This window comes from Chenopodium album, chromosome 26 (assembly GCF_948465745.1).
Source record: "Chenopodium album chromosome 26, dcCheAlbu1.1, whole genome shotgun sequence".
In the NCBI taxonomy this organism is placed as follows: Eukaryota; Viridiplantae; Streptophyta; class Magnoliopsida; order Caryophyllales; family Amaranthaceae; genus Chenopodium; species Chenopodium album.
Window position 1 is genome coordinate 710,811 of NC_137859.1, and position 139,291 is coordinate 850,101.

The 139,291-nt window shown below is 34.0% G+C and overlaps 18 protein-coding genes and 1 non-coding gene across 31 annotated transcripts in view; 13 read left to right on the forward strand and 6 right to left on the reverse strand.

The window, feature by feature from the left end:
* Positions 1-1,667: 1,667 nt before the first annotated feature.
* LOC145616491 (protein HIRA-like) lies at positions 1,668-8,909 on the reverse strand. 3 transcript variants are annotated; one of them, XM_081671222.1, is made up of 10 exons: positions 8,452-8,909; positions 7,582-7,857; positions 6,896-7,147; positions 6,372-6,769; positions 5,251-6,235; positions 4,541-4,751; positions 4,116-4,356; positions 3,329-3,451; positions 2,854-2,968; positions 1,668-2,542 (listed from the first exon to the last, which is right to left on the reverse strand). In XM_081671222.1, exons 1-10 carry the CDS (start codon positions 8,557-8,559, stop codon positions 2,018-2,020), a joined length of 3,234 nt encoding a protein of 1,077 aa, XP_081527348.1. In that variant the 5' UTR covers positions 8,560-8,909; the 3' UTR covers positions 1,668-2,017. The 3 variants fall into 3 exon arrangements, with proteins under 3 accessions (XP_081527348.1, XP_081527347.1, XP_081527349.1); XM_081671221.1 differs by having other exon boundaries at positions 5,251-6,238; XM_081671223.1 differs by lacking the exon at positions 8,452-8,909 and having other exon boundaries at positions 5,251-6,238; positions 6,896-7,150; positions 7,582-7,685.
* A 1,099-nt stretch (positions 8,910-10,008) lies between these two features.
* On the forward strand, positions 10,009-13,029 carry LOC145618290 (pentatricopeptide repeat-containing protein At2g27610-like). The gene has a single exon (XM_081673065.1). It carries the CDS (start codon positions 10,212-10,214, stop codon positions 12,855-12,857), a length of 2,646 nt encoding a protein of 881 aa, XP_081529191.1. The 5' UTR covers positions 10,009-10,211; the 3' UTR covers positions 12,858-13,029.
* Positions 13,030-13,720: 691 nt separating this feature from the next.
* LOC145616108 (uncharacterized) lies at positions 13,721-15,167 on the forward strand. The gene is made up of 2 exons (XM_081670814.1): positions 13,721-13,746; positions 14,552-15,167. Exons 1-2 carry the CDS (start codon positions 13,721-13,723, stop codon positions 15,165-15,167), a joined length of 642 nt encoding a protein of 213 aa, XP_081526940.1.
* A 1,075-nt stretch (positions 15,168-16,242) lies between these two features.
* LOC145617626 (protein SUPPRESSOR OF K(+) TRANSPORT GROWTH DEFECT 1) lies at positions 16,243-22,939 on the reverse strand. Its single transcript, XM_081672349.1, has 8 exons — positions 22,171-22,939; positions 20,530-20,635; positions 19,391-19,589; positions 17,964-18,032; positions 17,811-17,885; positions 17,595-17,693; positions 17,246-17,401; positions 16,243-16,709 (listed from the first exon to the last, which is right to left on the reverse strand). Exons 1-8 carry the CDS (start codon positions 22,646-22,648, stop codon positions 16,584-16,586), a joined length of 1,308 nt encoding a protein of 435 aa, XP_081528475.1. The 5' UTR covers positions 22,649-22,939; the 3' UTR covers positions 16,243-16,583.
* Positions 22,940-24,594: 1,655 nt separating this feature from the next.
* On the forward strand, positions 24,595-27,930 carry LOC145618078 (large ribosomal subunit protein bL21m-like). Its single transcript, XM_081672860.1, has 5 exons — positions 24,595-25,163; positions 25,254-25,334; positions 26,595-26,696; positions 27,189-27,263; positions 27,356-27,930. The coding sequence occupies exons 1-5, from the start codon at positions 24,702-24,704 to the stop codon at positions 27,473-27,475; spliced, it is 840 nt and encodes a 279-aa protein (XP_081528986.1). The 5' UTR covers positions 24,595-24,701; the 3' UTR covers positions 27,476-27,930.
* Positions 27,931-28,744: 814 nt separating this feature from the next.
* Positions 28,745-32,161, forward strand: LOC145618422 (uncharacterized). The gene is made up of 5 exons (XM_081673190.1): positions 28,745-29,008; positions 29,122-29,228; positions 30,576-31,077; positions 31,384-31,502; positions 31,595-32,161. Exons 1-5 carry the CDS (start codon positions 28,769-28,771, stop codon positions 31,791-31,793), a joined length of 1,167 nt encoding a protein of 388 aa, XP_081529316.1. The 5' UTR covers positions 28,745-28,768; the 3' UTR covers positions 31,794-32,161.
* Positions 32,162-36,116: 3,955 nt separating this feature from the next.
* On the forward strand, positions 36,117-38,001 carry LOC145617205 (beta-1,6-galactosyltransferase GALT29A-like). The gene has a single exon (XM_081671893.1). The coding sequence runs from the start codon at positions 36,437-36,439 to the stop codon at positions 37,757-37,759; it is 1,323 nt and encodes a 440-aa protein (XP_081528019.1). The 5' UTR covers positions 36,117-36,436; the 3' UTR covers positions 37,760-38,001.
* Positions 38,002-39,089: 1,088 nt separating this feature from the next.
* LOC145616109 (protein ADP-ribosyltransferase PARP3-like) lies at positions 39,090-46,105 on the reverse strand. The gene is made up of 18 exons (XM_081670815.1): positions 46,030-46,105; positions 44,655-44,788; positions 43,399-43,676; positions 42,512-42,707; positions 42,244-42,360; positions 42,089-42,146; positions 41,899-41,968; positions 41,639-41,813; positions 41,398-41,531; positions 41,069-41,306; positions 40,863-40,990; positions 40,685-40,761; positions 40,434-40,594; positions 40,133-40,342; positions 39,946-40,048; positions 39,772-39,854; positions 39,345-39,677; positions 39,090-39,236 (listed from the first exon to the last, which is right to left on the reverse strand). The coding sequence occupies exons 1-18, from the start codon at positions 46,103-46,105 to the stop codon at positions 39,186-39,188; spliced, it is 2,622 nt and encodes an 873-aa protein (XP_081526941.1). The 3' UTR covers positions 39,090-39,185.
* TRNAW-CCA (transfer RNA tryptophan (anticodon CCA)) lies at positions 44,854-44,925 on the forward strand. The gene has a single exon. It is a non-coding gene; the product is annotated as a tRNA-Trp (tRNA).
* On the forward strand, positions 45,947-50,380 carry LOC145617746 (protein FAR1-RELATED SEQUENCE 4-like). 2 transcript variants are annotated; one of them, XM_081672497.1, is made up of 4 exons: positions 45,947-46,086; positions 47,197-49,370; positions 49,485-49,559; positions 49,714-50,380. In XM_081672497.1, exons 2-4 carry the CDS (start codon positions 47,328-47,330, stop codon positions 49,846-49,848), a joined length of 2,253 nt encoding a protein of 750 aa, XP_081528623.1. In that variant the 5' UTR covers positions 45,947-46,086; positions 47,197-47,327; the 3' UTR covers positions 49,849-50,380. The 2 variants fall into 2 exon arrangements, with proteins under 2 accessions (XP_081528623.1, XP_081528624.1); XM_081672498.1 differs by having other exon boundaries at positions 49,506-49,559.
* Positions 50,381-55,643: 5,263 nt separating this feature from the next.
* On the reverse strand, positions 55,644-59,007 carry LOC145617690 (uncharacterized). The gene is made up of 2 exons (XM_081672428.1): positions 58,287-59,007; positions 55,644-56,376 (listed from the first exon to the last, which is right to left on the reverse strand). Exons 1-2 carry the CDS (start codon positions 58,956-58,958, stop codon positions 55,930-55,932), a joined length of 1,119 nt encoding a protein of 372 aa, XP_081528554.1. The 5' UTR covers positions 58,959-59,007; the 3' UTR covers positions 55,644-55,929.
* Positions 59,008-66,571: 7,564 nt separating this feature from the next.
* On the forward strand, positions 66,572-74,911 carry LOC145616640 (putative sodium/metabolite cotransporter BASS4, chloroplastic). 2 transcript variants are annotated; one of them, XR_014107671.1, is made up of 14 exons: positions 66,572-66,820; positions 67,663-67,771; positions 68,546-68,653; positions 68,747-68,814; positions 69,980-70,058; positions 70,166-70,224; positions 70,324-70,392; positions 71,459-71,572; positions 71,871-71,892; positions 72,306-72,373; positions 72,722-72,807; positions 73,991-74,120; positions 74,393-74,532; positions 74,650-74,911. XR_014107671.1 is itself a non-coding variant. In XM_081671397.1 (14 exons), exons 1-14 carry the CDS (start codon positions 66,629-66,631, stop codon positions 74,722-74,724), a joined length of 1,281 nt encoding a protein of 426 aa, XP_081527523.1. In that variant the 5' UTR covers positions 66,572-66,628; the 3' UTR covers positions 74,725-74,911. The 2 variants fall into 2 exon arrangements, 1 of the variants encoding a protein (XP_081527523.1); XM_081671397.1 differs by having other exon boundaries at positions 74,431-74,532.
* Positions 74,912-88,054: 13,143 nt separating this feature from the next.
* On the reverse strand, positions 88,055-89,533 carry LOC145618161 (CEN-like protein 2). The gene is made up of 4 exons (XM_081672951.1): positions 89,263-89,533; positions 88,815-88,876; positions 88,642-88,682; positions 88,055-88,506 (listed from the first exon to the last, which is right to left on the reverse strand). Exons 1-4 carry the CDS (start codon positions 89,455-89,457, stop codon positions 88,289-88,291), a joined length of 516 nt encoding a protein of 171 aa, XP_081529077.1. The 5' UTR covers positions 89,458-89,533; the 3' UTR covers positions 88,055-88,288.
* Positions 89,534-96,364: 6,831 nt separating this feature from the next.
* On the forward strand, positions 96,365-103,755 carry LOC145617370 (uncharacterized). 4 transcript variants are annotated; one of them, XM_081672060.1, is made up of 7 exons: positions 97,789-98,032; positions 99,275-99,526; positions 99,900-100,111; positions 100,597-100,849; positions 101,084-101,822; positions 102,020-102,148; positions 102,673-103,748. In XM_081672060.1, the coding sequence occupies exons 2-5, from the start codon at positions 99,275-99,277 to the stop codon at positions 101,372-101,374; spliced, it is 1,008 nt and encodes a 335-aa protein (XP_081528186.1). In that variant the 5' UTR covers positions 97,789-98,032; the 3' UTR covers positions 101,375-101,822; positions 102,020-102,148; positions 102,673-103,748. The 4 variants fall into 4 exon arrangements, with proteins under 4 accessions (XP_081528187.1, XP_081528186.1, XP_081528185.1 ...); XM_081672061.1 differs by lacking the exon at positions 97,789-98,032 and adding an exon at positions 96,365-96,711 and having other exon boundaries at positions 102,020-103,752; XM_081672059.1 differs by having other exon boundaries at positions 102,020-103,751.
* On the forward strand, positions 101,566-106,352 carry LOC145616110 (uncharacterized). Its single transcript, XM_081670817.1, has 6 exons — positions 101,566-101,625; positions 102,113-102,148; positions 103,802-104,053; positions 105,320-105,462; positions 105,810-106,062; positions 106,212-106,352. The coding sequence occupies exons 1-6, from the start codon at positions 101,566-101,568 to the stop codon at positions 106,350-106,352; spliced, it is 885 nt and encodes a 294-aa protein (XP_081526943.1).
* Positions 105,630-110,682, forward strand: LOC145617369 (uncharacterized). Its single transcript, XM_081672058.1, has 6 exons — positions 105,630-106,062; positions 106,212-107,027; positions 107,846-108,093; positions 108,920-109,131; positions 109,514-109,784; positions 110,241-110,682. The coding sequence occupies exons 3-6, from the start codon at positions 107,848-107,850 to the stop codon at positions 110,550-110,552; spliced, it is 1,041 nt and encodes a 346-aa protein (XP_081528184.1). The 5' UTR covers positions 105,630-106,062; positions 106,212-107,027; positions 107,846-107,847; the 3' UTR covers positions 110,553-110,682.
* Positions 110,683-112,983: 2,301 nt separating this feature from the next.
* Positions 112,984-115,800, forward strand: LOC145617795 (uncharacterized). Of its 2 annotated transcripts, none has more exons than XM_081672545.1 (5): positions 112,984-113,132; positions 113,246-113,467; positions 114,114-114,325; positions 114,797-115,058; positions 115,304-115,800. In XM_081672545.1, the coding sequence occupies exons 2-5, from the start codon at positions 113,255-113,257 to the stop codon at positions 115,649-115,651; spliced, it is 1,035 nt and encodes a 344-aa protein (XP_081528671.1). In that variant the 5' UTR covers positions 112,984-113,132; positions 113,246-113,254; the 3' UTR covers positions 115,652-115,800. The 2 variants fall into 2 exon arrangements, with proteins under 2 accessions (XP_081528671.1, XP_081528672.1); XM_081672546.1 differs by having other exon boundaries at positions 113,255-113,467.
* A 2,675-nt stretch (positions 115,801-118,475) lies between these two features.
* On the forward strand, positions 118,476-127,882 carry LOC145617988 (uncharacterized). Of its 5 annotated transcripts, none has more exons than XM_081672762.1 (15): positions 118,476-118,634; positions 119,434-119,761; positions 120,031-120,274; positions 120,862-121,127; positions 121,450-122,217; positions 122,315-122,373; positions 123,461-123,526; positions 123,658-123,746; positions 123,865-123,930; positions 124,013-124,642; positions 124,726-124,794; positions 125,753-125,823; positions 125,912-125,969; positions 126,494-126,746; positions 126,984-127,882. In XM_081672762.1, exons 2-15 carry the CDS (start codon positions 119,478-119,480, stop codon positions 127,595-127,597), a joined length of 3,537 nt encoding a protein of 1,178 aa, XP_081528888.1. In that variant the 5' UTR covers positions 118,476-118,634; positions 119,434-119,477; the 3' UTR covers positions 127,598-127,882. The 5 variants fall into 5 exon arrangements, with proteins under 5 accessions (XP_081528888.1, XP_081528889.1, XP_081528890.1 ...); XM_081672763.1 differs by having other exon boundaries at positions 123,464-123,526; XM_081672764.1 differs by having other exon boundaries at positions 121,462-122,217.
* Positions 127,883-133,783: 5,901 nt separating this feature from the next.
* LOC145616352 (transcription factor TGA9-like) overlaps positions 133,784-139,291 on the reverse strand; it is a 9,069-nt gene continuing 3,561 nt past the window's right edge. Inside the window, exons 9-13 of the mRNA XM_081671059.1 lie at positions 139,240-139,288; positions 137,837-138,123; positions 136,820-137,041; positions 134,878-135,020; positions 133,784-134,185 (exon numbers count right to left, since the gene is read on the reverse strand). Coding sequence (XP_081527185.1) covers positions 134,095-134,185; positions 134,878-135,020; positions 136,820-137,041; positions 137,837-138,123; positions 139,240-139,288 — 792 coding nt within the window. The 3' untranslated portion in view covers positions 133,784-134,094. The remainder of the gene's footprint in view (positions 134,186-134,877; positions 135,021-136,819; positions 137,042-137,836; positions 138,124-139,239; positions 139,289-139,291) is intronic.

Sequence of the window (139,291 nt, forward strand, 5' to 3'; positions counted from 1 at the left end):
TATTGGCCAAAATTGAAGGCTATAATATACGATTTCGGGTTAGTTTTTGACATCTTTTAAAAAAATGAACTAAATGTGTTGGATGACTCCTGGGGTCATATAAGAAGGGTTGAAACCATAAGACACCGATAAAGATGTCCATAAATTATCAAGAATGAGTTTTGACTCTATTTGAAATTCGTGAAATATAGTGATGTTGTATAAGTGTAATAAAAAGATGTGAGTTGGCATATATCAATAATGATGTCATATGCGTATATTAAAGTGATGTGACTTGAATATAATGATGTCATGAAAGTATATATTAAGTGATGTGACTTGTGTATAATGATGTCATATGATGAAAGTAAATTTTTAATGATGTGATGTCATAATGTGACGTGACTTGATGATAGTGATTTCATAAAAGTATAATTATGTTGTATAAGTGATGTAATATGGGTAAAATAGTGATGTAATGTTTAAGGCTAATAGTGATGTGATTTGACAAAAGTAATGGAAATGAACACATTATATGATATGATGATTGATTTGACAATAGTAACTATGAACAATCATGTTACTATTCAGGGGCGAAGCCAGGATTAAAAATCTATGGGGGCCAAGAAACGATAAAGTTACCCACCAAAATTAAAACCATTTAAAAAAAAAAACGCTCAAAGTGGGGAATCGAACCTAAGCCCTTTCTCTCACCAAGTCACTGTGAAAAACTCCAACAAATCAACTAGGTTATCACTAACATCATGATATGTAGGACAAATATTAGCTATTTATTAGTTATTCTAGGGGGGCTAAAGTATATATTACATATTTCATCAGTTGGGCCACGGGGGGCCGGGCCTCCACCAGCCCCACCCCCCCCCCCCCCCCCCACCCCATGTGATTGATAGATTTAAACAAACTATTTATGTTTGTAATGTAAGCATCATATCTTATCTCATGTAAACAATCACCAACAACCCAAATTGTCCCCCAATCACCCTGTTGTGGGGTCAATCACCATATTCTCGGTCTCGGTCCCAAACCTCGAAAAAAGCACAATAAGGGAAATATGAGATGTAAAAAGTGTTAAAAACCCATATCAATAAAGTTTTTAAGTTACATAATTGCCCATATACTTTAAAAAGTTGATCAACAAGTCCAGTTTAATACTCCCTCCGTCCCCAAATGATAATCCTTATGGGCAAAAATCACAGGAATTAAGAAACTTAAATAAAAGTAGTAAAATTACATTGAAAAGATAAATTTACATTGGGTATATAAAATAATAGAGAGATAAAGTAATAAAAGTATATTGAGAAACAAAATTTACATGGGAAAATTAAATTATATTGTTGCAATTTGAGGGAATTTTGATAAAAAAATTGATATTAATGGTACTTGAAAAAAGTAAATGAGACTATCAATTTGGGACTAAAAAAAGTAAATGAGACTATCAATTTGGGACTATTATTTGGGGACGGAGGGAGTATTTTGTAATATCACCATCAGCTAAGAACATTATCAAGCACGGACATTCATGCTGTTTTTGAAATTGGAGTCTTGCTAATTGCTATATAAAAAATTTCAGCCTGACATCTAAGGAAAAAACTGTGAGATCTCTTGAAAACAAATTTGGTTCTGTATAAACACAACACTAATCTAGTCTATAGCTGAACAAAGAGTGTAAGAAAGATGGTAAGATAATGGCTAGCAAAAATTCAAAACAAGAATTTATAGCTGAACAATATTCCAGCTTCAGATTTTAATATATTTACACAGCTATTATCTAGAATTCTACAAAAGCCTAAAAAGTGCAGGGACAATTGCCCATGTAAGGTATTCAACCTCGGCACCAACATTACACATAGTATAGACTGCTAGCAATCATTCAATTCCATCTCTATATACACTTTCGAGGCCAACTCCCCTGCTTCCCTGCTAATATAACATGCCCGGAGACATTCATATATGAGTTATATCCAAATGTGTATAATCCTCGAAATTACATACCTCATGAAGACCAAAACTACTGTGATTAAATCATGCTAAGAGTTGTACCTTTGGCAGGCAGAGCTACTACTACCTTCTCTGCCCTGGGCACGTCTGCATTTACTGGTTCCACAGAAGACGTTAACTGGTTTACCTGATCCTTCACCATCACTAAATTGACACCATCCCTTCCTGGGATTAAAGTCAGATCTTCTGCTTCTGTATTCTGATTTGTTTGATCTGTTGGATCAGTGGAGTGATCCATTGGGTGATCTCCAGTGTACGGTGTAATGTCCACTTGTTCTGGTTTTCGAGGGACCAAGTCTATTATATGGTTTAATACAGGTGGATCAGCTTGTTGCATATCATTTAAAGATGGAATCACATCTGCCCGGGCAGTAGCCTGGGCGGCTGTCATTGGAAGATTTGAGTTGTTTTGTTCCATGTGTGTTTCAGCACTTCCATATTCAGAAAGAAGATCCATGAATTCATTTAGAAGCCTCTGTACTTTCCTATTTGATGCCAGAGCTGGAAGGATGTCTTCTCTCAAGAGTTTGTGTTTCTTCAATCCCTGCAAGCAACCAGCCCATCAATGCACATAGAGTAGAGGACCACCTATAAAGAAGATATCCCCTCCATTTTGCAAATAAAAAAATTACTTTAACCCCGGGTACTTGTACTGGACCCAGTAGGTGTCCGATATACAGTGTCTTTCAAGTGTCCAAACCATGTCAGACTCGACACATAGAACCCAAGTTAGGAGTAACAGAATTTACAAGGATTTTTCTTTACCCTTCTTCGTGGTAAGATCTAGAGAAAATTTTAATACAAAATACACCTGACATTAAAATTATGTAGGCAATTAAAAAGTGAAAGCCTTACAAGAACACTAGGATCCCACGCTATGTTAGGGTCTGATATTGCAGCACCACCCATCCCAGTAGGAGGTCCAAGGAAACTCTCACATACTTCACGTAGTCGAGACTCGTCAGCTTCTCTGTAAACCCACCAAAAAGATGTCAACTGTGAATGATAGCAACAGAGCCAGACGGTAACTAATATAAAATAGATACATTCACAACAGAAAACAGATACGTGTGTAAGACTAAAATTGCAACGCCACTTCGCCATTAAAAATCATAATAAAAAAAGGTAAAATATTATTCAGCAAAGAGCCCAGAGTGTCAATGTAAAAAAATCATGCAACTGTAAAAAAAATTGATATCCACTTTAACCTTTACTTAGCTCCACTTATGGGGTGAAGAAAGAGCATAGAAAGCCTACAAACCTACAAACCATTTTTACTAGAACAAAATAATTTTTTGTTTTAAAAAAACAAGGCAACAAGCCTACAAACCTGGCAAGGTAGCGAACATATGACATAAGACATTGGCGATATTCATTTGGAGACTTCAATGCCAAAGCCGATGCTAATTGAGCCTCCAAGTGCGAACGGGTTTGCATACCATCATCAGCCACCCTATAAAGGCAGAAAAAATACATATTTTTATTTTTGAAGGAACATGAAACAAATTACTTAAAGAAGCAATTTTAATTACAACTCCACATTTGAGCACACCCCTATATTTTCAACGTCAATACATACTCCGGTCGCAGGATGCTATCATGCTAATGCATGCATTGATATGTTAACAACCAACAGAAATTCTAGGATTCCAAATCACACAGAAAATCTACATTATAAGTTCAAGTAAAAAAAGTAAAAAATCATACAATTGAAACAGATAAGCATCTGCCAATGCAACAAACTGTAAGACAGCCCAATGAGATTTTAGGGACCATGTTAATATGTTATGTCATATAATTACTCTAGCTGTACCAAGAATAACCTCACTTCCATGCAATAGCTATTGTGTTGCGTTATGGCCAATATACAGTTAAACAGACTTACAATATTTCATGTAATACGTAAAAGCCCAATGAAATTTAGGGACCATGTTATGTCATATGGTTACTCATGCAGTACCAAAAATAACCTCTCTTCCAGGTAATAACTATTGTGTTGCGTACTTGTGTTATGGCTAATATACACTTAAACAGGATATAATATTTTACAAAGCCTGGAGTTATTTTTTTTTTAATGAAAAGAGAACTTTTAAGGTTAAGTTTAATCAATGACTTACCGACTCCAACCTGGCTTTCTTGCCAAGAATTTTCTCACATCCACCTGTAATGTCGCAAGCTCGCCACTCTGAGAGGAGCCCAAATTCCAGGAGCTTGCAAAGTTTGATGCAGGGAAGCAATCATCAGCTACTCGAAGCCAGCACTTCAGACTCATATCGAAGAGAAAAGCATGACGAGTGGCTAATACAACAAGAGGTGAACCAGACTTTGACAGCTTTGCAGAAATAATCTTAATAGCAGCTGAAAAGATCATGCAAAAGGTCAGAATCTGCCAAGGTTAATCCAACTAAACTCAAAAAAGCAAAAGCCTGTCCATAAATTTTCAAGAAGGATAGGACAAAATTCTACGGAGCATACTTCATAACTTCATTCATTTTCCCTTCATTATAGAAAACAATTGTGCAAACAACAATTTTGTACTTGCCTGCATCTTTAGAAGAGGCATTTGGATCAGCAGTAATCAAAGATGCTAATGAGTCTTGAAGAAGACAACTTCGGTTAAATAAGTCCCACAAATACAAATACCCCTTCTTTGTGACAAGCAATAATTTCCAACATTCATCGCAATCAACAAACACTGCAGCAGAACCCATCATCATGGTTGGCATGGCACGCCTTCCACATTTTGTGTACACCTTTTGCAGCAAGAAAAGCAGAAAACCCCACAACCAAAGATTGCATTAGAATGTTGCATTAACTTCAAAGAAAATATTTTACAAATATTCAGTTAGGAATTTAGGATAAATGACAAAAGTTTTAGCTGGACACAAACCCCATCAATGTCAAGTAGTCAACAGATCTCGTCAGGAGACACAGGCCAATAGCAAAGATAAGAAAGTTCAGGGGAGGAACCAATGGCAACAGGGGAAAGGAGGATAGATAAAACTAAGATTATAAAAACATGGATTTCCAGTTTGCAAACAATCATGCTAAGGTGGAAATCTAGAGTTTGCAGCAGGGGAAAGGAGGATAGATAAAACTTGCAGCAAGAAATGGTTAAAGTTTGCAGCAGGAGAAGGTGGATATTTGGAGGCAAGTAAACCTTTGCAAATTAAATCAACATAGTTGACAATATAGTACACATTCATCAAAAGATAGACAGGATAGACTGTATATCTTGAAAGGTTTGATTACCTGTAGGCAACCGTCTTCAAACCCAACAGCCCAGAAGTTAGCATTTCCAGCCAAAACTGAGACCTTCCCTGTAATACAGTCAGACCACAAAGTTTGGGATCCTCTACTACAAACAATTTCTGTTTCCTTTACCAATGACATGTTACTCAAGCCAACAATGTCACTAACTGCGTGCTCTCTAGGGCGAGCTTCCAATGTAAGTGGCATTGCATCTGTACCCTCCTTCTTATCTACAACCTTTATTGCAAGATTAGCATTACAAGAAGCTAAAGAACTTGAGGCCTTTGCAATGCTTGATGATTCAACAAGAATACCGTCATCTCTACTTGAAGCAACTGGAACTCTTTCAATGACCAAACTATCACTAAAGCAAGCCTTGGCCGTGACCCCACTACGTTCCTTAACATCAGAACCTGCTCCAAGGGTTCTCCTAACTTTAGCAGCACTCAAGTCTATTCTTCCATCAGAAGATGCTAGAGATAGATCAGGTGCTTGAGACTGGGGTGCAGCAGTTAAATTTTCTTGCTGCGGAGGCATACCCACTGGTTCAGGAATAATCCTTTTTCTACCATCAGGCCGCCTATATTCTTTCTGCTTAACGGGACTTGAAACACGAGCAGAAGTAGCCACTTTATTCAAACCCTCAGAGTTTATACCTCCATTTTTCTTTCCATTGTCAAGATGTGATTCAGAGACCTTTGTCACAATCCCCAAATCAGACGAAGGCTTTGAAGCTACCTGCTCCTGCTGCACATCCATGGTAACCTTTTTGCTTGGGGTTTGCTTCGCTGCAGCTGCTTCAAGTAACAGCTGTGCAGGGCTTTCAGCTAAGTTAGCTTGCCGGCCCCTAACATCGCCGTAGCGGCTTTTCTTTAATTCATCTAATTCCTCATCTGTTAGCCTCTGACCAATTTCTTTAACTTCAAAATGAAATGTTGCCACTGAGCCATCTAAGGAACAGGCAAAAAGTGAGTATCCGTCAGGGCTCCTGTTTCCAAAAGAAAATGGTATGTGAGATAGAGATGAGGTAATGACAATTAAACTAAAAAAAGAACATAGCAATAGATAATATTTGTCCAATGATTAAATTTGGGAGAAATGAAATGGATACAAGACATTACCAAGATAAATCAACAACACTTTGAGTGAAAAAATGCTTTGCCACAAAGAGAGGACGTGGACTTGCAGTAGTCCAGACAGTTATAGTACGATCTTGACTACCAATGGCAATAACATTATATGGCTGTAAGTCTTTTCCTCCAGTCTTTGAAGTCCCATTAGCCCATCCAGCAGATGAAGCTTTAACATCCTGAGGATTGGAGAAATTTCTTTTGAACATTGAATGATTGAATTTCACAACTATAATTGGGGCATTATGTCCCAAGAAGTCAAAAGTAGCAGCCCATTCGCCTCTTTCTAACACAGGTGCTGAATGTCTGGGCTTTTGGAAACCATGAGTTGTTGTTATAAAATGGCCACAAGGAGACCACCCAAGCCGCCTAAAAAATGTTGACCCAAGCTGTAAAAAGATATGATTCCTCATAAATAACCGCACAAAGGAACTACAAATTTATATTGGATAATCAATGAAAACAGTTCTAGAAAAGACTTGAAAGAGAACTTCAGGAATGGTCAGATATCATACGGATTTAGCCCAATGGCCTTCTGTCTTGTGGGCAAGACTCCAATCAGTCGTTCTCCATACAATAACAGTCTTGTCATCAGATTGGCTAGCTATAAAGGAGCCAATAGGATCCCAAGTGACACCTTTAACCAAACTAGCATGACCTCGGAGAACTGCCGTGCAAATTCCACTGCTCATATTCCAGATGTGGATTGTGTTATCGAGACTTCCACTAGCCAACATTGAGTCATCTGGAGACCAATTAAGATCCACCTACTTCATGCATGAAAAAATACTTAGGTCAAACAGTCTCGTGTTAAAGCCAATTATGCTTCAGAAAACAAACATAGAATTATACCATAGGCAGTCCAGTAAGCTGAAATAGCATTGGTTAATATCAAGCATCATTTTAGTGTAGCAGAAAAGCACATGTCAGCCAAGTGATTGATGTTACTTATTTACACGCTATATATGAAGTTTTGAAGGATATAGGCATATAGCTGTGCAAACGATAAGAACATAATTACGTGTCATGCAAACAATATAAGGAAAAATCAAGAATGAAACGAAAATCCAACTCAAACAAAAGCATACAATCTCGAACTGACTCTAAAGATGGGAATGCAAGTATGATTGAATTAGGTTCATGTCATGCACAAGCAGTTACAATAAAAACTATGTTCTGGAGAGAAAGCATATATAATTACCACATCTGCAGTGTGTCCCCTCAGAGTCATGACAACTTTCCAATTTTCGATGTCTGGAGGCTCACCACTACCAAATTCAGTGGTTCCTGAACCAGGTCTCCTTTCATGAACCAATATCACTTGATCATCAGACCCTGATGCAATGTGCCGACCATGTTTGGCCCATCTGACACAGTTAACTGAACCAAAGTGATCACGCAGAGTTGCAAGATTTCTGTGTGTCTGATCGTCCTTCTCAGAATCTCTAGCAACAGATTTCATATTCCATATTCTTACCTGGAAACAAAATTCAACATTGAAAAAGAGTATCCATCCTATATTTCAAATCAAACAACCCTAACATCACTCATCAATTGCGAAAACATCTTTATGAGACACTAAGATAAAGCCAGAAAACAAAAGGAAAGCACTACTCCATTGTCTCCATATTGCCACAACTACCTTCTTAAACAATACTCAGCAATAAGCTACGAAATATTTACAATTGAATAGACACGTTTAATGCAGTTCAAAGAAGTAATTATTCACATATCACAAAAAGACCTTAGTGAGGCACAGTTAAACAAAACTCCAAAGCAAACTATCCAATACATTAAATCAAAACAGTAAGCCTAAATGTTAACAGCATTGAATCACAAGATAGAATTTAACAAGACAATAAAATGACTCGCAAGTTTCCAAATTCTCAGTAGGCAAACTAGCAAAAGACAGTAATTTTTACATTTTCCCAGCTCAATAATACAGCATTCTACCAATTTCTGACAACATTACTATATTATTACCAAAAAGTAACAATGAGCATTAAGAAACCCTAAAATAATTAAAATTGTATAATTTGGGAAATTAGAAGACAAAAAATAGAGCTCTAACCTTGTGATCTCCACCACCAGTAGCAAACCTCAGACCACCAGGTTGAATATCAATGGAGAAAATCTGCATACCCTCATGCCTAACCCAACTGGGTTTTTCAGCAATCATCTTATTTTTCAAATAACTACTTGATTAATGCCCAAAATCTACCAAATTTGATTCAAACCTCAAAAACCCATTAACTGGGTTTTAATGAAATGGGTTATTACAAATTAAATTGACCCAAAAAAAAACCCTAGACCTAGGAATGCAAAACCCTAAGTGGGTATGGTAAAGGAAGAAGCTTGAGGCTGAAGTGTTCTTCCCCTTTTTTGCGTTTTTTTTTTTTTTGGTACTGTGTTTTTTTGTAACGGTCGAAGGTTGAGTTTTGTTTTTTGGGGGTGAAAAAGAAAGAACTTTGAAAGAAAGAGTAAAGACCTAAAAAACCTGAAATAATGAATCTGGGTTGATTGATTTGTAATTGCCAAAATTTTGACAAAGAAGAGAAAGATCGAAGGATGAAAGACAAGAGAAGAGTAAAAGATCGAAAGAAGCAAACAAGATTTACCAAAGAGTACAAACTTTTGCCGTCACAACTCACAATTCACAATGCCACATTAGTAAAATATGATTTGATGTTAGTTGAGGGTTTGTCTAATTATATTTTGCCTTAAATTAATTATGCAAAAAGACCTACTACTATATGGAGTGGTCTTTATGTGTTTTTGTAGGGATGCATTAGTGTAAGTGTGTCACAAACTTTTAAATAAAACGGATGTTCAGTAAATTACTGAACATCCGTTATAAAGTGACAATAAAATGTGCAAAAGTTACACTAAAATGCACAAAAGTTACCCTGACATATATAAGAGTTATTTATGCTTCATTGATAAATTTGACAAAAGTGACACTAAATTTGACAAAAGTGACATTAAATATGACAAAAGTGTACCCGATGTAGAGTAAATTACTGAAAACCGGGTGAATACTAAAGTTTTCCCATTGGTATATTAGTGAGTATTAACATTAGGACTTTAGGACTGCGGAATTTATAAATTAGTTTGGGCCTGAATTTGGATTTTGAATCGGATTAAAGTGTATATGATTGAGATATTCTAATTCAGTCACCCATTTTTGGAAAAATTTAATTTCGAAACAAACTCGTTGATAGATACTCACTTGTATGAGTAATTGAATATGCCAAAAGCCAAAAATTGGAATACATAGTTTTTTTATAATATTGAGACGTCATTTGGTTGACATGCGAATTAAATTCCCGTAGGAATACTATCTTATGGGAAGTTATTTTCCAAAAACCATTCTTAGGAATCTTCTTAATTTCAATTAACCAAGGGCTTGGTAATTGAATTAAAAATATGAGAATTTAAAATTCCCATAAGATTTCAATTAACCAAGGGCTTGGTAATTTACTTTTTAATGTGTTTTATGGAAAGTTGAAATTCTCCTGAATTCTCACTTCCACCATTTTTTATTTTATGGGTCAATCAAACTAATTCGATTCCCAGTGAAAATCTACTTCCCACATTTTATATTGTCAATCAAACAAGCCCAAAAATATTTGGCTTACCAGAAACAGAGGAAGCTTGGAATATGCAAGTATGATTCAATCAGCTCATTGGAGCTTGTTGCTTGGATGGTGTGTATTCTTTCTACCTTTCGAATTCCAACTTTCCAAAGTCCATATTATTTCAGGTAGTAAAAAATCCTATCAAACAAAGTGCTATCTGCTATAGAAATCCAAATTATAACTGTAACCACCAATGCTTCTCTTTAGACCTTATTACAACAGACTTGCAGAAGTCAAATTTAGGCAAGCTTCAATTTTTTTGAGACACCCACAAATTCTGTTTGAAACCCAGAATTTATATCACTTCCATGGACTTGCTTATGATCCCCAAATTCCAATTGGTGATCCGAAATCTCTGGTGGGATTCAATGCACACCAACTGTTCGATGAAATGCCTGAGCGAAATGTTGATACGTACCTTCAATTGCTCTTTGAATATTCTCGCAGTAGCAAGAACGCGGAAGCTTTGAATTTATTCTTGGACATGCATAGGTTAGGTTTGGTCGACAATGGATCGAGCCTCTCTTGTGCACTGAAAGTTTCCGGTGTTTCGAACAATAAAATTGTTGGGAAACAATTGCATTGCCACTGTATTAAATCAGGCTTTGCAGTGGATGTTAGTGTGGGTACTTCTCTTGTTGATATGAATATGAAATTTGATAATGTGAAAGATGCAAAGCGCGCTTTTGATGAAATGGAGGTAAAGAATGTGGTTACATGGACTTCGTTGCTGTCCGGATATGTGCAACAGGGATTAGTAGAAGAAGCATTGGAGGTATTCACTCATATGGGAACCGAAGGGATTAAGCCTAATCCTTTTACTTATGCAGCTGTATTCGGGGCGTTATCAGATTATGACATGATTGCCAAAGGAAGTCAAGTTCATGCAGAAGTAATAAAGAATGGTTCTAAATTTTATAATCCAGTGTCCAATTCCTTAATTAATATGTACGCAAAGTCTGGAATGGTGAAAGAGGCTAGAGATATTTTTACTGGCATGGAAAGCAAGGATGTTGTTTCTTGGAATGGTATGATTGCAGGTCTTGTGGCAAATGGGCTTGATAGAGAAGCTCTTGAGCTGTTCCAGAATATGAGATTTGAAGGCATACTGCTTACACGGCTTATCTATGCTACCATCATTAAAGCTTGTGCTAGCATAAAGGAATTCTCTCTTGCGAGACAACTCCAGTGTCAAGTATTAAAGAGTGGATTTGACTTTGATCTAAACATAAGGACTTCTCTTATGGTTGCTTACAGTAAGTGTGGTGACATGGATGGTTCTTTCAAGATGTTTGAGATAATGCGAAAAAGTCAAAATGTAATCTCCTGGACTGCCATGATTAGTGGGTACTTGCAGAATGGTGGAAAGGAAAAGGCAGCTTATATCTTTCTAGATATGAACAGGATGGGAATAAGACCAAACGATTTCACTTATTCTGCTATCCTTACTGCTCATCCTTGTGTATCTCCATATCAGGTACATACGCATATAGTCAAAACAAATTATTTGGGTTCTCCAAATGTTGGGACTGCTCTCCTGGATGCTTATATTAAGACCGGAAATGTAATTGAAGGTGCCAAGGTGTTTGAAAACATTAGTCAAAAGGATATTGTGGCATGGTCTGCAATGTTAGCTGGGTATGCTCAAGTAGGGAATGCAGAGGGGGCTATCAATGTTTACCGCCAGTTATCAAAGGAAGGAATTTGCCCAAATGAGTACACTTTCAGTAGTGTCATCAATTCATGTGCAGCCCCTGAAGCAGCAGTAGAACAGGGCAAACAATTTCATGCTTCCTCTATTAAATTTGCATACAGCAGTTTTTTGTGTGTTAGTAGTGCTCTTGTTACAATGTACTCAAAGAAGGGTAATATTGATAGTGCAAATAAGTTATTTAAAAAGCAAGAAGAAAGAGACTTAGTTTCATGGAACTCGATGATTTCTGGATATGCACAACATGGTTATGCACACAAAGCCCTTGAGGTATTTGAGGAAATGCGAAGAAAAAATATAGAAATGGATGGGATTACATTTATTGGTGTGATTTCTGCCTGTACTCATGCTGGACTACTGGAAGAAGGTCAAAAGTACTTTGACCAAATGGTCAATGAGCATCATGTTTATCCAACCATGGAACACTATGCCTGTATGGTGGACCTTTATAGTCGAGCTGGGATGCTTGAAAAAGCCATGAACTTCATAGATAAGATGCCATTTCCGGCTGGGGCAACAGTGTGGCGAAGTCTTTTGGGTGCTTGCCATGTTCGGAGAAATGCAGACGTGGGAAAGGTTGCTGCAGAAAACCTCATATCAATCGAACCAAAAGATTCCTCAGCCTATGTTCTATTGTCAAACATATATGCAGCTACTGGAAACTGGAAAGAGAGAGCTGAAGTCAGGAAGTTGATGGATCTCAGAAAAGTGAAAAAGGAAGCAGGTTACAGCTGGATTGAAGTCAAGAACAAGACTTACTCTTTCTTAGCTGGTGATCGTTCTCATCCATTGTCAGACCATATATACGCAAAGCTTGAAGAGTTGTCTACTAGATTGAAGGATGCAGGATATAGTCCAGATACCACATATGTGCTTCATGATGTGGAAGATGAGCACAAGGAAACTATCTTGTCTAAACACAGTGAAAGACTGGCCATAGCTTTTGGACTTATTGCAACTCCACCTGGCACTCCTATCCAAATTGTGAAGAATCTGCGAGTCTGTGGGGATTGCCATGCTGTTATTAAATTAATATCCAAACTTGAGGGACGGGAAATAACTGTTCGGGATTCAAATCGTTTTCATCACTTCAAAGGAGGATTGTGTTCATGTGGTGACTTTTGGTGACATTCATGTTAGGCCAAAGCATGTAGGGTGGAGGCTTTATGCGTTTTCCGGTTGAAGAGCTTCCAACAACTCAAGACTTGACTAGTATGAAATTGCATATCTATCACCTTCTCTTACAAATGTGAACTTTTTGCAGAATACTCAATTATTTAAGGGTATATGTGGCTACCGATAGACCTCCCTGAATTTCGTATCAAATGGCATTTTTTCTGGAAGGTGATAGTTGTTTCATGTTGTCAAGGCTTAACCTTCAGCCAATGCAAACACAACTCATCTGTATGATGTCTTCTAAATAGATGTTTGCAAAAATGCTTTGGCTGGCTTGTTATGCTTCTCTATTTCTATGCTGAAAAGGCAGTCAGATTTTACTTTGCTTGTAATCCTGGATGATTTAGGTATCTGCAGGCTGCAGCTCAACCTGTCAATCAAGGTTTGTTATATGTTTCTCCTGTATAAACCCTCCGTAAACCCTCAGATATATTTTTATTGATTATTGTCTATCCATAGGTGGAGGAGCAATGAGAACTTTACATCAGAGAGTGTAGAAGAGTTTCTTCTTTAGAAGTTCCAGCAAGGCAATTACTTGCAGAATGCTAGCTAAACTGTAAGGATCAATGTTTTGGACTAATCGGGAATTATATTTCTCACCGGATCCTGAAACAGAAAGTTTACATGCAAGAACGACCTAGAGATGGTTAAATTCCGCTTTCAGAGCATGACATATTGACAGCATAGCTAACAAACCTGTTTTCAGAGTCCATATGGTATTAGGAGATGTTTTTAGCATCCTTAGGAGCTTGTCCAGCAAAGACACTCATGGATATGGATAGAAGCAACTGAACATCAAAGCTCTGTATCATCCCATGCATGGAGGGTATGAGAGTTCAAGGTTTGCCTACATTACATTTTTAAGAGTATATACCCGTAAAACAATGAACTCCCCTTTAAGTAAACGGCTGATGCTTCATGCCTTAACTAGTGCTCCCTCCGTTTGAAATTGATTGTCACAATTCACAAATTATATCTCCTAGCATGCCACTACATATAATTTAATACAGGTATTATATTAAACTCTTTATAGCATGTTGTAACATATTTGTATCTTTTTATCATGGGATGTTCCAAGGGTGTAATTTGTTCATAGCAATCCTGTTAGAACAATGGAGGATTCAAGAATTGGAATAGAGACCAGATAACTTTAAGTCATGTGAATATGTGATTAACATATTCCTTATACGTAGCAGTTTAATTTTGACCCTATTGGCTGATCATCGATTAATAGTATGAAAGCTGATAGACTTTGCAATTTTAGACTGCATAGTAAATGCATAAGATGCATGTGCAGCAAAGGTGTCAATTGGCAGCATATTAACATTTTTTTTTTTTTTTTTTTTTTGCTGTACATAATTACAAATTTTACCAAGTTGTTACAGGTCCACGAAATAATTGAGCTGCTTCTTAAAGCATGCTTAAAGGACAGTTAGATAAACCCCTGGACAATCAAAGACTACACTACAAGCGCATATACGTTACATCTGCCAAATCAAGTACATAAATCACCTAAGCTAACATTATGTGGTGAGAAAAGAAAGTTCGAAAGAAGACTGCTAAAAAAAAGAACAAGGGAGTAGAGATGAAGAAGTATTCTCTATATTTTTGTATATCTCATTACAAATAAGCTATACACATTGTAGAAATAAGGGTGTGTTTGAGCATGAGAGCTTTAATGCGGTTGATGTTGCTAGAGGTTGGATGGATTATGTGCGAGAAAGCAATGAATATATAGCGAAAGTCACCAACAGGGCTGCTGCTGTGGTGTGTCGTGCCCCGAGCTCTTGGAGCTGCCCGAATGCAGGTATGGTGAAGGTTAATTGTGACGCACATATTGGAGCAAACACAAGGCTGGGAGTGGTTATAAGAAGCGAGCAGGGTGGTATTCTTGCTGCTGCAGTACGCCAGGTGGGTGCAGGTTGGGAGGTGAATGTTGCAGAAGCTGCAGCTTGTAGGTTTGGTTTGCAATTGGCAAAGAGATTGGGTTTTACAGAGGTGCTTCTTGAATCTGACGCTGAGCAAGTGGTGAAGGCAGTTAAGTCCAAAGCAAAGGGTTTCTCACCTATTTTCTTAATTTATGATGATATAAATAGCTTGGCTTCCTGTTTTAATTATTTTTCGTTCTCTCATATTAAGCGTGCGGGTAATACTCTAGCCCATCACATTGCTAGATGGGATACTAGAGGATGTAATGAATTTGTATCTCTTGGGTCTTTTCCCCAAAGCTTGATCACTTTGGCGGAAATTGATCTACTTTAATGAAATTCGCAGCTTAGTTTCAAAAAACAAAAAAAAAAAAAATAAGCTATACACATTTATATATGGAATGAGGTTACTTGTAAGCCTATATTAAAGAAGGAAACTCAAGGAACATAACAGTAACATTCTAATTATGTGCATTAACATTCTATGACAACTCAAATACCAATGGCTTCTCAAATACCGCCAATAAAGACTGAGACATATACCGAATCAGTCATTAGGTGAGGTCCAATTGTAAGGATCAGCTAAAGTGTAACATTCTAACAGGTTCCTAAAAATTGCGAACCAGATTTGGAACCTGCTGGTTTCGATTTCCAAACAGGGTACCCTGTCTTTCAAAGTAAGCTTGATAGTTACTTGATAAATTGTTACAAATTTTTTTAAAAAAAACATGGATGTTCACAATAAAAGCTTACAATTTTAATATCGTACTTCAAATATAACAAAGCAACACTAATTGTCTAAAATATTTAAAACCCTATAGGTTCCGATTTCATGTACCCTATAGAAAACCTGTACTAACAGGGTACCCTACAGGTTCCAGGCCTAAAATTTATTGCCCGGAATCAGAACCTGTTACAACAGGTTCCCAGTTTTATTACCCAGAACCGAAACCTGATCAACAAGTTCCGAGTTTGGAACCTGTGGTTCCGAATAAGTTCCGTTTCCACGTCAGGGTACCTTGAATTTTTGCTCACCCCTACGTAGCTAACATATCACATATTGATGGACAATGATGGTGATAACGCAGCAATCCTTAGCAGTGATTTTATAAAATTAGGCTTCAAAGTGAATTTGCAATATAATCAATGAAAACCCATTGTATCAATTCCCAAATTGAATCAAAACCCACCAAGGTACTGCCAACCAAAAACTTTGAGGATGATAAGCAATTAATAATGAACTTGGACTAATGGGTGAGAGAAGTTTTGATTTGATAATACGGTCAAAGTTATTATATGAACAGTACAAAAGGCATGCTATTGCTAGTTATTCAAAATCTAAGAAGCAAAGAAACTACAAACCTACAAATATGCACTGTTTTGGAAAGACTTTTGAAGGAAATAATAAAAGGAACAAAACTTACAAAGTCTGTAATTAAAGATTGGATGTATCATGTATTACTTACAAAAGATTGTCAAACATCGAGTGCCAAGCATGCTACTTCTTTTGATACACAAATTAATGAGCAACAACTTAATGCACAATTATAGGGCCTTGTTTTAACCACAGACAAAACAATTTCTTCAGATATCAAACATCAGAGTAATCGAAATACAAGAGGAGAGCGAATTACACCATAGCTCTTTTGCAAGAGGCAGGGAGAGTAATCGTTTGTAAACAATACCAAGATTTAAATTATGAAGTTATGCAACCTCCTCGTGGTGACATGGAAACCTTCCTTCAGAAAAATTAACCTTCCTCTCCAAACTCTTGTGTAAATCTCTCATGAACCTCAAGATCTGATTTGCTCACAGTTGGCCTCTGCCGGGCAAGTACTTTTTCAAAATCTGTTCTTGTAATAGGGGGCGGAACAATCTGTAATGAGGAATAAAATGCATTACAATTCACACCAGATATGACACTAGACCTTTGTCTTGTGATTAGCAAAAGCAACTTTAACAGCATAAAACCATGACATGACTTGCAAATTGAGTGAAGATATTTTTAAGTTAAGAAAAAGGAGGGAAAATATGGAAGCATTTCCACAGAACTACAGCCTACAATTCAAAACATTGAATAAAGTTCAAATCAGCTTGAGAAACTATTTTATAGAAGCAATTGCACTCAAATTTGTTATTTCATGCTCTAGAGCATCACATGCTTTCTTTAAACTTTCAGTACCCAATAGATTTGAGGAGGGATTAACCTATCTTTTTAATCATTCAGTCGGAAAACCTTTATCAATAGCAAAATTGATATTGTTAATATAAAGGGTTAAGCACCAATTTAGAAGTCTAATTGCTTGAGTATATTAATAACCAATATAGAGTAAGCCTCAATAATCAGCTTCTCCTACAGACTATAATCAAGGAATGATGGCAGCTTTCTCGATGTTTGAATTCAGCACATACCTTAGCAGCAAGTCCTTCTGCTGCAAGATCCTGCATGGTAGTTTGGACAGCACCTGGCTGCCTAGGTCCACAGGGAACCCACACATCATCTTTTGTCTTAAAGAAGAACATTGCATCTTGGGTTTTACGAACAGGTTCAAAAAGTACATCCTTGACCTGTGAACAGGCATATAACATGGACAATAAGACAATCTTTTTAGAAAATAAGAAAGAAAAATATGATACAAAAAAATATAAATTGATAATTACATATAGATTAAAAAGGGACACTAATTTTAGTATTGCCCAAAAAAGGGACACTAAATGCACAAAAGTTAAGATACAGAAACCAGTCTTTGTAGCGACTTACACAAACAGCTATATCTGAACCAGAGAAGCCCTCTGTTTTACGAGCTAAGAATTCAAAATCACTCTCAGTCAGGTTGTGAGGGGTATCCCCAAGATGAACCTGAGATCACAAAAGTTACAAAATACATTAAATGAGCAGAGCATGTCTCCAAATATAGAATAATAGAAATGGCTAAGAAACTAAAAGGCAGGTAGAAGAATAAAAGCATTTTAGAACCTTAAACATATGCTGTCGAGCCTTTTGATCTGGTAGGGGAATATAAATACGCTTGTCAAAACGTCGTCTAATAGCCTGCACATATCATCCATTTAGATACATAGGTACAGGAATCCCTCGGTGCAAAGTAGAAAGGGATGTGGATGTAGGTACCTGGTCTAGAGCATACGGTGTGTTTGTTGCAGCAAGAACAAGAACTTTTTCATCGTTGTGTCCAACACCCTAGGGAATGTTACATCAGAAACTTTAGGTTTAAAATCTCAAAGTTAAGAACAGTAATCAGCAAGACTTTCAAATCAACAAGCAAAAACAATCAATGGTTTGTTACAAATTAACAATACAAATCAAAGCCAATACATCCAGCTCATCCAAATTTAAAGGCAGGGAGGGTGAGAATCAAAAGAACTGAAGGATGATAGAAGGATTAATTATCAGATAGTTTTTCATCACAGTAATTTCACTACACACTACCAAGTGAAAGCCTAAATGCTTGTTTAATTAACAGCAAAATCATCTTTACTTATCCTGTCTTCAACAAACAGAACTATATCCTCAAACTCAATGCTAGCAGAAATTGTAAAAATATGGAAGAAACACCTTCCTAATTCCTAGAAATATTACTTCCGATGCTAAACCAAACAAACACTTAACATAGTTTCCTAGTAAGGTTTCCCCTTATTCAATGATCTCTTACAATTCTCTCTCTAATGAGTCTAATCTTGATTAAAATCACGTTTGCCAAAGCAAAATTCAATCAAAAATATCTTTAATTATACTTTTGTAAAAAAATAATATAAACTGAATTTTAATTAAGAACACATTGAAACAAATCTAACAAGATCCTACACCACTATGTTTTTTCATAGCTACAAATCACAAATGGATGTCAAAGCAAAGTTTATAAATAGTGTCATAAGTAAAAGGTGCAATTAATTGGGATTTGGGAAGGAGAAAATATGTCAGAAATTGACAAGCCGGAAGTTGGTACAGCCTACAGACAATCTACAAAAATTATATTTCCTCCGTTTTTTTTGAGTTGCATCCCTTTCCTAAAAAGGAGGTTTAAAATAGTTGCATCACTTACATTTTTAACTAATAAATTCTCTCTATCCCTCTCCTACCACATGGGCCCCATTTATTTATTTTTTCTATACCTCTCTACTCAAAAAAGTGCAAAGGAGTCCGTGAAAACAAAAGTGATGCAACTAAAGAAAATGGAGGAAGTAATAAAGGTATGAGAATTTGATAAATATGGTTCAGATCGAAAAAAATCATTTGCATATTAGTTGCTCATCACAAGAATTTTTCAAAGCACAAAACGACATTGCCCAGAATGACAAGTTAGCAGATGAAAATTAACCAACACAAAGACAAGTGAGTCATTTAATCTGAGAATAGTCAGAACAGGATATTTGATTAGCTACTATTCATGTCATGAGAGGAAAATGGTTGGGGAACGGTAAAAGGAGCACATGCTAGCATAGCAAAACAGAGTTACCACGAATATAGAAAATCAACAAAGCTTACAACATGAAAGAACTATCTAAATGTCAAACCAAGTGATTGTAAAGCAAAATAACCTGCATTTGCACAAGGAGTTCTGTCTTGATACGTCTGGAAGCTTCACTTTCATTTCCTTCTCCTCGTTGACCACATAATGAGTCTATTTCATCAACAAAGATAATCGAAGGAGCACTCTCACGGGCCATTTGGAAAAGATTGGAAACTAATTTTTCACTTTCACCCATCCATTTGGATACAAGATCTGAAGATGATACACTGTACAAAAAATAAAAAATAAAAAAAATAAAAAAAGAGTTGAAATTTTATTCAAAATTTTCATTTGAGTAGAACCAATGTGTCACTAGATTCTAGTTGATACCACATAACAAAAGTACAAAGCACAGACTGGGTGATGCAGCAGTAGCCAAAAAGCTAACAGACAGCAATTAAAATGAAATAGTGGCACAAAGAGACAATCATTAAGCCAGAGGGCAACATTAACGATGAGAACAAGAAAATAGGAAAAAGATCATATGCAATAAATGAGTAGATAAAACTGAGATCCTCCCCGTCTTTTACTTTGTTATCTAGTGAACCAAAGCTACAAGATGCAAGGTACTGCATCAGCTCTTGAATTGCACCTGGAGAGACTATATACATGCCATTTTAATTATAGAGGGAGAACCATTACTTGTTAAAAAACTATACTTGTTTTCAATAGGAGGAGCTAGATCTTGAGAAGAAGTGCACAGAACAACGATGATAAAAAGCACCCAGTATTAATCCCAAATAGCAAGGTTGGAGAAACAACTTATCCTGGTAGTTAAAGACTACTTAAGAGGGTAATTTCTTATGTACCTATTTACCATAGAGGAGCTAGTAGCCTAGTACAGCAATTCAGAAGCAAGTCAACGCTTGAAAAACTACAACTAAATTCAGTATAACCACTTCATTTTGACCATATCAACAACACACGCCCCCCATTGGCTGTCGTTTGTGATTTGAACATAAAGGAAAATATCAACTTATTATAATTTTTACTTATTAATACAAAGATATTAATGGTCTAAATTTGCACATTGACACATGTGAAAGTCATACTAAGTAAACAAAAAGCCAAATGCCTAACTCCACCAAAAAGTAGTCAAGTTCTCCGATGGACATATAACAACTAAAAAATACATCTTAATGAGATAAATCAGAGCACACTATATACCTATAAAATGTTGAGTCAGCTTCAGTTGCAACAGCCTTGGCCAGGTATGATTTTCCTGTTCCGGGTGGTCCATATAGAAGAAAAGCTCTCCATGGCCGTCTTTTACCTATAAAGTTTAATACCATGAGCTATCAAAAATTGATTTGTGAATAGTTTATGCCAACATGCCACGCCACGTGAATGATAATCTCATAACATCAGCTGGGAAACACCAAAAAATTCAACATAAAAAGTACACCTTGGCACTCTTTATGAGGAGCACCAGCTAAAAAGGCAAGCACTCTTTAAGATATGGTCTCAAATTCTAAAAAAAGCAAGCACCCTATATAAATGTTAATAAGATGAATATTCAAACATAATAGTTACTTTAGCAAGTAAAAATCAATCAACAACCATTGACAAGGCACAAGCTAACACAGAGAACCAGTGCAACTTATTACACACATGGCACTTCTAACGGGCTTCCGATCTCCATGAAGAGTTAACAACTTTGGATTTGTATAAACTGAAGAACCAAAGTATAACAAAAGGACTATTTGGCAAAAGTAATCCTTATTAGTTAAATTAAACCATGACTGTTCAATGAATTAACTGTTGGCTTAGTAAAAAAAAGTTTATATAATATATTACAAACTATAGCTACTTCTACCTCCAAATCTACATTTTTCAGCAGCTCCAAAAAAACTACCTCAACAACTAATAGCTAACTTAAGACACTACTTCAATAAACACAAATTTTTACCTTAAGTGATTTTGGTTGAAAAGACACAAAACTAAAGAAGCTGGTTGAAAAGCTGTTCAACAAGGCCAAAATCCCTAAACTTATAAAAGGATGAAAACAACAGCCACCTCAAGTGAAAAAAAGTTTTCTTTGAACAATAAACTACTTTTCGTGAACAAATATCTTGTCCCATTCTTCTCTAACGAAGATATAATAAACCATACCCATCAAAAAGTCGAACGCAAGAAGTGAGCCTCATATAAGGGTTTCCAAGTTTGACTCAAAATTAAAATAAGTTCATATAAAGCCTAAAAGTTTGGTCTGATTTAGATAAGGTCTAATTAGTTTGAATGAGTAGTTTTAATGTAAAAAAGGACCAACTGACCAAGGTCTTACAATACCGAAACCAAAACAACAAAAGGAACTACCAATAGCCCAAAATACACCATAATTTAAATTTATTCTCAAGCAACTATCAACAGCTACGATTCAAATCAATCTTGCATTCCGCAAATCAAGTAGAACAATCCCCCACAATGTGACCAGTGATCATTAGTGAAACCAAATAACACAAATACTACTATAGTATTAATAGATCAAACTCTCATTCATACCACTTAAAACTTCAAATCATACCCAAAATCAGCATATCTAAACTACCCAAGCAACAAAATAATACAATAGCCTCAAAAATCTTATAAACAACCTAAATGAACATAAAATTCCAGCCGTCAAATTCTAACTTCTACAGTATCATAATTTGTCGATATTCATCAATCATTAAAATAACAGAGAATCAACCCCAAATTATCATACTTTCCGAATCATCAAACACCCAAAATTCAATACCAAAACCAACAATTCTCAAACAAATTGCAAAATCAAATTGTGAAAATAAATTTAAAAAGTGACAAACTAACCGGTGAAAAACTGAGGGAATTTAACAGGCAATATAACAGCCTCTTGCAAAGCTTGCTTAGCACTCTCCAATCCAGCAACATCACTCCACTTTACATTTGGCTTTTCTCTGATGATCGCCGAATTAAGCCCGGACCGCAACTTAGCCTGCTCAGCATCCTCCCCATCCTTATTCTCCCCATCCTTCGACTTCGCCTTCGGCCGGGCCGCAACAGCCGCATCGACGCCATTAGAAGCAGGCCCAGCACCTCCTCCTTCGTCGAGAACCGTCCGAATCTCCTCAGCTCGACGGAGATACTCCGTGAATTTCTGAGTAATTGCTTCACGAATTTTAGGGTTTTTCTCGTACTTCAAGTGGGTCTTAAAATACTCCAATGCATTCATGTAAAGAGGGAAAGCTTTGGCGTAATTTCCAGCATTGTCTTCTTGTACTGCTTGTTTAACGTACTCGATCGCTTGTTCTTTGAAATTGCTGTACATAATTGACGAATTTGATTAAATTGGATTGGGTAAATTAGGGTTAGGGATGCATAAAGGCGATGCTCCGATTCGATTGAATTGAATTGATCTGAATTTGATTTGTGATTGATCGATTGTTCGTATTGTGCAAAAGAAAACCTAGGAGAGAGAAATTGGAGGTTGATGATGAAGGAGAAGATTCAAAAGAGGTGACGCGTGAGAAAGACGAAGAATTGGGGGAAAAGGGTGCAACGCGCACCCTTGTGGTGGTGGATTAGATAGCCTATGAGTTGAATGACAGATTTAGGAAGGTTCTTTCCTTTGATGCTTTCATTGGCTTTTTATTTTATTTTTGGATTTTCTACACCTCGGAAAAAATACTCGGAAAGTATTCAGTTCAGCTCCAATCAATTCAGTTCAATAAATGTGAACAGACTCTAAGCCATTAAGATAATTTTGGGTTTCTAACAAGAGAAGGGCTATTCAAAGTGCAGTTTAGAGTCTTTAGACCTCACCAAACCGCAACTTTGTGGTTTGTAGTCTGAAAATTGCGGTGCGGTTTTTGTAAATGATCAATTTGCGATTTGCGGTTAGGTGTGCAAGCAAACAAACAAACCGCACTTTACACTATATTTTTATTAAAAAAAAATATACAAGAACTAAAAAATATGAGCTAACCTTTGACTAATAGCTAATTAAAGGTTAAAAAAACAAAAGTATAATAATTGAATTATAAATTAATAATCTCAAAATAAAATAAAAGTCTTGTTTTAAAAAAAGATAATTATTAATTTAAAAAATTATGGTTAAACCGCACCGCATCAAACCGCAAATTTAAACTACATCGCGAACACCCTTAAACAAGAGTATTTCATTTGGGTTCAATTTAGGTCCTAACAAGTCTTGAATCATATTGAGACAATCTAGCCCCCAAATTAGAATTGGTTCGGGTTAGGTTAAGTTCGTGTGTTGTGTCGAGTGATTTATATATCCTCTCAATTATGTTAAGTTTGGTTCAAGTCAAATTCAAATTTGGATTTTTTTTAGGTCGTCTTGTTTTGTGTTTATAGCAGGGTTATGTTGGATAATTCAGGTTTGAAGCAAGGATATATAAAATTCAAGTGGCAATTATATAATTCAGGTTTGAGACCAAACCTCATGTTATTAACTATTATATAATTGTGAATAGCAATTATATGGTCATATAAAATATTTTCAATAGGTTATCAAACCAGAATTTGAGCTTATAAATGTTTTTATAATTTTACCATTGTAATTAAATTAAACTCGAAATTAGTTTTAGTTAAATTTGTTTGGTTTTGGGTTGAGTACAAATATGTTATGTCCACATGTGGTTTCATATACTTCCTCTGTTTTTCATTAGATACATCACTTTTTGAAATTGCGGACTACTAGACAGTTTTTGGAGTAGAAAAAATAAAGAGGGCACATGTGATAATATAGAGATAGAGATAATTTATTGATTAAAAAAGGAAAGTGATGCATCTAATTATAAAAAGCGGAGGAACTATGTTTTGTGTTGAGTTAAGAACGAGTTGGATAAATCAAACATTAAGTCACCACAAATTAGTAACAAACTAACAACTTGTGTTGGGATATCAATTTCCTGATTAAAATCAAATCAAGTGCCAATGTAATTTATGTCATTATTAGGTTAGGTTAAGTGTATAGTCGATTAAAATCAGACGAGATAATAAGTTTGGATTATGGCCACAAAGTATCAAGTCAATTTAGCTAAATTGATATTAGCCCGCTTTTAGTCCAATAACGCCACCACTTTTTTATACATATGGGCATGAGATATGATGTTAAGATCCGGCTTCGTCCGAAGTTTGATTACCTCTAGCCATGGGGCTAACTAATTAGGAACCTTGAACCATGAACCTTCGGTACTTTGTATTTGGCATGAACTCCAATCAATTCTTAATTTTGGCCCAATGGCTCAAACAGCCTAAACCCTAAAGTACCATTTCCTCTCTTCTTCTTGTTTGAGCAAAACCCCCAACATTTCCAGCAACAATCAACACTGCAACTTAGCTTCAACCCATCAACAATGGCGTCTAGACGATGTTTCTCCACTCTCACCCGCCATTCTTTCAACCCTCTTTTCTTCTCCAAATCCCCATCTCTTCACTCCCTCAAATCCCTAACTTCTCACCTTCCTTCTCTTCAACGCCTCCCTCATTCTCTCTCTCCTCAATTCAACCCTCATTCATTCCTGCCTCGCAACTTTTCTTCACGCACCCAGAACCCTAAAAACCCTAAAATCATCGAAAATGACGACGATGAAGACGACGAAGATGATGAGGAAGATGATGATGACGAGGAAGAGGAGGATTATTCGAGCGAAGAAGAGGTAGAAAGATCAAATGAACCATCTAATCTTGCTGATAGATCGTATTTTGTTGAGGATAAACTCGAAGAAGCTGCTCATATTGGGTATAAGGTTGTCGGGCCGCTTCTACCCACTGATCGGGTTTTTAAGCCCTACGAACCCGCTTTTGCAGTTGTTCAGGTTTGATTTTTATTTTGTAAGTTTTGTTTGGAAATTGGTGTGGTTTGATTTTAGGGTTTAATTGGGGTTTTTGATTTGTTTTGGGTGTAGGTGGGATCACATCAGTTTAAGGTGAGTAATGGGGATTGCATCTATGTGGAGAAGCTCAAGTACTGTGAGGTTAATGACAAGGTAATCCGTTTTCCTACTTGATTTTATGTTCATTGATTGATGATTGTACTACTGAGAGATTATAAATTGGTGTTGCATTTTCGGGTTTCAGTTTCCGGGGAGTTGATGTGGTATGTTATGATGATGGAGAGAAATTTTAGGCGTTGAAATGAGATAATTTTATTGACTAGACATAGACATTGCTTATCATAGTAGGTGTGCTTGTTTTAAAAAATTGTTTGGATTGAATGATTTATGCTGGTTTTTACTTTGATCTGTATGTTGGTCTTCACCATTGGTAATTAGAATTGCTTACTGCCTACTCCGTACTCTGTACTTCATAATGATTGAAATGTCGAACTTAAAAGTATGCAACATCTTGGGTGTGCAATGGCTGCGAACCAAGTAGAGTCAACTATGTTTATATAATTACTCTGCAACTTAAGGTAGGGATGGGAACTCTATAATCAACTGTGAGAGTGAGCAAAAAGAAACTGGAAAAAGAAACTGTGAGAGCGAGTGACCAAAAAGAAACTGGAAATAATAATGATTGATAGTTAATATTGGGTTAATGAGTTGATCTTGATCCTTTTGTTTGAAGAGAATTATTGCTTGATCAAAAGAATGAAGGCATAGGGACTTGGGGAGGGTGCTACAACTTATCTACCCTGCATTTGTTGTTTTGGAGGATCTTAAAGGTATAGCCTTTATCAATTAATCAATTATGATAAAGTTCTTATTTTGCTGCACTTACAAGAGAAAACATAAAATTGTGCATTTGTGCTAGCTAAGCAGACCGCCTAACGGCCTAATTATGGTTGGTTTGTTACATTGGTGGTGAACTCGACTTGTTAGTACCATAAGCAACCAGTATTTTCCTGACTACCTATTCCTACCGTGTCTTGAAAATCCTAGTTTCATGCTTTCTGTTACATCTTGATAGTGCTCTACTAATTGGCGATCCTTACTTTTCAAATCAGTAGAACATATACTGAAAGAGGAGAATGAGCAAAAGTGTAAACTTGTCAGCAAGCTTCTTCTAACATTGAAGTGATGTTGAATTTTACAAGTGTCATATAATGTCCTCTGACTTTAAACTTTTACAACTTATGCTTGAAAATGATTTTAGGTTTCTCTTTCCTTGCTTGCATGCACTGATTTAAGTGTCAGTGCATAATAACTTTTATTTCCCTATTTTATCAAATTGTTCCTCACCGCTACTTTCCTCATATCGTACCAAGAATTCAGATTGGCTGTGCTCATCATTTCGGTGTTTTGCAGTTGATCTTAAATAAAGTCTTGATGGCGGGTTCACCAACCCAAACCATGATTGGGAGGCCTATATTACCAGAGATTGCAGTTCACGCTGTTGTAGAGGAACATGTAAGAAATCTTTGGAACTTAATTTATTTATATTGTTTACCAATTGTTTCTGGGCTTATATTTCCGCTTAATGTTTGATCATCTCTATGTCATTCGTCTTAACAAAAGGTGGTTTCTGCTGATGTTAATTTTGGCATGATAAACCACGATGCTGTCTTCATATGATCTCATGTTTCTGTAGTATAATAGTTGAAAGTGAGATTTGAACACCTGTAGAGAATTACTCCTACTAAGTTTAACTCACCTTTGGACGTAGGGGCTAAGGTCTTTATAAGAGAACCTCTAATTCAAAAGAAACTGCATTATGCAGTCAATCTTTTCAATAGATTAGGTTGTTGATTACTCGGATCTGTTGAAGTTACTGTTTGTGAAAGAAATGAATTTGTAAGGCAATTAGTTTTTGACATGAAAGTTGAATTTGGATGAGTTGCAGGAATATCTGATTTAATCGTGAATTTGTGAGTAATTATAAGTTAACTTTCTCATTTTCAGGCTTTAGATGCCAAGGTTATCATCTTTAAAAAGAAGCGGAGAAAGAACTACAGGAGGACCAAAGGTCACCGACAGGTAATGCAAAACTGAGATTCCTGACATTACTCAACTTCCCTTATGCATGGCCCTGTAAACTGACAGTTGCTAATGTATAAATGGACTTGCAGGAGCTCACTAGGTTGAGAATAACTGATGTAGAAGGAATTGAGAAACCAGAAGCACCACCAGTAGGGAAGAAACCAAAAACTTCTGCTAAGAAAGTAGAGAAAGTAGCGGTGGCTGCGTAATTGGAGTCTCGCACAGTCAATGTGACAACTGGTCTGATAAGCTGATGGTTTGAGGCTCAACTCTTGCAAACTGATGTGGGATTTCCATGTCATGTTTTCTGATTAATATTACATGAGTCATATAAGCAAAAAGTTTTGGCTCTTCATATGTTTGCATTTGACTATATCAAATCTTGTAGCCTTGTAGGTGTATAATTTGTTCAATTCATAAAACCATCATGTAGACGTGTGCATTTCTTCTACCCTGAATGAAAGGAGCAGGAGTTTTGCTGAAAAGGCTCAAATGAGTTCAATATTGTAGTCTTTTTGATAAAGTTGCTGTTAGATTTATGGATCATGTTTGCTTGTGGCCAGTTGTTCATAGATTAATTTCAATAATGTAAGAAATTACGGAAGGGATATTTCCGACCTTGTTTGGTATCATTTTTTGTACACAAGTACTAAATAGGTGACTGCTCCAATCTTCTTCATCTTCTCCTTTTGTTCTTGCAAGATTGTAGGTGTGAAATAGACTCTTATTTTCTGCAAAATTAAGATTATCTTACAGTAGATGTATATCTACTCATGATTTTCACACAATCAATTTAAACAAAGCTAGAAAATAAATAAATAAATAAATAAATAACGTTATCAATCTTCACCAAAAAAAAAAGAAGAAATAGTGTTATGATTCCTCTAAATTTCAAACTCCTATATCTTTACACCGATATCAAACTAGGATTTTTCAAATTGACCGTGATGATTGCAAGCTGAGAGTTTTTAAACTCTGCTCGAAACTTCCCTTGACTTGTGCTCACAATAAAATTTCTGAGTTAATCTTGACTTGTTTGTTAAAGTTTCATTCCTAATAGAAATTAGAAATTTTGGACTTTGCTTCACCTATATACATTACTCTGTAGTCTGTAGCAATTCCCCCCCCCCCCCTATAAATCATGAAATTATTGATTTATTTACTAGCTTAGCTTACTCTAGTCAAGTGAAAGTTTGCTCAAATTATCCTTGTCAAATCGAATTTTGAGCAACAATTGCGAGTTGAGTTGAGTTGCTTGTGGCTTGTGAGCTATACACATAACTTTGTAACGATTATAAGTACGTACTCGTAGTATTTAAGACACGGTAAAAAAAAAAAAGGGTAAAATTTGAATCTAAATCCAACAATCCATTTACTTGCAAGTTTTTTTTTTTTTTTTTTTTGAAACAACATTTACTTGCAAGTTGTAACTCACAAATCAGTAATTCACAAAACCCCTTAAAACCCAGAAAAACCTCTGAAATTTCAACCTAGCGCCAAAAATGGGGAAGAACGGCAAGAAGCAGAAACATCAACAGAAACCTTCATCTCGTCAAAGACACTTACATTTTCCTCCAGAAGATGAACACTACCCTCCTCTTTCTCTCTCTAACAGCGATAAAGAAACCTCAGAAGAGGAAGAAGAAGAAGAAGAAGAAGAATCTGAACTAGAAATTCAGCAAAACCCTTTTTCTGATGAGTCAATTCCTTCAAAGTTTTCTCTTTATCAACAATCTGTTCAGGTATTATTCTTAATTTAAAGAAATTATTGTTAATTGATTTGGGTATTTTGTTAGAGTTTTAATTGGGTGTTTATTTGTTTGTTTGTTTGTTTGTTTGTTGTTTGTTATTGTAGTCACCAAAAGGGGATATAAGCTATTTGCAGAAGTTTTTCTTGATGTATGTTGGTGGGAGAGCTCCTCTTCATCTACAGGAGGATTTTTGTGGCACTGCTCTTCTTAGGTAAAATTTGTGTTTGCTTTATCATGTACTTCCTATGACTTTCATTTTTTTTTTGGTGAATTCGTCGTTGTTGTTGTCGTTGTCATTGTCATTGTCATCACTATATTCAGACTATATGCAGAGATTGTATGCTCATATTCTTGAGGGGAATCCCTCAAAGTTGCCAAAATAAAAAACAAGTTAGGATACCCTACCCCCACCCAAAGCTAAGGGGAGACTTTTTAACAACTATGATGCATAGATTTTGGGAAGTTGATAGAGTTTCTGAGGTAATCTAATAATATACATAATTTGTCCAGATTTAACACAATTAGTCCGAACACTTCGTAATTAAGCATTTGACACAATTCGACTTCAAAACCCTTGTAATAATTGGACCCTTCATATTCTCCCCATCTTTCATAGTGTGGTTGAAATGATAATATTAATGAAAAATCATACTACCTCCTTTTTTTAATATTCTACTCATATTAGTGGGTGTAAAATAAAGTAAGAGAGACTGTAAGTAGATGGGTTCGTGTTAGAAAAAAGTGAATAATTTAGGAAAGTGAATGAAATAGGAGAATGAGTATAGAAATGTGTAATTATTGTGGGGTTGAAGGGGTAGGATAGTAAAAGTAGTATGCCATAGATGAAATTAAGCAAAGTGAGTAGAAGATAAAAGAACGGCCTAAAATGGAAAGTGAGTAGAACAAAAAAGAATGGGGGGAATACTTTTCCAGGTAATGTTAGAACTTTTAATGGTCATCATAAAATTGTGCTAGGAGTATATTTTGTGAAATGTATCATTTTAGTACTTGCTTATCTTTTTCCCTTTATTTTCAATCATTTTAGGCCTATGTTACTTGGAATATGGTTGGAGTGTCAATGATCATGTGGAAACTGAGAAGTGAGACATATAATTTAGGTGCCTTAGTGTCACAGTTTGTGTGTTGGAGGTTGGATTCTAACACTTAGGTAAATGTGTCTCCACTTGCATATATGCACCATTCTTCATTAAATCTCCAGTTTGTGGTAATGAGTGGTAAGACCAAGGAGAAGGACGGAATGCAGTTTGTAACTCGAAACTCATTACCTTGGACATCCATGTGGGAATTTTCTACTAAATTACACACAAAATCTGCTAACATCCTCTTAGTTTTTTACATCATAGTATCATACCAAACTAGGTACATCATTTGCTCCTTTTTTCTTGCTAAGAAGTGTTTGGTTGAGTTGCATTGTGATGTGTTGATGTAAAAAAAACTCAATTGTAGTATTACAGTGATATGTCCCTGACTTTGCTCAAGGGCTACTAAATGTTTCATATTATCATCTAATCTAAGTTTTATGCAATGTCTTTAACAGTACAGAGTGGCTTCGTACTGATCCTCGTAGGACTGCTATAGGTGTAGATTTTGACCTTGATGCACTCGTGTGGTGCATGGAAAACAATGTTGACAAAGTCGGCACTGACATCCGTTCCGGAATCTCTCTTTTTCATGGGAATGTTTTGCAGCCTCTTGAGGCTAGACTTGTCAAATTGAATTCTGAGGGTGTGATTCAGAAATTAACTATCCAAGAGAGTCAAGATGTCACACTAAAAGCTCAAGTTGAAAATTCTGTGGGATCAGCAGCTTCAGTTAGTGATGGAAATTTGAAAAAGGATTTCTCACTGCCTGCAAGGGATATTGTGTGTGCTTTCAATTATAGTTGCTGCTGCCTGCATAAACGGAAAGAGCTTGTTGCATATTTCAAGTACTCCCTTGATGCCTTGTCTAAGAAGGGTGGTATATTTGTCATGGATTTATATGGTGGCACTTCATCTGAGCACGAGTTAAAGCTCCAGAGGAAATTTCCCAATTTTACGGTATGTATGAACTTTTGCTAGATCTAGAGTTTGGTGGATTAATTCAACTTTGCAAATTTTGTTTATGGTCTTGGGATGTGGTTAAATTGAAGGGGGAACTTGTAATTTGGCTGCCTTTTACTGATGAATGATACTTAGTGTTATTATGTTAAATTTTATATTTTATTTATATGATAAACAATGTGCCCATATAATTCAAGCTACTATCAGGTATGCTGAATCTTCATAGAGATTGGAATAGTGAGTGATGAGACATGACTGATCTTTTGGCTCAATCTAAATTGGCTACTTTTATGTCATGAGCAGTATACATGGGAGCAAGCAGAATTTGATGTTATTCAGCGGAAGACCAGAATTAGTCTTCATTATCAGCTCCACAAACCACAGAAAAAAATTCGCAATGCCTTTTCTTATAGCTGGAGGCTGTAAGTCATTTCCTCCCTCCTAAATTTGCTCTTAATAAATTGTGATAGCAGTGAAAAGGTTGATTATGGCTTACTTTTCTAATAAAATCCAGGTGGTCTTTGCCTGAGATAAGAGACTGTTTGGAAGAAGCTGGTTTTCGATCTATTCATTTTTGGATAAGAGAGATGCCTGACACTGAGAGAAACAGAAGTAGTCGGGGGTTTGGCTCTTCAAGAGATGACAAATACAAAGAGGTCTCAAGTTTTCAGCAGCAAGATGCTTGGAATGCCTATGTTGTGGCAGTGGCTTAAGTATATATTCAAATCCCTACAACACATTGATAAAGGCTACAATGCAGAAATTTAATTTCATGAGAAATCGTGGTACGCTATCTTCCCTGCAAAACTTATTGAAAAAGCATTATGTTGTCTCCGATCCTAACCTTGTTTAGTAGTCTTTGATTTTCTGTTTAGTGAAATCTTTGATGTGTTTCTTCTTCTAAGCGAAAATAGATTTGAATGTCAGAATCTCATTGTCTCGTAAAGTCATAAACAAGCTTTGGACCCTAGTATACTTAAATTCTAAAACAGGTTGGTTATAAACAAATTGATGTAGCCAATGTCGGGGCTAAGTGTTGGACAATTTATCTTTTCTAGACAATGCACTAACTCATGGAAAGCTTTCCTGTACACTGTTACTCGTGCGTAGATCATACGAAAAAAAAAGTTGGTTTTCTTTAAGAGTTAAATTTTTATTTATATTTGACCAATCACTCAATGTTCCATGAGAACAAGCAATCTCCATTACAGTACTTGATCTGTGTATTGTGTAACATTCATTGCTAGACATTCCATTTTCTAGGTGACTGATCAATACTTCTTATATGTAGTGTAAACTTATAAGTTATAACTCCATTTAGCAAATATTGTCCAAGGCACAAGCCAGTTCAGTTAGTAGAGCTGCAGGGGTATTGCTCAAACAAATCTTGGAACGAAGACAGCAGGGGAGTGCTGCGAGGCCATTTTTAAGCCGACTGATTAACTTAAATCTGCCAAAGATTTTCCTTACTAGTGTCATACAGTTAGATGGCTAGCTTATTGGTGGTTATATGTCTGAGATCTGAGTGATTGGGTGAGCCATTTTATTAATTTATTGTATCTGTACCCTCACTCTTTCCCTTCCCCCCCTCCGACAAATCCCTCACCACTCACACCTGCCGCTTATTTACTTGTAGTCTTGTACTACATAACTACCCCAAGTGCCTGTGTCAAATCCTTGACACTCATGTATAGGAATGGGTTTTGGGTAGGGACCCTTTGTTATTGGCCAAAATCGTGGAATTTTTTTTACAAAATAGCTGAGTGTGGTATGTGTCGGACAAGAGTACCCAAGTCTTAGCATCAAAGGCTGCTGCCACAACTTATAGCTTGCATAATTTCATGCCAATTTTTGGAAAATTTGAGCATGATAGCTGAAGTGTTCCACATTATTGTGTAAGTTGTTTTTAAAGTTCAGCCTGTCTATCTGAATTACTGTATCTATTTAGTTCATTAATTTATTTTTTAAAAAAATATTGAGTGGATTGGGCTCAGAAATATTAAAATATTGGGTTTAAAGTTAGAATTTGGTCTTAATTTCTTAAAATTTTTATATTTCATATAGGTAATGTTGGCCCTCTACCTGAATCAAATTAAGTCCAAATTGCAATAAGAATGATCAACCCCTTGAGGCCTTAGCCCCCTCAAAACGTAGCTTAGTCCAAAGATACTAGATTAATTTTCTAGAAGCATAAATATTGAATAGTAGAAATTGAAAAGTCAGTTCAAAACAAAGAGAGAAAAGTAGAAAAGAGGCAACAAATTACAAAATTAATAAGCAACTTGAGAGAGGTTAGTATTGAGATGATCACTTTAGTTTAATCAGTCAATTACATTTTATGCAATTTTCACCATGTGTTGATTGTGCTCCACATGACCACATGCCTATATTCCCCTTTACTATTGGGACACACAATTATGCTCTAATGCTATAGCTTTATCCTTTAAAAGCCGCCTCTCTGTTTTGGGAAAGTTTTCCACAAATTTTGGACCTTTTTTCAGTCAAGCAAGCTACGGAGTAGCTCACATTTGAAGTCATTTGATAGATTTAACTCTTTAAGTGCTCATGTATACTTCCCTCTATGCACGATTTCAAAATAATAATCATATTGTCCTAACTTTTTCATATTTGATGTACATGATCTACTTAGAGGAAAACCTCTTCGTAATAACTAGTCCAATTAAGTCTATTCTATCTTTTCCCATCAGTTGTTGATAAGTTTTCAAAATTCATAGTAAACGGAAACCCATTACCTTTAGTATCGTGTTAGTAAACCAACTCGACCACATATCAGTTATTGATTTTTTTTTTTTTTCCCCTTTCTATATAGAGTACGAAATATTTTACAAAATCATGATTAGATGATCCTGGTCATCTCCCACCTATGACAGGTGAGAATATAAGATGAAATGAGGGACCCTTATAAAGAATAATAATGGGCTGAAAGTAATCCAAAACACCAAAATTTGAAGGCCGGCTTAGAGAAAGCAAGGGCCCCTCAATATTTGCAAGCAATGTCCGTTATAATAGAGTGAAAGGCAGCATGTTCCACGCTTAGCTAATTGCCCTGAAAAATTGACTGGGAATATTATTTAATAATTACGCCACTTAATTAATTCTTCATTAATGATGTTCATCTTTCTCAAGTTGATCATTTATTTATTGATTTAGGTCATGTTAATAATGAGTGGGACATTGGAGGAGCACGTACTTTATGTCTCACCTTCCTCATATATATAGATTTTAAATTATAAACTATAAACTACGAGTATTTGTCTATTACTCCGTATAATTAGAAAATAACAACTTATTACGTAGTACTAGCAAATATGCCTAAAAAGTGTTTGTCTATTTCTGACTTTCTTTCTTTAAAATGTTATGTATAAGTATAATTGCATAGTTTGGCCTCTATTTAATCTTTAAAAAAAAGAGGGTGGTCACTCCTTCAAATAAAGAAAATTTTATTGCATAAGTAATTAAGTATGAACCATGCCATATTTTTTTTTAAAAAAAAATTTTCTCACTATATTTTCTCATTGAGACATTTGGGCTCTCCAATTCACTATTAGGCTAATGAGAAAATAAAATTAGAGTAGACGCATCTCCCTTTGAAAGTAGATCAAACCTCTTTATTTGTCAACTTTGTTAATGTTGCACCATTTGAATTCTTCACCTCTCTAGTTAGAAATCAACAAAAATTGAAGACAATCTTTCATCTCCCAATATTTGTTTTATAACTTTTATTCCACAATTTTTTTGAGGGACCACAAAATTAATTAGAAATAATGAATGATGTTGAATTTTTTACAAAAAAATAAAAATAAAAAGGGAAGACATAGTGAATGTTCATCATTTTCTTTTTCTTAAACAACAATAATTGTTGATATATGGTTAGTTGGTCATGGACAACGACTAGATCACAAATTTGTTGAAACTTACTAATCTTGGATCCTATAGAAAATTAAGTTTGCTCTTGCAAACTGCTATTGGCTGCACTTTAAATGTGTTTAACCAAATGAAGCAAAAAGGAATTGCTATTTATGGGCTAACTTCTTTCCTTCATTATCCTAAAAAAATCACTAAAACTAATTCCTTCACCCATTTATAGAATGAAACTATGCTTTTGATATGAGCATTCTTTTCCTCTTTCACCTTATTTGTGCCATGTTTAATGAAAGTGAAAAACTTTTAATAACTCTCATCAATCCTACGTGACGTAAAGTTTGGTAAAACTCTTAGTAAAGCTAAAACCTTGTTAGAATTACAAAAACACACATTTAATGAATGTCCCATAAGGACAAAGGTTTCATAAATTAAGAGCGAGTTTCTCAGAAATGTTGAGTATATCAATTATTAATATACGTATTTCGTAGAATTTTATATAACAACTTTTCAAAAATTCAAATGAATAAGCCCTCTTAAAGATTCATTCTCAAAGAATAGTCTTCTTATATGCGTAAGTACAAATAATATTCCTTGACATAAATTTAGCTAGTTAAATCAAACAAATTGTAAAAGACTCAAGCATGTATGGAGAAATCATGGAGTTGTTAATTTGTTTTTAAATTGAGCACTTCTTATATGACCAATTGTTAACCCATAATTCTTCATTTTATCAAAATAAAAAAATTATAAAAAAATCAACACATAATTTGTTCTAAGTTTATTTTTCAATTGTACTTATCAACAAGGATGTTTAGGTTCGTGCTTCTATAGTTATTTTGACTAATTTATTTTTCTTTAGTTGTCATTATGACAAAAAGAAAGAACCAATAAAAAAAAATCCGCATTATTCTAGGTAATTTTCTTTCCCATCTTTCTCAAAAAAAAAAAAAAAACCCAAAAAATCTAGGTGAATTTCCCTTTGGTCTTTTTATCCTCTTTCTCTTAAGTCCTAAGCCAGTCTTCTTTTTTATCCTTTTACTCGTGGAATCTTCCGTTCTAATGCATTAATACTACCCCATATGAACTACCGTGTAATCAGGATTTAGGACTATATTATATAAATAAATCTCCTCAAAATCATGTTCCTGCTTTCAAAATACAAACCCACCCATTAATTCTTCTCAAAAATCCCATCTTCCACCCTTTCTCTCTCCTCTCAGCAGCCTCCTAAATCCATTCTTACTCAACACTTTTGCTGTAAATCTGTATGTAGCAACAACCCCTTTTTTTTTTCTGCAAGTTTCAATCTTTATTTCTTTAATTTCTTATTTTTTGCTACATTTTTTAGTTTTAGCAGTACAAAATCCCTGCTTTAATATTAGTGAATTTAAAGTTTGAATCTTTCTGCTTGATTTCATTTCATCTATAATTTGTAGTACAAATTAAGTTAAATATTTTGAGGATTAGCTGAATGTTAGAAAGTGTAGAAAATGAAGAGTATATTGCAAAATCAAAATCCAAAATTTGGGAGATCTATTCTAATGATTCACCAAAAACTATAGCACATAATCTTATTAGGTCCACCGCCTTTTCATCACAACCCATGAAAAGGTCGGTTAGACCCGTTTTTAGTTTGTTGTTGTTCATTGTAATTGCTGCAACTTTTGGTTGCAGGGTTGCAATTAGAAATGGGTTTGGATCCATTTATGGTGAAGGGGATTATTCCATTGGTAATGGTAGTGTAGTTTCACCATTGGATTTGCATGTTTTTAACTCTACATTGCTTAGATTGGCTCAAGTTGATGTTGGTGAGGTTAAATTGAGGAAGGAGGTTGATGAATTGATGGATGGTAATTTTGGGAGTGTTGCTCGGCTTCGGACTTTCGCCTTGTGGCGGAGGTTCTTTAGGAGTGGAGATATTCGTGCTAGGACGTCGAGGGGGGTACCGGTTAATATCCGGTCACCGGAGTTTTCTAAGGTTTGGATGACATTTAGGAGGTCTTTGGGTGATTGGATTAGGAAGAAGAGGTTTAATCCTGATATTATGGAGGAATTGATTGAGCTTGTGAAAGTTCCTATTGATAAGCATAATGGAGTGTTTGAGGGTGTAAAGAAGAAGTATTCATCTTGTGCTGTTGTGGGAAATAGTGGGATTTTGTTGAGTAAAGAGTATGGGAACTTGATTGATAGTCATGAAGCTGTGATTCGGTTGAATAATGCTAGGATTGAAGCTTATCGAAAGAATGTTGGTTCTAAAACGAGTTTATCATTCGTAAATAGTAACATTTTGCATCTTTGTGCAAGGAGGGATGATTGTTTTTGCCACCCATATGGGGCTAATACCCCCATTGTTATGTACATGTGCCAACCTGCCCAATTTCTAGACTATGTAGTGTGCAACTCGTCTCATAAATCGCCCTTGATTGTCACCGATCCTAGGTTTGATATGTTGTGTGCTCGGATTGTGAAGTATTACTCACTAAAACGGTTTGCAGATCATCCGAACAAGACTCTAGAGCAATGGAACTCCGCCCATGATGGGTCTATGTTCCATTACTCTTCCGGTATGCAAGCTGTGACTCTGGCATTGGGAGTTTGTGATAGAGTTAGCCTCTTTGGGTTTGGGAAATCCACTGCTGCAAAGCATCATTACCATACAAATCAAAAGGCGGAGCTCACCTTGCACGATTACTTGGCCGAGTATGATTTTTACAACGATTTAGTGGAGAAGCCTCGTGCAGTACCATTCATCTCCAACAAGTTCAAGTTCCCTCCTGTGGAAATTCATCGTTGACAAGTCTTTTGAAAGCTTCCGTCTTTTTTTTGTGGATTTTATTAATTGTAGTTTTAGTTTTTTCTTCATATACCCAAATCAATTAGGAACAGAAACAAATTCAGAACCCCAAGAGAAGGTTCTTGTGGTGATACTTTGTGTAATTTTGATCTAGTTTTGAGTCCACACTTCCATGAGAGTGTCCAAGTGTATTTAGCTCATGATTTAAACAGTTGAAAAAAAATAACCGTGTCTTTAAATCTCGAACGTGTGCCACTGTGTTGTCTTTTGATTCTGTGTACCTTTTGATTCTGTGTTTACTCAGCTTATACAAGTATAAGACTGTTAATCAAATATTCCCTTCGTCTTTTTATTAGAGTCTCATTTCTAACATTTATTATGTACATAATAAAGATAAATAGGACTCTAATAAAAGGACAGAGGGAGTACTTCGTATGAAATTGTATAACTGTGGATATAATTAATATAATTAATGGTTAATACTCTCACATCGAGATGAAGCGTATATAATACGTTCAATTGATTGCCAAGTTGAACAAATGACATGTGATCGTTCCAGAAGAGGATAAAACAAAGTAGATTTTAGAATTGGAATCCAGGTAGATACACTCAGCAGCACGCCGTTGCGGACCCTTTGCAATGACCAATATACCCTTAATCGTCAATTTTCAACTTTCCTTAATAACGTAATGAAGATCCCAGCTTAAATCTACACCCACAATTTTCATATTTGACCATCTACATATGTAATTTATAGGTATTGATTGTTTTACACATCATTTTCAGTTTTGTAAGCAAAGGTAATTAACAACTTTGGTCTTTTGTTTTCAAAAAAAAAAAAAAAAAAACAACTTTGGTCTTTTTTCTTTTAAAGATCACAATAATACATGTTTCTTCTAGCATACCATCTTTTATCAAGAAATAGAGCTGACTTGAGGGTCGATACTGGCTCGAGAAATAGCTAATGTTAAGGTCGATACTGGAATTCTATAACTAAAATTTTCAACTTCTGTAAGACTGTAACCTGACAGAATATACAAGGCAAAAAAGTTAAAAGAACTTCAAGCAAATTAATTAGCGGATGAACAAAACCAAGCTAAATATACAGCAGAAGATCTCCAAAATAGGTCTGCTTCATTTATATACCAGAACAACAAAAGAAACATTCATACAGTCCCATTCTACTGATTCCGTTACAACAAAAGATAAGACTGCTTTACTAGTGTAGTGTCTTTTGAACCCTAGGGAGAATTAAGCATAGCATATAATTAACTAGTTAACTATCTACAAAATAGCAAAACATTATCATCCATGTAAACCATCCTCGGCAGCTTGGGCGTGCCCTTGTACCGTTGGCTGGTTACTTCTGCACCCACTTGACCCCCCCTCCAAAAACTGGTTGTGAATTCAAGCCATCACTACCCTCTCACTCTGCCTTCTCTATGTACTTCACAGCCACCAAAAAGCTTATCTTAACCTGTAACAACATAAACATCAGACGCAGAATACTTCACTTATTACAGAATGCTTAACATGTTATAACTGAAAATCAAAATTTAGGTTGATTTCAGGCACTATCTTATACCTGGTTAGGATCATAAACAGCATACTCATTGAAATCCAGAATACTTTCTTTTGGTTCAGGTGATGCTGGGACTAATTTCCCACAGGGTACCTTGATATCATCCTTCCAAACAAAATGCTCCGACTCATCGGTTTTCTTCCTCCCTAAACCTTTCACTCCTACCTTCCTCTCCTCCAAGGACTTTGTATCCTCTGGAGGGCTCTTAACCTCAATTATTTCGTCCCCTAGAGATGCTACTGCTAGTACTAGGAACCCTTCTGGCCTGTCGATTGCTGTGAATCCATACCTTGCAGCTTCAGCAGCAGCGTCGGAACATACAATTGCCCTCCCGAACTGTTACAAGTTGACAGAAAGAGCCAGAAATAAGCATAACTGCAAGTAATGGAAAGATGCAAATATGTACTTTCTGTCCATAGTGTTTTAATACCATGTAGCCTGCAACAGGAAGAGAGCAGATTGCAGGTAGAAAACCCTTCTGCAGATGTCTTAGCAGATTTGAACTTCGAGTTCCTACACAAATAAATCGATATTGAACCTTAAACAAAGGAAAATATGTAATTTCTGTGAATAAGAATAGACAGAAGGTGTAAAACTTCCATACCACACCATAGCAGAACTTTGTTTGGCAACTTCTTTATCTCATTATAAGATGGTCCAGCACTCAAATCAACAGCAAGGATATTCTCAACAGAAACGTCATAACTCTGAATAAATTAAATTACAATGAATAATGAGGACTTATAATATCAATCTAACAGTGCTAAACTAAAGAGGGTTTGGCTACTTACAACTTCACCAACTTTGATTGGTTCATAGGTTTTCTCCAAGTAGTTAAGGATCATTTTATAATCATCAGATTCTTTTTCTAGAGCAGTTATCTTGCATCCAAGCTTCTTGTAACGTTCATACATTGGGTCATCCAATGTTGAGCCACTCATGTCACCAATTAGTCGTGAAGCTGCATTTATGTCCCTAACTGTCTCAAGAGGAGATGCAGCCTGCACGGGTTTGCCCCAACATATCAGCCAAAGAAAAAGAAAACTCGGGAGTACTTGTAAAATAATTCATATACAGCACAAAGTTAATTACATGATCCGCGAGTTCCTCAAAGTCCTTGAAGATGAAAGGCCTAGTAGAATGCATGAGCGTAAACCATTTAGAACTAAATTCAGACCACAGTGCTTCAGCTTTTGGTCCTCCTTGCTCCTGTGACTTTACGTCCTCTATAAATTGCAAAAGAGCATCCTCACCTGATGTAGTATAGGCTTGATGTTATTCTATAACAAGGCAGCATACTAGTTAAATAAATGTATTAACTAAGACTAGAAGACTCTAATTACATCTTTTCAGGTGCAAATCAGTGACCATTCCTATTGGCATGTCAGGCGAATCCAAACCCAACTCCATCAAAGCATATCTGTTGAAAATTATAGATAAGCTCAGAACATTGTCATGACAGGAAAATGTTTTAACTTCGAAATTAGTTTAGTAGAAACTAGTAGAAGGAAATTTAAGTACCTATAGATCTCTTGACTGCATAAAACCTTCATAAAATTTGCAGCCACAGGATCAAGTTTACAATGTGCAGCAGCTGTTCCTAGTTGTCGAAGAGCCAACCCACCATACCTCACCTCAACTCCATCGTCCTGCAGGAGTATAGTTAAACCCAAAATCCTCTATAACCATACATATATATCCATAATGAAATGTAATACAACTTATACCATATCTATCACATGGAACTTTCGTGGTTTCTTCTGAAATTTCTTTTCTGTTTCCCATGGAAAAAACTCATTTCCTGTTAATTCCTCGAAAAGCCGTGCAAATTCCTTTATTGCATCATCCACACTATCCCATTCTTCCACCCTCTCCTCTGCCTTAGGATCATCCCCTACCTTACCCTTCTTGTAGTAGAGGTGTAGCTTTTTCTCAGGTACGGTGACCAGTTGGGTTATAGCGATCCTAACAGAACAGAAAAGTGTTATAATCAAGGGAATATTGATAAATCGAGTCTGACACAATCAATTTACTTAGATTGGAAGGCCTATATTACTCATTTATGTTGCGGCCTTGGTCGCAAAGAGAGAAACCACAATTGTAAAGTAAACCATCTTTCTCCAAGATCTTCCCTCCTTGTTGCTGCAGCATGGTGTCCTTGTAGACACCTCTCTTTCCATACATTTTAAGCTGAAAAATGAAAAATCAGCAGCAAATTATAAAAACTGACATAAAAAATTTCAACAGATTTACAGTTGAGAATCAGAAGACTGCAGACAGGAAGGAAATGAAATTACCTCAGCAACAAGGGACTCAATGGCTTCCTCACTTGAATCCTGTTTGTCCCATGCAATTCCTTTGCTATAAGCAGATCGATCAGAAACACATTCATAAGCTTCTAAAGGAAGCAGCTCTTCTTTCTCGATGCAGTCCGTTAACCATGCTTCTCGTACCACCGGTATGCCCCTCTCTCTGCCCAAAATAAGATAAAGTGTATCAATTACATGGATTTCTTTCTAATAATTGCATTATAAAGGGTGTTTTAGCTAATACTAACACTGCTTCAGACACTTTTGATGAGCCACCGCGTTCTCTTTCCATGGGAGGAACAACTAGGCAAGTCACACCTGCAATACAAAGATGTTTACATCAGTACAACATCCAATACAATATTACTGTTGCTAACAAAAAAAATGATGAATGTATTGCACATATTTAAGTTACATAATGCTATATATCAAATTTACCAATAGCTGTGTTGGCTACTTTGCCTCCATGTTTCTCAATTACTTGCTTCCAGTATTGCTGCAACATCAACATTCAACAAACAGCAAAATTTAATCAATTTATTCACTAATTTCCATCTATGAACCCAACTTGTGGAAAGAAATCATGTACATACATGAGTTCGAGAAAGCCGGCCAGACAAACATATGACCATGCCTGTAAAAGGCTTATCAGCATGATGAGGTATTTCCTTCTGATGACGCTGACTCGGGTCTTGGTACTTCTTCAACAACTACAACTCAAATTTTAGAAGTTACATATAAAGATAATCCTCCTTACTTGTCTTACATTGCAGTATATATATGTTGTGAAATTTAGTATCAATATGTATTAATAGCGAGTATAAATCGTATAAGGAAATTATAAAGGAGTATATTTCTTACATCAGAAACCGGGGATTCAAGGACCGAATCCGGCAGCTTGATAGGATCCTGTTTCCTGGGAGGATTTTTGGTTTTGTAGGTGCAAGTGGCCCATTCACTTAATTCCCCAGTGCAAGAGTAACTATTTCCAATGAACTCCAAATTGCCTCCACATACTTTACATTCCAACAATGCTCCATAATATAACAGGTCTTGGCTGAATTTAATTTAGCAACATGTTCCATGTCAAATATTCGACTAATTCGAGTTTTGTACAAAACCTTATATCCAAAGAATAACTGACAGATAAAATGAAGATAGATTAAGCTACTTCTAGATGAAATGGTGCAACCCAAGTCAGTTATAATGCGATAAGTTCAAATCATCTGGGTCAATGGATTTCGCTTCCTATACATGAAACAACATTACATGATTGACTATCTATTGAGTTCACCGTAGGGGATTAATTATACTTTCTACGTCTGAAATTAAGTGTTTCCAAACACATTTAGCAACTTCCTATGTCCAAAATTGAATTTCACATGTAAAAATAGTATCTAATTTTCAGTGTATGTAACCAAATATGTCAAATAACATTCTACCAAAGTTTAAGATCAAATTAATTTAGTAAAAGTAGTATACTGCGCTAGTTAACAGCTAGATACACACTTTTATGACTTCCCACCAAAATATGAGAGCTGTGCTACAAAACTACTACCTTTTAATAACTACACGTAGTTATTAATTGTCACATTACATAGTTCATCCGAATTTAATTGTCACATTGCTACTTAAAATCACACTAAACATGCAAGAAAACGAAGAAAAGTACAACTATTTTGAAAGACAACACAATAAATATAATCGAGCTCATCTAGTTAAAATAAAATGAAGGTAATAAAACATACCATCTAGAAACGACGGAGTCATCGAAACCAGTAGGGTCTTGGCCATTCAACTGAAGAATGGCCTTCATATGATCAGGAGATAGATTCTCCCTTGTGGCGTTACAAAAGTCTTCATACTCTTTAGAACTTGCTGATGTTGCTGCTTTTCCATTTGTCTTCCCATTCGTCTCATTCTCATCCTCTTGCTTCGTCTTCTTCACGGTCCGATGATCCGTATGCTCATGCGTCTTATGCTTCCTTGTCCCGTGATCGTGTGCGACGTGAGATCTTGTTTCAACCTATTCATATTCAATTTCATTTTCCAAAGTATTAGAGCATTAAATTAGAACTTATTCAACATTTAGTGTGTTACACATGAAACTAATGATAAAATCTAAACAAATACTACCATGCACAAAACTCTTGTTATTCTTTATTGATAGAGTATAAAACATATTCCTGGGCTTTAACCATGAGCTTAAGCTTTTGGTTAAGTTGGTCCTCTAACATTTATTTCATCATGCATTGTCACTTGTCAAATTAAAAAAAAAAAAAAAACAGAGCCGGAGGAAGTATTTTTATGGGGTGCACGAGTACATAATTTTTATGGGGTGTACGTGTATGTACTCGTGCACCCGTGCTAGTATTTTTATGGTTATGTGAGTCGGAAGGTACAAACGAAGGGCAAGTTTGTCAATTTCTCAGCTCTTAAATTCCTTTTAATGAACAATTATCATTTATAAGCAACACAAATTTTTTTGTAAAAATTAAAGTTTTAACTTAACTTTGTACCCGGCCCCCAAGAGGCATTAAGGCATATCCCATTAAAAAAAGCATCTTTTCTTTTACAAAGAGCTAGTAAAAAAGATGAGGAAAAGAAAAAACATTATGAAACCACATCATCAATGTCCACACGACTTCACCAGGGGAATTCCTAATAAAAAACGCGCTCTAGCGAATAAACTTAAGTCCAAAACGCCCTAATAACATTAACACCCTAACATTCATAAAGAAGAAAAATTAAAAGAGATAGCTCCATACACATTATATTCATGCATGTATAACAAAAAACCAAGTTTGACAAAAACATTACCTTCATCTTGCTCCCCAAATCTTGTAGAAAAAAGTTGTAATAGAACTTAGCAAATTAAGATTTTCTGATTTTCAATATCAAATAGTTAGCATAATAACAATGGTATTGCACAAAGAGAAGCGGAAAAATGAAAGTGATAGTATTTGTAAACATGAAAAGGTACAAGAAAAGAAGAGACACGTACGTAAGTAGTTCCAATGTTATTGCTCTTGTGTCGTACCAATTTCACAACATGTGTTTCAGAGTAGCTGTGAGCTTGCCAAGTGTCATCCTCGCTGATATTTGGACCCTCCCTTTTTAGACATCTGGTTTTTATGTCTAGGATAAGATTTTTACAATGAGTATGATAATGAATATATTTTTGTTAAGGATTTGTACAACGAGGATCCGTGGCGCAATGGTAGCGCGTCTGACTCCAGATCAGAAGGTTGCATGTTCGATTCACGTCGGGTTCAATTTCCCGATCCTCACACGGATAAACTTCTTTTTTTTTTTAAAGTTCCTAAATTTAGGGTTTGGAATCAAAGTGGTCACCCGAGTAGCAATTTTAATGCGTTCCATGATCTAATAATAGATATTTGATTGAAGATATTAATTTTTGAATTTAATTAACATGTGTCATATTTACACTAATACGAGCTTTAATTATATTCACCCCACATTACATACACTAATACATCACAATGTGAAGTATGTCGTCTTTATCACAATTCTTAGTTTGTTGAAGTTAATTGGTACAGAGTACGAGTACAATTTTTAGCTCTAGATGAAGTATATATCTTCAATTAGACACCTGAAAATCAATAACCATTCTAAGTAACACATGCGACACTGATCAAGCTTGCCAATGCGATGTATTTATAACCAATATCTTTAATTATCAATATTAAAAAATTACATAAATTTGATATTAGAAAAGTACTAATTGAGTTGTATTTAAAATTTAATAATATCTCAATAGTAAATATACTCATCTCAAAATGAAGTACATAAATAGTGAAAAACTCAAAATGTTGCTTAAAAAAAAAAGTAATTATAAATTGATAACCAAACTATCTTATTGACAAATGTGTCAAGTTTAAACGTATGAATTACTTAAAAATGAAATTACTACGAGTTACAAGAGTGTGACCTCTATCTAGAGATGGCAAAAGGTTGTACCATATCGTGTTCATGGTCTTGTGTTCATTTAGTGTTGTTCAAAATATCTATCAAATGTGCTAAGATGTGTTTGGGTTGATTTCGTCTCGTGTCTATTACTTTCATGTTTTATCTTAGTAATTTTGTGTATCTATCGTGCTGATTTTGATCGTGTTGTCGTGATATGTTAGAGATTGTCAGCTCTAACTCAAGAGTCGAGATACAGGCAGTCATACAGCAAAGCATGGAGAGTAGTGGATGGATAACTAATTTGGGATTCTGGGCGTATAGGTTTGTAACTTTGTATGCGTCCATTATGTACCCAAAGGCCAAAACTCCATTTGGACTAAAATAACCAAGCAAAAGCCCAACATATCATCTCCTTTCCTAATTTGGAATTAACACAGATTTAATCTCACCTTCCTCTTTCTCTCTTTCCTTGATTTCTCCGGCAATTCTTCCTCCCAGAGTCCCAGGTATATTTCTGATTCCCATTTCAAAGTTTTCATCTTTATGTATAACATCATGATTTTAGATGAAAATGTAGTAATTTCTACAATAATTTCTTCTTTCCCAGATTTGAATTGTAATAATCATGTTCTGGGTTTGCATTAATTAGTTTTTGCTATTTGTATGATTGAGTTTTTATTAGTTAAAGTGCTGTTTTTCTGAAAATTTCTAATACTGAATGCTCCCCTAAGTGCTCTTCAATTTGATTTCTTCTAATTCCAATAAGGTGGTAGTTGACGAAATCCCAAATTTCTAATCCTGGAGGTTATTCCCCTATTTTATGAACCCTAGATTTCAGAACTCCAACATTAATTTTGTGGGTTTTTTTTTTCTCGTTTCCTGAATGTATATTTAGAAGAAGAAATATTATCAGAATTTAGGAAAGCCTTTGTTCTGATTGAATTTTCTTGTGTTAAAGTATGAATTTATATTGTAAGCTGGTGCTTTTTAATTGGAATTGCCAAACGGTAGGTCTTAACAAGGAAATTTATATGTAGTAGTGGAGTTCAGGTGAAAAGAACAGCGTCTAAATGTGCTATAGCAAAACTATGAACTTTCCCTATTACCTTCTCATTAGAATTTTTATGAATCGTGTTTCATTGAAGTGAGCCTTAGTATTGAATTCAGGTGAAAATAACGGCGTCTAAATGTGCTATAGCTAAACTATGAACTTTCCCTATTACCTTCTCATTAGAGTTCTTAGCCTACTCAATGCCTCAATGGGCTCCGTACTATAGAGGAACTTGACTGATGAATCGCGTTTCATTAAAGTGAGCCTTACTCAGAGGCAGTACAATTATTCTTTGATGCAGATGGCCGGATGTATGAAAATGGATGGTTTTCAGATAAATTATTTATTTAGTGATTCTGTTTTGTTTGCTAGGTCCGTAAGAGTGTGGAAAATGTTAGTATATAATTAACATTTCGCGTGGTAGTCAGAAACTCAGAACTCAATTTCTCCTGTTTTAATTTTCTGTGAAATTTGTCCCTGATATTGGTAGTTTGCTTTGATAGTTTTACACCTTTTCTGTAGAACTTTTGATGTGAAAAATGTTCTTACTCTTTATCCATTGCAGGCTCGTCAGGGAATAATGTACTTTATGGAAACTCCATTTGGCAAAATAATGGCTGTAAATGGGTGATTGTTGTCTGATTCTCATATTAATCTGCATGGTAGATGTGGGAGAATTGGGAGTTTGATTGCTAAATGGAACCTAATGCTACCATGGCTACCTCAGACATGGAGCCTCATGAGGACATGGAGTTTGAGTCACATGAGGCAGCATATGAATTTTACAAAGAATATGCCAAGTCTTTAGGATTTGGTACTGCTAAGTTGAGCAGTCGCCGTTCAAGGGCTTCAAAGGAATTTATTGATGCGAAATTTTCATGCATAAGGTATGGGAACAAGCAGCAGTCTGATGATGCTATTAATCCTCGGCCCTCTCCCAAGATAGGTTGCAAGGCTAGCTTGCACGTGAAAAGAAAGCAGGATGGAAAGTGGTATGTGTATAATTTCGTGAAGGAGCATAACCATGAACTTCTACCTGCACAAGCGCATTTCTTCCGAAGCCATAGGGATTTGAACCCACTGAAGAATGATGTTCGATTGCGCAGACGCAAAATTTTAGCTTCTGTGTCCAAACGATTCAGTGCGTATCAAAATGTTGGGTGTTTGGACAATCTTAAAAGAAGCCAACATGCCAAGGGGCGGAGTCTGTCTTTAGAAGCTGGAGATTCTCAAATGCTGCTTGATCTCTTCATGCAAATGCAAGAAGAGGATCCAAAATTCTTCTATGCTGTGGATTTGAATGAAGAGAATCGATTGAGAAATGTTTTTTGGGTTGATACAAAAGGCTTAACTGATTATAGTTACTTTAGTGATGTAGTATCTTTTGACACTACATATGTTAAAAACAACTACAAGATTCCATTGGTTTTGTTTGTTGGAGTCAATCATCATATCCAACCGTTATTACTTGGTTGTGCACTGATTGCTGATGAATCGGTGCATACTTTTCTTTGGTTGATACAGACATGGCTCATGGCAGTGGGTGGACAACCTCCTCTAGTTGTACTTACTGGTGAGAATAATGCTCTGCAAACAGCTATTGCAGAACTTCTCCCTGATACTCGCCATTATTTTTCCTTGTGGCATATATTTGAAAAAATCCCTAAGCAGTTAGAATATATCAATATTTGGCTCGATGATTTTGTCGAAAATTTCAATAAATGCATCTATAGATCATGGACAGCAGAGCAGTTTGATAAGCGATGGTTGGAGTTGCTTGAAAAGTTTGAACTTCAAGATGACGAATGGTTGAGATTGATGTATGATAATCGTATCCGCTGGGTGCCACTATTTATGAGAGGTGTGTCGTTTGCTGGGTTGTCCACCAGATCACGATCTGAATGTCTGAACTCTTTCTTTGATAAGTATATTAACGCAGAATCTTCTTTGAGAGATTTTTTAGAACAATATAAACTTCTATTATGTGATAGGTATGAAGAGGAGGCCAAGGCAGAGTTTGATGCATGGCATGAAGCTCCTGACTTGAAGTCTCCATCTCCTTTTGAGAAGCAGATGTCATGGGTTTATACGCATGAAATTTTTAAGCGGTTTCAGGTAGAGGTTCTGGGAGCTGCTGCATGCCATTTAAAGAAGGAAAAAGAAGACGAAGCTGGCATAACATATACTGTTAAAGACTTTGAGAATAACCAGGATTTCATTGTAGATTGGAATGAATCAAGCTCTGAGATCTGTTGTTCGTGCCGTATGTTTGAGCATCATGGTTACCTTTGCCGACATGCTATTGTTGTTCTGCAGATGTCTGGTGTGTTTAGCATCCCTTCTAAATATGTATTGCAACGCTGGACAAGTGCTGCATTAAGCAGGCATTCCATCAGTGGAAAGCTGGATGAGGTGCAGGCTAAAGTTCGTAGGTACAATGATCTTTGTCGGCGAGCCTTAATCTTAGCTGAGGAAGGTTCTCTCTCTATTGAGAGCTATAATGTTGCAGTATCTTCTATAAGAGATGGATTTCAGCAGTGTGGCCAAGCGAATGGGTCTCTTGAAAAGGATTTGAGACCCAATTCTTGTATAGATTATTCAACTAATTGCCATGAGGATGATAATCGAGGTTTTAATTCAAGATTATGTGACGCTGAGCCAGATATAAGATTGATTGAGACAACTGCAGTTCCTGAGATTGGAAGTGGCAACATCAATGTGAACAACACCAGAGAAAGGGTGAGATTTATGGATACCTTTTTTTAACACATACACTGATAAATGCCAACATTCTTAGTATATATCAATGTCTGATACAGTTTGTAATAGACAATTGATCTCGATTTCTAATAGGGTGATTCATGCATTTTCCAGGATCCACTGGACCAAAATATTGCAGTTGGACCTGAACATGGCTTTACTCAAATGGTATGTCTGATTTCTACTAGAAATGTATCTTTTTTAAAATTTCTCTTCAATCCTGATTCCTTAAAATAGGCATGCGTATCAATTTTTGTGTAGTCTTATTACCAATGTTAATAGTTGTTGCATCTCATCACATCTGTATATTTGTGCGTGACAGGAAACTCCAAATACAAGGTCTGCACATTTACACAATATGTTTCCCGTACCCTATAATAATGGAATGCCGAATATGTATCAAGGTGCAGCACCAGGGCAGTTTCATCATGCACCATGGCAAGAAAAACATCTTTAACATTAGCTATTGAATGGAAAACAGCACTGATTTCTGACATGAGCTGAAGGATGAAAAGCATCCTGATTTGGCTTCCATTTTCATTTCGTAGTTCTGACCAATATTTAGCCTTCAAAAAAGTTCAGGTATTACTCCGTACTAACTTATGTAGGATGTCTCATGTCTGTACAATGTAGATCAAACTTTGTCCTCTCCATATTTCGTGTATAGTAACTTGACTGACTTCTTGTGCAATAGTATTTTATGTAGGAGGTAGGCAGGATGAGCTAGGTCAAATATCTACAGATGTATATGGATAAGTGTACAATAAATGATTATGTTAGCAATCAAAATTTTCTTGCTAGTAATTCTGCCATTTTCTGTTTCCTTGTTGATATTCATGATAGATGTTGTATTAGCTTTATCACTTATATGTATTGTTGTCATATGCTTAATGCTATGGGAGAATCATGGGATACAGAGTTACAGACCCAAGATTAGCTGGAATCGTGCGAGACAAAGCAACTGAAAGCCATAAGCGTAGGCATGTGTGGCTGGGCCTAAGAGCCATGTATACTCAGTGTGACCAAGAATTCCCTCAAACAACAATCATAATTGTAAACAATAGATTTCAGATTGAATCGACGATGATGTGCCATCCAATGTTATTAGTGTTCTTCTATATATCCGCTTCAGGCTATGTTACTCCCTGCAACAAAGTTATATAAGCCATTTCCCCTCCACCCCCTGCCTCCTACGGAGTACCTAGCTAGTTTAATACATGATGAACATCAATTCATCAAGAGTTAGCTTTTATACAAAGTAGTTCCTACATTTTGAAATTGATACATATTGTTCAAACAACCCATAATTATTAAGGCTCCGTTTGTTTTGAAGGAAAACAATTGTCACGGAAAATCACTTTTCAAGGAAAACAATTTTCAATGAAAAACATGATTTAAAATAAAGTTTTCCTTTGTTTTTTTAATTAGAGGAAAACTTAAGGAAAAAAGGAAAAATGAAGTAAAAGGAAAGGAAGGATGGGAGGAGACTAGGAGAGTGTAAGGAGAAGTAATGAGTGAAGAGGAAAACGTGGCATGCCTTTTTTTTCTAAGGAAAATGGTTTTCCTTTTCGAAATTGCAATTTTTCATCTTTAGAAAAATTATTTACCATCCCTTATTAAAACATAGGAAAACGGAAAGATGAATGAAGGAATGAAAATCATTTTCCAGGATAATGTTTTAATGTTTTTCACCAAAACAAACAGAGCCTCTAGACTCACAATAATTTCACCAAACTATTTCTATAATAGTTGCCTTTTTCCATCTTTTCATCACCCGGGTATGTTACTATGTTTTATGTTTATACTCTTGCTAAATTTTATTAATTTTTAAAAAAAAAGAGCAAACTACTTTAATATTCATAATAGTATACGTGAATATTGAGTTAAGTTAGAGGTAGTATCTTGTGTAAAGTTTAGTGCTGTTAATTTAAAAGTAAGTTGTCAATTAAACCCGAATAGTTTTCACTGGAACACTTGTTATTCCAGCCTGCATATTTGAACAATTCTAACTAAAAACATTTGATGTTCAAAATCTTAGTTAGTTGTCATAAAGAGACCTAATATTCCAACACTAACTACAAATTTGTACGACTTTTATGACGCATGATATTAGCAAGAATAACAAGTTTAGAAACTAGACTTATCTTGGACTTGGAGCATGAAGTAAGAATGTGTCATAGAAAATGATACACAAATAATAAGAATATTAGATTTGCCACATTAATTTCCTAAATTGTTGGTTAAGATTAGACCTTTTATCCTTTAATCGAGGTAGTTGGCTAATTTCCAACAAAAGAAAGAAAAAAAAATATACTAGTATGTTATTGTTTAAAAAAAAAAAAAAAGTTGCTCTCTTTTACCTTTTTGTTTTTTTTTTTTCAAAAAAAAAAAAAAACTGTACATTATTTTAATTTTGACAAAATTCTATAAAATTTCTAACCCTTAATACAGTATAAACTTAATCTAATGTCTTACTTCGTGTATTTCTCACTCCAACCTATTTTTTAGTTTTATTTTCCTCTATCAATTCCGACAATATTTAGTGGCGGATCCCGCCTATTTGACTCTTTCTTTCAAATTCTCACTAATTTTTTTTAACCTTACTTTCCTCTATTTTTCTTTCTTAGCTCGTTTGATGATGTTGAGCCCTAACTCATACACCAAATACACGTTAATTTGAACTTTGAAGTCTTGCTTTCATAATACATTTTCCGACTCCTTATTGCTCATAGTAGCAAATAGCAATGACAACAGGCTGCAAAGTTAAGTAACGCTAGTAATCTCCGATATGATACAAACTATATATAATCAATATACGGATTTGTAGGAAATTAGTAAGTAGAAAAACTCGAGATAGAATGATAAGCATCAATGCAAAAGTAACATGTATATACTGTAATTTAACTGATCGATTTGCTATCTGTTGTATAAACCTAGTTGAAGCATAAGACTAATAAATAATTGCGTGTTTTTGTGAAGCAAGGAGAACTTTAAGGTTTAAGGTATAGAAAATACACAACACGAGATCACTTAATACCTTACAAATGGTTTAACATTGATGATTTTTTTTTTTTTTTTTGTTAAACATTAATACCTTACAAATGGTTTAACATTGATGATTTAAAAATGAAGTGTTTAAGTACCAAAGCTGTTCTTTACTAAGGTGCTAGTACATATATACGAATGAAAGTTTAATGATATTTTAGTTGATTAATATCCTTCAATTTTCATACTTCCCTAGCAGCCCTACGTATTTAGAAGCTAAAAATTTCAAGTATCTCCACCCACTTTATGTCGCTTTCATTCTAATATTCAGAAATCTTAACACAATTTATATATTCATAGTAAATTTTTTTCTTACAATATACAATTAAATGTAAACGACAACTTAACCCGTGGTAGTGGAAATAATTTTTACTTCCGGATAGCGGTCCATGAATTTTCCAAATTAACAATTAGGGATTAGAAATTTCAATCATTCCTCTACTAATTCTCTCACAATACAAAACAAACACTCTTATGTGACGAGTATGTAGAAATGAGAGGGTTTGCGCAAAAAGCATGTAAAGAATAAAGTGAAAAAGGTCCGTATATATGTATGTATTAGACAATCATTCTCTCAAGCTATTGCTATATTTAGGGTCCGATTACTCTGAATTAAGAGTTGTTGGAGCCTCCAATTTGGACTTTTTTCAACTACTCCTCGGGTACCTTTCTTTTGTACCAAGATGTTAGATTGCCTTTAGTAAAACACTATTTCATTCTTTCTTTATCACCTAAAAGTGGGATTGTGCGTCGGATGGACTTTTTGTTTGTGTTTGTGTTGGAGGGGTAATTATATTAAAGGATAATTAGATGTAGAATTTTTAATTATAAATAATGTTAATGACATCATTATTAACATGTTAATGAAGTAGTGTAGACTGATTACAAATGCTAATGATAAATCAACGAGGTTTTGACAATTAAATGGAAATCCTATAGTGTATACACATTTTATATGTTGTCAAAATATTATAGGTTTGGTTTGTGTGCTTTAATCTAGAATGCAATTTGGTTCGGATCAGAATTATTTAATATACCAATTGTGTAATTACCCTTTGATTTGAGTACGTATTCTCATATTGTACGAACCATATCAGATCACAAACACGCCTACTATATATCCTGGCCTATTGATTTGTATGCTTTGTTCTAGAATGCAATTTAGTTTTGGTTAGAATGAAAACCTACAATTTTGTACGTATGTTATCACGGTTTGGTTTGAGTATTCTCCTACCGTACCAAATTAGACCACATACATCCATACTATTCTTGGTCCATCTCAAACCAAAAATGTTGGTCAATCGATTGTGGCCATGTATCTTAGCTCATTCGTTCACACTAGATATTCTACATTATATCGTGAGATTGACACTCAATTTTGCTAAAATAGATCCTTACATATTATATACCTATTCATCCAAAGGACTAATTCTATCATGATGAAAATCAGCATGTTCGTCACATACGAAGTATTTTCTTACTTTTAACAATTGACTTGATTTTCAAGTCAACCAAATGAAACTAAATTGACGTACTAGATTCAACATTTTAGTGGCTCAGTGCAAACTTTTCCGATTTTTTTTTCTTGCCGTATATTTTAATGCAATTGGTGAGACATCAACAATGTGATAATTTTTTCTTGAAAATAAATTAATTAAAACACGCTTAGGGTTTATATCTTTGCAAATTTGACTTACCCCTTTATAAATCTTCTGGAAAAGGGTTTTGAATTGGGACTTTGGGAGCATTAGTACAGTATTTAGTAATCATTACATGATTTTATTTCCTTCAATCTTGGACAGTTGAAACTTAAACCCTCAAATTCCAAATTTTGAATGTTATAAGTTGGAAGTTTTATTAGTTGGACAGTTGAAATTTAAACACTCATCCTCCAAGAATAATCAAAATTCTCATAAATTTTACCGAGTATTATTTGGAATTTTTTTTAAAAAAAAAAAAAATTATAGATTTCAATTTTTGATGGCAAATTTTTTTAAAGTTGGTAATTATTATTTCAAAGGCCAAATGGGAAGGGTTTGTGGCATATACACTTTTTTGGTGCTAAATCACGATCGAGAAGTTGAAAATTATAAAAAATCATCAAATCTAAATATAATAGTAGTAGACAGTAGTAGAATTAATAATCGACATATGCATCCATAATAATGTTTTTCAAATTCTATAATCAATTAAACAATAATTGTTAATTGTATCTAAACAAAGCAATTAAACAAAAGTTGTATAAACATAAAAAGTTCTTTTATTGCAAATAATAACAAACAGAGGTAATATGTAATTAAACAATGTTAATTGTATAAACATTTTTTGTAAAAAAACACCCTTATGATTTTTTCCCAAAAAATTGTCGATATATATGTTTCAATAACTCTGAGGATTGTTTTTGTCAAAAAAACCGAGGATTGTTGAGTTTGATTGATTTTGTAATTAAGTCTCCTTTTAAGGGGAAGTTATGTTTGGTCTTGAGTTGTTTACTTTTATATATTTGATAAAGATGCAACCTTTGTAATTCCGTATAACTTTTAATTAATGACTGTATCTTAATTTTAATAATCAAAAAGTTGATACACGTACATTTACAAGCTAAAGAAACTCTAGATTAGATAATTTGCTCAAATTGATTAAAAACAGTACTTCATAAGTAACATTTGTCATAAACTAAGAAAGATTTGATGGAAAACGGGTGATGAGGTCATACATAGAATTGGTCTTCAATTTTGTCATCCAAAAGTTTATTTTAATATATCAAGATTAGGATGCACTTATCACTAATGATTAGGGTGAAATGATTAAACTAATGCACGCTAATCAAGAATATATGGATAAATCTAACCAATCACGGATTTTAGTGTAAGATACAAAAGCTAGGGTTTCAGTTAACAATAGTGAGTATTCAATATTTTGAATGAACAGCTATATGGAGTATGTAGAAATTACAATTAAAAATTCCATGCATATTGAACATGAACAATGATAGATAATAGCTTTCAAGAAACTAAAAAATTCTCATTGAAAGATACAAGATACAAACCATAATGTTACATCAATTTTTTTTGGCGCTATCTAGGATTAATACAAAGTAATGATGAAGCTGATAAATTTTCTCTATTGGAGGAAATTTTTAGCAAATAGGCATCATGACCTAATTTCACTCATCTTTGATCCTAAGTTAGGAGAAAATTCTTCAGCTTCATCACTTTGTATTGATCCCTAACTTTATTCTAAGCAACAAGCTATGAAAACCATTAATAAACTTCTAACAATGCAAGTAAAAAATATGTAGTACAAGTATACTACTATCTTGCTTATCCATCTAGCATGTGCTCCAAAACAAACCTCTCCTCATTCTTGAGAAATTTTTTGTTGTAGAGCACAAGCTTTGATAAGCTTAAAAACCCGACATCATAATTAAGCCTAAAAAAAAATGAAGCCTTCTCGATGAAACATTAATTTTTGGTTAGTATATATGCGCACACTAGTAACTAGCTAGCTCCTCGTCTTCAGAGGAGCCAGTAGTGATGCATTCTTTCTCTTCCTCGAACCCTTCAAGGGATGGATGAGGGGAATGTCCCTTACCAAAAGATTTAATATGGTCTTTGAGAGATCTCTTGTGCTTGAAATCGGAGCCACAAGTACAATACCAAAGTTTGCCACAATTCTTCTCATGAGTTCTCCAATCACCTTTAACCGCGAATGCTTTGCTACATTTCCTACACATGAAACCTTTGATGCCATGTTTTCTCTTGAAGTGAGTTTGGAGAGTCCTAAAATCCTTCAAAGGTTTTGCTCTAGGGTGGTTGATGTTGTTCTTGCACCCTTGCGCACAACAGTAGCATGGTAGCCTTAGCATTGCTGCTGGTTGTGTCCCTCTTAGTGATTCTGGTCCCTTTCTATACTCCGAACCATGTCCCCACATATGCATCTATAGCAACCACACAAAGAGATGAACAAAAAATTATTTCTTTACTACAGGGATTAAATCTTATTTATGAAATCAAGTTTTTAAAAAATAATTATTTTTTAAAGGTACATAAAAATTAAAGAAATATAAAGATGAATATACTCATATAGACGTATAGTCATATGTAATAATTGTATCATAAGTACTTGTATAGTTGCACTTAAGGATAAAGTGGTTAACAATGTTAAATTTGAACAATGGAAGCTATGAAGTAACTTCCTTTTTTTAGGTAAAAACGTGTCTTATATATCACACCGAAACCTCTCACATGTCATCAACCCAAGCAGTAGATATATGTTAATTTTAATATTAGACCAAGTACTACTTGGTAATGAAGTGAGATTTGGTTATAGTCTTATGTATAGGTAACATTTTGTATAGCGGATCGAATTGAAAATAGATTTGTTTGTACTACTAGTGTACTATCAAGGTATTTATAAAAAGAAAAGAATTACTATATGCAATAATAATGCAAGCTCATCATGAAGCTAGCTTATAGAAAATGAGAAATGACCAATTATTCCTATGTAAATTCCTTTGAAATAACTTATATGAAAGCAACTATATATACATACTAGAAAGTTGAGTATAGTGTGAACTTGTTGACATATTTAAGTAGTACCTAGAGATATATTCTTACTTTACCCTCTAGTTAGTCACTTGATATTAATAATTTCAGCTTACATCATTTTCATATTTCGAAGATATGTGCAGTATCTTGTAATAATTATACATCACTTTATTTTATGGCTGGCTAATCTTTTTATGTGAATGATTACCTATCAGAAATGATTTTTATTATTTTTAAAAATTATTAAAAAAAAAAATCATATTATGCACCAAATAAGAAGACTTTAATTTGATAATTTACCTAATACCAATATCATCTAAAAGAAAAGCAATTTGATTAATATAATTTCAACGCAGGATGAGAATACAAAACCTAACTAATGTGTGGAAAGCTACTTATGTTTTCTTCAATCTTTGTCTCATCTCTTTTTGGTCATATTAAAATTCAAAAATTACACAAATTAAGTTGCACCACATACATACAAAAGGGTGCATATTTATTAATCTCACTTAGCTCTTTTTTTTTTCAATTTTTTTTATTTTTAGGTTTGATGTATTTCAAATCAGTACTGTAATGAAAACTAAGTTTATATACCAACTTGTTATCAGTGACCAAAGATTTTTAAAAAAAAAAACAAAAAATTGCTAATAACAATTGGCAAAAGCATGACCACCCTTGGGGCTTTTTTTTTTTTTTTTTTTTTTTTGAAAAACCCTTGGGGCGTTGGATAAGAAGAGTAAAATATTATATAGAAATATCATTAATTGTACCGATCGACACGTGTTATTAACATGCATTTTCAAATTAATAATCAATAGGGAATATTTTAAATTGTTATCTAACATCTAAATGGTGCTCGATACCAAGACCCATATCAGTTAATAAATTTACAACCTTCATACCGATTATATGGATTATAAATTGTTTTTATGGGAAAGATAGAGAAACTAACCGTTGTTTTTTTTTTTTTTTTTTTTAAAAAGGTTTTTTTTTTTTGGAAACAAATTTTTCAACAAAAGTTACGATACACTTAATCAATCCTTAAAGTTGTGCATATAAACATCAAATACTGTTTTGAAATTGTTACGGAGTATTAATTTAGGATTGCACAAAAAAGTATATATACATGAGCGTTTATGATTATAATAAACTTAACATTGAATGTTCAAATTTAGCTCCATTGATTATGATTATTATTATTATATGTAACCCTAAAAATTGCAAATAAACAGAGTATATCATTAAAAAAAAAAAATAAAAAAAAAAAAAAACATATGATTGAAAAACTTAATAAACAAACCTGCATGTTATTGTAGCGGTTGAAAGTCTTGTTACAAATGGAGCAAGAAAATTGCATGGGTCCGATCAAGATTTGAGCTGGGGTAGGGATCCAAAACCTACTCTCAGTGTTAAATGATGATGAATAATCATGATCATTATTTATGCTAATTTTCTCTTTATGATCATCATTAATCATCATCATCATCATACTTTGATCTTCTTTATGTTCTTCCTCTAATTTCAAATTCTTACCTTCAACCACTTCATAATCATCATCATTAGACAATTCTTCATGATCATTATTATGATTTGTAGTAAAAATACTACTACTATTATTATTACTATTAGGCAACCCAATGTGCAAGGCAACTGTAACCTTCTCCTCCTCATCATAATAATGACCACCCTCTTCTTCCTTCATGGCCTTTGCCTCACTAAGCCTACTCAAGAGGGGCAAAGTCGTGCCTCGATCGAGATCAATATCGCCTTCATCATCTTCTTCACCTAATTGGTGTTGTTTGTAGAACAAAGGCAATTTCATCATCAACATCATGGGGTTAGTCATGAGCTTGTTATTATTATGAGATTTTTGTTGAATTGTGGAAGATGAAGAAGAGAAAGATGAGATAGTTGTTGGTGAAGGCTTAAGCCATTCAATGAAGTTTGGAGGAGATTGAAAGCACAAATCCATGTGTTTTACATGGTAGAATGAAGCATAAGCTCCTTAATTATTAATTTGTATCTTAGATCTCCACACTTAGGTAGGTATATATGGGGAGGTATAAATTCACCTTTTTATGTGGGAAAAGGGCTTTTTTTTTTAATTGATGTCACTAATTATTAATGTCAATGGGAAGTTTTTTTCTTTTCTAATTTTATGTTTATTATATTTAATCTCTTTTTTTCTTTGGAGTTTTCCTCTCTTTTTTCTACCTTGAAGAGAGGGATATTAGTGGTGGGGTTAAGGATAATGACATGCAAAATCAAAGCTTTGGCTTGATAAAGAGAATCCTAGAACAAGCTGACCTTTTGCTACGCAAAATCTACTTTTTTTTAATTTTTTTTTTAATTTTATTTTTTATTTTGTTGTTGGCCAATATCCATACATAAACAATATGTATACACATTAAGAATGTCTTTATACTGTATCTCATGAGTTAGATTGATTATCCAAAAACAGTACTTGTACAATAGTCAGGTTGATAGTGTAATATGATTCGGAGTTAACAATAATTAAACTAAACAGAGTAGTTGATGACTTGATTTTTTATAGAGATGATTTATTTGATAATAGCCAAAAAAAAAAAAAAAAAAATGGTGCATGTGTAATATCTAAAATAATGTTATTTGGCAGTTAGTGGACAAACTAAAATTAATATTTTGAAATTATTGTAGACAAAATAGGAAACAAAGGGGGTCTAGTCAATACCTGAAAGGATGTAGTAGCAACCTCAAAAAAATTTAATTTATTATTCCAAAAATATAATAATTAAAAAGGCAAATATACCAGCGTGCGAACAATATTAAAATTGCATGATGAAGATCTGGATTCTCCATATCAGAGAAAGGAAGAGGTGCACCTAGAAGCTAATTAAGTTATGGATTCTAATCCATTCAATATTAGCAGCTAGATTAATAAGCATTAAATGACAAATTAGTCTTCTAATTAACTTATCCTTAATATGACCTTAATTATATGACCAGAATAATTTAAATTAAATGTCGTTATGCACATGTTTGTTGGAGAAAATTTTAATTTGTTTTGGAATTCCTGGTACATTTTCACATGAACCACATTCGATGTATAATTAAATATAAAAGCAAATTATATACTTGTACAAAGTAGTATAGTCATATACATATAATATGAACACATTTTATACAAAGTAGTATAGTCAAAAAAAAAAAAAAAAAATATGAATACATTTATAGATTATGCATTATATTCAGTAACAGTACAGCAGTAAGTACATTATCATTTTATTTCATGCATATATTCCGTACTATTTTCGTAAGGTACTTTTATGTTTTCCAGGATTATTGGTAACTTATATTTAATGATGTTCTTCATTCTAATAGATGTATCATGACCCTCATCTATTGAGTGAACAAAGAAAAAAAATGACCCTCATCTATTGATATGGTAGATTGGTAGGTATAAATAATATACTCCTTGAGTCCTTGTATTATTATCTACCGCTAAATTTAGTTATCACATTAAATAATGTAAACTAGTACATAAAAATATAATTTCTATTACACGATTCATGTAAAGATTGAGGGGTAATACACCATTTCACCTCAAACCAATATTCAGTTTTTATATAAGGTAATTTAATTCCATCACATTCAATTTGTGTTTCAAATTAAAACCATTGATATCTTTAATCTAGGCCAGCATTATTGTTTATAGTAGGATTCCACCGTAAAATTATTACATGCAAAAAAACTGACCATTATTATATTTAGACTCATAACCTTGTACTAGCTAAAAGTGGCCATTAAGGTTTGTCTCAGCATACCTAAACATGAATGATTGTTTATGATGATTAAGGTTTAATATGAGTACAAAACAATTAAACAAGGGTAAATTATCTGACAACAACAAAAATAAATCAACAAAGGTTAGAAATTGGATGACTGAAATAGAAAGGAGCAAAATACAAAATATCTAAGCAATGCGTTATTGATGTTAGCTATCACTAAATACTCAATCAGAATATCAGATGCATGTTTTATTTGTATTTATTGTATACACCATTAACATTCCTTTTTTATTGGTTCCCTTTTTTTTATTCCTAATTTCCTTTGCTTATAAAATATTCATTTCAACTCTATTCAGTTCAGTTCAATTCAATTCAACTCCAATCAATTCAATTCAGTTCAGCTCAGTTCGATTAGTATATGTGAACAGACCCTAAGTCGTCTTCGAGGCCATAAAGTTACTTCCATTTCAATCCATACCCTTTAACTAGTCTCTATCACGAGCAAGATTGCGAAAATATTCATGAGAACAAGAATAAAAGTGAAACTCCATCATTAAATCATGTACAAAATGTAAAATACCTAAAGGCTTACAAAACGAATCGACTATATCAAGCCTTGTGAATCTTTACGGTGCATGTTTATCTGAAGAGATCACCGACAGGATATCAATTTGGCGGATTTTCAGGGTATAAAAACAAATTTTCAACCCTTTTTTTGCCTCCTTTTTTTTCCCTTTAACAATTTGGAATTTCCTTTTGTAAAATTGCATTTTTATGAAACTGTTTTTGATTCTCCTCCAACCAAAAGCCCCCACCATGGCACCACCCCACTTTATGTTACTCTTTTTTTTTAATCTTATTTTTTTCAAATTTTCATACTGTTTTTTTATTCCGTGGATTTATTTACTTGTTTATTTAGTTATTTTTTCGGAAGTTTTTTTTTTTTTTTTTTTTTTTTTTTTTTTTTTTTTGGAACTTGGAAGGTAGTAATGAGTAATCAGTGATCTTTGTAAGAAAAAGTAGCATTACCTGAAATGCTCTTGGCTACAAACAAGAAATTACACGGTAATTTCCAATCGATTTGGGCGGTTGTGGAGTATTATTCATGTTTTAAATTAAAGGGTCGAATCTATGTTTTATACGAAGTCTGATAATTAGGGTTAATTTGAATATGAGATAGATAGAAACACTCTCAACAAGTGTCAATATGCTTTCAAGCGCTCTTATTGCTTTAAAGTCCTAAACCTCAAATTAAGCGGTGGTTATACCAATTGATCTAAGTACTTTAATTGTGACTCGAAATCTAGTAGGGCAGATTTTGAGTGCAGAATCTCTCAAACTACTAGTGATTTTGAGGTGATTCAAGCTGGAGGTGATCGATAACTTGTTTCAAGAGCTTTCCAACGGTAGGTCATAGACCCAATTCCGATAAGAAACGAGAAAGTTATGACCGGTTTACGAAGATCTGACGAAGCTGGAATGATGCTAACAAAGCGCTCGACGTAGCATGTCCGTGCCCAAAGGGGCACGTCCGTGACTAGATGAGTTGAGCGGTTTTTTGGGTCCGGTTTTAGCTTAATTATTTTAGGGATAATTTCCTAAAATTTTAGCTTTTCTATGATGACAATTGGAATATACTTGGAGAACAATTTAGGGTTCTTTTATTAGGATTTTTTTTATGTTATAAAAAGGACCTTTTTAGTTGATCAATTAGATCATACCTTTTGAGCCATTAGATTTAGGACTTCTTGTATTATTCTCTCGTTCTTTCTTCATTATAGTTAGCTCTCGAATTCCCCATTTGTTGATGTAGGTCTACTTTGACTGAATCACATAAATCCTTGTGTTTTTTGTTTATCTTCTTTATTGCTTTTCTGATTTGTATTTTTCATTGATTTATTCCGCATCAATCAAACACAATTACACCCTTATTTCCTAACATACTTAGTCTTTGTGACCTTACTGACCTATGAGTGCGGAGTGCATCACATATTCACATATGGATGGAGTAGTAATAATTTAAGTATCCTCTTTTTTTTTCACCTTTTATGTATGATTGACAAGTTACCTAACTTTAACGTTAAAGTTAAAACTACTTCCATCATACATGCTAGATATTATAGGAGAACCCTAAAGTAAACAAGGTAACCTACCTTAAAGTTGTGCCCAATTATTGTATAAAGTATAATATAAATGCACTCTTTTATAAAAACTTTTAAACTAATACAGAGTATCTTTTCTCCAACTTTCAGGTATTCAATTTACAGTCGTCATATTCTTAGGGTAAATTTACGTAAATTACTTTTTTTTTTCTTTTAGTTATGCTACATTAACCTAGCTTCATAAAAAAATGACTAAAATATGTTAGTTGTATTTCCTCCCTCAGACAGCTCAGAGTCCGGGTAAATTACTACGTAGTATATTGTATCCAAAACTAATTCTCCATATTTTTTTTACACATACGCATTATTTCAATAATATAAGTGCGGTTATATTGAACCTTTTACTTGATACGCCCATATATGCACATTATATTGAACCTTTTACTTGGTACGCCCATATATGCACATTAGAGCAACTCCAATGACAAGCTAATTGTCAAATTAGCTTGTCATGCCACATAAGCTTTCAAGCTAATTATCTTTGTAGCTAGTTTGATCCCCAATGGCTAGCTATTAGCTTACTATTTAAATTATCAATTTATTATTTTTAAGTTAAAAACTAATTGACTTTTAGCATTTTCTTTTTGGCAAGTTTTATTCAAGCAAATTAGCTTGGCAAAGCTAATTTGCTTGACTAAGCTAATTACATATTTTTACTCCAATGGTCAAGCTAGTAGCTAGGGAATTTTTAAAATTACAAGCAAGTCCCTAACTACAACCATTGGAGTTGCTCTTATACATACACATTCAATCCCGATAAAGCTATACATACCAACCTCGAAATTTTACGAATGTGCACCTAATCGGAATTGACGAGTTGGAACGAAGTCACACGCTTATAATGTCAGCATTGACATGCCTCACAAACTGACCTTACTAAGACTCTAGAATGAGGGGTTTAAAATTTCTCATTCCGAGTCCTATTTATGACTTAAGTGGTAACATACCCACCCAAATATTTAAGGATGACTCTCTTGACGAAATGACGAGTCTACGCATGATAGAAACGCCAAATTATTAAATAAGAAACATTATAATAATGTATAAGTAGAAATTATCAAGGGGAATAAAAGAAAAAAGGACTAGTTTGTATGGTAGTTTATATAATAGTATGGTCTTTTTGACAAACATAACTATTAAATGTTTGAATTAGTAGTATGTTAGCTTAGTAGTTACCTTTCAAAAGAGTAATGAAAGGGATAATATAACTAGTAGTGGTAGTGGTGGTCATGTTATTAATATAAGTCTATGCTTTCATGATTATACCGCTTAATTGTTTCTTAACTGCTCATTTACGGTTGAACTATAAATGATTCACTTTCTTACTTAGGATTTGGTAGGTTGAACAAATCAAAGATGATACGAAGATATTGAGCTGAGATAAGTTATTATCCAATGAGATTGATACATTTGTTAGGCACTATATATATCATCGAAGTTAAAAAGAAAAAAAAATACTAATTATGAGTTGTGTGGCGATAAGTGTTAAGGTCAATAAACGGTGGTAATAGTATTGAATATATGTGTAAATAATGTCATTAAAATGAAACCCCAATTTTTTCAGTAAATCATATGAGTTTTTCAATAAAAGGTCTTATTCTTTTCACTTTTACATATTAATGTTCAGTAAAAAATAATTTAAATTTAGTAATAACAAGTTAAATTTAGTAATAACAAGTTAAATTTAGTAAAAATAAGTTAAATTTAATAAAATAGATATTAATCAGTAAAACTCGGTAATTTTAAAGTACAAATATGATATTAAATTAGCAAAAGTAAGTTTAATAATCATTAAAATTATTTCAATAAAAACAATGTAAGTTTCGTTATTTTAGAATTAAAATTGAAACATTTCAATTTGTTTGCTTGTTTCATAACAAAGGTAGATAATGTGATTTTTTTTTTTCTCTCTCTCTCTCTCTCTCTATTTTGACAACCAATAAACAAAATGAGAATTTAGTCATTTTAAAAACTAAGCTAATTGGTGATAGGAGTAACACTTTTTATGCTTATAAGGTATTATTTCTATCATCTTTCTCCAATAGTGTAAGACAACTCACATGTGGACAACAAGAAGGTTGAATTAATTAGTGAATATTGTCACACTGGACATAGCTAGTTTTGTTAGCTAGGAGTAGAGCTAAATAAAATTAGCCCAGCCCGAATTTGGGCGGAAAGTCGGGTTGGCCTTGGACTGGCCCGATTTTTAAAATTTTTGGGCGTGTTGTATGTACGGGTTTATGCAAGCACTTTTGGCCCAAAAGCTTGGCCCGCCCCGAGCATGCGTATGCGTTTTCTTGACTTGGCTTGGCAACCCTTTGATCACCTCTAGCTAGGAGTCTAGGATATGAACAGCTACACATGCTAAGATTAGTTGGTAAGAGAGTTCATCCAACTAAATACGAATTTTTAGTTTGATGCATAGAATGATAAATAGCAACAACGTTTTGCAGGATTTGGGCCTTTGTGGAGCAACTAGGCTTAATCAAAGGATGGGTTGAAATCTCTATATTAAATACTTTTGCCAAAAAAAAAAAAAATACTTTTTTCTTCACCTTATTTTTATTTATTGAGAAAAATAAGAAGTTTACATTAGATAAATTAAGGAAAATAAGTTAATATTTTGTTTTCTAAAGCTTGACGAATTACTAAAGAAGCGAAATACTCAAGGTCATAGTTTATACTCCATTTTATCAATTGCAATAATATAAGCTTTACTCTACATCAATTTTCAACAAAAATAAGTTTAGAGTGATCTAAATAATTGAAAATCAGATGAATAAAAAATAGAGGTGATCAAGGTTAGCCTGACCCGACTCGACCTGATTTTGGGCGGGTTTTGGGCAAAACTTTCCAGCCCGAAATCAGTTCGGGCCCAGCCTGACACGAAAAATTAATTTTTTTGGGCGGATTTAGGAATACGTTTTTACGAATATTTAGTGGATTCTTTTTAGGCCCAGTTCAAAAATTAGCCCACACGGCCCGACCATGTTGGGCATAAAAGTTCCTGTCCGATGATTGGTCCAACCTGACCCAATAAGTGGGCATATTTTTTAGCTTCGACCCGATCCAAATCCAGCCCTATCCGCTCAATGATCACCTCTAATTGAAAACATGCACTTTTCAATGATATTTCTGTTCACAGAAATAGTTTGGATTAGACTCCTATCATTGAAGGTTCCTCATCCTCATATCTCCCTTACCCAAACTTACCAAAATCTCATGGGCCGCTAAATCCAAAAACAACGTGTCATTTCCTTCTACAAAATATGGACCACCAGGCCTGTCCCCCAACTTTAGAGCTTGAAGTCCAATTCAAATCATTTACCTTAGCACAAACTTTTAAATAAAACGGATGTTCAGTCCGTTATAAAGTGACAATAAAATACGCAAAAGTTACACTAAAATGCATAAAAGTTATCCTGATATATATGAGTTATTTATGCTTCATTGATAAATTTGACAAAAGTAATACTAAATTTGACAAAAGTTACACTAAATCTGACAAAAGTGTACCTGATGTACAGTAAATTACTGAAAACCGGGTATATACAAAAGTTTTTCTTATTTTAATTAATGCCTTTATTTTCACACAATTTCCAAACAACATCAACAAAAAGTTGAAAAGACTGAAATACCCTCCACCTCACTATTTGGCACGACATTTGAGTGACCTCTCCTTTTATTTCACTTTCTCTCTCCTCAATCTGACAATGGCGGTATCAATGGAGGCGGGAACTGCCGTTATCCTCACTCTCTCTCCTCCTCCTCCTCCTCGCGTCGCTGCCATTTTCCGTCGACGATTTCCGATTTCTCTCCGAAAATCGTCGCTATTTTCCGGCGTTTCTCTCTCTACTCGTTCTTCGATTCTTCGCAATGCTAAATTCTCTCGAAGATGTAGTCAGGTATTTTGTGATTTTTGATTTTCGTTGTTCATCGTTGTTGCCTAATTCTGTGAATTTTGAGGTAATTTTATGATTTTAGGGTTTCGATTTCGTATTTTCGTTTATGATTGAAGAATGTGTGGTTTGATGTGTTAATGATTGTTCGCGGTGTTAGAACTTTGATTTTGTAAGCACAAAATTTCAAAATCTTAAGACAATTACATAATTCTGTAGAATTACGTGATATTTTGAGTGAACATTGTGAGAAATCTGTTTGATATTGCTATTTGAAGGATTTAGTATTGTAGTGGTGTTCCAGTGTGTAATAATAGTTTAAGAATTTAAGATTAGCTAACTTTGTGAAGGTGATGTTAGCTATACTACCTGAGCAACTTCCGTTATACGAGTACGTTTTACCATCGGTTGTGATGTCGTATTTATAAGCTTCATTATTCAAATTGAGTTCATTAGGATCCTTAGAAATCATATTTTCATCTATGATTATTATGAGCTAATGGAACATATAGGAGTAGTTAATTTGAAATGAGTGTGTGAGATTGGCTCTGAGTGTAAAACTAGTGCCAAACAAGGACCTAAAATATAACTTAGGAATTTAATTTAGAGTTGGTGAATAGTTTCGATGTTTGTTTCAGTTAGATTGGTGTATGGCCAGGTGCTTTATTATGCGGAATGATTGTCATTCTTGTTTTGAAGGTTTTCGAGGAAGTTGGGAGTACATTGCTGATATTGTACTGATAACATTGTTTATTGCTTGGAATTGTCTAGATATTAAGTGTCTTTTTTTCATTTTTTTTTTCCTAAAACTTGTGGCAGATGGGAATAATGTTTTGGTTTTGTTTCAGGGTGATGTTTATGGCAACAGCAATAACATAATATTGACTCCTACGCCACCTGTTCTAACTTTCATGAAAGGATTGTTGAAATTTGTGCTTTCTAACTTTCTGCCGCTAGGTAAGTTAATTTCTATGCATGAAGTATAAAGTTATTGAGAATTTGGAGTGATCTCTTCAATTGCATTTGACTTTTTCACCTGTATCTGGACTCATCTGAAATCAACTAGATTTCATTGTTGTTGTATATTGAACTTGTGCAGTTTATCTAAATTTGTATGAACTACTATGAGTATTTTGTAAAAATCAACTTATAGCTCACATTTATGAATTCAAAAGTTTGATCGAGTAAAATTTGATTTATTGATGGCCGATTGTAGATCTTCTCTGTACTTTTGTGTTTGTTGAATAATTCCTGATAGATGAAACTCTAATTACGGAGTACTAACAAAACTTTTTGCTAATTAACAAATTATGAGACGATAAGCTTAAGGGATTGGTGGCCTATGATGGCGTTTTCTAGTCTTTGTGCTAGTATATATACTGACTTTTCAGCTGGTTTTCATCATAAAAAAAAAAAATACAAAGCTGGAAACATCCTTAACTGTTATTGCTGCCCCTTAGATATTTTGGAATCTTGGCGAAATATAAATTACAAATTTACAAGTTTGAAATATTACTGGCCTTGTTCTGGCACATTACTTGTTTTATGCTTGCAAGTTGCAACATGCATGGGCTTCTACTCAGTTTGTCTCAACTGAGAAAACAGATAATAAATTTTTTGCATGTTTCCCTCTACTTCTAGCTCCTCAGTGTTTGAGCCCCTAGTAGTATCTTCCTGTAAGGCTGTAATATTTTGTTGTTAGTAATTACCCTGCAAACCAAATATTTGCAGCTCTTGTTGGTGGAGTAGCACTTGGGTTCTACAGTCCTGCATTGGGCTGTCTAGCACACAAATATTCCTTTTCAAAATATATCACCTGCTGGCTTTTCTTTTTGTCTGGTAAGCTTTTGTAAGTTCTGTATCATCGGATTCATCATTTTATGGTTTTGGGCAAAGCTGTCTAACTCTAACTCTGAATGCTTCTTGTTTCAGGACTGAAATCACAAGATGGTGATGTTAAAGAAGTTGTTGAGGCTTGGCCTGCTTTTTTGTATGGGCTTGTATGATCTCAATTTTCTGAATTTATACTGTATGTTGAAAGTTCTAACTCTTTAGATTTATTGTTCACTCCAGATATGATATGTCATTGGCTTGTGCACACTTGGCATTTCTTTTATGGTGTGAAATATATTAATATATGTATTTTCTTAATAATTTTGAAGTGGTGTAATGTATTCTTGGTCATGAAAATTTTCTGATTTAGTAGCACTCTCTCTGAAGTTCTGGTTGTGCTACATTTCAGGAACTTTTGGTGAGTTTTTTTTTTTATTTATATATATTTTTTTTAATTTTTTTATTCCCACTTAACTTTAAGGGTTTCTTGAGCTTATTTCCTACAAAGCGAAGAGAATATATGATTGATAAGAAAGTAAACAGAAAGTGCAAGTAGGATCTCTGTTACCAATTGTCTGAAATAGCATAAAGAGCTGATTATATTACGTTTACCTGTTTAATAAATAAGCATGAAATTACACTTAGTGAAATAATGAATTACAACACAGACAAATTATCAAACATTTTTTTTTTTAATTTTTAATTTTTATATATTTTAGTGCGTCTAATTTAGATTTTTTCTTTGCACAGCTGCGTAATTTCTATCTTCGTCCTTCCCGTAGCTGCTTTGTTCTGGCAAAAATTTGTCTCCTTGTGCATCTTCTCAATTTCCACGTGTGGAGAACGATGCTTTAACCTGAGTAACTTTAATTGTGTTTCAAATAAGACGTCTTAAATATTGGAGTCAAGTGAATTGTTATAGATGACTTTACCCTTTCAAACCATGGTTTATTGGATGTGCTCTAAATTCATGCTTCAATTGCATAGTTCCACTTGTAGGGATTGAGAGAATGTATTTCAAAATCTTAAAGATTACAGAAATCTGTAAAAATTGTGTATACATAAACCTTTTGACCTTTTTTTTTAAAAAAAAAAAATAAAAATACATTTTAAAGTTTTATGTGAAGCTGGTGCCAAAATTGCTTGTTATTATAATGTGGTCTTATTGCTAAGAGGCTTGTTTAAGGATCATCTCAAAGTAATTGTATATGGTTAATTTCTTTCACATTTTGGCTTCAATTTTCCTTAATATGTTCTCTAACTTTTTAAAAATGTTGATGATCAAGGCTTGGGGAAATGATGTTTATCACTGTTTTTTTTGTTATCTTCTAGGCTTCCATCCTGCTGATCTGTCCTATCTTTTCAAAGCTGATTCTCAAAGTTCAAATGGTACCTCAGGAGTTTATTACAGGCATGTATTGGCAGAAACATTAAATGCAGATGCAGTGTATAAGTGCTTATTTTAGTCAATGCAATTGTGCGATGCAGCTAACTTTGTTTTTATGACTCATGGGACAGGTTTGGCGATTTTTAGCTGTATGCCTACGGCGTTGAATGGAGGAGTAGCACTTACACAAGTATCTTATTGAGACAGACATTGAGTTGATCTTTGATTGTATGTGCTATATTTAAGTATCTGGTAGTAATGTTAACTCTTATCTTTTTTGTGACACCAGCTTGTACGTGGGAATTCTGCTTTGGCTCTTGCGCTGACAGTAGTATCTGTTCTTTTAGGCATTTTGACTGTAAGATATACTCTCCCTTAGTCTCCCCTTTAAAAAATAATTTAGAATCTCTGCTGCCGTTCTGGATTTCATTCTATCAATAAGCATCTGTATATTCACTCATCCCCTGTCTGAATCTGAATTACCTAACCCTTGGGAAAGCCTGTGTAGTAGTAGACTAGTAATCTCATGCATCAACACACATCATCTATGTCTTTTTGAGTTTGTTTATGTTTCCTTCCTTCCCTCTCTCTCCTTCTCTCTGTCTTCTCTTTTTTTCATCTTTTTTTTTGGGGAGAGGGGGGGGGGGGGGGGGGTAACATTGAGCAAGTGTTTGGAGTTGCGGACTTTGCTGTCCTAGCTGATTACCTGTCAATGGATAGGAGAGAGCCCTGTCAGTATGTGCTTATTTTAAAAGAAAGTCAACCACCGTGCTGGTGAAGCAATATGTGATAGTAACAGAAACCTTGTTAAATGACTAAATTGAGTTATATTTGTAAGTGAAATGATTTTATAAGGTATTTCCTATGTCCCATTTATGCACTTAAAACACAAAGTATCACTTTCAAAATCAACATGAGATTTGGATTGAAGAAACTTGATTTGAGCTCTATGTGTAAGTAGTTCTTGAACTTAACGAAAAACCTGGTTATGATCTTTAACGCTACCAAAGTAATGCAGGCTGATGCAACCAAACAATACTCTTTGTTTAGTTACAATCTACAAGGAGCCTTTTTCTTACGTTTGACTTAAAGGATTCATAATTTCACATGCTCTCATCCATACCTATAACTTATGTTAGATAGCCAAAGGGCTTCAGTTTTTTTGACATTAACATCAATGTTAATCCAATGCGGCAATGCCTTTATAAAAATGTTCTGCATGGCGGGGTAAACAGGTGTCAAATACTCAAATGTATGCTACCTTACTTTTGCTGTGACAAGGAGGATGTTTCTGGTTGACTCATGGTCAGAAACCAGCAAGTGATTGTTATCTCACATTGATTAGAATCATTGACATTTTAGTGCATCAGGTTGATAATTACATTGTATTCGAATTTTTTTTGAAATAAGCTTTTGAATTGTAGGTGCCGCTCTGGATCACAAAACTATTTGCTGATGGATTTGGTGTAACAATCCCGACTTGGCAGCTGTTCCAAAGTCTTCTTCTTACCCTTATAGTCCCTCTCATTCTGGGAAAGGTTATTTCTGTTTCAGATTATGGTTTTTGGTTAAAATTATGAAAATTCTGTACATTTGATAGTGAGAAAGATTATTTGATTGTGAAGACTGCCATTTATTTTAATTTTGATGATTAGCTGTCCTATAATACCTACTTGCTTGCTTCCCCTTTTTGGTGGAAGCCAAACTTTCATGCTTGATATTGCTATCGTCCTGTTTAAGATATCTAAGAAATGTCAAAGTTTCTTTCCCAACAGTAGTATAAATATTTTATATAATGGTGCATTATGTATCTGAAGTTGACCTTTTTCTTTTCAGGTTTTGCGGAATTTATTTCCTGGTAAGATTTTCTCTGACCTTAGGCTGGGTTCAGCATGAGTTTTGGGGTTGAATTTAATAAGAAAAGGCTATCTTTTGTTTTTTCTTCCTTTGGGTCTGGGACTCTGGGATGGCTACATGGAATATTGCTGATGAGATACTGATTTTTGATAAAAAATTGTTCATGCAAGTGTGAAAGGCTACGTTCCTCTGACTCTAAATTTAAATTCATGAAAGATTTAGCCCTATGCAAGTTTGAGGGTGAGGTGAGGTTCTGCAATATTTTAGCTTTGGTTTAGGAGGAAATTTAGGGAATTAGGCCTCTTTAAAGTATTCTCTAAATGGTAGAAAGAGAGAGGTCAAAGGTGTTCACATAATTATATGTGGATGGCTCTTTTCCATTATGTTTCTTTCAATACTTTGTTGTTTTAACAGGTATGGCAAGGTATGTTGAACGGAATGACAGGATTTTCTCGTTCACCACTTCGATTCTCCTTGCTTTTGTAAGTCCTGAATTATCTTGTTTGTGGTTCTTTATAGTTTAAATGATGTGGGAATGCATGTGATACTTTTCTAGGAACATAAAATGAGTCAAATAGCATATGAAGTCTTTTCCATGAGAGTCTGAGACATTAATGTACAAAAGTTGGGGATCTATGTGTTTTACAGGGATGGCTTGAGCTTCATTTGGAAATTTTTTAACACCATGGTTTCAAAATGGAATGTTTTAATTCTTGAACTTAGGTTATTTTCCTTTTGAAAATATTGTGGTCAAGTTTGTGTCTGGTTTTTTTTTTTTTTTTTTTTTTTTGGTAGTTCATATATTGAGCTCTCTTTTAACCATGATTCAGTTTCCATGGATGCAAGTCGGCAAGTCACGACAACTGCTTCTGATGGTTAAGCCTGCAATCTTTGTTTGTGCTATTGTGATCGGAATGTGAGTACATTTTTCTTAATTGCACTTGCTCTTATGTTTCATATTCCGTAATATGTAAGATAGTATTTGACTGTAATTTAGGCACTGCTGGATTGAAGTATCTTCTGGCCATCATTATCCTTGTATTATGGTTTTTCTCTTATGAGTCTTATCTACACTGGCACAAACACTATTCTTTTTAGAGGTCTGATGTCCTAAATATGATCATATATATTCAATAAGGTGCAATTATGGAGAAAATGTTCTGTACACCCTCAAGGCCTCAACATGAAGTGTCAATCCTCTAGGTTGAAATTGATTGAAACTAATGAAATGCATAAGCTCATCCATTTAAATAATAGAATCAATATTTATTTGAGGTGTTGGACAGAAAACCATATGATTGCTATCAGTATCATTGACTGTCTTCCCTTGCCTACATTTCCCCAATACAGTTGGTACTTGATAGTAGCTTTTACATTCTGAAGGTTTTGGGAAAAATTTGCAAATCTTCTTGAACATATTTATTCTTTCTCATTCAAAACCATTTTTCCTGGACAGATAATTAAATACATAACAGCTGTGTTCTTTCTCTTTGTCCTTCAAGACATGAATCTCTTGGGTACTCCTCAAGATCATTGAATAGGGGACCTTTTTTCATTGCCTTCTCCAATCTTCATTATTGTATTGGTTTGTCATCATCTCTGCTTATTTGCAAGCACTGTAATTTTGGAGGAAATTACAGTTAATTAACAAAAGGTTATGAAACAGCCACAGCTTCAATCTCTATCAACTGGTATCAAGTTCTGTTTCACTACTCCATTTTTATGGAGCTATTCAGCCATCCAATAGTATATCACTGACTCCAGGCCCAATCATGCATTGTTTCTTTGTATGCCATGACCCATCTAACATGTTATCAAAGAATTTTAATCATTCTGAACAGGAATTAAACATATTAGACAGCATGGAACTAGTTATTTTCTTTAGCAATTACTATAATTTCAATCAACGAATATTAATTAATTTTGTGAAATTTCATCCTTGTAGCTATGCTTTTACCATTTGGTACTTGTAAATTTTCATCGTATTTGTTCCATGACACTTTTCTTACTGAGTGCTCATTCATGTGTGTGTACTACTTGTTCTGTTGTCCCAAGGCTAAATTGTTGAATATTAGGTTAATTAGTTTTCTTTGCTGCAGACTTATACATCTGAGCTTTATAGTTTTTAATGCCACCTTGGTGAGAAGTTTATCTGTTGGATCAACTTCCTGGAAACCAGTATTTGAGAAGCAAGCAAATAGAAGGGCTTTAATGTTGGTTTGCAGTCAGGTTGGTTGATATTTATTGGTTTCCATCTCTACAGTGTACTTGGATTAGGAGAAATTTTTTTAAGCATTCCTCTAACTCATCGCTTCTCATACATCATTTTTTTTTATTTTATTTTTTTTATTTTTTACATTCATTGATAAATTGTATATGTAAAAATTTGGGGGAGGGGCATAGACTCTGTTGATTGTAAAGATATGCAAGTGGATGATTATTTCCATAATTCATTGTGCTTAGGTTTATGCTGATTTCTTAAGTGATATGTTTTGTTATAGAGATCCTTGCTCATTGCAACAGCTATGTTTTGTTATAGAGATCCTTGCTCATTGCAACAGCTGTGGTGGAGCAGCTTGGAGGTGTGTTAGGTGAAACTGGCTTGCTGCTTCTGCCTTGTGTAGCAGCTGATGTGAACCAGGTACTTTGCCCAAACTGATACCTTTATTTAATGTAGTGATTGATGCTTCCTATTTCTTATTTACGAACTGAAGAATTTTGGAGTAAATTTATAGTCATTTTTGTACCATGTGTGTAGATCATAATTGATTCACTTCTAGTTAACTTCTGGCTTCGAAAGGATGAGCCATGCGACATTGGGAAGAATACGTGAAGCTTTCTTGACAGAGTATATTGATTGCTAAGTTCCCTTACATCTCATTTTTTGTAAAAAGTAAATAAATGTATACTAGGAATTTTTTTAGATCTTCAGATTCATATATTCTTAATTTTTTTCATAATTATACGCAGTATTTTTCCTTCTATTAGTTACAAGGACCCTCAGTTGGCCTTTTCAGTTAGTCAAGCTCACCAAGGGTATATTTTGGCTTTAGTAGAATGTTAGTGTGAGCTTGTAAACTAGACTCGTTGACCCCAGACTTTGACTGGATGTCTCAAAGGACTGAAATTCGAAATCTGCACTGAGGAATTCAAGTCACTTATTAAGGATAGTTAGCGTGATATCAGAGTTCATTCTTACCTCTTAAGAACCCATTTCTTTTATAGTTGACCTCTCTCACCTGAAATTAAAAATCATGTTTATAGTGTAATTTGAACAAGTAATTTGACAACCAAATTCAGATGAAGAAAGCAGTTAGTATAAGTGACTATTACCAATGTGAGTGACTACTCATCAGGATTGCTCAAGGTCATAAGAAAATTATTGTCAAAGAGTATAAATTTAGCATGGCATTGAACAAATTAGACACTCTAGGACATAGCATAGCACCCTGTAGTAGATATTGAATTATTGATGGCTAAGTTCAAACTTTAGGGTGGGTCTTGATGGCTACCACACTCTAGGATTGATGTTGAACACTTGAAGGCTGAGCTTACAATACTTTAGTGTATACTCTTCCGATTACAGATTATAATTATTAAGAGTGTGAGTCTGAAAATATTTTGGTCTCTGGGTCAGTGAAGTTTGGGCTTAACTGATAGTTAGAATTGTTTTACAAATAGGCTGTAATGCTATGCATAATTAAGTTTCATTCATTTAAAATCAGTTGTGTGTGCTTAACATCTTGACTTTAAATCGTTAACGTTTGGGATACATATTTTCCAGATTTTTCAGTGTTTTAGGTGGGTGAAGTGTAACCTTAGAACTTCACACTTTGGCGAGTAAAACCTGGTTTTTAGTTAGACTTGGAACTCTTAGGCTTAAAACAGAGTAGAGCTTTAAATTTTAATTTAAACGTATCAAGAATCATATCAATACTGTTATAGTTTAGACAATGACTTGGCCTCTTAAGCTTGGAGAAGACGAGTATTCCAGGCAATAATTAGATGAAGTTGCCATGGCCCACTATGTGATTAATTATATTAGCATAATAAGAGAACATGGTTTGATTGATTCAGTGCAAAATTATTAGCCTCTTGTTTGAAAGAAGGCAGAACATGATTTATTAATTTAGTCTAGATCTATTAGAAGATTAGGGCTAATGTAGCCTAGAAACCTATCTTTGCGTTAGCTTTAGAGGCTTGTTAAACATAGTACTGCTTTTGTGCCTGCCAATCTTTTCAGGATTACTTTACTGCTATGTAGAAATATTGTATTTAAAGTTAGCCGGGAAGGAGATCCAGGGTCAATTTTTTTTTTTTTTTTTTTTTTTTTTTTTTTTTTTTTTTTTGGGTTAAAGAGTTCGGGGTGTACCAATGTTGCATGCACAGGTTGTCATGAAGGTTACCCATCTACCCTAGGTAGATAGTACTTCATTATGTTAAGTGTTGCTGAGTTTATCTCCATATGTATAACCTTTTATGATAACATAATCAAAGGTACTAATGGTCAAAGTATGTGTTAGCAAACATGTCTAGTCAAACTGATGTCACTATTAAAAAAACGAATGAAGTATTATATATAGGATGATGATATAGGATAATCATGAAGTATCTTATCCTTAATCTCAATGGTTAAAGAAGATGAAGGATATTAGCTTATAACATTCTTTTTTTGCAAAAATACTGCAGTATATATATATATATATATATATATATATATATATATATATATATATATATATATATATATCTTTTATAATAAATGATCTCTGTGGTTAGTTTTGCTTCCTAAGTTGTAAAAAGAAGCAACAGTTTGATATGATGGAACATGGAATAAGCTGGTCAAGGTTCTGGCTGATATGTTCCCAATTCCCATTTAGTAATTTTTAAAGCCAGTACTTTTAGAATTGAAAGTGGCATTCCAAGTAGGTGTTTAAACTATAGCATATATGGGTAGATTATTTTTATTTTTTTAGCACTCTATGATATCTTGTATTTATAAGGAAAGGAGTGGACGATACTGTACGAAGATCATTTATTTATTTCCTAGGAATCTTAATATGCTTGCTTTTTTTTCCTGGAATTTGTGGCTTCGGTGTATAGTTTATTTTAAGCATTCTCATGATCAGCATGACTTATGTAGGACGGATGCTTATAGGAAGAGCCACTATGCTTTTAGAATGCCTTTATGCTAGTACTGCTCCTTAAGTTGATGATTTTGGAATAATAAGCCTATGAAACTTAAGTTGCAGATTACAACTTGAGACACAGCATTTTACTTAACCTTTTCTCACATTCTGATGGCTGTGGCGGCCACATAATGACTTTGTTTAATTATGTTATTTTTTGCCCCTTTCCTTTTTCTTTAGTGCTCATGCATTTAAGCATCTCAACTTCCTAGACACCCCAAGAAACTCATTGTGCTTGATTTGGCTAGCTGGATGGTCACAAGTCCCAAAAACACCCTCGTGCCCAATTTTTGTTGCCAATAGATTAGAGTGTTCACTTAGCTTGTAATTCAGACACTGCCATTGTTGCAACGTGCTCCCAAGTACCTTTTTGCTCAAGGATGACGATCCTGCCTATCTTGCCTATAGATAGGCAAGAGTGCACCGCACAATTCAGTGCTAAATCACTCGGACAGTGACAGTTGCCAGTTGCTATAGTAGTGACATACTAGTAAACTTAATAATAAATCATTATTACTAGAAAATGTGACACTTTCTTAATATCCTAGAATAGCGTAAGGGGTAAACAACTATTGATTCCAAACAGGGGTAGGTTTTGTTGTCCACTTGAACAGCAATATAGTATGGTTACTCTGGTCTTAGTTGGCCGCTAATTATGTGTTATTTATTGTGTATTTCACTTAAAATAGTATGGTTATGTAAGTGAAAGTGTTGGGCTGAGAGTGTAGCTTTATATCGAGGAAGAAATGCGTACTTTTTGATAGCATAAATTCGAGTTTAGTTGGTCAGGGAATTTAGAAACCTTTGGTGTTGCTGCCGTAGTGCTCTGTATACATGGGTTTAGTGGACATATATGCAGTCATGCCACTTTCCTTGCTTTGTCCTGAATTTCAGCTTAAAGTATATTGGTAGTACAATGAATCTTTCCAATAACTCCAAATGAAGTTAGAACTATACTAAACTGCGAATTTTATGGCTGAAATAAGGAATTTCTTAATAGTAAGATTTGGCTTTTTTTGGGTGTTTTTTGGGCTCCTTTATTTCCTCTCTAACGATAGCTTCTACTCCTATTGTATAATTTCTTTCCTATCAATCAATCAATCAATCAATCAAAGCCTTAATCCCAAAAGTGGGGTCGGCTAACATGAACCAAATTTGATTATTCCGTGTAGTCATCAACATAAATCTTTCTCCTCCATCCCTTACGATCCAAAACTTCATCCTCACGTAAATCCATGCACTTCATATCCTTCCTCACTCCTTCCAACCAAGTCATCTTTGGTCTCCCTCTTCCTCGTTTAATCCCTCGTATAATTTCTTTCCTAGTTTGATTTAATTCATTAATCTATCTTTGAATAAGAATAAGAATAAGAATTCTATGGATGTGAAGTCCCTCTGCTAGTCCCATGTATTGCTCACCTCTTAGGCTAGTACAATAATAGATCATAGTCCACAGGGAATATTATTGCATGATCATTATTAGGCAATATAGAGGACCCTATGTTTAATGATTAATGAAGTCTTATAATAAGAGATCATATAAGCTATTATTTAATCCTTTGTATAACAATCATTGTCAATTTTTATTTATTTATTTATTTATTTTTTCTTTTGAACAAGTATGACCCTTATCTTAGTTTAGTAGCTCCACCCATTTTAAGTCCTTCCTCAAACACCCTCCACACTGGAATCAAACCCCTATCATTGGAGTGGGAGGTGAGAAGATCTGTATTAAATTCATTAGTTTATGAAAAGAGTCATTTTTGTAAACAAACTCTTATCTTCTACCACTAGATTTCAAAATAGTCACATCACTCACATGTGTTGCTTATTTTGCTGAATACTCTTTCCGTATTTGAATAAGTGCATAACTTTGACTTTTGCACTATTTGCATACCCGACTTTGACTTGATATTGTACTATTATATACAGCGCAATGTAATTTTATAAAGTTTTGTTAGATTAGTCACAATGTATGTTTATTAACTTTTTAGTAACTTTGCTAATAGATGATTTAAGATTTTAAAGCCAAATTGATACTTATTCATATACAAGAGAGTAGTATAAATGATCTAACAAGTTAATTAACATGTTTTGACCCTATTCTGGTCTTTAGAATGAGAAGAGGGAGATTAAAGTTAGGGTAACCTTATCTTTGTAGTGGTGAGTTTCAATTTGTGACCTTTAAATTGACAAGGTGAGAAGTGGGAGCCCATCTTCTACACCAACTAAGTCACATATGTCATTTTGGTGAAAAGCATTTTTTATACTACTATAACACACTTTTGAAGTTAACATATGAATAATAATAATGACTTGTATTTCCTATACCAATATATCTTGTAGCTTTAATTTTGTTAATAACTTTTTGTAAGTTTGGGAAACACTAATCAAAGTGCCTTCTCAAGGACCGCCAAAGGTATAATAATATGCAGAGTTGCATACTATGAGAGAACTAGTTTTCAATTAGATGTTAATAGGTATTAAGATACTTTCATTTAACAGATTGTCAGTATAACTATTGTGTATCTTTACTAAAGAGTTGTGATGATTTCACTATTATTTATGAAAAGTTAGTGATAAATATTATGGTTAAGTTTATTACTCCGTACTTCATAGTGATGATAGAGTAGGACTTGATAGGAGTTTTCCACCCCTTTAAAACGGAAAATATTATAGATATTCTTATCATAGTACATATATTTATTCTCTTCTTTTTAGGTGGTATCTTGAAGTATATAACACATGCTTTTGCCGAAAGATTGTAAAGGTTTAACCGAAAGATTATGCATGGACAGGAATAGGTGAGTTCAAGTACTTTGTTGGTTATTGCTAATATGTCATGAGAGGTACTCATATCAACTTGTATTTGCAATTTGCAATTTGCAATTTGGGAATGACGCTAGAACTGTACTATAGAAGAACCTGTCAAGAATCTCAAGTTAACATGTCTTATCTAATAACTTTAAGAAAAATTATGTTCCTACCACTTGTTATGTGTTATGTGGTCCCTATTCCCTATTTCTTGCCAAGGGGGAGGGGATGTTGGGGGTTACTCAACAACGTACGATTGTGAACTTCTGAATTTCTCTTTATGTTAGTAGTTGCAATGTTTTTGACTCGGATAAAACATAGGGAGTATGTGCTTAACAACTGACTCTTTTGTGTGTATAATTAATTACGGAGTACTATTTTGCTGGCTGGGTCAGCCTACGTCACTGGGTTAGGAAGTCTGCATCCATTGGGCTATAGTATGTTGGGCAAGTTGCTGGGTGGGTCTGGTGTGATATGGTCTGCTGTGTTGAGGGTCAGAAGGGATGGGTCGAAATGAGGACCCTTGATCAACCCAAAAAATTGGTGGCTGTTTGGTTGTGTTACTGGTCTGATTAGGCCCCTGTTAGGCTTTGCCTGGGTGGTTTGTGCCAAGGGCTGTCCAGCGGTCTTCTCTAATTAGAACATAGTTTTAGTTAATACCCCGTATTATAAGTATTAATCTTAAGCTCCGTTTATTTTGATGGAAAACATTGACTTTTCTCTATTTTTCTCTATTTGTTGTTAAAGGTGGAAAACTATTTTTTCATAGGTGGAAAATTACTTTTTAGGTAATGAATACCACTTTCCTTTCTTTAGTTTGTGGTCGTCAAAAAAAAAAAAAAAAAAAAGAATACCACTTTCCTTTTGTAAAGAAGCTAAGTCATATTTTTCTCTACTCCCCACTTCTCTATTTTCTCCCTCCCCTCCCCTATACTTCCATTTTTTTTTTGAAAATGATTTCTCGTGAAATATGTTTTCCATCAAAACAAGTGGAATGAAGTGTTATCCCTTTTTGTACCCTCTTTAGCTTTTGAAAGAAAAATATTGGTTTAGATTAGTTTCTTAAAAGTTCAAACAAGAGCTATCTAAGTTCATTACATATGATAGAAACTTAGAAATGTAAGTCACAGAAAAGTTATTTTTGACAATTAAAACACACCAATGTGGAAGAAGGTTCTTCATTTGAACTAAGGGCTGTTAGTACAGCTTGCCCAAAGAGTTCGTTTATGTAGTTACCACTTGCTGTAAAGTGTTGAACTAGGTTGAGGTCGGCCAATTAATATGATGCTTCCGCTGTAAAAGGTTGAAATAAGACGTGCAACTTTTGTGCTTTGGAGATTTTCTTGTCAGGTTTGGTAAATACAATTGTTGCAAATTGATCTTTTTTTTGTCTGTTTTTTTGAAGTCTGTGACTTTATTTGGCAACTAGTAATCTCTAGTTATAGCTCACGGAAGATTACAGTACCACCTTTGACCAGTGATTTACTTACTACCTCCGTTACATTATTTGCAACGATTTAGACATTTTCTCTCTACATTATGTCAAATCGTTGCAAATAATATGTATCGGAGGTAGTATTTGTGTTTGTAATTGAAAGTCTCGTAAAAAGGGTGTTTTAGCTGCTTCAACTACTCCTTCCGTTATTTGATGTACCCAATTATTGTGAACTACAGAGTATTGTCTCTGTTTCTTGGAGAGGTGATCAAACTTGTACATTAAAGAAGAGTGTAAAAGGGGATATATCTAAGGAAAAAAAAATGAATCAATTAATAAAATTGATACAAAAAAATAGTATAGATATAGTAAGATAATAGGGTCAGATGATAATTTATTTTCTTAAAATAGAATAAAGCAAAATTGGGAAACAACAAAATACCTCAAATAAAAAGGAGTACATAAATAATAAAAATATAGTTTTCTGAGCAAATAGTAGGTGTATATGTTGCCGAGTACTCTTTATGTTTTTTCTACTGTAATGTCTTCAATGTCATTTCTATAAACCAATTTGGTAAAGGCTGTTTTTAATACTCGATATAGAATACGGAGTAATAGTTTGATGTGTGCATTTTTTAATACGTAGTATCAGTGTAACAAATTGTACATTTGCAAGGCCTTCCTAAAATCTCGACTTTTCCATATGTGGGGGACTGGGGGTAACCTCCTAACATTTGAGAACATGATGCTCTTGCTAACTTACTGTCATTCTACTTTGTTTTTCTTTCCTATTTGTCTGCCTTTTATAACCAACAGTCACTTTCTAACTTTATACCCAATAAACTTCAAGATTTTCTTATCCAGAAGACATAAGTATAGCATAGTATTTAGTCAAAAATGTACTAGTATAGTACAATACAGTAGTCAGAAATTCTTCTCCCTGTAATATGTACTATTTTGCCCCTGGAAAAATGTGTGTTAAAAAGGTGATTATCATCCATCGGGTATAAACCATCGGTAAAATATCCTGTGTATAAACTCAGTGCCCATCGGTCAGTTTCGTGAACAATCTCATTCTCAGTCTCTCTCTCTCAGATAAGAGGAGTTGGTGGTCCAGTACCTCCACGTGTTAGAATTCCTTTTTTTATATTAATACGAAATTTTCAAATTTATTTGGATGGATGAATGAATGTGAAAGCATAAGTGAGAAAATCAGTTTGTAGAATGTGTGGAATGTAGAACGTGTATGATTGACAGATTATACATTTTTATTACTTGTTGAAAATTGATTGTGCACATCAAATATTGATTTTGGCACACCTTTATATAATATAAGTGATTATAAAGATTATACATATCGTACTAAACATATAGATGTGGCTATACAATAGTCAAAATTTAATATGAACGTGAAAGATTCTCATGCCGTCTCCTACACAAGTTCATAATTTGGCATGTCTTAGTTTTACTTAACACGTTATTTTTATTTAATTTTAAGAGATTGGTTCTAATTCTCAATAATTTATGTGCCCCTTGGTCTTGTTGATTGACAACCAATCAGCCTCGATATTATTCATGCTTGCCTTTGGGATGAATATGTATTATCAATAATAACCAAGACAAAGTTTTAACTAATCCATTGAATATAAAAAAAAAAAAAAAAAAAAAAAAAAAAAAAAAAAAAAAAAAAAAAAACTGAAACTATCAAGTAAAGTTAGACTCAGTTGATAATTGTGTCATTTTTGCTTCAAAAAAAAAATAAATAAATAAATAAAATTAGTGTGTTATTTTAGATTGTAGAGGCTTAAGGTTTAAATCTTAACAAATGAGGGTACTTGAAGGTGGGGTTGTTTTACTTAACCTCTACTTTCAAATATTTGGCCCTAGATCAAGAAATTTGAGGGTTAGCAATTGGACTCCATTAGTTAAAATGAAATTTTTGTTGCTGGTTGTGTTAAATACAAGTCAAGTTTTTTTTTTATGTGTTTATTAATATATTTTCTCCCTTTTTTTTTTAATTGCAACAACTTTTATACATGTATTTTAAGGAGATGATTAGTAAAGGCAAACGAATAATTTTGTCAAAATAATTTTAACACTAGGAGTAGGAAAGAATTAGGTACCATTTGTTAAAATTATTTTGATTAATTTGTTCGTTTTGAATGTATAATCTCAACCTTAAAATGCGTACCATAAGGCTATGTTGCAAGTAAATCAAAATAGAAGAAGTATATAGTATTTGGCTAATCACCAACTTTTATATGTGTGTGGTCAGCCATCATGGGGTTTACTTTGTTAGTGTTATAGGGGTTACTCAACCAATCTTACAGGGGTTTTTTCGTCAGTGTTAAAGGGTTATTCGGTCAGTGTTATAAGGGTTACTTTGTTCTTTTACTAGCCGCATACAAAACGCGTTGTTATCCAATTTATTGATTAAAAAAAATGCTTTAATTCATAGTTATCTCATGTTAGAATCATTAGAGATTATAAACTAATACTGTCCTCTCCAATTCATTTCCAAAGTTACCAACTTGCAACGCCTAATCTAGCAAAAAGTAAATTAAATCATTTTAGGGGGTGTTTGGTTCAAGCATATTAGGTATAAGGTATGGGTTTGGAATGACCAAAACCCATACCTTGTGTTTGTTTCTTGAAATTTCATTTTTCAAACCCATACCTCAAACCCCCAAGGTATGGGTTTTTGAAACCCAAGGGGGGAGGTGGGTATGGCTCATACCTATACCTTTAGGTTTAAAATTAAAAGAATAATTATCATTCCTACAAAAAAAACCAAACACATGAAATCAAGTATCAAGTTCCAACCCCATACCACCCAGGTTTCATTCCTCATTCCAAACCCATACCATTGTTTGAACCAAACGCCCCCTAAGTGGTTTTCCTTTTCGACTTGCATTTTAGCTTGAATAAAACAAGCACTTTTGGACGAAGGTTGTTGCTGTTAATGTTGTTTTGGGGTAGGAATATTTAAATGTTGCCGAGGGATTGTGCAACAATTAGGATTTAGGGAACTCTAATTGGCTTTGTTTTGGATAACAATTTCAATGTTGTCCTTATCAAATTATGGGGATGCCTTTTAAAGAAATGCCAATTATTAAGGAGTACTTAATTTTTTGAATGTATGGTTAGTGATTTCCAGGTACAATTCCCCACTAAATCTCTGGGGGATACTTGAGCGCCTTCCAACTTGTAATTGTACCTTCTTATTACTTTATTTTTCCTCCAGGTTTCCTTCACCCTGTATTGTCCCTTTTTGCCTTTGTCATAATCTTCTTTCGTTTATTATGTTACCTTTATGCTAATTTATTTTTTGGATTATGAATGGACATGTGAACTTCACATAAAAACTTAGCCCTTGAAGTTTTGAAAGGGCATACTATGTTATCTTTGGTATTGATATATCCTCCAATGAATAAGGGCCGGGGGGGACTACTGAGGAAGTAGTGTTATATTCATCGAAGTGATTAAAGAGTACTTCATCCGTTCTTCTAAAATTGCCTTATCAAAGTATGATCGTTTTATTAAGATTTTGTTGGATGTAGTTTATACAACAGAAAATTGATGGATTAAGGCGTCTGACTAGATAATATTATAAAGATAATGACGTAAGTGAGACCAAAAATTAAAATTCTTTACCAAAAACCTAAAATTTTTCTTAAAATAAGCTATAGTCACACATGAAATAGTTAGATATGTCTTATTTTAAGACAATGTCGTCCCAAGGTAAACAAAAAATAGCCTTAAACGTAGATGTGAGTAAGTCAGGACCCTTTAGGTCATTCATGAGTCATGACCATTAGATGGCCAAACTAATTGAGAAATTAGGGCAATAATACAGAGCTTAGGGAGTAAGTCTTAATCAAGCTTTGTGATTTGACCCAATCTCAAGAGTTAATACCCCTATCAGTGTACACCAATTTTAATTAAATAATTCACATACTTTTCATATGAATTCAAAAAAGAATTATTCATTCTTCACCCTAGCTAGTTAGGAACGAACACCTAACCACCCAAAGGCCAAAGCTATCTTTGGCTCATTTGCTCTTTAAGAGATGTAATTAAACTCTTTTTGGGGGAGGTAGTTTTACATTACAGAAGGAGGTTTAATATGTACGTAGAGTGTATTAGTAATCCCTTTGTGCCTTTTTATTCTAGTCACGTAGTAACTCTTTCAGTTTTTTTATATTCTACTCATTTATTATAGATATTCATTTTTATGAGAGTGGACGTTAGATAAAGTAAAAATGTAAGAGAGGAGATATAGAAAGGTAGAATTGTGTAAGAAAATGTAGATATAACTATCTAAGGTTGAGAATGTGAAGGTGAAGGTGATTATGTGGGGTTAAAAGGTTTTAGAAATATGTCTAAAAAAACCTTAGTGAGTAGAAAAAAAAAGTTTTAAAACAAAAATTTAGTAAAACAATAATGATTGTAAGGAGTAATTACTCAATCAAAGCCTTTATCCCATAAATGAGGACGTTTATGTGTCACGTAGTATGGAGTATTTACTAATAATAAAAAATAAAGGAAAGCTATTTGTACAAAGAAAGAAGTGAAAAATTAAAATAAAGTAAAAATGGGTAGAACTCAAAATGAAAAGCGAGTAGAACAAAAAGGATATAAATGTGAGTATGTGACAAATGTAAAAAAATATCATTTAATTCTGAACTATGTACAAATATGTTACTTTTGTAAATTTCTTGAGAACATTATTGGTTCATGCTTGACTGCAGCAGTGCAGCCCCAATGTGGAGCAATAGTTCTGGAGCACATTCATCTTTTCCACTATAAGATGATCCCCATTTATGTCAATACTCTGTTTTAGTTGTACTACTTCTCCTGTATGTACTTGCTTCATCATTTGTCCTATCAGGTATGTATGTGGGTTATGTCAATTTGTTGCTTTTATTTCAAAAAATATCCTTGGATAAGAATGAAGGATCTTGAAAATTCAGGAACCATAGTACTCAGAAACTAATCTCTAAATTGAGATGATTTTTTTTTTTTTTTTTTTTTTGAATGATTCAGTGTTTGAGTGTTACATGAGATTTATCACTCATGTCATTAATTGAGCTTGGAAAATTATTTTTGGGGGCAATAATTGCACTGCCTCGTACTCGTACTAAAAATATTCTACAATTTCAGAAGAGAATGAAGTTTAAAGTGAATCTACTTTTTTTTAAAATATGCTTTCTCGTATTAGAATTTACTTCTTACTTTATCATTTCTCTTTTCCATGTTAAAGCATTATGCATAATAAAGACTAATTGTTGTTGTGAAGTTTACATGATAGGGTCATGTTATTGGCTTATTGCTCATTTTCTTTTAGTTTTAAGGATTTTTGAGTACTTTCAATTTTTCTTATGCATATAAATAATTGTGTTATGCAATGCTTATTGCTTGTCTTTCATTTCTGAACTAGAGTATTTGCAAAATTCATGGAATAGAACACATTATGTTAGACAGATTCATATACTACCAGTAACTTATTTTACTTGAATTTATCTTATTTGAACATATTGTGTTAGAGACAGATTTATATACTACATAAGTTGAAAAGAATGGATTCTTACTTTTGCTTACCTTTACTATATATGTTGCCAGTAGATTGGAATAATTTTTAAAGTTATCTCTAATAGTTGGAATGAAGGTACTACTGCATGCTTTAAGACCTACTTCGATAATGAAGGCCACACTTCTTGTCCTAGTTAGTGGTAGCTTAATTAGTATAATCCGATATTAATTAAAAAGGGAAAAAAGGGTAAATAAAAGTGAAATGAAAGAAAATATAATAGGGCAGCAAAATATAGAGAAAAGTGCAAGGATTAAGGAAGTAATCAAATGAGGGGCATAGCTAGTGTATTGTCCACCTGACGTAGCCTTACTGAGGTAAGGGTGTGGGTCCAATTATACAGTAGCTTTGGGGGAATTAAGATTGTAAGAGAATAGAGAAAAAGATTATAACAGTTACAGTTTTTGGTAAAAAATTTCCTTTTAAAACCAAAAATAGCAAAAATAGAAGGTCAAATATGGTCTCATATCTTGGATATTAGTCATTGGTGTAAAGTGAAAATTTTATGGGTAAAGACTTTTGTGTTGCCCTAATTTTTTCCATTCTCTGATAAACCAATTGTGCTGATGAGCTCTCTTAAAACTAATTGTTTTTGTCTTACTTAGTTACATTGTGCTTAAGCATAAAATGTGTGGTTTTAAGTGATTTGGAGGGAGGTTTATATAGTATACGGTGTAGGATATATCACGAATAAATGTACATGGAGTAAACTAATTTGGTGGTAGAGTTTTTATCAGAAATTTGAATTTAAATGGTAATTAGGCTTGATAAGCTTTGCCATTTGCTAAGAAATGTGGTCTGAATTATATTTTTTTTAAGAATAGTTAAGGGTTCCAAAGATTGTAATTGTCTTAGCATTTTGGTGTCATGATAAAAAATTCTATATTTGTTGATATTTAAAGTAAAAAATGATACCAACTTTGTAATCAAAACCAATTAGATGCATTTGATGAATATGTCTAATGATGATGAAAAGATCTGATTTTATAATTTTACTCCAAGACATCACAAGTACTGGTGAAGTTGTGAGTATAGACTTGGTACAAATATTAATATGGAAAGATCATACGATATGAAATTAGTACACATATAGATATGAAATTAGTACACATATAGATAGATATCAAAGTACATGCATAAAACAAAGCTACATCAACTAACATGCAACCAGAAGCTAATAACTAACATAAACCACTTCTTCTAGCTAGCTAGCTAGGTCACTCAGCTCATATATCATACGAGTATAACATTACACCCCTCCCCCCCAAACATGTAAAGAGAAATCTTATTTTAAACCAAATTGTTGCATAATTGGTACATTAGAATACGAGATCATTAATCGACTCAATGATCAAAGATGAGTATTCAGCTAGCGCCTTCGAGCAGCGGTTTCCCTTTGGCAATTGAAGTAGACAGCAGCAACAGGAAGGCCAAGTTGATTGTCTTCAGCAAATTTTTTGGTGCAGAATCGATCTCGACTGCACGGTGGGACGACAGTACCCCTACGGTTCTGCCTGAACAAGATGAACGCAAACCTGTGGATGCCTATGTTCGGCCTCGGCAACTCATAGGTCACTATCTCTTTCCCTATCACATATGATATAATGGAGTAAGTATATACCATGAAGGATTAACATTAGTTTACTTGTTTATTCGTTTAATTAATCTGAGAGTAGTGGTCAAAGTCCTCTTAATTATGATAAAAGTTGAGAGCTTGCTTACCAAAAGTAGCATCTGTTGTGCCTGGAATATCTGTGACTATCCTGTAACATAGGCATATTAATATGAGTATCTAAGTCATTAAGTTTCTACTTGATAAAAGATAACTCTAAATTTCATTTACATGAATATAAACATATAAATAAATTAAACTAAGGATCACTTGGTATACATACCAGTGTAGGTGCTCTTTGAGGTAAGGATCACTTGGTCCTGGAACATCTGGATCTGTCATGATCTATCACATATAAAAGAAAAGAGAACTTAAGACCCAGTTGGAGAGGAAATATGTGTGTATATATCATGCAATAATATAAGATCAAGTGTAAAACTTTACTATAGTAATTATTGAAAACAAAGAAGAAAACTATTAAAGTACTATCACTCGAACTATTTCTAATGAAGTATAATAAAATATTTATATTAATTATTTGATGTTTGACTTATATGTACTCGGTAACATAATTCTTCTATTATCATAAAGTTACATGAAGCAGCTTTTAAGGGTTTTTTTTTTCATTTTTTTTAAGGTTATCTTCTTTTTTAAACTGAAGGAACGGGGGGGGGGGGGTCGATTTGAAGTAAAAAGCAGTATGTATAGATATAGTAGAAATGTAAATGTACCAAGGTAAAAAATGATTTCAAGTCACCATCAAGAACTTGAACCCTAGGCTTAAGGGTGACAGAAGAAGGGAAGAGTTCATGACCATTGTAAACTTGCTTATTATTGTAAGTGACACACATTCTCACACTTGGGTTGAAATGGTCAATGACATCCCCAACTACTCTTCCAATGATGAGGGGATCTGGCTTTGCCATTTTCTAGAGAAAAAAGAGAGAGAAGAAATATTATTATGGGGTTTAATTTGGAAGAGACAATTATGTGTAAGGTCTCTTGAAAGGGTGTCTTGATGGTATTGGTGGGGGAGATGATCTCATTATATATATACTGGTAAGGGGAAGCTATAATTAGTCATTTTAAAATTAAAAAAGAATAAGGAAAAAAATTGTGAAAGAGGAGGTGGTGGGGCCAGGGATTTTAGTGTACATAGGTTTGAAAAATTGGCAATTTAAAGTGTACCTTATTATTTTTGTTTCAAAATCTTGGTGTCTTATTATGGTATCTTCCATGCACCAGCATCTTTCTCTAGGGTCTTTAGGGGTAATTATTTGTGTAACTATTTTGTTAACCACTCATATATATTCATAGTGAAATATAGGGAGTAGATTAGTTAATTGGCACATAAGATGATAAGATTACCAGTAAATTCTTCAAAACATTTTCAAGTGTAATTTTTTTTTTTTTTTTTCTCCTTCCTTAGATTATAGGTTAATCAAGTCGATTCAAGTGTCATAAGGTGACTCGGGGTAGATCAAGACCATTCATATCTAATACAACTAAGTTTTAAGTGAATATATAGATAGTACCCTTATATTGAGTTTGCGTCTCTTATGTATTTCTGTGGGACTAACTCTATAAAATCTACTCTGTACTACCTTATTATCTCTTTAGATACGACAGATTGAGAAATGGTAGTACTAAACCAGCATCTTGATTGATGCAATTAAGCTTCCAATGGAATGGTGCATTTAGCTTCTAATTGGGATTGAATTTGAATGCATCAATTTAACACTGATAAAATTTTGGAGAGCTAATTAGAAACCACTTCTTAAGGTCTAAATTATGTTTCTCCCCCCTGTTAACTAGCAATGAATTTCTAATATCCTCTTAATTTCTGCAATAAAAGCAAAATATGATAATCCTTGTTTGGCAAGGGTGCCAAAAATCTGGAATAAACCTTTAAAGGATGAGGTCTACCCATATAGTACAAGATGACATTACTGATATAATACAATCATACAAATATTATTGATCATGGTGTAGAATAATTTATACAAGTACATGAGAATAACATCAAGAGACATTGGAATTGAAACATATTCCTAAACACTTGCAACTTCTATAAAATATATCTTTTCTATACGACATATGTTGACTCCTAATATAATCATACTTCGTAATATATTCCTGCAATCGTAACAATTTTACCAAATGAATTATATGATCGAATAAATAAAAATGTGAGGTCAAGATCACACGGATGATTATGAATCAATACTAATATTGAAAAGATCTAATAATCCTGAATCAATGAAAATATTATGATCAATTGAATGATCCTTAAGCTACTATCATCGAAGTCAATATGCACATATTGGTGAATGTTGACTTCATCAATCGTATTGGTAAGATTTGTGAATGATTTGATTGGTTTAGGATCTTTATTTTGAACTAAACCATGCATGCTTGGGTTTTGTTTTGTTTTGTTTTTTATTATTTTTTATTCTACACCAAAATCATGCTTAGAGCATCAAGCCCTTGTCTCAAGCCACAAAGCTAATACAAGTATAAATGAACAAATCACAACAACAAAAAATACGTCGCTATTTCTAGTAATTAGTTCGATCACAAAAAGGGATTAAAAATAATTTAGGTGACTAACTAGAATAGACGACTTAAATGACTTATTAGTCAAAACATTTAATTGCAATTATCTAGTTAAATCGGTTGATACAATCAGTTATATTTACCAGCTAATTAGCAATTACCAGACACGGCCAATTTAATGTAAAAAAAGTGTTGCGAATATTTCAAAATGAAGGTAGTATGTGTCTCTAGACAAGAAGAATTTGATTAGAAGTTGCTTCACATTCCGAAGCTACTAAAGGCCCTAAGATCTTTTGCAGAAGAGGCTAAACTCGAACCAAAATTAGAAATAATTATGAAGTGTTTATCAATAGAATCTACTTAATTGATCAACCAATACAACCAAGCTAAGCAATCATTAGATAATCATACACACACCACCTTGATAAATATAAATTTGGAGTATAAAGTAATTCCACCATTAATCAATTAAATACCTATAATTAAAAGAAGAATATGTAACTAGATGGAATTAATCACTTAGTGGTGAGTCGTCATTCATATAAAATAAATTCAATCTTTCACTTTTTCCTGCTTAGACTAGTAAATGAGAACATTAAGAAGAGTGGATTACTATATATAGAAGATCGAAACATTCTGCCTACCTCTACTAATGTCACAAATCTAACAATTAGACATTTTTAATTAATCTTACATTAATATAGCTTAGTTGCCACCCGTATGATTCTGATTCAATTAATTTGTTTATGAATTTTTGCCTGTTTTCTTTAGTATATATGCTAATTCCATCACTTGAATTAAACTATATTATGATCCAAATATTTACCTAACTGGGAAAATTTTAATTTAATATTCTGTTAAGTGTTAACTAATACTCTCACCGTACCTTTTTGAAAATTCTTGCATTTTTTTTTATTTGAATTAATTGAAATAATGTTGTGCACAAGCAATTGCCTATCATGTCACATGTAACTTTTTCATCAACTTTTTTTTTTTTTTTTTTTATTTTGAATTTCAATTTCAATTTCAATTTGTATTTTTATAATACTATCAATTTTGTACAATCTTTACTAATATTTCGTGTCAATTATAAGCAAATGGGATAATATTTTAAGAGCATGTCCACATTTACTGAACTAAGTTGAATTGAACTGAATTGATTGGAGCTGAACTGAACTGAATTGATTGGAGCTAAACTAAACTGAACTGAATATTTTATAATAGAAGGAAATTATGAACTGAACTGAACTGAACTAAACTGATTGGAGCTGAATTGAAATGAACTAAATTGATTGGAGTTGAACTGAACTTAACTGAACTGATGTGATGAACTGATTGGAGCTAAACTGAATTGAAATTAAGCTGAAGTGAACAGACCCTAAATATAGATAGAAATGAAGAAAAATAATTGAATAATGAATGAAGTATATATATACGGATGGAGATACATATTGGCATATTGCCTACCATGACTATATTAGGTCCTTGTTGGCCTATAATGATGCATTTTAGATGATTAGTAGTTTAATATACCCCAAAATTTACTACCTCCGTTAATTATTATGTGCAACTTTGGGGTATTATTTGTGAGATATAAAATATTCCAAAGTTGCACATAATAATTAACGGAGGTAGTATATGAGGTGATTAGTGAATTTATGCTAAAGCTTCTTAAGAAACTATCTTTATGCATTTCAAACTAATATTTTATTCTAACATCTAATATAGAGTTAAAGGTTATCTTTGACTTATTTGAACTTATTAGATTTGTCAAATTATACTTCGTATATCCTTTTTATGACAACGAGAAACTTGGCCCTAACCAAGTAACAAGTTAGGGAAAATGAAAGGGATCCCAACGTGTCAATGGTGAGAAACGATCACAAGATCTCCAGAAAATGGAAGAGAGATTTTAACCAATAAATTATCTTATTAAATTTATCCTAAATATGAAAGAAAGAAAAATTACAGAGTAGACTTAAAGCATATTACTCATGTTATCAAGAAATGTTATGCTGGCTGTGAATTTATATTTTCCCTTCTTATGGTCTTATTACCATCTAGTTACATCCATATTCAATTTATCTAAGATACTTTTGAATTGTAGATGCCGATGCCAAATGCCGTATTTGATATAATAAAATATGCATGATATGAGTATATTTATTTATTTTTTCATTTATAAGATTGTGTATATATATTAATATATATATGCTTAATGCTTTTATATTTGAATATACTTCTCACGTTACTATAATCATGCATAGCATAACGATTGAGAAAGATATATAAGTTCATTCGTTACTTTTAAGATTAGGTTCATTGATATGTAAAAGTTGGCTTAATTTTTTTCGATGCTTAAGTTTCAAATTTCTTACCCAAGTCAATATATAGTTATAACTCGAAAACGACTAATCTATAATTGAAAGGCAACCAATGAACTTACAACGCAAAAAGTAAACCAAAAGCATAGTAATGGTGGACTACAAACTAACTCAATTTTAGTTTTTTTTTTAAAAAAAAAACTCTTATCAAGCTTATCGATTATCTCTTTTTCTCTCACGCTCTTTAAATAGTTTATGTGTGCATACAATATAATTTAGTGTGTATACACTTATACACACCTTATATGAATGCAAGCTAGCCATTATTTAACATTATCAATTTAGTAAACAAACTTATACAAGTATTAAATTAACAAAAAAGAACGACTTAAAATATATAGATGCCATGCATGATAAGGATTAACTAGACACTTCCAATATTCTCACCTATATATATACTCCACAAAAGGTTGAAGTGACAATTATACATAATCCTATCTCACCCCTCCGCATACTTAAATTTTGGCTTATTATGTGAAGTTGCTGTATAACGTTTAGTTTGCATTTGAGAATCTAAACACTTAATGATGTTGGTGATAATTAATGTGAAAATATAGATCTTTAATTTTATCAATGCCCTTTAACTTGATTCTTAATGTTTCCTTTTGTTCTTATCATTGACTTCGAAGATTTATAAAATTATAGAAATGCAAATACTTGTCTCTAAATTATAGGTTGGTTAATAGAATCAAATATTGAGTTGAAAAACAAAAATAACAATCGATTTGCTAGCAATAAAATGTGGGAGTAGCTATCGCTTTTGACTTGAGAAATGATGGAAGTAAAGTGTTACATTACTTGCATAAAACAAGTGTATACATACAAATAAGCTTAGTAACTTAAGTAAATTAGATTAGTTACTTAAGTTTAGGGGAAAACTACAAATTTAATTTCATTTAGACTTTGATGAGGGTTTAAAAGAACTACTCTATATCTATGTTCAATTGGAGCTGAATTGAGCTGAACAGAACTGATTGGAGCTGAACTGAACTGAATTGAGCTGAAATGAATATTTTATGAGAGAGGAAAATCAAGAGCTGAGCTGAATTGAACTGAACTGATTGGAGCTGAACTGAACTGAACTGATTAGAGCTGAAATGAAATTAAGTAAATGTGAACAGGTCCTTACAATAAAAATAAGTTAATTAGACCTGATAAATTCAATGTGTCTGACCCCATCATGGCTACATGTGTTCACAAGAGTAACTCTATTAAATTATGTGAGTAACTTCATTTATCTCCTGTGAGCACCCAAAAAGATACTGAGTAAACGAGTAACTTCATTCGTATATGAGGGTAAATTTGTGTTTTTTCCAAACAAGGGGACAACCTTATTTTGTGCATAAAGCCATTTTGGTAATTTCAATCTAGTAGATAAGTAATATCATTGGGTAATGTTATTTGTAACCCTCGAGTTTATGAATAAGCATTTAATATAGTTCCTAATATGGTACTTATATTAATTAAAAATCCTTGACAAGATCTCGCGCAAATCAATGTAATTAATAGGAATACGGGTACTTTTTTTTCCAATGTCACGTCAAGGGAGTGTTTGGTTCGCAGAATATACCATATGTTTGGTTGTCAAAAGTATGAATTTTAAACTCATACCTCAAATCCATGAGGTATGGGGTTTAGAAACCTTGGGGAGGTGGGTTTGACTCATTTCATTTCCTTTGGTATTAAATAAAAGGAGGGAATAGTGAGAGATTCTATTCTATAATTGAACCAAACACATAGTATTAAATACCAAGTTACAATCCGATATCACATTATTAACCTCGATTCCAAATTCATATCACTCTGCAAACCAAACGCCCCCTTAGCGCCTAGGGGTTTTAGTTATGAATAGTGCAAAACCAAGCCGTTTTATTATACTGTAGGAGGACAAACTTGTATTTCGTGCAGGATCTCGCCTTGGCAGATTTCCACCAAATCTTAGAGATTCAGTTTCTTCATCGATTAATACCTCGTATTTCGTATTTATTGTAGGGTTTCTCTTCTCATAAGCATTGCTGGTTTTAATGTTTCATCTTTCATATAACCAAATGCTGCAATTGTGTGTGTGTGTGTGTTTTTTTTTTTTTTTTTTTTGGTGATATTGAATTTCAATTCAAGGACAATAATTTAGTGGGCAAATTTGAAAACCCATTTTGAGTTTGATCATTTTGTGTCAAATGTGTTCTAAATTGGGGAGCAATTGGGTGTGCACTACAGATGTTTGATGAATTGCCTGACAGAAATGTTACTTATTAGTTGAAATTCGATGATCTTAGGTTTCTTAAAGGTGGAATTGATCAGTTTGGTACGTGTGATTTTCGATAAATTGCCCGAAAAAGACTTTGTGTCCTGTAATTTGATTGATGCTTATTGGAAATATGAAAAGTGAGGTTTCTCTAGTGTTATTTGATATGAAGTGTACAAAGAAAAGTGTATATATGTGCACAAGTAGCCAATCTTGTCCTAATTAAGAAAGACTTGGTTTATTTTGGAAGGTACTTAGTTCTAATGATCAATATGATGCTACTGCGTGTCTGCACCTGATTGTGTTTTTTCGTCGAAAGTCAATTTGGGTTATGTTAAGAAAGGCAAATGGGTAACAATTACGTAGTACATAGCAACAAAAACGAATTATTTCAATAATTTGGTTGAATGCATTTAGACGTACGGATATACCAAATTTGGGTGTAAGAGATTAGAGAATGTTATATTTCTCTTCAAGAGCATTTCTTAGAATGAATGTGGGTGATTAGAATTCTATGATATCTAGCGGCTCTGGCCTCGCAAGTCATGGCCTCTAGCAAGAAGCTAAGCTATTGTTGCAATACTTGTGGAAAAGATGGTTGTCGTACCTGTTGCTAACATTATGGTTGCATGATTGACTTTAATTGTGCATGGTACAGGAAGAAGCCCTTGAGATATGCCTACTGTCAGCATGGTTGTAGACCTGTAGTTTGATCCTTGTCAGTGACATGCTGGTTCGTGAATTCCTTGTAGGAAAGCAATGGATGCTTACTGCTTAGACCAACCATATGGCTCTCTAAGAAGAAGTCTAAAAGATATGATTCACAGGCTGAATATAGAAGGCTTTAAGCCTAATGTTGCTTTTGTACTTTCTTATATGTGACATGAAGACAAAGGGTATTGATCTTGAACGATTTATAAGGTCTACAACTGTCAGATTATCGTGAGGGAGCCAAAGCAAGTCCAGAATGCTTCTTGATCTTGTAACGATTTCTGGTGAGTCTCTTGGTTATCTGATGTTGAATTGTTTCGATATATTAGTAGTCGTCATAGTCTAAGAAATATGAAGTAGGCATAGTAACCAAAATCTTAGTTTGTGGTCCATGGATATTGTCACCTGTCCATGTCCAGCATTTAACTGATAGTTAATTGAATGAACCAATTTGATGAACTAATTACATTAACTGCCTTTATTAATACGGAATTGTATTTAGTTCGATATAGTTGATTACATTAGTTGATTTAGCAAGTATTGTAGTACTCTTGTTCAGAGGCCATTCTATTCATTTATGTGGAAATTGGGATGGCTATGGCTTCATTGCCACATAGAGTACTAGGTTATCTGCAATCTGTATGCAAACTTATTCAAAATATTACTTTCTTGGGGGTTTGTGGTTGTCATTGGTGGTGTTGTCTTGGTCGACCTAGTGTCATTATCAGTGTTGTTACTAATACACATCTTATCTTTGTTCTTGAATCAAAACGTTGCGTGTAGCTCTTTAAAGCTCACCTTTTATTGTTGATTTAAGATTAAATCAAATAAGAAAAAGTTAGTTTATATCATATCAATAGAATTAAGGTGAACTATACAGGGCTTTAAAATTCATAAACCTTCACGTATTCCGATATTAGAGTCAATTGGAATTATTTAGAATGGTTATCTGTCAAACGACCAAATTGTATTAAAAATATATTTTAAAGCAACCCATAGTATATGAAATATAGTAGAAAGGTTGGTTGCAAGTGATGCTCCTAGCCTCAAAGTTTGAAATGAAGAATAACATAAACTGCTTCCTATATAAATAATTAAATTCTTTGTTAATCCCCTTAAGAATGCAGTGTAACATTTCTATCAAAAGTTGAATTGCAATCGGATTCTACTTGATCTTTCTATTTTTCTGTTCTTGAAGAATTCTGTGCCCTGTCAACAGAAATTTCAGACACGTTAGTCTTCACTAAAATAGTCACTTTCTCACTTGTCAGTTGTCTCTTAAAAATTAATAAAGTAATGAAATACTTGCTTTGATAAGATTAATAAATGGCTTATCATATGGCATTATTGGGCACGTATATAAATGGCATTTAATAAATAAATCATAAACTAATGCTCTTTTTACTAGAAATTCAGTAAACATATGATGTAGTGTACTAGTGTGGTCTCAGCAAAGTATCTGGGATTCAGGGTCATTTTCTACTGACAGCCGATCTACTACTGTTGGTTCATTTTCTGGAGTTTCTTGTTCTTGTTCTTCTGCTTCTGCTTCAACATAAAAGTAAACTTTTGTTTGTTCATTTCTCTATCAAATCTTACTTTAAGGTAATCTGCTTTTATCTTTTGGGCTTTTGGTTTTTTCTTGAATCGAATGGGGTATTGAATTTGTCATCTTTATCTTGTATGGTTTTTTTTTCTAGGAAGGAAGAAATCAATGTAAAAAATGGTTTTTTGTAAGCAATCATCTAGAAACTTGAGTGATCTATATACTGGGAAGGATAAGATTCTAGAAAAAAAACAGAAGTAACTTGCTGGATTTATATCCATGACCATGTAATTCTAGTGGTTGAAAATGGTTATGAGCGCATTATTTTTGTTTTTAGATTTACAAGCTTTTCAGTGAGATTAACCCAGTTTTAGACATTCACCTTGAAAATTGAAATTAAACATGTTGTTTAGTAAAATATCCAGGTAGGTAAAGTGTTAATTAAGTATCTAAACTTCTGCCTTCAAAAGAATTAAGTATCCAAACTTCTACTCAATATGCTATAAATCTGGCTTATTTGCGATATGTTATAAATTTGGCTTATCATTGTTTGGCTTATCATTGTGATATGTTATAAATTTGGCTTATCATAATATTATTGTATTCTACGCGATATGTTATTAATTAGTATGGTATAAATTTGGCTTTATCATTATATTCTACTCGATATGTAGTTAAGGTGGAAATATCTTATAATAATGTATCCAAACCTCTGCTTTTTGTGAGAGTTATGGAGTTTTTTTTTTAATCCCTTTCATTGGTGCATCTATTACCTTTTAGATTGTGCATCTATATTTAGCTAAAGGATTATGGATAGATACTTTAGCAATACAAGAAGGGTAAGAGCAATTTGATATCTGAATTTTCAGTATTCTGGCCGTCTACGTTGAAAGTGCCAGTGGAAGTTAGGAAAAAAAAAAAAAAAAATTTTGATTCATTGGTTTATTTTTAAGCTAATTTAAATTTTAGAAAGTAATTTTAACATTCAGAAAAATGAGATTATAAGAATACCTGGCCTTACTGTCTTAATGTTAAGTATTGTCCTAACATGAGCTGATTTAAGATGATCTGAATCATAAATCATACCCCTTTACGCGAGAGAAACTATCAGAATTATGGACAGTTCACATTAATTTCTAATTTTTCTAGTATTTTTCTAAAACTGATCTCTTTACTGAAATTCTCAGAGCAGGTTAAGTTGCCTTCAAGTGAATGAAATATGATGTACAAGTATCTGATATTGAATGAATATCTGCATCTTTGTCCAATAAACGAGATGATTATATTTCCTTTTTCTTCAGATGTTTGTACAGATAGCTGTATCCGTTGTTACTGTTCTTCTGGGTTTTGTTTACAAGGCGATACAACCTCCCCCTCCAAAAGTATGCGGCTCACCTGGTGGTCCTCCTGTGACTTCACCAAGAATCAAACTCAGTGATGGCAGGCATTTGTCATATAGAGAAGCAGGAGTCAGCAAAGATGAGGCTAAGCACAAGATCATTGTCATTCATGGCTTTGCTAGCTCCAAGGATCAAAGTCTACCCATCTCTCAAGTATGAATTAACACTATTTCATTCCCTGCCCGCTAGAGCACAGAGACAAAAAGAAAAAATATACGAAGTATCTTCTTTACTTATAATGTGTTCTGTTTTTCATAAAATGCATAGAAGCACTTTTTTTAGCTCACATATGCCTAAATTAAATAAACATTTATATCCTAATTGGTAGGATTGAGTTGTCTTCTTTTATGAGGAGAATTGTTTAATCACCATGCCCAACATTTTAGACAAGTGATAGCTTCTGTCATAATTTTGTAGTGAAAGATGGTTCTTTTGAAAGTATAGAAAGACCTGTATTCCAAACATCGCCTAGTTTCAATTTTTCTTTGACATTGATGCCTTTCTTGCACAATCTATTGGTTACCAGGAACTTGCAGAGGAGCTAAAACTATACTTCCTGTTTTTTGATAGAGCTGGCTATGGAGAGAGTGATCCCTATCCTAACCGCTCTGTGAAAAGTGAAGCATATGATATTCAAGAACTTGCTGATGCATTGCAGCTAGGATCCAAGTTTTATGTCATTGGAATCTCCTTGGGAGCTTGCTCTGCATACAGCTGTATGAAATACATCCCACACAGGCACGAAACTCACATTGTACTGCCCCCAACAATAACTGGATGGTGGAGGCATATACACAAAGCATCAAGCCTAACTTCAAAGAACATGAAAACTAACTCCGATGAACATATACGCTAATGAACATAAACTCCAATGAACATAACACACATCATCTTAGTTATAGCTCATATGTTCATTGGAGTTTATGTTCATTGAAGTTAGTCTTCGTATTCTTTGAAGTTAGTAATGTTCAACGTATTGCACAATGAGCACTGTGCATATGCCTCCGCCATCATTGTTGCACCTCCCATATAACATTCTAAGCTGTCATAGAGCTAAGCTAACATGTCCTTTTTACTATAGTTTTTCTCTGAAGTTAGGACCCACACACACCATGTCAACTTAGCTCTATGACAGAGAAGTACTTTAATATGTAAATGATACCCCTCTGAAAAACCCTGCTGCGGTCTATGGATAGCATTGTAATCATTAACCATATCAACAGATTGGCAGGGATCTCCTTAGTTGTTCCATTTGTCAACTACTGGTGGCCTGGTTTTCCTTGTTCCAGAGAATGTTTTAGGGGGCTTCGTCTGCAAGACCAATGTACCTTTGGAGTGGCACGTTATGCTCCTTGGTTGTTCTACTGGTGGATGACTCAAAAATGGTTCCCTTCATTAAGCCTCTTGTCTGGTGATCCATCTGTTTTCAGTCAACAAGATTTGGAAATTATGAAGAATATGCCACAAGCTCCCCAGGTAGGTTAGATAACATGTTTTTTCTTTTTCACTTGATCAATTCTACTTTATTTCTCTTTTTTTTTTAATGTGTTGTGGGGGGTTGGGGGGTGGTTTGCAAACTGATTTGGTCTATTACTCTATTACAAAGGTTAATAGTTTGTTCTTTTATTTATAAAATGAGAACACAGGCAATAGAACAATATTTTCAAATGAAGAACAATCTAATGTTTCAATATCACTTGTAAACCTCAGGATAAAAGCCGTCAACAAGGTGATTTTGAATCTCTTCATCGAGATATTATGGTCGGTTTTGGGACATGGGAATTTGATATCCTGGATTTAAAAAACCCTTTCCCTGGCTATGAAGGTTCAGCTCACATCTGGCAAGGTTATGAGGACAAAATAATTCCTGTTCAAATGAATCGCTATATCTCGAAAAAGCTTCCGTGGATTAAGTATCATGAAGTTTCTGATGGTGGACATATGTTCATCAGTGATCAGAGCAGTTTTGAATCTATCCTAAGAGCGCTTCTGTTTGAATAGTTCCCATCCTACATGCCTTGAATTTGTTTGCAGATTGCCATTGGTCTGGACTTTGTAATAACTGGGAATAACATTTTAAATAATTTATACCCCCGTCTGGTGTGATATTTAATCTGGGTGTTGCTGATTCAATAAACATGATTTATGCATATCTACTCTACATTTCACGTATTTCATGTGAATGTTTTGAAATGCTGATGTTGGGTTTGTATGAAGTTTTAACTACTGAGAAGATTTGCCGGTTGCCACAGGTGTGTGTTTAAAAGTGGTATACCAGGAGGTTAAAGGGCATGTCAGTATTTGTTTAAAAAATTTTGTTTAATTTGGAATGCATTCCTTTTTTGCTTTCTAATCTATGTATCAATGTTATAATGCCAAAAGAAGAAGCACGACTTTCAGAAGCAAGGCAAATTCAGGCAGTTAATTATTCTTGGAGAAGTGAAGAAAGGTGTGGAAAGTTCATGTGTAATCTCTTACATCTAACATATATTCATATTTGTTCTTTCAAAAAAAAAATTATTCATTTTTATTCTAGAGACATACTTTTTTTATTTCTAGCCATGTCTAAGTCTCGTATATGCATATGAGCTTTTTATTCAGCTTAAAGGAATAACAAATTAACAACCAGAGAAAACCATTTTGCAGGTTACATAGTTCATACTTGTTTCAATATTGAGGCATACCATGCATGTATTAGGATGTTTCTTATCATGACTTCTGAGCTTCTGTAACTTGAAGAATGCAAACAACTCACCAACCTGTGTCTCTGGACAGGTATGTATCAAAATATTAGGGTAAATCAAAGTATCTTTAAGAATAAATTAATGTAAAATGTCTAAATTGTGTTGAATAGAATATTCAAAGTGAGTAAGTGACCAAATAATACTATGAAATGGAGGGTAGTATTTATTTTTATTTTTTTCCACTTTTACTTTTACTTTTACTTTCCTCCTCTTTCTAGATATAGAACAACAATTTGGAATGCAATGTGCCTATTTAATGGAACGTTCAATTGCAGTTGGTTTCTAGACATTCAACTTCTCTATTCCTGGAGATTTATAATATTATATGCCCTGTCAATGGAAAGTTAGACACGTTACTACGTTAGTCTTCACAAAACGCAATCACTTATCTCAAAAAAAAAAAAAAAAAAAAAAAAGGTGAATACTTGTTGTGGTAAAATTAAGAATTGCTTTTCATTTGGCAATAATATAAATATTAGTACTAGAATTAATTATACCTTGAATGAATGCTTCTCCCACTAGAAATTCAGTATAATCTGCTAAAGTGACTTTCAGAAAAGTATCTGGGATCCTGAGTCATCTTCCACAGACAGCAGATCTCCTGCTCTTGGTTCATTTTCTGGATTTTTAGCATAAAGGTAAATGTTTTTGTTCATTTCTTCGTAAAATCTTGCTTTTGTTAAACTACTTTTATCTTTTGGGCTGTTTTTGTCCTTGAATGAGATTTTGAATATTGTCATCTTTGCTCTATATGTTTGTTATTCCTAGGAATGAAAAATGTGAAAAATGGATATGTATCAATAATCTCAGACTCTTGAGTTATCTGCCAGGGAAGGATAAAACACTGGAAAAGATAAAAAGTCCTGGTGAATTTTAAACTATGATCATATAATTCTAGTTGTTGAAAGTGGTTATGAACACACAGCTTTTAAAGTTTTTTTTAGTGAAGATTAGCTCACAATTTTATTCCTTCTACCCTGGAAATTGAAAATAAGCATGCTGTTTAGTAGAGAATTTATGTGGTTCTAGTGTTAGTTTATTTTTTCAAGTGATATATAATGAGCATATAGCATATTTGGCTTATCATTACATACTTGTATTCTATTTGGTATATTGGTGCAAAAGATATCAATGTATGTATTTAGAGACAAAGAGCTTCATTTCGGCTCCTAATATATCAAGTGCTACAACTTTCAGTCCTGGGCCTTCCATGCATATAATTGATATATGTGTACTGTGTACAGACCTTGACTATAAATTATAAATATACGGATTCATGGACAGATTTAACATCAGATAGCAGACTGTCTTTTTCTCAATTTAACATTAACAAGAAGGGCAAAGACATTCTGCTATCTGATTTTTGAGTATTCTGGCAGTATATGTTTGTGGTGCTAGTGTAAAATGTAAATTGATTCATTGGTTCCTTATAATAAAGCTAAAGTGATTATTAGTTTTGGAAAATGAGACCATGAATACATGGCCTTAGCTTTATGTATCAGTATCTAGTGATGTTCTAACATGACCTTGAATCTAGATGATATGAATCATAATCATACCCTTTACTCCTGAGAAAATGTCCAGCATTATGTATATGGTTTACAGTTGATTCTACTTTTCCTATTGATTTCGGATGACTTATGGTGCATCTGGCATTGATTGAATGTCTGGTTTGTTTCTTCAGATGTTTCTACAGATAGCTGTAGCCTTTGTTACTGTTCTTCTGGGTTGTTTTTACAAGGCTATTAAGCCTCCCCCTCCGAAAATATGTGGTTCACCTGGTGGTCCTCCTGTCAGTTCACCAAGGATCAAACTCAGTGATGGCAGGCATTTGTCATATAAGGAGGCAGGAGTCAACAAAGATGAGGCTAAGCACAAGATCATAGTCATTCATGGCTTTGGTAGCTCCAAAGATCAAAGTCTACCCATCTCTCAAGTATGAATTCACATTACTTTATCCCCTAGGACTAAAAGAAAAAGATATTTGCTTAGATTTGTTCTGTTTTTCATGATTTGCATAGAAGCACTTTATTTTTTTTAAACTCACATATGCACATTATAAATAAATGTTACTCCGTATATCCTAATTGGTGAGATTGGGTTGTCTTCTCTATGAGGAGAACGTTGGTGAAATTTCATAGATATTACCTGATCACCATGTCTACCATTTTAGGCAAGTGATACCTTACTACCTTAGGTCACACAATTTTATAGTGACATTTGTTCGAAAAATTTCCAAGGGACAAATCTTAATTTCACTTCTATTTACACACTTTTGAAAAAAACAAGCACTGGACATTATAGTTCTGAAGTTTTGACCAGTTTACATTTGACCTTCTTATTAGAATAGGAACAATGAGTTTAATGAGGATACATAATCTTGTTTAATCTCTTTGACGGACATCATTTATTGGGTTGGTCCGACCAAGAAAAGCAGTATTGAGTGGCATATCATGCCTAGACTCAACTCAATCTGCTGAATTTTCAACATTAGTACGTTAAGATATCCTGGATTTGACTAACATATAAATCTGGAGTTCACTACCAGAAATAGAGCTACCCAACCCTCCTCACAGCTGGAATTTTTAATTTTGTGAGTTGCCACCTTGCTTAAGGGTCTGCTTATCTTGTTAAAGAGCAACAAGGGGTGGGTGTTTCATGCTGGGGGCTACGTTATTTCTTAGGTGGAATGCTGTACATGGAAAAAAGGGTGCCATATTAACTTTGAATAATGTCTATTTCTCAAACTTCTGTGTTGGAGACAAAGTAAAGAGACAAGTTTCTAATTATGGAAATTATTAAACACTTTTCTTCAATTTATTAATGACTGTCATTACTAGAACCTTTATTACTTCATGCACCAGAACCTCCAGCCGTCTGTTGCCTTTTTTTTTTTGGAGAATAAAGTACACTATTAGACTGTTTACTACAAAACGTTGAGCTAATTAAGATAATAGTGCAGAACTTTGAAGCATTTTGTAAGAAGTGGATGGTTAGACAACTTAAATATTCATGGGCACAAAAGATAAATTTGTGATATAATAAACAGACCATCTCCAGCATATGTGCTTCACCACAATGTCATCTAACCATTCCTAGTTTTAATTTTTCTTTGACATTAATGTAGTTCCTAAACATTTTTTTAGACCATGGATTGATAATCCTATGTTGAATTAAACTTGCACAACCTATTGGTTGGCAGGAACTTGTGGAGGAGCAAAAGCTATATTTCCTTTTTTATGATAGAGCTGGCTATGGAGAAAGTGACCCCTATCCAAATCGCTCAGTGAAAAGTGAAGCATACGATATACAAGAACTCGCTGATGCATTGCAGCTAGGATTCAAGTTTTATGTCATTAGTATCTCCATGGGCGCTTACCCTGCATACAGCTGTATACATTACATCCCACAAAGGCACGACACTCAGATTTCACACCCCACCCCCTCCCCCCCCCCCCCCCCCCCCCCCAACCCTCACCCCAAGGCCCAAGGCTAAGTTGACATATATCATTTTGAGCTATCCCGAGCTAAGTTAACATGTCCTTCTCTACTAAGATTTTTCTCTCTACTTTTATATGCTAACTTAGCTCTGAGATGGAGAAAGTACTTTAATATGTAATTTTTACCCCTCTGAAAAACCCTGCTGCAGATTATGCTTTGATAGCATTGTAATTTTTTAACCATACCAATAGATTGGCTGGAATCTCCTTGGTTGTTCCATTTGTCAACTACTGGTGGCCTGGTTTTCCTTGTTCCAGAGAATGTTTTAGGGGGCTTCGTCTGCAGAACCAATGGACCTTTCGAGTGGCACGTTATGCTCCTTGGTTGTTCTACTGGTGGATGACTCAAAAATGGTTCCCTTCATATAGCCTTATGTCTGGTGATCCATCTAATTTCAGTCGACGTGATTTGGAAATTATGAGGAACATGCCACAAGATACACAGGTAGATTAGATGGCAGCTTTTTTTTTTCTTTTTTACTTCTACCCTTTCGGCCATATAGTTTTTTTATTTTATTTTTTTTTGGGCTATATCCACAACATTTTCTCAAATAAAAAACAATCTAATGCTTCAATGTTGATTGTAAACCTCAGGATAAAAGCTGCCAACAAGGTGATCATGAATCTCTTCATAGAGATATTATGGTCGGTTATGGGACATGGGAATTTGATCTCCTGGATTTAAAAAATCCTTTCTCTGGCTATGAAGGTTCAGCTCACATCTGGCAAGGCTAAGAGGACAAATTAGTTCCTTTTCAAATGAATCGTTATATCTCGAAAAAACTTCAATGGATCAAGTATCATGAAGTTCCTGATGGTGGACATCTGGTCATGTGTGATCAGAGCATTTTTGAATCCATCTTAAGAGCACTTCTGCTTGAATAGTTTCCATCCTATATGCCTCTAAATTTTATGCAAACTGCCATTAGTCTGGATTTTGTAATAATTGGTACATTTTTTTTTTTAAAAATTATTTCTACTCCTGCTATGAATTTTGATCTGAGTATTGCTGTTTCAATAAACATGGTTTATGTGTATCTATTCTACTTTTCACACTTTCCATGTGAAAGTTTTGAACTGACTGACGTTGGGTTTGTTGTGTTTGTTGAATTTGTTATTGATGGTTTTGAGGAAATTGGACTTATCTGAAGTTGTAACCGCTGAGAAGGTTAGCAAGTAGCCACAAGTATTTCAATGTGGTATTCCAGGAGGTTAAAATGGCATGCATTTCATTTTTTTTTTTTTTTGTTTATTTCAATTTTTGGAATTCGATTCTTGTTTGTTTTAGATCTAGTCTTCAATCTTATAATGCCAAGAGAAGAAGCACAACTTTACAGAAAGCTGGAGCACTGACTACGTAGAGGCAAGGTAGATTCAACTAGTTGATTACTTTTGGAGAAGTGAAGAAAGGTGCGGGAATTTATGCCTATTTTCTTACATTAATCTTCATTTCTGTTCGGGAGACATTTTTTTTTTCCTTACCATGTCTAAGTCTCATAGATGCATATGCTCTTTTTATCAGCTAAAATGATTAAATATCAGACAACCATTTTGCAGTTTTATGATTATATTTGTTTATATATAGACGTATTAGGATGTAGCCCTGTGAATTTCAGTAACTTGAAGAGTGCATATAACTCACCTACCTGTGTGTTGGTGTTGTGGCTAATTAATGAGAGTCATTTGTTGATGAGATTTTTTATTGGCAAAGTGTTCTTATTATAACTTAATGTTAGACTGAGGTGACTTGTATTTGGGTGTAATTTCTTGCCTTTTTTAGGTTAGTTTTAGTTTCTCACGATAAGTTACTGTGAGAATCTCAAAATGAGGTTTTTATTTTCATCTATCCTTGAAGATATGCATTATCAGAAGAGATTTTGTTTTAATATCAACATAATCCTTATGATCTGATCTGATATGATATGTATTGCATTACTTCCTTTTTAGTACAAGGATCACAGAAGATCACCTAGATATTCATAGTTTTTAGTGTAATCCTATCATCTGTTATTTGCATATCTTTTTCTTCCTTTTACTCCTCATTTGGATCTTACAAGTTAGAAGTCTCTGGTGTGTGTCAAAATATTTTATCATTTCTTCATATTTCTGTTAAATTATTTGATATAGTTCATGCTCTTGTCCTGTTGCTTCAATTTGCCCTTTTCTAGAAATTTTATTGCTGGCATTCTTCAACGTTTCTGCCTGATTAGTTAAGCCGGTTATTGCAGATATGTGGATAGCCGCGATTTTCACTCTGGTTGTTGCTGGGGGAATATATCAGATGGCAAAACCACCTCCTTCAAAAATATGTGGTTCACCTAATGGTCCTCCGGTAACATCGCCTAGAATCAAATTGAGGGATGGAAGGTACTTGGCTTACAAAGTCCGAGGAGCTGCAAAAGAAATTGCTAAACACAAAGTCTTCATCACTCATGGTTTTACTTCCTCAAAAGACCTTTATATACCTTTGTCTGATGTAAGAATTAATCTGCCTAAATCCCTACAAATTTTGCTTGCATTTTGTTTTTTTTTTTTTTTTGGAAAAGTTAAAAAATATATTAATTCTCCAAAAGGTTACACCAATACAGCTGCTAATCAAGCAGCACTAAAACAAACCAACACACACTATACAAAATCAACAAAACTAGCTATACATCATCTTCCTAAACCATTCCACATTTCTTCTACTAATCTTAGCAGGGAGGACAAACTCAATTCTTTGCCTAATATCTACCAAAAGCTCTTCAATCACCTTCTCAGGACATCTGATACACTTGTCCCACACAGCCCTATTCCTTTCCTTCCATATAACATACAGCAAGCCTGCATAAACAGCTTGAAAAACCTGCCTTTTGAATCTACCAGCAATCAGATTCAGAGCATCATTACACTCCTCTAATTAGCTAGGATCCAACCTCACCTTCAGCCTATGAGCTAGCAAATTCTTGCACATCCTAGCATACTCACACTCAAAATACAGATGCTCAACACATTCATCAGCCTTCTGACAGAGAGGACAGCTAGCATCAGCACTTACCCCAATTCTGAACAGGAAAGCCTTAACTCTGATTTTTTTTCTCAATGCTAGCATCAGCTTGCATTTTGTTAGTCTTGGTACCTATATTTGTTTTAAGAACTCTCCCTATTATCTTTCTTTCTATGTCCTGTGAACAGAATAATTTTAACATATCCAATTTGTTTCGTATTTGCTTGCTTCTCATATTCTTATCTGACAATTTTGACACACAATTAGAGTTACTCTTTGAAATTTATGCTAATATACTCGAGTTTCATGCTTGCAGGAATGGTTGCAAGATATGGGCATATGTCTCATTACTTTCGACAGACCAGGATACGCTGAAAGTGATCCAAATCCTCATCGCTCACCAAAAAATGATGCTCTAGATATTGAAGAACTTGCTGATCAATTAGAGCTTGGCCCTAAGTTCTCTGTCCTTGGACTCTCCATTGGTTCATACCCTGCTTGGGGTTGCCTCAAATACATACCTCACCGGTACATAACTATTTGTTTTGCTCTTCCTTTTTACCCCACACTAAGCACAAATATAGACTTCGTTTATGCTTCAAAATAATGAAAATGTGGTCACATTCGATTTCAATCATTTTTTAGGAATTTAGCAATGTCATTACTTTTGAATTTTCAATCATCATACCAAATTAGTTTTTCTTTTGAATTTTCAATCATCATTTTTAGAGCATCACAGAAGTTAATAAAGTTAAAATCTTAACATAGTGACCTATGATGTAACAGAGATAAATTAAATTTGGCTATTATGTGGCAATCAATGATACAATGAACTATTCAAGATGAAATAATTTTCTCTTGGAATGAATAGAATGCATCAAATTCACCCTGTATAATTTTTTTTCTGCAGGCTGGCAGGTGTGGCATTTGTAGTTCCAGTTATCAACTACTGGTGGCCTTCGCTTCCTTCTGAATTACGCAGCAAAGCATATAGTAAGTTGCCATTGCTGGAACAATGGAGACTCCGGTTCATCCATTATGCCCCTTATCTAGCATGGTCGATGCAACGATGGATAAGTTTCCCTTCTATATATACTGTTCTGAAGAACAACCCTGAAGCTTACAATAAGAACGACCTAGCTGTTATGGAACTCTTAGCACGAGCACCGGCTCCTGATAAGGCAATATTTCTCAACCCTTTTCTTTTTCTAACTTTTTTTAGGTGATGTCCTCAATCTATAATATACTTGTAATATGAGCAAATTGTTGAAAATCAAGTTAATTTCAGTGCAAAGAAATTTAAAGTCATGCAATCTCAAGAAGCCCTGTTGATTAATTAGAATTTTTCATGAATTTAGGTGCACTAAGTTTCTAATCAACTTTGGTTGTTAATAAAAAAAAAATTAAAAAAATAAAACAGAGGATTATTGTTTTCATCACTTTAATATGATCCTATGAAGTCTATAATATGTCTGAATTAATCAAATATTTGAATAGAAGATGGAAATTCTTGGCAGTGTAGCAGAAATCCTTTGAATATGTTTTTCTTCTTTATAGGCTTTTTATAATTTAAATCCATCTATATAGTTATATTTTCAGAAATTTTGACATGAGATTGTGATTGTGTCTCCATGCAGGGCAAGACAGACCAGCAAGGTATATACGAGTCCTCATACCGAGATTTTGTAGTCGCGTATGGTTCCTGGGACATCAATCCGTTGGAACTAACCAACCCATTTCCTGAAAACAGCAGCTCTGCAGTTCACTTGTGGATAGGATGTGAAGATCGCATTGTTGATACAGAATTATCGAACTATCTTGCTCGAAGACTGCCTTGGATCCAGACTCATGAAGTTCCATATGGTGGGCATCTTTTCGTGCATGACAAGGATCACTTGGGAATGATCTTAAAATCACTGGTACTTGGAGAAAAACCTTCTTTTGAGTAGGCTTATTCAGTTGGCCTTAATAATGTTGGAAGTTTGGTTTGCTGTTTGTTTTTCCTGTTGTTTTTATGAACTGTGGTTTCTCATTCAGTGTCTCCCAGAAAAAAACTTATGAAGTTTATGCTTCGAACATGTAATATTTTCGCTATGTTGGGATGTCCTTTTTTCCCCTTGTATCTATCTTACTTGCATCCTCAAGACTTTAACCAATTAAAAAGTTGATATCTACGTAGGAAATCAAATACAAGATGGATATAATGACTTAATCTATATTAAGGATGATTTAACACAATTCAAGGTTTGTTAGATTAAGAAATTTTGAAAATGTCAAAATTGCTGATTTAATGTTGATGTGTTAAATTTCTAATCATAAAAAAGACAATAACTTAAGGAGTTTACTTTGTTGAATAAAAGCAGAGGATGCAAACTATTTATAATTAAATAAAATAATTTCAACCCAAGTAATAGGTAGAGTACTAGAATACTATGCATTTTTAATGCATAAGAAACTAGTTTAAGAGTGCCCAAGAGTGGTTAAGAAAGATAATTTAGTACTATAGTTGTTGTTGACTGCTTTATCTTTTGAGCCTTGAAGTGATGGTCCAATCTAGAAGAGAGTGGGATAAAATAGGAGAATATCCTCAAGTAATGGTATAGAAATTATTATGTCGTGGTTTTTTGGGACCCAAGTTTTGGTTTTGCCTAGATCATCAAATGTCTAGGTCTATAGGATATTCAATATCAATCCTACACTATTACGTTTAAGCTAATATAATACATAGGTGACATGGATGCCTCAAGCTCACAAATTATGCACATTATATACACGACTACACGAGCAATGGTCACTTTATATCAGAAGAAAGGATGTGAGTTGGGTGGTCGGGCGGGCAGATGAGGATGTTGGTCCCAATTTCTACTTATAACCTATTGCATCTTCATCTTTAGTTCCTACAAATCATATTGGAAACAAAAATAGAGTTATATTCACCTACGATTAAATTGGAAATTTATACCAGATAAGACTTGACTCACTTGATAAGGTTCTTATTTCAAATATTAGAGGTTTGGAATTCGAATCTTATCAAATGAGAGTGTTTGATAGCAGAGATTCCTTTATCCTTTACTCTCTTCCCAAGTTTCTAGCTAACAAATATTAGACTAAAAAATTATGAGGGTTAAGGTATGGTTAAGGTATTTCTCCTTATCATAAATATATCTTAAGTCCACACTAATATTGCACATCAATACTCCTTTTGACTTTATACAACAAATTTGAATTTACTTTGCTTCATACTCCCTCCGTCCCCTTTTGATAGTCCCTTATGGGCATTTTTCACGGAAATTAATAAACTCAAATAAGAATAGTTAAAGTACATTGAAAAAGTAAATTGACATTGGATATGCAAAAAAGTAGAGAGAGAAAGTAATAAAAGTACATGGGAAAACAAAATTTACATAGGAAATATAAATTTGCACAAGTATTGTTGCACATTGGAGGGAAGTTTGGTAAAAAAGTAATAATTATGGTTGTTGGAAAAAGCAAATGGGGTGAACATTTTGGGACTAAAATTTATCCATAAGGAACTATCAAAAGGGGACGGAGGGAGTATAAACTATGTTACTTAAGCCTTTCATATTAACTCAATTACGTGTGTATAATTTTTTGACATTTAGATATAAATACGACTCTTTGACTCTTCATTTTGAACCAAAGACATGTAAAATTTAAATCAGACACTTGAACACGTACTTGAGTTCGAGCAACATAGCTCATGAATAATCTAACCTTACAAATTTGAAAGAAAACTTATATATATTTCTACATGCAAAGCATACACACGCAACCAAAATTAAAAAGGAACAATTTTAGTTCATTTAGAACTTCCAAAGCATATTCTTAAGAACAAAAAGCATATTTTAAGTTTTCACACACTAGTCATTACTCGTCCACGGCACACCCTCATTAGCTTTGCTGAAAAGGCTCACATTTTGAAAATATTTGAGCTCATTCTCAACAAAATTCTCCAAAAAAAATTAGAGAAAACCATTACCAAAACAACACACAAGAATCTAGCAGCCATTAAAGTGCACAAAAACACAATACAATGTACAACCCCAAATTTCCTTTCTTTTCCAAGCACCCTTAGATACAATTCATAGAACCAGCTAAGTAATCTGTTTGTATCCTTTGTCAAAAAAAAAAAAAAAATTATTCAACAATCCATCCAATCATATTCCACTCTTTTTTATTTTAATTAATTTTCACCAAAACAATTATCTTACAAAAATAGTTTTATTTAAAAAACTTTTATCATTTCATTAATTTTCGAAAAGCCAATGAGAAAGATAATTATTTTTAAATTAGGAGGACAATGACTTATCTAATCTATACACTCGTTGTATATAAGACCTACCCTTAATGAACCAATGCGGTTCTTATTATATTTGGCAGCCACTACAAGAAAAAGGTGTGCGACAACATCGATTGGTCAGAAGGGCGCTAGAGAAAGAGGAAATCCCGGAAATATCTCTTCTTCCCAATTATTTGAAGATCTAAAACCCAAAAAGCCCACTTACAAGGTAAGTGAAAAAAATATCAATATTCATATTTTCAGCAATAAGAAGAAAAGAAATTCTTTCTTTAATTGGTACAAATTGAAAAAAAATCAAAACTTTATTGTAATTTTTGACAGCATTTGCAGATGGGTAATATCTCATGTGGAGGTCATGGAAGGAGGACTGCAAAGTCAATGGATGAGAGTGAATGTGAAATTACATCAACAAGAATTAGATTAAATGATGGAAGATTTTTGGCTTACAGAGAAATTGGAGTTCCTAAAGAACAAGCTGATTTCAAGATCATCATTGTTCATGGATTTGGCAGTAATAAAGACATGAGTTTTTCTGCACCTCAAGTAATCTTGAACCCCTTTTCAGATTTATGTTTATTTTTTGGATCTGAATTTTGATGGGTTTTAATCTGTTTTTGGAAATGAAATGGAGGGTGATTGGATGGATAATTGAATAAAGAAATTGGGTGCATTTATTTTTTCAAGTACAACAATTTTCTTGAGTAATTTTGAAGTAGAAAAAACCCCTTTTAATTTTGAGTTTTAATCAATCTTGGCGTATGAAAAGATTAATTTTGGATAAATGAATGAAAAAAGGAAGTGGGTGAATTTATTTTTATACAATACAACAATTTTCTTGTAAATTTGAGTAGAAAAACCCATATTTCATGTAATCTGGACTAAATTTTGGTTTGTGTGTGTGTCACTGCCATGGATTTGAAGTATTGTGATTACGTGGGTTGGATTTGAATTTCAGATGTCAACTTGTATATATTATTGGATATGAAAGTATTTATGTCATTGAGATAAAGCATATTCTTTTGTACCAAAATTTGCTGAGCAAAATTGGTCCCAAAAAAGAGGTACAATATATTCTAGTACTAGACAAACTAATAAATGGAGCAGAACTCAGAATAATCTTGAATGTATGATACAATCAATTGTTTGTTTGTGGCAGGATTATCTTGATTTACAATGATTTAGTTTTCAGGGGCTAATTGAAGAATTGAAGATGTATATGCTGCTATATGATAGAGCAGGCTATGCAGATAGTGATCCAAACCCTGAAAGGTCACTCAAGAGTGAAGCATTAGATATCGAGCAACTCGCGGATCAGTTAGAGTTAGGACCCAAGTTCTATGTGATTGGGGTGTCAATGGGATCATATCCTATTTGGAGTTGCCTCAAGTATATACCACACAGGCAAGTACTACGCTTTGTTAAGAGTTGCATTCTATGTTAGGAAACCATATTTCAATTCTGATCCCTGAATAGTTATCCCTGAATTGTTTTCCTAGAAGACAGTAAATTTTAGTAGCTTTCAATTGATATACAATAGCCTATATGTGATCATAGTGTTCATGGAAAAGTGAAATAAACAAAGCATTAGTCTAAAACCAGTTGAAAATGGAATCTTGCTCGTTTCATTTTTTGCCCTTTCATAAGTCTTGACAATCAGGTTGTCTGCCCTTATTGGAACTGATATAACTGGCTTAAAATTTGATTAATAACCTAACCTGTATGGCTCAGTAACTTCTTATGCTTATACGTCTGTCAAAGCTTGGCTGAGAAATTATCGATGTTTATCTCTTTCTTTTTCTCGAGCTTTGTTTCCTGTATTGGCTGTATCAAAACCTTTTCTCACTTTAAATTTATGAAATGATATTTGTGCAGGCTGCAAGGTGTAGCTTTGGTGGCTGCAGTTGTCAATTATTCCTGGCCCTCTCTCCCTAAAAGCCTAATCAAAGACGACTTCAGAAGAAATCTTGTTAAATTAACTCTTTTTGTTTTGAAACATATGCCAAGTTTACTATATTGGTGGATGAACCAGAAGTGTCTCCCTACGGCAAATGTAATGGAGAAGAATCCTGTGTTTTTCAGCGAAAGAGATCAGGAAGTTCTGAAAAGAACTCCAGGATTTGAGCTGCTCAGTGAGGTACATACTAATTCAGAAGTTAATATTTCATATACTAATCATGACCCATGTTTTTTGGACTTTTCATTTTACCTCAAGTAATCGACCAAAAACATGATTCTTTTCTTAAAATAAGAAATAAGTCTAACGCCCATGTCTCAATGATGCACACAAGTCTGAGAGTAACAAAGATCTTGACACATAGGTGTTTTATGAGTTCTAATGGTGACTATGGTGCTTTTGTCTCTCTGCTTTCCCCCCAACAGAACAAAATAGAGCAGAGAAGTATATTTGATAATCTTCGAGGTGACGTATTGGTGGGACTTAGTAAATGGGAGTTTGATCCATTGAAACTGAGCAATCCATTTCCCAAAGACGAGGGATCAGTTCATCTATGGGTAGGCTATGAAGATAAGGTTGTTCCAGTTGAACTTCAAAGACATGTGATGGAAGAATTACCTTGGATCAAGTACCATGAAATTCCTCATGGCGGCCATTTGATTGTATATGACACTGAAGTATGTGAATCCATCGTAAGGGCACTCTTGCTCAACGAAGAACCTGCAAAATATATACCGTTACCTGGTACTCCAAAGCTGATAACAGCATCATAATTTTTTAATTTTTTACATTTTTTATCTGTTGCACACTTGCACCTATACTCAATACTTGAATTGGTGATGATTTGTGAAGTAAAAAGTTAAAATCTGATTTGTAAAAAGAATGTATTTGATGTGTTATACGAAGTAGTTCTTATTCTGAAGCATGAGTTATAACAGGAAATTAAATTGGTTGCATAGCTTTCTAGTTAACTCCGAAACTTTGACTCAAGTCATCGAACTTGTTTGTCAAGGACACAAGGTATAATTGTGTACTCCGTAATGAGTTATTAAAAATGGGTAGTTGATACGATATGCCACATAAGTATCCGATATTGATGTACTCGTATTAGTTTCTTTACATAAGGTATGGTTGTAAAAGTTTTCCATAACTTTTTCCATTGCTTCACAATGTTTATAAACAAAATCACATTAGAGAGTAACTAGGTATACCATCTTAAATCATAAACATAGAACAATTGCATAACAATAATAAAAATCTTTTTCACCAAATCTTGTACACCCTCGTAGTAGTAGATAGAGCTTTTCATACGCTAAGAATGTACCTTGGTGAAAATAGTTGTAAAGAACACGAACATGTCCAAGGGCAACCTTTTTGAACAAGAAGTAGATATCCATCTCTAAGTGTAGTGCATTGATGTAAACTCTATTAGTAACAAGAGGCAGAAAACAGGAAGCTTCGTTCTTTGGCAGAATTGTTGCAGACATCTTGAAGCTTGCTGAAGCCTGTTCTTCCTTCACTGCTGTTCACATTGGAAGAAAAGGAAACGAAGCAGCTCATAATTTAGCCTCTTTTAGTAAAAATTATAATGAATTGCGTGTGTGGATTGAGGATGCCCCCTGTGTTGTAAACTCTATTGCTGCTCGTGATGCTGCTTTAGTTTAATAATATGTGTTTGTTTCTCGTCAAAAAAAAAAAAAAAAAGTGTAGTGCATTGATGTTGAACATAATTGCTGGAGATATATAGATACCGCGCTAACATCATCATAATAGACCATATTGAATTGTATCTAGAGAGTTCACAGGTGATGATTTGCTAAGCCAAGTCAGTTGATTTACTAGCCTTGGAAGTAGATCACACTACTTGGGAGTTGGGACACATCACTACATCAGAGAGAAACTGAGTCCACTGGAATATTGCTTGGGTTGGATATCTTGGAACTGGCTATGAGAAAGAGGGCTAACAAACTACAGGTTCAAATGTTAACCAGGCCGTAATTCCTCTTCATAACATAGAAGACTATGGTGGAGCTGTATCATTAATCATTGTAGACAAAATATTGAAGTATTTGAGGTGAAAGGTCGAAGTTATACATTAGTACAATAAAGAAAATCGAGTAGCGAATTGACTAACAAACCAAGGAGTTTCACAAAACAACGAAATTGAGTTGATTTACCCCTTCCCCCCCTCTTTTAAATTTTAAATTAACTCTAGGTTGTTTAATTATTATTCTCTTTATCCCTGCTTGTTTGCTCCATTTTTTCATAAAAGGGTGTCCCTTAAAAATTGTTTCATACCATATATGGTCATAGGGACCACAACTTGTCTCTCACACAATTACTTTTGGTCCCACCACTTTTCTCTCTCATCAATTTATTTCAACCAAAACTTTACGGAGTAAAAAATAAAATATAACTATGGATAAAACAATTAAGGATAGAGGCAATACATAAACAATAAATTGTAGGGTGGCTCTGGCTTTTTATCCCTTGAAGTTTTGTAACCTTCTTTAATTGTTTGTTATTTTTCATGGTTTCCCTTTTTCCCATCAATCAAAATAACAAAAGAGAGAAATGGAGCTATGGTTAGATTCATGATCACGCTTCATTTCATGTCATATGGGGGTTAGGACTTAGGAGTCTTAGGACTAGCTTCAGTAGCTTGGAGCATGGGAGAACCTTCATTAAGGCTTATAGGGGCACGATCCCCCCCCTCCACTTCCAAGATCCTTGAAGCCAACCTTGGACTTTCATGCTAACCTTGAGTGGCAATGGGTTGGTAATCTTAGCATACATTCATTGTGATCACATTGTTTTCTTGTTTTCTTAGACATTTTCGTTTACCACAAAGTCTTATAAGTGGCTGGCCATACGGTGTGGCCATCTATCACGAGGGTTACTCGTTAAGTCGTTAGTGTTATAGGGGTTACTTGTTCAGTTTACAGGGGTTATTTCGTCGGTGTTGTAGGAGTTACTTGGTCAGTATTATAGGGGTTATCGAATTAGTGTTGTAGGAGTTACTTTGTTATTTTACAAGTGGTCACATGGTGTGACCAGCCGCACACAAGACACATTGTTCTTTTACTCGCTAACGGGAAGTTAACAACTTGAGTCCTCTTATTATATCGTTAAACTCATTACTAATTACAAATTGATTGGTTCTCTTGTCAAATTGTAAGCAAATCTTCGGCATCAACTCATAGGAAACAAACCTGTTTGATGATCTACGTGGTTAGCTGATTGAACATTGTAATTTTTACTATAGTTGAATTGCTTCTATTAAAATCAAATGAAAGTTAAACTGCGACATTTGATTGAGCCTAACTATTACTAATAACACTGATTTACGCGTATTTACTTGAAAATCGTAAAAAGTTAAGAAATAAAAAAAAATACACTAATAACACGGATTTACGCGTATTTATATATAACCCTTATGGCTACATATATCATTAATTCATTACCCTTAATCTTAAACAAGAATTTATTTTAAGAATAGGAGTACAACACTAAATTGAAATGAATTATGGTCGTCGATATTAGACTTGAGTAGATCTAACGGTTCACATTACTCCGTATAGGCGTGTGATTAATCATCCTCCTACGTTTTTTTGGAGCTTTTCACTTTTATCTCCCTCTTTCTCTCTCCTCCATTGAAGCGCGTACTCCGAATCCTCCATTGAAGCGCGTAATCTTCTGAATTCTCCATTGAAGCAGCTCGTGATCTTTCTTTCCTCCATTGAAGCAGCTTCTGAGGTAAGATGTTTTCTTTTTTTCTTTTTCTAAATCATCGAATATCAATTTCACAATCTAGGGTTTTGTCTATGATTGAATTTTAAGTATATTCAATTTAGGGTTTTTATAAGGTGAATTGTTTATTGAACTTTTGGTTATAATTATTGAGTTATGAAAGATTATAACGATCGATTTTGTTGGTAGAATTTTGCTATGTGCAATTTCAGTTGATTTTCTTATGCAAGAAGAATTTTATGTGAATTTTGGAGTATAATTTGATAATTGAGTCAAATTGGGTTGCTAATGTGTAGTAAAATGCAAATGTACCTTGATTGTTAGCTGTTTCGCGGGAGGACTCGTTGCATTGCATTGTGTATGGATTAATGAGGGAATAGGTTTTGTCATTGGGCTCTAGAGTAGTTTTATCAAGTCCTTGTTCGATCGTTTTTTGAATGACTAACAGGCCACCTTCAGATCATGATGCATCGTAGTTGTCAACGAGGGATTTGATTTTGCATAAGCAATTTTTAGTTAGAAGTCTTATGCAAGATACATCCTTGTATCATGATTCATGTACAAAATGAGTTAATAAAAGACTATAAGATAGGCAAACTTAATTCGAACTCACTAATCCATCTGTGATGTTGGAGATTTTCAAGCACAGCTATGCTCAAATTTTGCGTAATTGCTTATTATAAAAACTAGTATACTTAGTCTATGCACGTATATGAGCATACACCTGCAGGAGTAGTAAAGCGTGACTGGTATGAGTGATAAGGCTTTCTATTGTTGTTTCTCATGATAGTAAATCTTTTGGCAGCTTACGGGCAATAGTGCCAGTTATACTGACAACTTGAACTGTACATGGGCGCTGATGGTGTAATGTCTATTTCTGTTAGCCGGGGTGGTGCCATGGCATCACCCGATGTACCCTCTTTACACCAATGTTTATCTCTGGAATACATTTCTTTTGGCACTCGGAAGTATACACGTTCAGGAGAATTGAGGAGGGCACTTGGGGTTTCTCTTGGAAGTACATCTGAAGATCTTCCAGTTAGAGCTTCCAATTTTAGACCTTCCCCACCCGTGGCCACTGAAGAGTTAAAGCAAATCCGAGAGAGTGTTTTAAATGCCTCTATAAAGGCCAGGTTAGTCTAGTGTAGTTTTGAGTTTTGCTGAATATGTTTGAAGTTAGCCAGTTACTAGCATATAATCAATACTAAGAAATCAGCAAAAGCCTAATTGTCTTTGATATCCCTATTAGTGTGATTGTGTCCTGCTCATGTGCTTGTGTTGCTAGCCAGAAGTTTGTGTTGCTTTCTTAGTTAAACACATGTTTTAACTGTCAAGGTTCATTGTTTTAGCTGTCAAGTAGTTTACAAGTTAATTTACATTACATTTGATGTTTTCTTACCAGGGCAAGGGCTGAAATGTTCTGTGATTCACTCATTAAATTAGAAAAATATTATAGAGACACCATGGTCTCGAAGAAGAGGCAACGGGCTGATATTTTGTCTCATGACAAGCCAAGTGGGTCAAGCTTATTGAAGATGGCAGGTCAGCCTCGTAATCTTGCTGACCAATCAGCTCAAAGATTAGAGGACAGGGCCAAGTCTTCTGGGATGAATAAACGTTTTCGCACATCTGCCACAGATCTTAGGGTTGGTATCTGCAATTTACTTTTAATCTCTTTATCTCTTCCTTTCTTTGCTTATTTAAGAGGAAAATATCGCAAAGAGGTCTGTTGTTTCTCTTAAGTTTTATGTTAGTGTGCCTGTGCCTGTGCGTGTGTGTTTTAGTGTGTGTAAGGGGGTGGAATTCTTTAAAAAAACAGTATAGATACAAGTATATCATTCAGCTTTTTTGTTTGTTTGTTTGTTTGTTTGTTTTTTACATTGTAACTTTGTAAGTTATTCTGGGATGAGCCCCATGGATATTTTTCCATAGGTGCTAATTATACACCATCTCCCCTAAAGAAATGCTGATACACACTGCTCTGGAAGGTTCTATCATATCTTTTCTACCAAATTGGCCACATTACAGTTAAGAAAGTGTATTGCTACAGTTTATTTTCTACATTTTCCTTTTTAAGTTCACATATGGAGTAATAAGCTTATGGGATTAAGGCTTTGATTGATTGATACGGAGTAATAAGCTTACAGCTTCTCCAAATGATCTAAAGCTTTATTAATATTTTATACATGTATTACATGATCTCCTTTAAGCAACGACTATAAATTTTATGCAGGTTGACAATAAATCTGGCTCTTTGTCGAAGGATCAAATGATTACTGAGAACATAAATATCAATAAAACTGTAAATGGGACTTCTATTACTGAAGAAAAGATGCTGAGACTCTCTGCTGTGGGGGATGGCTGGGACAAAAATATGATGAAGCGGAAACGTTCTGTTGGGACAGTGTCTAACAGATCTGCAGATAATGACATCAAAAGAACAGTGAATTCAGAGCCCAGTACTGATTCTAAATTGGCTACATATGACAACTCTCTAAGGTACTTGTTCATTTATAATAATATTGTTTTAAGGTCATTTTGGTTGATAGGCTTTCGGATTACATTGTGTACTCTTGGATACATACATTCTGAGTCCAGAAGATGAGCTGTGAATGAAACATTGCTGCCACTGTCTGTTCAATCTAGAAGTTGCTGTCTAAATAGTTACTACATGCTTTTATTGTATGTGCAGTTGAACAAGCTACTGCTCCTTGATACACTTTCATTTCATAGGATATCTGGGGCAACTTACAAACATTAATACTGGTCATCTATTTTTCTACCACTTGTTAATTTAGATTCATTTACAAATTCTTACTAGATTGAGTGGCAGATCAAATGCTAAGCTAGGCTCCTCAACTGGCACTCCTGCAGTGGTTTTAAAAGGAAAGATATCTAGGGCTCCACGAACTGGTTCAGTCATGGCGGTAAACTCATCTTCTGATGTTCAAGCTTCCTCAGAAGGTTGTGAAGGGTGGGAACAGCCTACAAGTACCAACAAGGTGATCTCACTTGATTTGATGCAGAATAATCACCGGGCTGCCAATTCATCTTATATGCTTGGTCAATGGGTTGGTCAGAGACAACAAAAAAGTTCCCGTAGCAGAAGAACAAATGTGGTTTCACCTGTTTCTAATAATGATGAAGGTCAAATCTCTACAGTAAAATTTTCTCCTGTTATTGGTGCCAAGTTTTCTCAGAACGGTAGTGTTGGATGTTCAGAATCTGTTGATTCTCAGAACAATAATTTGAAAAGTAAAATTAAGGTTGAGAGTATGCCATCTCCTGGTCTTATATCTGAAGGTGAAGATTCGAAAGACTTGGAACTCAGATTGGAAGAGAAAGGAACAGATTGTAGTGATGTTGTGCTAACTGGAAAGGGTAAAATGCGTTCTTTTATCTTTCCTACCAAGAGGAATAAAAATGTTCCCATTGATAATGTTGGTGATGGCATGCGGAGGCAAGGTAGGACAGTGAGGGGTTTGTCTTTGTCTAGCCCTGGACTCTCACCACCTGAACCAAAGCTGGAGAATGTGTCAACAGCAAAGCGTATCCAAAGTACAAGGCCGGGTTCAGAGAAAATAAAAAGGTTTGTAATTTCTTTGTTGAGGATAAGGTTGGTTCATTTTTTTTTTTTGGCAATTTTTAGTCACTGAGCTTGTGAGCTGTTTGATTATTTTATGCAGTAAATCAGGACGCCCACCTTCAAAAAAGATGTCTGATGGGAGGGCTTTTGCTCGTAATTGTAAGATTATGACCTCTTTTACTTATACTTGTACTTTTCAATTGTGTATAGACTGCTTTGGATTTAGATAACGTGCAGTGCAATTGGGATGCAAAAACAAGCCTGTTTATGTGTATCATTATTTCCTCCATTTCATATAATAAGGCACGCTTTATTTTAGAGACTTTATGTGGATTGAGGGTGACATTTATCAAATTTGAGGTGATTATGCCCATTGTACAAAAAATAAAACTACTGTCGTATATAAGACTGCTTCATTAGCTTCTTTTTTTGGGTAGTTTTTACTAGTATACATACAGTTAAATTGCCCAAGAAATATGTATGCTATAAAGTATAAATTATGAAATGTAGGCAATATATAATATTAGTGATGAATAAAGTAAGCTGTAGTACCTCATTTCTTACTGTCCCAACTTTCAAGTGAAGAGTCAGTTAGATTTCCAACTGTAGAGGTTCTTCAATTTTTTAACGGATACATTTCTCCTAATCATCCTTGCCGAAGCAGTTCTTGTTGAAATGGTGTGATGGATAATGATGATATATTGAATGGCTTGAGGAGAATGTTACTTAGAACTTGGGCCTTTTTTTTTTTTGTTTTTTCCTCTTGTGGATTGTCCGTCAAAATGTATGTAATAATTCGCAATCCTTTTCATTGTTGTTATGATGTATCCGGAACTATATCCTTAATTCATTTTTGCATTGTCTATCTATCAGTACTTTTGTCTGATGAACTACTATACGGCGGGCATTTATTATTGATTATCTTTTGTGATCTTTACAGATCATCTTCGTATCGCCATATCTCTTAATTTAACCTACATCTTGTATTGACATTGAATTTGGCCGAAAAAGTTATTGATTTGCATTGATTTGCAAATATGTCATTTTTTTGGAGAAGGGGGGGGGGGGGGGGGGAGCGGCGCTGAAGTTTACTAGGTTTCAGTTGGTGTTAGGGTTCTTATTTATTTAGAAGTCTAACCATCTATCCAAGTCTGAAATTTATTGAAAGAAAAGTACTATATATGGTTTCTTCTGACAATTCTGTTTTTCTCTATGGCTTCTCACATACGCCCTTTGTTCTCCCCAGCAGTTGAAGCCAATGATGACCGTGAAGAATTGTTGGCTGCCGCCGCTGCTGCTCGCAAGGCTAGCCGTATATATCAATCTCCCTTCTATTTCTAGCCTTTTTTTTTTATGTCAAGTTTCAAAATTTTGTTTTGTGAACTGTATAAATTGTAAGTTCAAGTAATTAAGACCATTGCCTTACTACTTGTCCTTTTGCAGATATCTGTTGTTCTGGGCGGTTCTGGAAGAAAATGGAACCTATTTTTGGAACTGCTAGCTCACAAGATGTGAGATTCATGAAACAACAGGTATTAATAGTAAACAAGCCTTTACATATATTTAGGTTATGCGTTACATATTGATTAGGCTATACAATATCTATCATCAGAGGGTTTGCTAATCCTAAATTATTGCTACACTTTGTAGTTGAGCCTTGCAGAGGAGCTACCAGACAGCTTATCTGTGATTCCGGGTGCTCAATACAATATTATGGTACATAACAATCAGGTTTTACCTTATTAATTTTTTTGTGTATTTATTATCTATTCATTAATGATGTTATTAATTCTGGCAGGGTGTTTTTATGCGCAAAGAAAAGGTTGATGTTTCTTCTGGTAATAAAGTCTGTGATTCCAATCAAGTTGTGGATAAGGATGAATCTTTATCTGGAGAATTATTTGGGGAAAAGAGGTCGGATAAGTTTTCTTCCTTGTACCAGAGAGTTCTGTCTGCTTTAATTGAAGAAGATGATAGTGAGGTAACTTACAATGGAAATGAAGGAGTGAGTATGTCATTACAGTGTGCAAGTGACGATTCTCATTGTGGCTCATGTAATTATGTTGATGCTGACATTAGAGACAGAGACAGATTTGACTCTGAGGCTGAGTCAATGGTTGATTTTCAGATTCAGAAACGTTGCTCCGGAGATCGAATTTCATGTAATAAGAGTGTCACATCTAATACAACGAGGAATGGAAGTATGTCTGATTCTTTGTATAGTAGTGGAAGGTGGTTGGGGGATGATGGTTTCTCTCATTCAGATGCGGAGTTTGTTAGTGGAAATTGGCATAATGATGTTAGTGGGTCACAACCTTCAGATATGACTGCTTCTGCAACTTTTCTTGATCCCCAATATCAGCTGATGTGTGTTGATGATAAACTAATGTTGGAGCTGCAGAGCATTGGATTGTACCTAGATGCGATGGTAGTGTATTAGTTAGAAGTAATATCATATATGATTCATTCTATTGCATTAGTATCTGCTCTTACTTTTATCATTCGTTACAGCCTGATCTGGCCGATGGAGAAGTGATTGACCGAGATATCACTGAACTTAATGAGGGGCTTTGTGAGCAGGTAGGGTTGCAGTAATTTATCTTTTATATGTATGTACATATACATATGTATGTATGTATGTGTGTGTATATATATGTATGTGTGTGTGTGTATATACATATATGTATGTACATATATATATGCATGTGTGTGTGTGTGTGTATATATATATATATATATATATATATATATTGTAGTCATTTGGTAGGAAAGTCTAAAATGCATTGTTTGTGTATCAATTTGGCTGTTCATGGATTTGTATCAAGGATTATGAGCCTGTCTATTGTAATTTTGTATATAGGGCTTGGTCTTTTCAAATTCTTTTTCTTTTTACAGAGAGGCTAAAACTAAGTACTAATTCTGAAAAACTTTTTAAGCTCTATGTATGTAAATTTTTCTATGGAGCACTGTTTACTATGTCAAATACTACTATTACGATTACTATAATTGTTTATATTGTTGCTGGCTTGCTGCAACTATTGATGAATGCAAGTAGTACGTGTGCGAATAGCATCACAAGGTTGGTAGTTGGGAGTCAATCATGTGTACAGATATTCTAGACGTGTGAGTTGCATGGAAGAAGTTGAAATCATTTTGTGTTATGTTACATTTTCATTTTTCATTATGAAGTCATTATACATGTCAGTACTGCTTAATAGAAGCAGTACTAATATTTTTAGTACTAGTTTTTTTTTGTTATGCGGTCAGAGTAGCCTTAGTTATTAGAATTGTTGTCATCCTTTCAAATTAAAGAAATCTAGAAAAAAAACTTGACTCAACTGCAAAGTCCAGTAAGTAAAGTTTAGAATAAATTGGAGAGTTTAGAAAACTAAAAAAAGTCTTATATAATTCTGGAAAAACTAGTTTCATGGTATTGGAATTGAAAAAACTTGATTCAACTGCAAAGTTCTGCTCTTTTTCTGCCTTCCCTCCCTGGTCTTCCATCTTCTCTATTGTCCTCATGTGTGCTGTAATGCAGATTGGGAAAAAGAAGAACAACTTGGTTAAGATTGATAAGGCTGTTGAAGATGATAGAGAGAGGGAGAAACGGTATGGAAACCAATGCTTAGATTAGCTTTAGTCCATCCCCCTTCCTTTCCTTACACTCTTCACTTCATTAGACTTTTATGCTTTGCAGGTTAATTGAGCAGGTTGCCATGGAACAACTTATTCAGATGGCTTACAAAAGGCGAATGGTAATTTTCCTTTTTCCTCGGTCACTGTTAGAGGTTAATGGTACTTAAATCACTAGCCATGATGTACTCCTTTATTTCTTTTTGCTATTTAAAAGCAGGAAGGGTGGGGGGGGGGGGGTGTTGGCTGGACCAAAATGACTCCTGAGTGGAATACATGCTCACCTTCTATCTTCCTCACTGCTCTAAGCAAGCTTTTTAGTCTGTAGAGCTGGAAGCCACAATTTATGAATATTTGCAAACACAATGCTTATAACAAGTGTAGTATTACTTAATCATTGCACTACCTGCAGTCTGCAGATATGGAAATCGGAATGATCACATTTAAGTTGCAAAAGTCTATAAGTCTTGTCTGTACATATGCTTTCAGGATAGAAAAGTATGGACTAAGACCCATTAGTGATGAGAATGATAGGAAACTTTGCCATTTATATATGTTTCTTGGGACTTGACATTATTACTACTGATCGAGTTAGTTGGTTTAGCTGCTCGAAAGTAACAAGTTTAACTTGTTTTTATTTTTGTAGGCTTGTCGAAGAAATAATGCTTCCAAAACTGTAATGCGCAAAGTGTCAAAGCAAGTTGCAATGGGTTTCATAGAACGAACTCTTGTGAGGTGTAAAAAATTTGAACTCACTGGCCGTAGCTGTTTTAGTGACCCTGCTTTGCAGAATGTTCTCTTTGCAGCACCTCACGCCAATGATGCTGGTTCCAGCATTGCAACTGATTATCATACAGGCCATGGAGCTCCTAAATGTCGTGTGGATTCTGCAAAAGCTGGTATGCCATTTGTAATTTTAGGAAGACTTATAAATATCATACATGTCTCTATTTATTGAAAAAAAACTACCTATTCCCTTCTTACAATCACTACCTTTAAGACCCAATTTGAATTATAATTGTTTCCCATATTGCTCTACATTGACCATTAAGAGCAGCAGGCATTATCCTTACTTACAATCTGTTAGTTCTGCCGTCTTCTCTAATCAGTACCTTTTTTCACTGTCACATGTCCAGAATTTAACTCATTTAGTGTGCTGGACTCTTGCACTGATGCTTTTGGGAGAGGTTATATTGACTCTCCAAAAGCTGCTGGTCGCTCTTCTGTACGCAGTTTTCCTGAACTTGAATCATTATCACACAAGGGAAAAAAGAGGGAACTACTCCTTGATGATGTTGGTGGTACCTCTAGGGGTGCAATAGCTTTTGGTAGCTCTGTTATTGGAGGAGCAAAATCAAAGAGAAGTGAGAGAGACAGAGATCACAGTAGAGGTGCTCTGATGGCTACTGCTGCGGGTGAAAACCAATCTGTGGTAAGCTTTAGCACTGATCAAAAACCAAAAACAAAACCCAAGAATTCAACCTCCTCTATGAAGCCAACATCGAGTTCAGAACAGTGGAAAAATACTGAAAACAAGAGGGGCAGGGAATTGGGGCTATCTGGGAATGCTCCAGAAGATGCTTGTCAGGAATCAGAGGAGCATATTGATTTCGACTCCATTGAACAACTTGATATTCCTAATGATCCAAATGCACCTGAGGATTTTAGCAATTGGCTGACTGGATTGCAAGATTATGACTCCATTGGTTTAGAAATACCTATGGACGACCTTAATATGGTTGTGATGTGAGGATTTCAGCAATTAATATCGTGCTTTGTATATATGTGTACATTTTGGCTAGAACACCGCTTAGCATATTGAATTGTTTGCTCACTTGGTCTCAATTGAGAAAGCTGTAAATAATTGTTTTCTAATTGAATTTAATTGCATTTTTGCAAAGGTTGGTATTAGGTTTTAAATGGATACTGATGCCTAATATCCTGTGTGTTCTTTTTGCTATTGTATCTTACCCTGTCACAGCATGTCTTCCTTTGACTTCTGAAATGAAGGGTTCTTATGGCAGGAGAAGAAATATGAGGGAATTACCTTTTATTCAATCTAATGATCTAATATCCTGCATTTCCTCTTATAAATTTGGTGAAATATATTTTTTTTAGTCGGGTGTTTTATTTATTAATTTATGTTATAGCCTTATGTACTTGCTATTGTCAATTTATCATATTGCACACTTCATGATTTTTGGTATTTCATGATTTTCAGTTTCTGCGTTGTGAAGCATATTCCTGGTTGAAAATGAAGTATTTCACCATCTTGTCAGATGCTTTCATTACATGAATTACTTGAAATGAGCTTTAGAATAATCTTTTTTTTTTTTTTTTTTTTTTTTTTTTTTGAATTTTGTCTTGTATTAGTATCCTTTGCTTTATAATCTTAACCCAGGAAGTGTTTTGCTACTTGTACTTTGTCGAAGGCTCCAATACTGTGTCTCAGATGGTGTCATTAACGATACAGATTATTCTTTCATAGTGAGCCCTCCATCTGAACTTTTACTGCCCTTTTTGTGTGAACTATTTTGAATACCTGAACTTCCACGGAGATTTGAGCCTATATTCTGCGACTCTTTTTCAGCTTACTGTTTGGGCGCTATTTGAGAGCTTACCTTCAGCATGGCTGCATCACAATAAATCTGCTTGCCCAAGGATCAGGTACATGTTCTTAATACGTTATCTTATTCAATTTAATGTATGTACGTTTAGTGGATTCTCTCGCTGCATTTCTGCCACTTATTATCATGATCCATGACACCATATTAATAACAGCATTTGCTTTTGCTAGCATTTCCGATCTTCTACTTGCCCTTATTATTGACATATTTTTGTTATGAGTCATAATATATGCTCCTTGTGTAAAAATGGGTCATTTGACTCATCCATTGTGCTATAGCCTGTGAATCATAGTAGAATTGATTTTGCCAAAAATAAAAACATAAATTTTAACTTTGAGATTTTGATTTAATTTGACTAGTTATTTTAAGATTGGTTGATTCACTTGTCTTGTTTAACCAACTTGTAATTTTGATTTCTGGTTAATTCTTTGATGTATTAATTAATAATATTAACAAGTGATATTAATTTTCTCTATAAAGTTTCCTATGATTCTAATTTATAGCAAGAATTTTTTCCATGCGTTTCTAATTAATTGAAACACATCTTTATATGTAAGGACATCCTACTATAATAATTTTTATTCTTTCATAAGAATTGAATATGCCCCATTAACTGTTTTTTTTTAAAAAAAATTATAGAACTCTTATTTTGGTCCCCACCCTATGTTGTGCAAACCCTATGTCCCTATTAATGTGATTAATTTTTTAAAAAAAGAGAGTAAATAGTTAGAGAAAAACAGTTCCGACCAACCTATTCATTTTCATCTGAAGAACTGCAGACTAATCTGGATCATTGAAATTACTGAGTTAGATATCTGTTTAAGTTTACTACTTTCTAATTTAAGAGAAATCAGGAGATCTTGGTTACAACAAAATAATTTTCAAATGATGCTAACTTGCTATACCTTTAGGCGGGGAGGGAATACCAAATAATTCATTGTTGGTCAATGTATTCATTTATTTCTTTTGGTGTAACTTACTAAATTATATTTTTCAGATAAACATATTTCATGTATTAGCATGAGTATATTTTACGAAGTAGTATTTAATAAGTGAAAGCGATTCGTAAAGAATTGCGTGCGATAATGGTAATAGAAATTTGAAACTTGAATTTATATAGAATTGATGCTGTAATTGTAGAACAAATCAACACTATCCCTGCTTTGAAAAAAACAGTTAAAAAATAAACACTAATATTTAGTACAAAGATCAGGTGAGCTTTAGCCATCAAGGTAGTCCATGCCTAGATGAGTTAGCTTGTTATAATAATTTGTTTCTTTAATCCATATTTTTGGTGTTTATCTATTGTGTTTGTCAACTAAAGCCAACTATTAACTATCAACAAATTGTTTGTCTGTGACCTAATTTTCTGTTGGATTACCAAGTTGACTTGCTTTTGCTATTGACCTTTCCCTACTATGAGAAGACATGCTTCTGCTGTACCAATTCAGTGGATGGCTTTATTTGCGCGCTCAACTTGGGTTCATTATTATTGAGTTTTCAACTTTTAACTTAATACGAAGTATTTCATCTTCATAGGAAGACGCAACTAAGTACAAACCAGTCGTACTTGAAAACATACCTAGATCCAAACCAAAGTGGTTTATATATAAGGTCGTTTTTTGAATGTATGGTAATTAATGTATATCCTACTGATAGTTTAACAGTAGGTAATATCAGTCTCTATATGCACATTATTTTTGTAGTTCGGTCTTGATAGGTTAATTGACGCCTAATGAGTAATGACTCATCACCCTAGTATGACCACACTGAAAGTTGAACCTAATGACTCATCACTCAATTATGACCAAGCTAATTTGACCCTATATAATAAGATTCAAACATGTCATTTGCCTACAAGTGTCAAATTGATAACTTAGTTATATGCATCATCCTTTCTTGAACATACTGTTTATCTTGCAATTTTTCAAATACCTTCTTTAAAAGTAGCTTTACACTTATACTTTTAATAAGCAAAAACCTAATTTTTAAAGTATCTTAATGCACTAGATTTAAGAAGGATAATGCCATTTTTCAGTGAATACAATTAGCAAAAGCATACACTTTGGCAATGACAATTATAATTATCAATCTCATATTACAATATCCAATCCAAGCTGCTCATAATGGAACCAAAAGTGTAAAGGCCAGAAGGGAAGGTGCACTTATATATTTTAATTTTCAAGTTCATATAGATTTGATTAGCTAATCAGTGTTTAGTGGTGTGGATAAGAATAATGGTGACGATAATTAGAGTATTAACTGGTGATCCTTTTAATAAATAGGAACTTTATATTTGATTATTACTTTTCCTTAGAGAAGATCTCTATTCTTTTTAAAGATTTGGTTATAAGCTGGTCTAGTATTGTACTTTAGTATTTTCAACTGTATGTGCATCATCATTTTTTTCAAAATTGGTTGAACTTATAAACTTAACTGAATCAATAGTGATTCAAGTGTTCAGCTTAAGAACCAAGTCATATACGAAGTAGATATTTTTTCATTTTTTTTTCTTTTTTCATTTTAACTCTATTGTGCCAATTTAATTTAATCTTCTATAACAAACATAAATGGTCCGTCTTGTATTAAAAAGAAACCCAACTAAATTTGCACTCCAATCTTTCTTAAGGAGTGTTACTTGTCTCGCATGAACCCTTTTTCTTTCACAATTTTAACACTTTCATTAATTACCTTTGCTCTCTTTTGTCTTTCTCAATCGCGTTTAACCCTTTTTCTTTCACAGTTTTAACACTTGCTCTCAACCCAACCGCAAATTTTTTTATTAACGTTGATCAAGATTACAAATGTACTTAAGTGAAAGATTAAAATGGGACGGAGCAACAGAGGGACTATGTGAAAGCACTTCTAAGTGTTATAGTAATAATTTAGTTCATTATTAAAAACGATTTTGTTTCTTGTTTGTTATGGTGCTTGTGGATTCTGTCATGTTACAGTGAAGGCTGATTTGCAATTTGAATATACCTGAAAAGGGGTTCTTATATATGAGCAGTAACAACTCTGCAGTTGTAATCCAAATTAACGGCTGTATAACAGCACTAAACTATCATTACAAGCCAAAAGTTGGTTAAACTTTAACTTATTGGTTATTCTAGATGTTTGTCTGTATTACAATTGTGTATTTTGTGTTCGTTTTGTGTTATCTTGAGTTAGAACTTTGCACATTTTTTGTCATCTCTAATTAACACATTGTCTTTTACCCTTTTCCCTTTTACTTTGGAAAATAATAAGTAATGACTTCAGATAAATGACTTAGGATTCAATAAAATTTGGTTCTTAATCAGAAAAATCTGTTTTAATCTTTACCAATTTAATTTCAATTCAGTTTTTCAAAAGAAAAGCAGATTGACGGACTTTGGTTGTCTAATTAATCTTTCAAATTGCGAGCGTCGGCCTTGCACCAACCACCCAATGGACTATATGGAGTATGCCTAGTATGGACAATGCCAAAGGACTACTAAGTTCATGGAACGCTCCCACTGTCATAAGGTTATGTCTAGCACCTTGATTTCACTCCCTAGCTTTGTCTGTTGTAGACGCTCATTCATTGATGATATTGCTTTTTCTTTATGCACCTAATTTTTTCCTCATTAACCGAATTAACTAGTGACAATATTGTATTGCACATTATAAATATACTTCAACTTTATTTGTTTTAATGATCTGTTCTGTTTTAATTTGATGCTTCAGTTCTGTTAACAAATGAATAACTGACAAGTAGGTATAAAAATACTATATTTTGTATAAAATGTACTTTGTGTGAAATTACACATAATAATGCCAAGGTAACCTTTAGGTAGGTCTGAAAGCCATCTAGCCTTTTAGCCAGATGGGAAGACATTTGCTTGATTATGTGCATATTTTTGCATTAATCTCCAAGATTATTGCACCAATTACATTAATTGCCTGCCAAGTACGGCCACCTGAGAGCCAAAAGAAAAGAAAATTAAAAGTTATTGCCATGGTTCATGCTACATATGAATGAGCATTGAAATGATTAAGTAATTGTTTTGAACTTTATAAGGATATGGAGTATCAACCAGTCCCATATTTGTGGCCGAACTACGACATTGACCATCTACAACCTTAGTTTGAATTTGTTAATCATATTGCTAGTTTGAATTTCACTAGCAAACTAATCTGTAACGATTAATTTTGGACAGAGAGAATATAGTGGTACACAAAGATAACCACTTGATAGTAGTATTGTTTTTGACCTTGTCTAGATTAAATGTCTGTGAAAGAGACTTCATATATCTAAGTCTTCCTAGAGCCTGTTAGTCTTTTAAAGATCATACTAGGTGGTGATGTATAGTCAAAAGTATTTTTTTGTTACTACATACATAGCATATTCCTTACTATATCATGAACTGTTAGATTAAATTATGAAATAAAATGAACCAATCTTCTTATCTTATGTACTATAGTTATTTGATCTTAATGTATTTCATTTACATCATTCTCTAGTAACCTAATACTAACATGGCGAAGCATGAAACGTTTAATCTAAGCGGCTTGGTTAAAAACGTATTTATTAACCCCATATTACAGATAAAGTAATAAAACATACAAGTATGTACTTACGTAGTATATTCAACACAAAGTATAATTAGGGCTCAACAAAAGGTACGGTTGTGCTAACTGCTTATCAAGGCAGAAATTGCAGATCTAATATAGGAGCTGCACGTTAACACATAAATTAACTGACAATGCTGTAATTACTACATACAATTTTTTGTTGGTGACATGATCTTCAGTATATTCATGTTTGTGTATGTCTACTACTTGAGTTGCTTTAATTTGTCCTTTACAGTTTCTTAAGCTTGTATCATCTCTTATTCTATACACTTCTCATTTTTTTTTTTATCTCCACTTATAGAGACACCGCGAATCATAACGTTTCATACCTATATACATCGCAATCGTATCCATTTACAAGACGACATATTTTTGGTTAGTATTTCTACACCAAATCCACTTTCTTAAGCATGCTATATAAGTGCTCCTTGTTTCTCTTATATTAATCCTAGTTATCAACCTTATGTTATAAATTTTTCGCCGATATTATAAAAAATTTACAGAAAGCAAAGCAACATCCTGACTTTTCATCTTCTCACTACCAGCCACTTTGTATACTTAGCCTTTGCTATCCATTATGTTTTTGTGTTAATAGGACATTGGCCTTTCAACCATTTTTTATAATTGCATATTACAACCACTTGTTATTTGGAAAATGCAACAAATTTTGTATTTAGTGTATTGTGTCTCCTTCCTAACCATCTCTTCTAATCCATTCATATAATATACGCAATAAATACAAAAGGAAAAGCCGAAGAAGAAGATAAAGCGCGAATTATATTTCATATAATATGATTTATAAATCGCACCTAGACATTTACATTGTTGCTTTGTTTTTCTTTTTGGATGGGGAAGGGGCGGCGAGGGAGAAGCTTCCTTTTGATTTACAAGTGAAAGATAACCTAATAATATACTTAGAATTTAATAATTAAAAAAAAAAATCTATTCCTAAGTGAAGCTGGAATGCTGGAGGAAGTGATTTTTGATAGCCACCATGAATGTACTTGATGCCACCTTCTTCAATCTAAAACGGCGAGAAGTGGTTATGTTGATGAGGTTGCACCATCTGCATATCTGGGGCTGTTTGACATGAATTATCGTTGTTCATCATATGTCTGAAAACATTATAAAGTAAGATTATTAGTGAAAAAAAATCAAGTGATTATAAAGATATTATGTGTATGATGATCATGAGTAGCTATAATGTTCCTTGGATATCATTGTTTTTCCATTTTAGCAAAATATGTTTCATTCAAGCAAGTTAATTAAAAAAAAAAAAAAATGAAAGTCATAAATCCTTTTGAATTACAGTCAGACAATGACAAGTTAATAGTTAAACTAGAAAAATAAAATGCAACTTGAATTACAAAACCTTTGAGATCATTTTCACAAAGACAATTGTCTCTTGAAGGAACCATCTTGAAATACTTACAAAACCTAACTATTTGTACTTCTCTAGATAGGCCCCATTTTGTTCAATTAGTACTTGCATAGAGCAAAAAAACATCATTAATTACTAAAGCAAAGATATGTTTCAATTAGTAAGAATAATTTTAGTTCAATAAAAATGTGTAGATGCTAAAACTTTTGTAAGAAATTAAGACGAGAATATTAGCATTTAGTCTTATAGCGAATCATGTGATTTCTTACACACTACTTATGATTTCATACTGAATTAAACGTTACTCGATCAAACAAGAAATTGTCAGGAGGGTTGATTATCTAAAAGTCCATATAATCATACTACCTAAGATTTTATTGACTAATACCAACTCAAATTGTAACTTTGTCCAGTCAAAAAACTTACTCTCTAGGACGTGAAGCCCAGAGGGAGCTTAGAGCACGCAACCGGCCATAGTATTCTCCGATAACCAGAAAACATCTAGCAGCTTGTCGAATTGTCAATATTCTGTGTAGTTGATGAAGGGTTTGTTGTCTCAAGTTATCAGCCTAAAATCCAGGAGTAGAAGGAACAAACAGGAAAAGGTTAAGGTATATCACAACAAATCTGTCAAAAAGCAATTCAAGACAATATCTTTATCATATCAATTAGTGAAGGGTACAACTTAACCACTCATTAAGCTAGAATTATAGCTTAATCAATGGGGTCCCAAATTCGAGATCAAAATGTTTATAGTCTTCAAACATATTGTCAAAGAGGTTGACCCATATGAAGTTGTTTTTTAAGTGTTAGATTTGGACATTTCCAATCATAGAGTTTGAGTAGTAGATGAGAAGGGGTTGAATTTTTTGTTTATTGAAGGCATGGTTGAGGCTTTAATCTTCTTTATAATTTTTATTATTATTTTGTTGTTATCATTTTCAAATCAACTTCTGATAATGACATTAAAAGAATAAAAATCATGCACCAAATCCTAATTAATGACTCTATTATAGAATGATGTGGAACTTTGATCTGATGGCTGAATGAAATTTTAATAATATTAATTAGTCACTTTATTTTGCAGGGTATTAAAAGTCAATTTACAAGGTTAAATCAAAGGTGAGGTCAGGTTAATGTCATGTGCACGTTTGCCCTTCAGGTGTACTATCCACAGAAGCCGCAAAACATGAGACAAAGGCCCTGGATTTTGGTGTATTACAGGTGAAGTAATCTCTACTTTCATGATCTTTAGTTTACTAATACCATTATTAATTAAGAAAACAGTATGAATAGGCCCCAGTTTCGTTTACTTTCTAGTAAGCGTTGTTAAACCCACTCCCAATAGTAATTTGAACTAATAGTGTGACAACTGATTAAATCTCGACCAGGGTAGTATGTTATTGTGCAAATGTCGTGTGCTCGTGCAAAGTATTATGACTACATGCATGAATGTATTTCCAGAAGTACTACCTAACTCTGTCATTTTCAGAAGCCAATTGGAAGAGATATACTTTTTGTCAAGAACTATTGTAATGGGAAAACCTGGTCCACAGTTCTTGTCAATTTAAAGAAGTCCAAATTTTTTGTTAGGACAGATAGATAATTAGTGGTAGGGGTGAGCAAAAATTCCGGGTACCCGGAATTGGTTAGGAACCGGCGGATCCGGAACCGAGAATGGACCCGGTGGTTCCAATTCCGGGTAATAAATTTAGGACCCGGTTATAACCAATTCCAATTCCAATTCTCAACTTTTTGGAACCGGAACCGGTTGAGTACCCGATTACCCAATATATCCTAAACTAACTAAATTTTAGATAATAAAAATATGTTAAATGTATCTAATTTGTAAAATAAAGAAGTATTATTTATACCTAACATGAATACAAATAGCTTAATGCATATATAAATATAAGTATTAAACACTAATAATGATACTAACTAAAATAAGAATTATAATTTGTATTATATTTTAAAAATTACATACATAAGTGGGTACCCGGAACCTGAACCGGTACCCGGTAGTTCCAATTCCAATTCCTAAATTTTAGGACCCGGTTAAACCAATTCCAATTCTGGTTCCGAATTTTAGGACCCGGTTCCAACCAATTCCAAGTCCGGGTCCTAAAATTTTGACCGGGTACCCGGTTTGCTCACCCCTAATTAGTGGTAATACTAAGAAAACACAACATACTAATGCATTTAAGCATTATGCATGTATAATGTTGTCTTGGTTTTACTAAAACTTAAGAAAAGTATGCTTCATTAGAATTAGTAGGCCTTAAGTTAGGTAAAGTTATTCCTATATACTTATATCTAAATATACGAAGTACAAAACAAACGATGGATATATAATCTTATTTATTACCTGGCGAATAAACCCTTCAAGATTAGAAAGTTTGCCCAAAGCAATAGCCATTTGATGCATACCATCAGTAACAGTACTAGTCGCGATGGTGTCAACTAAAGATTGCTGAAGTTGATCTAGGCCTTGGGTGAGGGCCTCTTCCGCCTGTTGTGAGGAGTGTTGTAGACTGTATATTCCCATCAGCTGCTGCTCCGTTAATGGGTCTAATTGTGCTGTTAACATCTGTAATACAAGCCACAAACTTCTCTTCCTTAGACTTTAAAGACATTTTAATTGTCACTTTATTGCTTTCACCATCAATCAAAATTTAGGATATTATCAAGATATTAATCAAGAACAAGAAAGTAGAAATTATCAATTCTCATGCTTTGAAGAGTTGATTAGTGACTTAAATTGTTGAATTAGTGATAAATTAACTAGCTAGAACAAGAATATTAGGACCACTTCTTCTTTGGATAACATTTAGCAGGTAGAGACCTCAATTTTCTTCACTTTTATTTGATCTTATTCCTCACAAGTTGCTTTTAATTTGACATTAGACTGCTTTTCTTAAAGAGACTTTTCGATACTGGAATCAAGGATATAATCTTCCTCAGTAAGACACTAAACTTTAGACTAAATCTGCGGAAAAGTAACTCCAGTATCTAATGAAGATAGAATTAAGCACATCTCTGTTGTCTAACTAGGCATAATCAAGTGGTGCTTAATCAATAACCACTAGCCGGTCTAGCCCTAAGTAGTACGCAATTTGTTAGATGCGCATGAGCATATACATGCTTCTAGGTAACGCGACAATAAATTGTTGCATGCCACTTTGGCACTTTGCCAAGAGCATATAAATGGCCTGGTGAGATATTCTGTATAAATCTTTCTAAGTACAAAGTACTCCATAGTACAGTAAAATCTTTGCATGTGAACCCTAGTAAATGCAACATATAATACATGATCATAAACATTGATATTATTCTTCTGTTACCAAGAATTTTTTATTTTTTAAAATTTAATTTTTCTACGTACCTTGATGAGTTCTGATGGCCTAAATCCACCCATCCAAAGGAAACAACGTTCTGCAGGAGTAGTCCACATTCCGGTGATGAGGTGAAATATATCGGATTTGGCTGCCACCCCCTTGAGGCGAAAAATTTCATCATAATGGTTGATATAACCATCTACTATGATCCTAAGATCTCCATCTGATAAATGAGCCTGTAGAGCAGCTCGGAGTTCTGACGTGTGCCTATGGTCATCTTCTAGCCATCTTGCATACTCCATATCAAATATAGCAGCTCCTGCAACACCATCAACTGCAACATAAGCGTTAATGTGTCTTAGAACTTTTAGGAGATGATATTGCATTGTGCTACATCAACTTTAAAAGAGATAAATTATAAATTGCATGCATTTGTGTTAGGTTTAGTTTCATTTTTTTTTTTGGTTATTTAGTTTGCATTGTGATTAAGATGTTCAAATCTGAACCAACAAAAATGCAAGTGTAAATGTGTAAATCAGTTAATTCTTCTTGTTTTTTTTAATACACTACGAGTAATTAACATTTAACAAGAATACCCCTCCATAACCCTCAAAAGTATTGACTCTATAAGAAAAATTAGTTAATTCGAAATTAATTTAAATAAGCTAATACTTCTATGGAGCATATTTTACATGTTTTCAAATCTCTTTTTTTAAAAAAAAATTCTCAATTATTGTGTTTCCTCTCTAGAAAATCCAAAATTTACAGTGTCTTGTTAGATACGTTCCCCTTGGATAATGAGTATGAACAAAAAATACTTGTAAAATATTCTTGTCAAAATTTATGGCTTGTATTTGCAAGTAGCATATAAATAATACAGTCGGTCATTTTTGAATAAATTTGGAATATTACTCAACTCTTGCATTTTGATTAACAAAGAACAATCAAAATGGTCGACATTATTCTAAATAATTGGCCTGATATTCGGTAGTTCAAGCATTTGTTTTTTCATATCTAATCTATAAGTCAAAATCACAAACAATTTAAATAAATTCATTGCCAGCTCGAGTAAGACTCAACTATATAAAATTCACAAAAAAATCTTAAGAAATGTACAAGAACTATTTATAAATTATTTGTTCTTTGAACACTGTTCCTGTGGTTTTGACATTTTCTGATTCATTATTGTTCAGTTCACAAGTCTATCTTAAAGAAGAAACATATATGCCATCTTCCTCGGTATTCTTAAACAAAGCTACACAACCAATCAAGGACTGCCACATTACCCCGTGGCCCAGAACAAATCAGCATTATTGCCATATATTTTTTACGTGCCTAAATTATAGATCATATTTCTATGTCGTCTTAATTAAACACATTAGATTATTGGGAAATAATGATCAAATATTGGAAAAATCATAAAAACATGAAAAGTCCCATGAAAATTCACCTGAGCTAATGTTTGAAGGTGCACCACCACCTCCACCCATGAAAAATCCCTG

Bases quoted from the DNA above. Each gene is read 5' to 3' on its own strand.
- LOC145618422 (XM_081673190.1), top strand. From the start codon at position 28,769: ATGGGGAAGAACGGCAAGAAGCAGAAACATCAACAGAAACCTTCATCT. The intron at 29,009-29,121 runs GTATTATTCTTA...TTGTTATTGTAG, and splicing joins TTTATCAACAATCTGTTCAG to TCACCAAAAGGGGATATAAG. The intron at 29,229-30,575 runs GTAAAATTTGTG...TGTCTTTAACAG, and splicing joins TGTGGCACTGCTCTTCTTAG to TACAGAGTGGCTTCGTACTG.
- LOC145617988 (XM_081672762.1), top strand. From the start codon at position 119,478: ATGGGCGCTGATGGTGTAATGTCTATTTCTGTTAGCCGGGGTGGTGCC. The intron at 124,795-125,752 runs GTAGGGTTGCAG...GCTGTAATGCAG, and splicing joins ATGAGGGGCTTTGTGAGCAG to ATTGGGAAAAAGAAGAACAA. The intron at 125,970-126,493 runs GTAATTTTCCTT...TTATTTTTGTAG, and splicing joins TGGCTTACAAAAGGCGAATG to GCTTGTCGAAGAAATAATGC.
- LOC145617370 (XM_081672061.1), top strand. From the start codon at position 99,275: ATGTTTGTACAGATAGCTGTATCCGTTGTTACTGTTCTTCTGGGTTTT. The intron at 99,527-99,899 runs GTATGAATTAAC...ATTGGTTACCAG, and splicing joins AAAGTCTACCCATCTCTCAA to GAACTTGCAGAGGAGCTAAA. The intron at 100,112-100,596 runs GCACGAAACTCA...CCATATCAACAG, and splicing joins ATGAAATACATCCCACACAG to ATTGGCAGGGATCTCCTTAG.
- LOC145618290 (XM_081673065.1), top strand. From the start codon at position 10,212: ATGCTTCTCTTTAGACCTTATTACAACAGACTTGCAGAAGTCAAATTT.
- LOC145617746 (XM_081672497.1), top strand. From the start codon at position 47,328: ATGGAACCTAATGCTACCATGGCTACCTCAGACATGGAGCCTCATGAG. The intron at 49,371-49,484 runs GTGAGATTTATG...GATTTCTAATAG, and splicing joins TGAACAACACCAGAGAAAGG to GGTGATTCATGCATTTTCCA. The intron at 49,560-49,713 runs GTATGTCTGATT...TGTGCGTGACAG, and splicing joins AACATGGCTTTACTCAAATG to GAAACTCCAAATACAAGGTC.
- LOC145616640 (XM_081671397.1), top strand. From the start codon at position 66,629: ATGGCGGTATCAATGGAGGCGGGAACTGCCGTTATCCTCACTCTCTCT. The intron at 67,772-68,545 runs GTAAGTTAATTT...AAATATTTGCAG, and splicing joins TTCTAACTTTCTGCCGCTAG to CTCTTGTTGGTGGAGTAGCA. The intron at 68,654-68,746 runs GTAAGCTTTTGT...TTCTTGTTTCAG, and splicing joins CTGGCTTTTCTTTTTGTCTG to GACTGAAATCACAAGATGGT.
- LOC145618078 (XM_081672860.1), top strand. From the start codon at position 24,702: ATGGCGTCTAGACGATGTTTCTCCACTCTCACCCGCCATTCTTTCAAC. The intron at 25,164-25,253 runs GTTTGATTTTTA...TTTTGGGTGTAG, and splicing joins CCGCTTTTGCAGTTGTTCAG to GTGGGATCACATCAGTTTAA. The intron at 25,335-26,594 runs GTAATCCGTTTT...GGTGTTTTGCAG, and splicing joins ACTGTGAGGTTAATGACAAG to TTGATCTTAAATAAAGTCTT.
- LOC145617795 (XM_081672545.1), top strand. From the start codon at position 113,255: ATGGGTAATATCTCATGTGGAGGTCATGGAAGGAGGACTGCAAAGTCA. The intron at 114,326-114,796 runs GCAAGTACTACG...ATATTTGTGCAG, and splicing joins CTCAAGTATATACCACACAG to GCTGCAAGGTGTAGCTTTGG. The intron at 115,059-115,303 runs GTACATACTAAT...TCCCCCCAACAG, and splicing joins GATTTGAGCTGCTCAGTGAG to AACAAAATAGAGCAGAGAAG.
- LOC145617690 (XM_081672428.1), bottom strand. From the start codon at position 58,958: ATGGATTTGTGCTTTCAATCTCCTCCAAACTTCATTGAATGGCTTAAG. The intron at 56,377-58,286 runs GTTTGTTTATTA...TGGTTGCTATAG, and splicing joins ACCGCTACAATAACATGCAG to ATGCATATGTGGGGACATGG.
- LOC145617205 (XM_081671893.1), top strand. From the start codon at position 36,437: ATGTTAGAAAGTGTAGAAAATGAAGAGTATATTGCAAAATCAAAATCC.
- LOC145617626 (XM_081672349.1), bottom strand. From the start codon at position 22,648: ATGTACAGCAATTTCAAAGAACAAGCGATCGAGTACGTTAAACAAGCA. The intron at 17,694-17,810 runs GTTCTAAAATGC...TTGTGATCTCAG, and splicing joins CTCGACAGCATATGTTTAAG to GTTCATCTTGGGGATACCCC. The intron at 17,402-17,594 runs GTAAGTCGCTAC...GCCTGTTCACAG, and splicing joins GTTCAGATATAGCTGTTTGT to GTCAAGGATGTACTTTTTGA.
- LOC145616491 (XM_081671221.1), bottom strand. From the start codon at position 8,559: ATGATTGCTGAAAAACCCAGTTGGGTTAGGCATGAGGGTATGCAGATT. The intron at 2,969-3,328 runs GTTTGTAGGCTT...GTGGGTTTACAG, and splicing joins TATGTTCGCTACCTTGCCAG to AGAAGCTGACGAGTCTCGAC. The intron at 2,543-2,853 runs GTAAGGCTTTCA...GGTTGCTTGCAG, and splicing joins CGTGGGATCCTAGTGTTCTT to GGATTGAAGAAACACAAACT.
- LOC145616109 (XM_081670815.1), bottom strand. From the start codon at position 46,105: ATGGGAATCAGAAATATACCTGGGACTCTGGGAGGAAGAATTGCCGGA. The intron at 40,049-40,132 runs GTAAGTAGCCAA...TAATTTATTCAG, and splicing joins CAATCAAAGTTGGTGAAGTT to AGTTATGACGTTTCTGTTGA. The intron at 39,678-39,771 runs GTATTAAAACAC...AACTTGTAACAG, and splicing joins TTCCTGTTGCAGGCTACATG to TTCGGGAGGGCAATTGTATG.
- LOC145617369 (XM_081672058.1), top strand. From the start codon at position 107,848: ATGTGGATAGCCGCGATTTTCACTCTGGTTGTTGCTGGGGGAATATAT. The intron at 108,094-108,919 runs GTAAGAATTAAT...TCATGCTTGCAG, and splicing joins TTTATATACCTTTGTCTGAT to GAATGGTTGCAAGATATGGG. The intron at 109,132-109,513 runs GTACATAACTAT...TTTTTTCTGCAG, and splicing joins CTCAAATACATACCTCACCG to GCTGGCAGGTGTGGCATTTG.
- LOC145616108 (XM_081670814.1), top strand. From the start codon at position 13,721: ATGCATGGAGGGTATGAGAGTTCAAG. The intron at 13,747-14,551 runs GTTTGCCTACAT...TACACATTGTAG, and splicing joins GGAGGGTATGAGAGTTCAAG to AAATAAGGGTGTGTTTGAGC.
- LOC145618161 (XM_081672951.1), bottom strand. From the start codon at position 89,457: ATGGCAAAGCCAGATCCCCTCATCATTGGAAGAGTAGTTGGGGATGTC. The intron at 88,877-89,262 runs GTACATTTACAT...TATATGTGATAG, and splicing joins TGAAATCATTTTTTACCTTG to ATCATGACAGATCCAGATGT. The intron at 88,683-88,814 runs GTATGTATACCA...CCTATGTTACAG, and splicing joins CTCAAAGAGCACCTACACTG to GATAGTCACAGATATTCCAG.
- LOC145616110 (XM_081670817.1), top strand. From the start codon at position 101,566: ATGCTGATGTTGGGTTTGTATGAAGTTTTAACTACTGAGAAGATTTGC. The intron at 102,149-103,801 runs GTATGTATCAAA...TTGTTTCTTCAG, and splicing joins CAACCTGTGTCTCTGGACAG to ATGTTTCTACAGATAGCTGT. The intron at 106,063-106,211 runs GTAGATTAGATG...TGTAAACCTCAG, and splicing joins ACATGCCACAAGATACACAG to GATAAAAGCTGCCAACAAGG.